The 144,179-nt window shown below is 46.6% G+C and overlaps 1 protein-coding gene across 1 annotated transcript; it reads right to left on the reverse strand.

The window, feature by feature from the left end:
• Positions 1–7,770: 7,770 nt before the first annotated feature.
• Positions 7,771–85,111, reverse strand: LOC147717763 (uncharacterized). The gene is made up of 4 exons (XM_086924553.1): positions 84,618–85,111; positions 21,192–21,554; positions 19,181–19,288; positions 7,771–8,468 (listed from the first exon to the last, which is right to left on the reverse strand). The coding sequence occupies exons 1-4, from the start codon at positions 84,673–84,675 to the stop codon at positions 8,425–8,427; spliced, it is 573 nt and encodes a 190-aa protein (XP_086780679.1). The 5' UTR covers positions 84,676–85,111; the 3' UTR covers positions 7,771–8,424.
• Between the last annotated feature and the right edge of the window lie 59,068 nt (positions 85,112–144,179).

The following is a 144,179-nucleotide window of genomic DNA, read 5'->3' on the forward strand; positions in this document are numbered from 1 at the left end:
TCTCTCCCATCGACTATTGAACCACACACCCTCTTTTCCACGTGACTTTTTGCCGAAAAGAAGAACAGCATTTAGGTGGAAATGGGGTTATGCCACGGAAATATAGGTGCCGAGCATAAGGCGCCACTAAAAGGATTGGTTAGGGAACAGGACTGTGGTCTAACAGCAGAGGACTGACCACACCCTGCAACGCGTAAGGATAGATCCGAGCTGGACCTATAGCTCCACCGCCGGTGCTCAACAGCACCAACAAAAGGACACGGACTAAAGCCTACCAGTGATGGCTCACTGCTAAAAAGACACTGTGACGAAGAGATCTTATTGGACTGAATTCCTCCCTCAACTACTTGGTCAAAATGTTCATTGGTCACATTTTTTAGAAAGTCAGAAGCATTTATGCTATGTAGTACGTTTGCAAATGCAATTTCCTATGTGCTGCAATTCTGCCAATCACATAAACTGTTCATGATTATATGCAATATATTAGTATTGACAAAGTGCTATTTCATCAACCACACATGTTTATATATACACCTATCAATTAGGAAATGAACTTTGTTATGTAAAAAGCGGCGACTGTGGAAATTCACGAAATTGATGTACATAAGCGGCGTTCATTTGTCTTTTCCCATTCCCCTCCCTGTGCGCACCATGAATGTCTTGAGACGTTGACCGCATCACACCGCCAGCAAAGGCCCATGCCCGCATGTACCTGACAGCCATTTTGAGCACCATGGCCTCTTTGCCCGCACATTGAAATCCCCGGCTTCCCTCCTGCGCGCATTTTGAACACCCCCCCCCCACTCTCAAATGACCCTCTTCCTCCGCGCACCCCGGCTGCCCCCCTCTCTCACATGCACAAGTCCGCATGACCCTGTCCTTGGGAGTCACGGCCGTGCCTGACCAACACCTCCTTTCCTTTCATGAATAACCCTTCTGTTGGTAAACCCACCCTCCGCAATTGACTGTCCACACAGGTCCGAGGCCATTGCCTAAGCCGGGAGATACTGTTTACTGCCCCTTATTGTATGGAGTCACTCCTCTTCAAAGGACCCACTATTGATCCTGGCCTCCCCACCCCCTGGGGTACGATCAGGCGCACACATCCAAAGAATCTGCGGAACACTCAGCTGCGTGATTGCCCCCTCCTCTTATCGGCAGGCTAAGGGCCTCTATTGTGGATGTATGTGGGGTGGGATTGACACGAAGATTATGGGGATGTCTTTCCCTTGTTTCACAATGTCGTTATTGTAATAAGGAATGTTTTGTAAAGTATAAAAGGCGATGTCTCAGAGAACTTGTTAGAGCACCTCCCGAAAGACACTGTGTTTCGTGTCCGAAATGACAGGCTCTCCTCATGAGAAATAAAACTCCGTTCTTGTGATTCCTGCTGCCAGCGCCCGTCTCTTTATTTGGTAACTAATCAGAATGGGAACTAAGAGGCGACTTGCGCCAGCAGCCCGGGCATCGATAGTAATATGGGCTCACTTTTTACAGGATGAGTGATGGAATATGTGATGGGTATATGCGTATGTTTGCTGGAATATGTGTTGATAGTAGATAGAGAATGAGATTAAATGTTGTTGAGTGAATGTAAGAACCTTGGGCTGTGTGGGACGGTGCAATTTTGATTTGTGAATATGGTTATTTATGTTATTTTTGATAAAGAATTGTTTATCTGTGATGAATTCAATAAATAAAACTTTTGTATTTTTCTATTATGCTGTTCTGTCAATTGTGTAGGCTGGCTATGCATTTTGGTGAACTCAAGTCTGCTATAGAATAATTTTGGACTCCATGTGAGCCATTGATATCAAGTAGAAGGGGCAGACTTACGTGAACTTGGTTGGTTCTGTTCTCCCCTGGTGGTCTGCCCTTGATCAATTTTCAGGGGGCCCCTTCATTCTATTACTCACTGCTCACCTGCCAACACCGGTGTTTAGTCAAGGAGGGCCCACCACGTGCCCGTGCAAGCCCGAGGCCCGCGACCCTGGCAGCCTGCTCAGACCATCACGGCCTCCGCGACACAGGCCCGGAGTACTCCTTTCTTGTTGACGCACTCCACCGGAATACACAGCGGACTAATAGGTCACACCTTTGGAACTGAGTCTTGATTACATTATGGCAGAGTACATTTTTTATGGCAGAGTTTATATCACTTTAATCCCTTCGATGTGGTGCCACCAAGTCTGTGTATAGCATTCCAACCTCACATGTTTGTGAGCCCACGCGGACTACTGCCCTCGGGCCACACTGTGCTCGAGTAGGTCACACATTTGGAACTGAGACTTGATTTAGCAATGGCAGAGTTCATATCATTGCACGCAAGGCGAGGTGTAAGAGGAAGACACGTGTCAGTCAGGAGGAAAAAAGGATCATCGTTGCGGAGGTGATCGAAAACTACCAACAACTGCCCTGGTGTCACTAACTCTGTGCATCGGGAGCCAACGACACGTGGCTGTGGCCCCTGCTGACCGCTGCCTCCGGCCTACACTGCGGTCGAGTAGGTCACACATTTGGGACTGCGTCTTGTTTTATCAATGGCAGAGTTCATATCATTGTACCAGCCTCATCGCAGACTGCATCCCCTCTCAGCCCTGGTGCCACTAAGTCTGTTTCCCAATATTCATGGGAACTCTCTGGTTGAACTTTGGTGGCGTCTGAGTCTATGGACTGGGGGTTGTCTTCATCCTCATGTTGCTGATACCGACTTGGTGGTAATAACGAGGCAGTAGCATTCCACTCCTCAATTTGCTGCTTTGGGATGGCTTCTGTCCTCTACATCATGCCCTGGAGGACACCTTCCACTGTCCCCCGCAACCCTACGCCACATTCTTTTTCGACATCAACAAGGACCCGCTCAGTCCGCGTGGCCCTACCTCAGTGCACCGCAAGTCACGTCCCATGGCTGTGTGCCTGTGCCGGCCGCAGTGCATCCTGGGCCACTAATTCTGTGCAGCTCAAGTCAAGGACCATGTCTGCTGAGATATTGGATGGCCTCTGAGACGATGGCCTTGGGTCATCAACTCCATGTGAATGTGGCCATGCGCGTTCCGCTGCCTCCAGCCTCAACTGCGGTCCACCAGGGCTCACACATCAAATCAAGTCCTGACCGACCCGGACGTCGCATCACCGCAGGAGGCACACGCCACCACCGCCAGGACCACCTGCAAACGCCAACTGCCAGAGTTGAAAGAGTCTTACTGCCATACTTTCAGAGTTGCTCACACCTCTCGTGGATGCCATCATCTGCCTGATACCCTGCTCAGCACTCCAGGTGCCACTAACTCAGCGCACCACAACTCATGGACCATTTCTGATTGAGTTGTGTGCTGTGGAGAGCTCACGCAGCAATGTCACCTCAGGCAGTGTGGGAGACCTGGGACAATGATGAGGAAGATGATGCAGGTGTGACACACCCTACTGCTGCAGCATCAGGAATATCCCAAAGGGACATTTTCTCCACATGAGCGCGCTCAGCTCTAGTGCCCCAACCTCAGTGCACTGCCACTCACGGACACTTCTGTTTGCTCATTGGGTGACGTCTGTACTTGCTCCGGCTACCACCATGATGCTCTGCGGCTGTCTCGGTAATGCTGGTGTTTTCTGTTTCCATTTTGATAGTGTTCACTGTTCAAGTTGTTGCCAGCACCAACCACTCCTTGCGGGCTGGCTTACACTCACCCCACACACATCCAGCACAGGTGTCACTGTACATGTGACCCTGTCAATAAAGGGGCTGGGCGCACGTGCACTTAGACAGTCCCACAAACTATCTGCATGTGTCCGTGTGGTCATAATGTATTCATGAGGGCCCCGGGCCCTACAACATTACATTGTGCTATGTACAGCAGACACAACCAGGTCCCCGCTGGCAGCGGGTAAGACCTTGGACATGTAGCTTTGTTGTCACCCACTTAATACGTAAGAGGAGTGGACTGGGCCGTCATACGGTGATCCAGCGTGGGTGTGTGAATGATAATTCTAGGGCTCTGGGCGTGGTTCATTACAGGAAATGTGCAAATGCATGAATCTCTGTCGCAACGTGGGTCTCCTTTGTGGGGTGTAGGTGGTCCCTAATGGCACTTAGACACCCACGTATGTGATCTAGTTCGGCTTCCATGAGCTCTGACCCTACCCACACCTGTTCGGTCACCTCCTTTAGAAATTCTGATACCTGGCATTGGAATGCGATGTGTGCCTCGGTGGAGTGTTGGGAGCCAGCGGTGGTGGCGGGTGCTTCCTGCTTTGTGGTCTGTGAAGGGGCTTGGGTCTCCTCTATGTAGCTTGGGTGCCCTGCTCCTGGGGGTGGGTTGCCTAAGATGTCCATGAGCTGTTGTAGGGCATCGGTGTTGAAGGTGTGGTGGTCCTCTCCAGCATCACTGATGAGTTGTCTGGTCTGCTCTGATGGAGGTATTGTTTGGCCCTCTGCAATGTGAAGGGGAGATGTATGTTGACATTGTGTTGACATGTATGTTGGTGCATTGTTCTTGTTTACAGGCAAACTGTATGACAATGTACATTGTGACTGTTTGGGAGGTGCTGAAAATTTGATCCAGGACAGTGGACATTTGGACTACATGACGGATGTGAGGTTGTACACTTACAGTTTCCTCCTATGTTAGATGTGATTGGCCTGTTTCTGCGCATGAGCGGACCCACTTGGGTCCTCTGTTCTGCAGTGGCGGTGTTGCAGTTTGTACCACATTGTCATGGGATGTGCAGTGATTGCTATGTGTGTGTGCTGCAGTGTGCCACGGGGATCAGGGACATGATCCTGGGTCATTGTGTGTGTGCAGTGTGCTATACATCGTTGTGCATGTGTGCCATTGTGACCATCTCCCTCCGTTCTCCCAGACCCTGGTCATTACTCAACCTGTTGATGTTGTGTCAGGTCCTATTGAGCTGTGTCCGTACTCCCAACTACTTGCACCGCCTCCACACGGATGCCTGCGTCCTCCATTTCCTATAGCTCTTCCTGTGGCGTAGGACTCCCACCTCTTTTAGCCGTTGCGGCCTTCCTGTTGGCTGCGGGTTTGTGCTTGGTTTGGCTTTTCACATCATGTCAGCGCCCCTTGGCCTCCTCCATTGACCTCCTCGACACTCCGACTGCATTCACTTTTGTCAAATTGGCGTTCAGTTGATGGTAGTGTTCTGTCACCTCTGTGTCAATGATCTGGTTTGCCTGCGGACTGCACCCCGTCTTCCTCTTCCTCTTCTCCTTGCCCTTCCCCGAGTTTCCTTGCTGGTGGTCTGTGGGGCTTGTGGGGTTCATGTTGGCCTCTGCACTCGGTCCGGGTGCATCCATGGTGCTATGCAGTTTGAATTGGTTTTGGGGTGTTCTTTTTGTTGCTTTTATAGTGCATTTTCCCGCATGACGCGTGGGAATTACAGGCCGGTCGTTGATTTTTGCTGCTTTATGTCACGCGATTGGCTACATTGCAACTCTTTTTACGTTCATATTTCGCATTTTTGCGGCATTGCGTTTTCTTTATCGCAGACATTTGGCGCGTCGTGAGCCTATCGCATGGTACCGCCGTGTTGTGAATACAACATTAACACAGCGTTATTTTCCCACTATAGACTGCGATGGGAAGAGTTTCATTCAGCTAATTTTGCGTTAATTATCACACGTTCTTGAGAATATCCCCCGTAGTGTGCTACTAGCGTAACGCAGCTGTACGAGATTGTTACGCATGTGGCGGAAGCAGTTTGTGAGGACAGCCTTCCAAGCTGGACATACAGACCAGCGCGAGGCATCACGGGGCTTCATTCTCGGTTACCGGAAGAGTTGATGGATTTGTTAATCTGTGGCAGCTAATTCCATAATTTTCCCATAAAACCTGCACTGAGAAGTAGGTTTTATGGGAAGGTGGGGTTACCAGCAGTGGGCCACTCTTGATGTAAATGGCCATACAGTCGCCCCAAAAGAAAACGCTACTAACTTACTTCCTCCTAAAATGCACTCCACACTGTTGGGCAGCAACAAAGTGACCTCTCACCGGTAGTAAAGAAACTTCACTCGGTAGCAGGAGCGTCACGAGAGACAGGTGGGTGGCAGCGGGGGCTCTGTGCCCCAAACCCCACGCATTATAAGTTCCCATTCACCTGTAACAATATGTTTTCAAATATCAAAACAGAAAGACTTTTCTGGTCCTCTTTGGGGAATCTAGCGTGGCAACACCATCAGCGGGCGCCACATGGGCGGAAAATCCGTTCCGCTCGCGGATTTTGCGGATTTTCGGGAAATCCGCAATCCGCGAGATTCGCGAATCTCCCGCAAAATCCGCAAATCCGCGAGCAGCGGATTTTGCTCACACTGCTCGCGTGAGTTCGCGCCCCGCGAATAAGTGCAAAATTGCAGAAATACGATCTTAGCAAAACTGAAAGTAACTACTTACCAGGTTCAAAAGTTCAGGCTCATCATTAGTAGCCATTTCCTGTAGTGCTTCCTGAGGGGCCCCTCCAGAGTTCAGTTGCCAGTTGAAACTATTATGTGACCCTGCTCTGAACCTCAGAATAGTTACACATATGCCACAAAGGTCCTGAATTACAGCTAAGGGAGACAAGCAGGAGCCAGGCTGGAAGTTAAAATCCATTAATCAGCCCCTAATTCATTATTGTCAGTTGGGGCAGGGCAGGTGTTGTAACTAATTTTGCAACAAGGAAAGCACTTAGCAAGTGCAAAAGATCACTAATCAGGGCGCACTAAGGAAGCAGGTGCCAGCTAAAAAAATATTCTGTGACACATTAATCAGCCCCAAATTAATTCAGGTCACTTGAGGCAGGGAAGGTGTGCTTTGCTTTGCCGAAAATAATGTACACTGGACAACCAGAGGGTGTGGTGATGAAACAGAGGGTGGCATGGGTGGGCCAGAGGGTGGCATGAGTAGTCAGAGAGTGGCAGTGGTGACAGAGAGTGGCAGTGATGAAGAAGAGTGTCCCAAACAGGCTGGACACGTAGAAACAACAAGTTCGCGAAACTTGCGACCCGACAGGTAAGTTCGCAATTTGCGAAAGTGTACAAAACCCTCGCGAACTGGCAGAAACACGGGCGAACACAAAAAAAAATCCGCAAATTCGCGGGAATTCGCAGATTTTGCGGATTGCGAATCCGCAAAATTCGCGAACGCGAGATCCGCAAAATTCGCTCATGCTTAGGCGCCATATAGCGTGTTCCCCCTCCCCCCATTGGGTGTCCTCTGAGGCGCTCCTCTGATCAGACGTCAAAGCGAGAAACGCAAAAGTTTCGGCCCTGGCCCCACAAAAGTGTCTGACACGCCTCTTGGCTACTCAGACAAGCCAGAACTGGTTATCTGGCTGACAGGGCCTTTCCTCTAGGCATCCCTCCCTGCCTAGGCTCATTGTATACCTTCTCTGGCCGTTAGCAGGCTCCATGGGCCAAGGACTCTCTCCTTTTACACACACCTGTCTTGATGACTGCTACTCTGGAGCTGCGATGGCCTTGTGGGGGGTCAGTCCCAGCCGGACAGCCTCAGCTTCAGGAAGCTGCTGAAAAAAAGTCACCTCTTCCAGCGGTGCCTGAACCGACTGTACCTCTAACACATCTGTTTCAACTTTTCCTTCTTTTTATAAGGCCTTCCTGCTACATTCTATGGTCTTAGAAATCTCGTCCTTCATTATATGTACCTTGTTACTTGTGATACAGTCTTAGACCAAGCATGTATATCTGCACTATGTAAAACATGAAATATTTATTCCACCATTTATATCAACATCACAAAAAAGGAAAAACACAAATAGTGCAACTTTTCAAATCTCACAACAGTTTTTTTCATTTTGATTCATAGTGAAAGTTTCACTCTAGCATAAGTTCACACGGAAGGTCTCCTCCCCCACGCCCCGTGACCAAAAAAGGTAAAAGCGAGAGATTACTGAGTTTCAGAAAGGCTGCTGTTTACTTTGAACTACTGTAAAGCCTGTTTTTTTATTTACTAAAGGAATTACACGTGCAATTATTTCAGATTACCACTTTCATTGGAACAAGCGTTTAAAAGTTGTAAAACATAAATAATCTATAACTAGACATGATAAAAAAAATGCAAACATGTTGCCAAGTTCCTCTCACTGATTGGTGAAGAAAATGAACCCATCGTCATGGGTCTGGAATCAATACCCATGCAGGCTTTAACAAGACGAGGCAAAGTTCTTCAAGGAGCCTTTAAAAACATGGCTGCTGACAGGAATAGTCCCTTGCTGGGGTCTTGCCATAGAGTAGCTGCCATAGATGTCAAGCCATCATTCTTTTTAATTCTGTTCTTGAACCCTAGAAAGCTCTTCGTCCTTTCCGCTTGGTGGCCAACATGTCCAGCCCATCTCCAGTTGTTACATTTTTTTTGATTCTTTGTCGCCAGGTTGGTGTTTGCCATCTGAGATTCTTCACAGATTAGTTCAGTTGTCTGGTCACTCGGTGACGTTGGCATAGTTTGATGATTCTTTCTTCATACCTGTAATTGAGGGACAAAAACACAGCTGTCTTACTTCTCTCTACACTCTCTCATGGAGCCTGGCACGGAATCTAAAGTGCATTGGACGCCCTATTAAAGAAAACATAGGTATTGGCGTGCAATGCCAGGTGTACACACAGCTATAAGAACCAATCCTCCAAACAGTGGTGCCCGATCCTATAGGTGTAGGAGATACAGGAAAGGACCGCAACCCAACCAGTAAGAGTTACACAGTGTGATGACAGCTGAACTTCTTTCACTCCATGTAACAGGAGCACTTCTTTCTGGCAGAGAATATACATAACTGCTGACCCTGACTACCTTCAACTAAACCCTCACCACACTTGCATTCTACACACAGGCAGACAAATTCTGCCTCCCCACTCACAAAGAACTCAGCCCAACAGTCAATATTAGACCACTTTGGCTCAACCACCCACATACTATCTACAGCAACACAACATGAGCCATACACTCCAATTTTTTACATTTTTCCATCTGCTATTTAGAAGCTTTGCCAAACCCTTAATCTGAAGTAGTTGCTGACGTGCACTCTGTAACCACAACTGTGACAGAAGTTTAATGCTCAGTAAATCCTCTGGTTCAGCCGACGTCTGCCTCCCATAATGCACTTCCCTTAGCACTTGCTGTTCCTCCACAAAATCTCTCAACTCCCTTGTGCTGGCTTTCTTATTGACATGTTTCCATTTGTCCCAAAAACACACCCATCATCGGCACAAAATATATGATAAATTCACATGGCAGTTAGCACATAATATTTTGTGTGGTCGTATAATTAAGTACAACTTTGCACTGTCTCTTAAGCCAAGATACCCCCACTTTCATTGTTTGCATAGACTCCATTAAAAAGTCATTAGTTCCTTCAACCTGAGGATTACACTGTCGATTGTATAATACATACTGCCAATTTGTGCTAAAACCATGTATTCGTCGAGAAAAATAATAGAATCTATTACAGGTTACAGTTTGCAAACAAAGACCTTTCCCGCTACTAACTTGTTTAAAATACTTATCATTCTTTTTGTGGTGGAAAGTTTGGAAACCACAAGAAATTGTATTTTCTTCCTTTGAGTACTAACAACTAATCCAGATAACTTTACATCTAACTCCTTCAGTTATACCACTAAACGTTTGGAGAAGCAGACCCTAGATTTTTGACATAGTGTTTCTGGTAGCAGTGTCAATATCATCAGTCTAATGCTTGTTACAAAAGATGTGTCTTCAATAAGTCTCAAAACAGAGGGTTGCATGAGAACATCCACCTCATGATCCATACTGAAATACTATTTTAGAGAGGATAACGTTCAAAACACTTTGCTTGGCACATAGAGGGTTTAACTTTAAAGGTATTTACTCTATGGTCTGACACAGGACGGCTCCTGAAAGTGCCCAAAATTAAAAAATCCAGGTGGGATGGAAGGTCTTTTTCGCATTAGTTCTTAAACTTTAGACTTCTCTACCCATAGAGTTAAAATGTCTAGACAAGCTTTGTATCAGAAAAATACTTAAGGCATGGCTCTTCCCCATTATTATACTCCCTGCAGTCATTCCCCCTTGGTGCTCTGCTAATTTCTCTCCAGCGCTGAGAAGCCTTAGGGTAGCCATGCGCTTTACAAATCTGCATAATAATAATAATAATAATAATAATAATAATAATAATAATAATAACAAGAACCTCGACTTTTTCTTAGTGCACCTACAATAATCAGCAGACTATACCTTCCAGCCATCAAGTCTGCCCTGTAAACATAATCATTAAAGGCAGAGTCATTTGTTCAACCTAGATCATAGTTTGTGAACCATTTCTCCATGGTCAGTGTTCAACACAGTTAAGGCCAGCTTTCAACAAACTTTGATCCCAACAGAAAAGTTTCAATCCTCTACGCCGCCCATATATCAGCTTTCATTCTGTGTTCAATGGCAAAACTTGTATGATTCCTGCTCTGGTGCATACCCTTTGGTTCTTTAATTTTTCCATCATCTTGTGAAACACAGCACCCAAGCACTGTTAACAGCTCTAACAGATTTCTTTCGTCAAAAGAGTATATATCTAGAAACAGGTGAGATGTTCCTTCATGCATTTCCATCCACTTGGACATGAGCCATTTTGGAGAACATGCATACTGCTCTGCTCTTCACTTAGAGGGTGATCGTGTGTACTGAGATTTAAGCAGTATTGTTATTTCGCCCTGGGGTCTCAGTGCTGACTCCTAACCTATGAAATACCCTTTCATTGTCTCTGTGCCTCACCTTTAACCATGTCCGCTTTTGTAAAGGTCTTTAAATCTGCCGGGTTGCTACCTTCGGCTTGAAGTATGCGCTCCTGTCTTATATTGCTTTATGTTATGTAACTTATTTTGTGCACACACTGCACATTGTCCTACATTGCCTACTAAGGCCTCCTTTATTTTTGGGCCTAAGAATACGTTATTTACAACTTTTTGAGCCTATTTCATTCCTGGATGTCCTGACCAAGGGGTTTCTTTGCATTGCTTCAACACTTCCTCTTGTAATCATTTTTGCTGGTAGAACTATTTTGTTTTCCGGAAATAAAACTTATTTTCTTTCTTTCTCTTAGTTGCATTTTCTTCAAGTCACTCTATTTCTTTTACAGTCTGCTTTATATGAAAGAGCAGTGTCTGAGCTAGAGAACCTTGCTAGGTGGACAAAATAGTTGGTGGTGAATTCCCAACAGGCTCTGCTTCCTCATGCTCCTGTCGTGCATGCAGGAGTGCTCCGGTCTTTATGGGGCAGATTGGCTCCATTGGAGTCGGAAATTGGGGAGCTGGATTGGAGATACAGGGAGACAGCAGAGCAGCTCTTATTGGGAAATATGCAACAGCACGGGCATACGTAGAAGGAGATATGCCCAGGATACCCCGTGGTAACAGAGCGCGCTACAAAAGTTTTAATAAACATAAACATAAACAAGGAGAACGTCCAGGAGCAACACTTGCAGCACTCCTACACCCTATGTGTGAGGATGACACAATTTTATCATTACGAGACGAACAGGGGCGCCCCTATATATGACTGACCAGATCTCAGAATGGCTTCGCTGGTACTATTCGGACCTATACCCGCCGAGACTCTCGCAGGATGACAGTGCCACAGCCGATTACCTTGCACACCTTGCCATGAAGTGACTTTTGGTAAAACAGAGGGAGCACCTTATGGCCCCATTGCAACCCACTGAGGAATAGTCCCTTGCTGGGGTCTAGCCATAGAGTATCTGCCATAGATGTCAAGTTGGCGGCCCTGAAGGACATACCTATCAGTAAAGCACCAGGCACTGACGGGGTAAGGCCTATCAAGATTTGCTCGTTGCACACCTGATAACTCTATATAAAGAGATGGCCGAGGAGGGCTGCATGCCTCTATTGTTGCACGAGGCACTGTTGGCCACCATACTGAAACCAGGCAAACTGGCCGATTGTTGCGTGTTCTATAGGCCGTTATTACTACTGAATATAGATATAAACATTTTTGCAAATATACTAGCCAACCTGCTGGCAACGTTGCTCCTGGGCGTAGTGGGCCCGGAACAAGCCGGGTTCATACTTGGTCGAACACTATCGTACAATCTTCAAATGCTTTTTGGTGCCATTACACACGTCCACCCAGATGTGCATGCAGTGATGATATTTTTGGAAGATGAGAAAACGTTTGATTCAGTAGAAGGGGGTTTTATGCTTGCGGTTTTGAGGCGCATGGGTGTTAGAGATGTATTTTTACACCTTGTCCGGGTACTTTATACACAGCAGATGGCGCGTTTTCGGGTTAATGGTAAAGTCACCGTTGCCATAGACATCACCAGGGGAACCAGGCAGGGATGTCCTCTGTTGCCATTGTTATATGCCCTGGTGGCGGAACCACTGGCCTGCACGCTCTGAGAATACTATGCTAACAGGGGGCTTTGAATTCCGTGCTATAACTTGATTATCTCTGCGTACGCGGGTGACACTCTTTTATATATGCGCAGCCCTGAGGGTAACTTATCGCCGAACCTCTGGGAGGTAGTGCTATTTGGGTGAACATTCAGGCCTGCACATTAATTGGAATAGGTCCCTAATATTCCCATTTACGGCTGCAATGGCACCGGTGCAACTAGAGTATCCGGTACAGTGGACTACGGACTTAGTTCATTATTTGGGAATACAGGTATCTCCCATTCGTGGGTGGTCATAATGGAATATTATTGCAGGGCAGTGCAGAAGCTCTAGGAGGTGGTAGAGCACTGGTCAAGGCCTCCCCTATCGTGCTGTGCATATATGGTCAGTACTGGGTGGCCGCATGATCCGGAAGACCTACAAACACCAGTGGATTAAGTGAGATGCTGCATCCCCTCTCTTCCTGCCCCGGTCGCTCTTTATGAAGCCTGTCCAGCAAGATAATGTGCTTGACCAGTTGAATGCAACGGTCCACTCTTGGCACCAGGCGGTGGCTCAACAGGCCGGATCCCTTCTATATTCGCCATGTGTTTAGGTAGAGTGGTGTATGTGGTTTCCAGTAGGACAGGAGCTGGGGAGTGGGGAGACGAGTGCACTACTGGGTGTGGATCTGAACACTGTGGAAGACTTTTTCCAGGATGGTGATATGCGTAGATGGGGACAGATTGGCGAGCAGAGCAATGAGCCTTCTGTCTTGGCTCAATTTCACTATTTCAGGGCTCACCATCCAAAGCGCGCCCTGCTTGGGGAGGACCTCAGCCTTCAGAACTGCCGGCATTAACATTTCTGATGCAAACTGCCAAACTGCAGCGACTTATAACAAAGCTTTATGCTTTCGTCAAAAAGGCGTGCAGGCCGGGTGGGTCACGAAAGGTAACATTAGAACCCGGCAAAGGGAACTAGGTATCACTCTCAGTGACAAGCAGTGGGCATATTGCTAGTCTTTTGCGAAATCAGTGAGATTTTAAATAGTCGACATCAGTTACCACATTTCAAATATCTCAATAAGGTGTATTATACTCCAGATCGTCTATTCAGATATGGATTGCGCAACAGCACTTGTACCCATTGTGGGGCAGAAGATGCAGAGTTGACCCATGTGACTTGGTTTTGCCCAGGTGTACAACAGTTCTGGCAGGTGGAGCTGGAGGAGATTACGGGTGAGCGTATGGAGGTGACCCCTTTGCTCGTGTTGTTGGTTTACGACAGAGATGATCATGTTCCGATGGCTAGTCAGCACCTAGTGGCCATTGGCATGTATCTTGCAAGGCGTAGAATAGCACAGAGATGGGCTCGAGGCCCACTCTCGACTCTGAAAGATCGCCATGTAGATATGGCATAATGTAAGTAAAACACAATCAGATATCTATCGCAATTTGTTACCGATTTGCAGCCGTCCAAAGGCTATCTGGGGGCCCTATCAGGCTTTCTTGGCCCGGGCTAGGGAAGAAGCAGGTCCCACAGTGAACAAACAAACTTGAGGTTGAATCCCTAGCAGCAGGGGAAACACTAAAAAAGCAGTCAAATCAACAATCAACGTGGCTGTATTAATCACCTTGCTGTTTAATAAAGGCGTTTTTGAATACTTGAAAACAGGGGACATCCTATGCTTCCAAGAAGTATGAGCTATTTCAACCACCTCCATTCTATGGTACCCTGCAATCCACACAGCAGCACAGAAGAAGAACTTGTTTGGGAGACCTACTAGAGGCCTTTCCATCTTTGTGAAGCTTGACCTGTGGCTAAATACAAAGGAATTAAAAAACCTGATGCATGAATAACAAGCCCTTGAACAGGAGGGGGCACCATAAAGGCCGTCACTTGCCATTACTGAGCAATAGACAGTGATGCCATCAGACCTCTGACAGCGCTGAGAGACTGCTAGACAGAAGACCTATGCAGACCCTTAGAGGACAAGGACTGGGAGAACATAATGGATAGGACGCTCAAGGTCTCAAGAAATGCCCGCTTTAGACTGATCAGTTTTTACATTCTACACCGGGCATACCTCACCCCAAATCGTATAAACCGTTACTTCCATTGGGAAGATGCGGACTGCCTGAGATGTGGAGAGGTGGGAGCGGACCTTCCACATATGTTATGGCTCTGCCAGTATCTGACTCCTTATTTGCAGGCAGTGACAAATAAAACAGATAGAGTTATCGACCGAGAGGTCACGTGCGCACCGGCACACTGTCTTCTCAACCTATTCCCCCACTCGGCTAAAACAAAGGTCCCCTACAAATTTCAGGACTTGGCTTTCATTCTAGCCAAGTGGGAAATTACTAGTCAATGGAAAGCACCAGAGGGGCCGACATAGCTAGGTGGAAACAGGAATTGGAGAAAAGGGTGGGCTTTGAGGGCAGGATCCTGCTTAGGAATGCACAAAAGGAACTAGGCAAAATGGAGAGGGTCAGGGCATGGGAGGCACTAGCAGAGACCATGAGACACGAGGACCAGGAGTCTGGAAGTACAACACCGGGGACACAACCCCAACAGGGAAGCCCAATACATTACGAGCCAGAAAGGGCCAGAGAGCAGGGACCACCAGTGGAAAAATTCTAAGATTAACCGGGGGAGACCAGAGGGGGTTCAAAGATGAAGACCACCAAAGGGAGAGAGGGATATCACCATAGTAACCAATAATGTATACATAGACTGACACACAGCGACCTGCAGTGGGGACACGGGGGGGGGGGGGTTGTGGGGTTTTTTTGTCGCAGGAACAGCTGCATGATATATAGTTAATGCATTAAACAAAATGAATAATGGTCGAAAGGCAACACAAAATATGTAGGTAACTGGACACATGTTATTAAGCAAATGGAAATAAAATCTGTTTACAAAATCACTGCCCTGAACACAGATACCTGGGTTCGGATTAAGATAAATCACATTCATGACACATCAGAAAATTTACACAAACAAAGGCCTGAAACAGGGATGTGTTATTGCCCCCATGCTGTTTAATCTGTGTACAGCAGATTTAGGCTCTAAACTGATGAAAGAAAATCTCTTTCCACCAAAGTTAGGGCCCATAAAAATACCCATTATACAGGACACGGATGACCTGGTGATACTGGATCACACAGACATAAGGAGAGAAAAGGGCATTCTACACATCTATAATACTACCAACTCTCTGGTCGCAAACGCCATTAAAAACAAGTTCTGATCTTTTGACAAAAGGTCACAAAACACCACTTATCGTGACACCTGGGCCACTTAATAATAGCCACGACTTGTAAATATAACTATCTTGGTGTTTGGCTGTCCTAAGCAAAGGCCTTTGAAGAAAAAGATGCAAAACCATTGTTTGCCCTAACCAAACTTCACCTCAACAGCCCTATAACTACATTAAACTTTAGCATAGAATGCTTCAGCAACCCAGCTGTCACACCGCAGCACATGAAGGGCACCCTAAAGAAACACTGTCCCCTGTACTTTGGAATCCACAGGACACCTAGTATCCTGCTGCCCTGTGTTGATTCCCCAAAGGCGAATCCTCTTAGGGCCCCTGTTCTTGCAGAAGTGGATAAGAGCGTGCACAGAAACCATGGTTTATGTTCCCTCGTCTAACGTCCCCAGGGAACTAGCAAGCATTGGCAAGTTATTTGCAACAGTCGGAAGGATACTGAGGGACCATAGCCCACGCGTGGGTCTACACCACCAGGTTGCAGCAACTACTAACTTGCATAAACTCAAACATACAGCCTGCAGACCTGAGGATCTTATTCTTGGCACATATTGGCACGTGCATGCATCGCATGTTGTGTTCTGCGTTAGTGGAGCACTCCTTGTCAAGCTCACACTGGACTGGTTCAACAGCCTCTAAATTGCTCCTTTTATAGGCTGGCCGTTCTTAACCGGCTCTTATGAGATGCATGCATTGGTCCGTCTTTAAGGCACTTTGAAATATATTTGCACTCACTACTTGCACACTGCACCCCGGGCCCGCACCATCCCATTTGTATGGCACTTTGCACTTGAAAGATGTCTGCATTGCTTGTTGCGTCCTGGGCCAGTAGACCCCTCCCTGCCAGGACTAGATTACAAAATTGTTTTTACTGTGTTCTGCGTTCAAATAGTTTTTTTTGATGAGTCACACGCATTGGTGCATTGCATGTTGTACTTTGAAACACTCTTGCACTTACTTTCTCTGTATGCTGCTCTTTTGTGTGTTATGCACAAGCTTTATGCCACCTAAGCCACATGACAAGAGACTATGTCTTTTGACTTCGATGCAAGTGCCCCCAAAGCAGCTGGTATTGAACATTGCACTCTCATTTGCTGACATAAAGCGTCCATCAAAGAGCAAACCATATTCCACGCCCTCCGTTCAATTTCTGGATCTCAAAGGATTTTAAAGGATGTATGGTCTGCCCCCTGGATTGTAAGGATTTGCGGTACAATAATAACAATCCACCTTTGTAAAGGGGGAACAATTACCGATTAGGGTCTCTGGGCCTTTGGGAATATTAAGCAAGCTCATGGTGCTGGGCTAATCTGCCACCGGCGCCGAGGATCGAACCGTGATCCCCAGATTCCGAGTCAGTCGCCCTGGCCACGGCGCCACACCTCTTCCCAGTCATATTAACTTGTGGATTTTGATGGACTTATTGTCTGCTCTTATGTCATATGATAGAGTTGTAAAGATTTTAATTAATCATACAATAAACATTCATATCCTTCATAGGGAAGAAGCAGCGACTGGTGAGGGGAAGCGTGGACCGGGCTGGGGCGGTACAGATCGGCAGAGGTGGTGTCTACCGACAGACTGGATCAGAGGAAATGTTGGTGGGTCTCCTCTCTAGGGGAGCTGCATTTACCCTGGAATTAGTGTAACCAGAACCATAAGACCTCCTTGGGATGCTCTGTATCCTGTCAACCTACTGGTAGCCCTGAATGCCTGATTTTTGCAACTCACTTTTTTGTACTTCACGACTCTGTTTGGTCTGTGGAATGCCAATTACACACCTGTCATTATTTTATGTATGGGTGTTTGAAATTCAAAATAAAGTACTAAAAGAAAAACACTGCTTAAGCACTAGAGGGATCTCAACTATTCACCAATCTGGGTGTTTTATTGAGCAGTTAATGTTTGGGTCTCACAATCTGTCACAAACCTGGCTGGATGAATGAGACTGTGGCTCTGATACTGAAGCGAACCCATCACTCTTGTATCTAAAGGGAAGCGGAAGTGAGAGATGGTGCAAATCTGCAATAGAAACTCTCCAGTTGGCCCCACCGCTAGCTTTTATGTTGGGGTTCATCCAGTGAACCCCTCCCTCAGGGCTCATGTTACTTACCCATCGGCTTCTCATAGTAAATAAGAACAACAAAACTCTAAAGACCATTTATCAATGCATTAGATCACATCTCACACTTCTGTGATGTTCCTGGGAAGGGGCAGATGCCAACCCCAGAGTCCAGCAACACTCCCCAAGCCGCACCAGCAGTGGTCACACATGCAGAACGCCAACAGGACCAGTAGTTAACATACAAAGCACAGTTCAGACAAGTAATGGGTACCAAGGTGGGAAAAAAGGAAAGGCCTGGGATAGAGGCAAGATAAGTACAACGAAAGTGCAACACAATGCCAAACAGTGAACGAGCCATCTGCAGCGGGAAACCTCACATGCGAATGAAGTTGCAAGGCAACTTCCACCTTCCTGACTCTACTTAAACTAACCCAGAAGGGCTGACCAAGCTGCTTCTGTGCTCCTATTGGTCCTCCACCAGTCTCTGACCTGGCTCCACTTCCTGTTCTGTCTCACAGCCCCCACTGGCCCAGTCTCTACCTTCACCATCCTTCTTTCAGTTCTGATTTTCTCTGTACCCTATTCTCCTGTTATTTCCCTCATATCGTGTCCTTCATTAAACAAGCTTTTGCCTCAAATTCTAGACACATACAGAGGCAGCAGATCAAGATCCAAAAAGTATATTCTTGGCAGGTAGTTTTTTTTCCAGGAGCACTACATACTGCTTTACCGAGCAGTATGCTGATGCTAAATCAAGGATAGAAAAAAACTCTGAACTTCTCTCATAAATACAGGAAAGGAAATCTTTCCACCCATGTTTTATGCTTCACACCCCGCAAATCCTTGCACAATCTCATATCTCCCAAATTTGTTATGGCAATGTTTGTTGAAGAAAGCCACAATGAAACTGTAACAGGCTATGCAATTTCCAGATCGCACAATTTCACTCATTTGTTTACCACCTTCTGCCTCACTATTAAGGGCACATTTCTCACATTGTCTTAATTGGCACAAACCCTGATTTATTGAAGAATCCCTTCAATTCTGAACACTTCTTTTAATACTTGCTGCATCCCACGGACTAGTACAAGTCGCATGGTCAGTCATTTCGGCCTGAGGGTTGTCATGTAAAGATGTGGTGAGCTTTAGATTCAATATGTGTCTGCTTAGTCAGACTGTACTAGATGAGTTGGATTGACCCTTTATGTCCTTTTCTGGTGAGAAATAGCTGTGGAATGGATCACTCTAAGACTGTTGTAATTTGCACGCTTGCAACTAGCAATCGTACAAGGCCCTTTCCAAGCATTCATCACTTGAGTGACTTCAGGCATTCGTACAAAGCGACTAGCACACTACTCTGTATAACAACTGCCCCACCACTCTACTTCATACTACAAATATCCAGAGAGTAAATATGTGGGTGCCTCACAAGGATTTAATGTTCAAATACTGGTTAAAGGGATGGGGAGGATGTACTCACCTTTTACAACACAAAAGCTAACAATCAAGATCAGCATAAGAACTTTGGCACCTAGGAGGGCCCCCAGCGACGCGTGAACTCCGTAGGATGTGCCTTCGATATCAGGACCTGCGTATACAAAGGACAGTGAGATCTGTCAGAAATGGTCAGTCTTCCACCAAATGCAGATCTATGGATCAAGGAGCTGCAGTAAGAAACGTAAACATGCCCTTTATCAACAATACTACAAATGCCTGCACTAGGGGCGCAGGACCTTTCTCTGGGTCACCTTCATATTCTCAAATCCACCCATGCCGGCAGCTCTCCTTCCTGAAGTTCCCTTTTCCAATCTACTGAGTGGGAGAGTCTGTTTGCTTCTCACCAGGCCTGGTGGGTTTGTCAATGGGACAGTAACAGCACCTCTCAGTTGGGCATATCTACTTCTAATAGCACAGCAATTGCATTTCCTAGCAGGGGGCTGCTTTACTGGAAACAAACAGTGATATCACTTCTATGCAGGGCCACTATCCTTTAAATGGAAAGGACTAGCGCCTTGAAGCAGGCCAACAATACTTTTAATGGACAGATACTGAAAGTTTAATGGGGAAGTTGCATCATTCTCAGGAGACCTGCTATCATTTAATGGGTATGCTGGATCACTTTCTAGCAGCCTGCTGGATTTATAATGGGGTAGTTACACCACTTCCCAGCATGTTTGCTGTAGATTTAAAACACCCCTCTCATTAGGTATGCTATACTTTACAAGGGACCCTTGCATAATTTTTTAGCAGACCTGCTGTATTTTTTATATGATGGCGCCAGAACTCCCCACGCATTCGTAGGTATACTAATCTTTTCATGGAACAGTTTAATCACTGCTTTGCAGCTTTCCATATTTATAAGGGGACAGCGGCGCCGCTTCCTAGCAGAACTACTCTACTTTTATGGAACAATCAACCCTCAGCAGGTCAGCTGTCCCTTCCATGGAATAGTACTGCCATTTCTCAGCAGGTTTATTATACCATTTTTGATAAGGATCAATATACTCCATGGATGTCTGTACCTTTGAGGGGAAAGCGAAGCTGATTAAGTGACTTTTTTACACTTGTGTGCACACAGAGTGTGGGGTTTGTGGTATAAAATTATCTCTAGCAACAGATCTATACTCAGGACGCACCTGCAGTAAATGTGGGAGGAGTTTTAGGAGTTCCTTAAGAATCTGGGAACTAGGTCAGCAAGCCACTTGGGTGGTAGAGGACTCGCCTCTGCCTGCCACGCAGTGACCCACCCACCCTACCCAGACATCCCCGCCTATTGATGGGGGTTTTTCATTGAAAGTTCTCCTGCTGACATACTGGAGCACTTTTCCTGAAATAGCTTATTGCTGGCCACCATACTATGTCATGCCAGCTTGCTGGAACATCCAACTTGCAAAGTCTGAGTTTGTTTCTGAAAAACAAAATGTCAGTCAGTTCCTGAAAAAACAAAACTCCAGTCACCCTGATGTGCTGGGAGTCTTCTCGTTGCAAGTTGGGATACTGCCTGGGACCACTGTGCCGGGCACGGTGTATCCAAGCAGCAAAAACAGCTTTTGCTGTCCCACGCTAAAAAAGCTGGCTCTTCTAGTGCTAAAAAGTCATTGCAAGGTGTTTCTGATGCCAAAGCCTCATGAGAATTGCCTTTCAGAAAGACAGTGGTTCCCCTTCTCCTTTTGAGGTTAGAGACCCAAGAGGATAGGGCATCTGACAACTTTTTAAATGCCCGGTTACTACCCACCTGTAAATGAGCATCTTAGGTTTTTGTAGGTAAGAAACCTCAGTGTATCAGAACCCTGCAGGTGATAGGTTCAAATCTCTGTGGTTTCAACTTATGCTTCTATCCTTTGGAGTTTAGCAAAATGTGTGCCATGGAGTTGGGCAATAACAACTCCTGTTAACCGCTTAAAGTGGCAATGGTGTGTGATATGTACACAGTCAATAATAAGATTGCCCTCCACACCATGATCAATAATAACATTGCATTTATCGCCCACCTGTGATGATGAGGGTAATATTCTGAACAAATGTGCTGTTCCCAACAACGTCTGATTCGAAGCAGATGTACCTCCCCGCGTCCCCCAGTCGCAGGGCCTGCACCTGCAGTGTGGCGTTGTCCAGCATCTCCACTCGGGTCTGCCTGGTGCCACTCGCTCGGTAGATCCGTCCACCGGCGAGCCAGGCTGCCAATGGGTGCATCTCTCCAGAAGGAGCCAGGAAGTGCCACTGAGTGGGAGGCCGGTCGTTGGCAGGAGACGCAATATTTGGAGAGTCAGATGATGGTTCTATCTGGGGTGGCTTCCACTTACAGGGGAGAAGAAGTGACTCTCCTAAGCTGGAGTACACAATCCTTTCAGGGTCTGAAATGCGGAAGGAAACAACAGTAGGTAAGTGACAAGTCTGTCAACATTTGTGAACATCTCAAAGACCACACTGACCTGCAGGGACATCAAACTCAAGCTGTGTGTTATCAGTGCCTCTTTGACTTGTTCCTACCTAGCAACAGGCCATGGATTAGGACAAATTCAGAGCTTAATTTGTAAAAGCATTTTAGGGATCTGCTAAATCCATTTGCTCGATCCTTCCTTATTTCTTGATTAGGGTGACCAGATTTTCAGAAGCAAAAACCGAGACAGGTCAGACATAAAAGTAGAACTAAAGCCTTTGGTGTTACTTTAATTTCTGGCCTTTCCCGTTGTTTTCGTAACCTTGCAAATGTGTCTGTGTACAGTGTGTATGTATATGTATGTATGTATGTGTATAAATATATATATATATATATTTATATATATTTATATATATACCTGTCATTTCGTCAATTACACAACAAAACAGAGCAGACTGCAATGCAGTTTATTTTTGCTTTATTCCTTGTCACACATGACACGTTTCGGTCTTCTCAGCGACCTTGATCGCATGCTTCTTTTCCGAACGTATCGAGGACTGACCTTTATTTTCTGGAGTCAAGCTAATATTGAAGAAAAACTCCTGACAACATTGTATAGATCGTTTTTCTGATACTTTGGACCACAATTAAATTAATTACATTATACACATTGATTCATGTCGAGAGGAAATTTCATCTCCCAAACAAAAACTTACTATAATTAACAAGTACAAGCATATTGCACAGACCTATTAAAAGTGCATAAAGTGCATTGAATTAAGCAAAAATCTTTACCCTAACCTCCTTATTTTTCACAGAGCAACCTTATAAAAAATGGCAGTACCATCATGATTATGGGCAAGTGCCCGTTGCATGCATTGGTTCAAATTCCTGGTAATCAATTTGCTTTCATTCCTTGTATATCTCAATTGCCATTAAGAAAATTCAACCTAATTAATCATATAAACTACATTACTTATCTGGCCAAGTGCCCCTTACTAAATGGGATTCATTTCCATCCAGTCCTTAGTTCACTTTCTGTTATACCATCTTTCAATGTTGTCACACAAAATGTATAGTTCGGCTTAGCAGGGATTTTGTTCATTATATATTAAGTACTCCTAAGTGCCACAGAGCAAACATTACAGTTCTCCACCTCCCCAATTTACAAACAAGAATGAAATTCCTCATTGTGATTCCAACCATTGGGTGCTTTACTATCTGGTGCCAGGATGCATCTGGTCTCTAGCTCCCGAAGTTTCCTAATGCGGTCACTACCTCTCCTGTCAGCTGGCACTGCATTTTGGGCTGGACTGTTCCCATGCGGCACAGGGTCAAGACTGATTTGCATATGGCCATGTCTTAACTGGGGTGGCTTGGTGAGCAAAATAACGATGGATTAAACCCAGATCTGTGACTGGGGGTGAATGTTTTGCTATTGTGCAGCATTCCGTTCATCATCTTGTGTGTTTTGCTGTTCACCCTATGTGGGAAGGGTATGCCCAGACGTGGGTCCCTTGCTCACTAAGCCACTGGAGTCAGGTTATCCTGGCTGAAGACGGCTGATAGCCAGAAACCGGTCATAGGATGCTTGATTCCGGTCCAGGAAAGACATGGCTTGGCAGTTCAGGCTGGACTGTTCCAATGAGGCACATGGTCAAGACTGATTTGCATATGGCCATGTCTGAACTGGGGTTGCTTGGTGAGCAAAATAACGATGGATTACACCCAGATCTGTGACTGGGGGTGAATGTTTTGCTATTGTGCAGCATTCCGTTCATCATCTTGTGTGTTTTGCTGTTCACCCTGGTTTCTGGCGGAGGAGGCTTCGTGCGGTGCGGATATACGGCCCAAATTGCGGTCTTTACGAGGGGACTGACTGTGGAGCAATTTCAACATATATAAAGGACTCCCCTCGTACATTGAAACTATGGTGTAAAACATGCCAGCTGACCGTCGAAGCCCTAAGCCTCCCCCTGACCACAACCTTCTGTGAATAAGCTGCGAATCTGTGCTCTTCACAAATATTTAACAAGTTTCTCAAACGTAAAAAAAGTTACTTACTGGCGGCATAGGACGTCCTGTCCCCTGATATGCACTGAAGACGTTTTTGGTGTTTCTATTGCTGTGTGATGCGACTGATCCCTTGGTATCTGCACAGTCATGATGAAAAAGGTCCTGATGAAGGCGGCTTAATGCTGCCGAAACGCGCGTAGACCTGCTGCGGGAGCCTTAAGTCACATCTTGGCCCATTTTTTAGCATTGTCATCTTGCTAAATATTAATTCAGTTCCTTTCACCATCCTAGTTTGTAGTTTGAGTGTGGTATGATTGTTAGCACGTGAGTGTGTTGAGAGATATGGGTGTTACCAAGGGGTATTACTAAATAATTCTGTATGTTGTATGTTTTATATTTTTTTGTTGCAGATATTTATGACTCAACTGTACCTGTCTTGAAATTTTTGATATGAATTGAAAAATGTTTGTCTTGTGATTTCTGATTGATAACAGATCTTATATGAACTAAAAGAGAAAAAGAGAAAAAATAAATTTGTATATGTTTTGAATAATTTCAGTATTTTATCTATCTTTTGTCACCTGGTTTGGATATTTATAAACATAATTGTGTAATTGAATTAGAAGGCCACTGCAGGAACGTCTTTACATTACAACATTCCGTCCATCATCTTGTGTGTTTTGCTGTTCACCCTATGTGGGAAGGGTATGCCCAGACATGGGTCCTTTGCTCACTAAGCCACTGGAGTCAAGCTAATACTTTGTGATAGACGCCGTGAGAACATCTAAAAAGGGTGGTGATTATGAGAAAAAACTAAGACAGTTGGAGTCATTATATATTGTCAGATTAAACAGTAAAATCCCGGGAGGTCTGAACATGGGGGAAGATTTAAGTAACTTTCTCTGAATATGCCAAGTATCATCTACGTTACAAATATGGGGTTTTTCAGTATTAACCAACAAAAGTTCTAGACATGAATAATCAGCAACTCCTCATATAGCATCAATAAAGAAAAGCTATTAACTCCTGAACCACTTTTGTCAAACTGTAAAGCAAATTAGGATGTGATTTAACATCCTAAGAATAAGGTTTTTAAACACAACAAACATTTTGTTAGAAAGATTTATTATTTTTTATGTTTCTTTTTATTCATCCCTTCACTACCCAATTTGCCCAAATGAAATCAATTATGGGCTCAGACTCACTTCCTCACTGTTTTTCAATTTTAATTTCATTTTCATTTTCATTTTTTCCGTCTCTACCAGTAGCAATGAACTGTGACTATTTCGAAAAATATGTACTATACAAAACAATTGAAAAATTCCATTGACACATGTAGCAGGCACAAAAGCATTTGTGCAAACACGAATTATACAGTTTATCCAATAGCGAGGATTTAGTGTGTTAAATTGTATGACTGACAAGATCTTTTAGATATGTGATATTTTTGTCCAACATTGTCATTTGCTATAATAAATCCTTTAGGGTTAAATATATGATGATTAGCTCTGTCAACATTGCGTATTTGCACAGGGAATACCTAGCGTATTTGCACAGCCAAATAGCTTATTTGCACAGAACGCATAATAATGCACGTTGTCACTTTATTGTTGATAAACAAAAATCTGCACGTTTTAATATGCACTTGCACATTAAATTGTTGACATTCATAAATAATGGATCACATGCATACTGTCTTTATAAAAAAGAAAAGAATATGCAATGTTTGGATAATGTTTTAAACGAATATTTGCACTTGGAAACAACCACATACATTAGTGATATGTTTTAATAATATCTTGACTAGGCAAATATGGCCACCATACACGATGTCATTTCAAGGCGTGTGTTGATGTAAGTCCTTTTACTGTGTCAATGAAGTGCATTTGAGCGCGCTTTTTCAAAACTGTATTGTGCTATTTAAGTGTAAGTTGGTCTAATTGCTGCTAACAGTGAGCAAGGGCGTTCACGCCCGAAACGCGTCTGTTTGACGTTCTTTTTTTTGCACCCTGCACTTTATGCTGGGAAAATCAAAAATAAGAACATCTGAAGACTGGCTTTGGACTATGGATTGGATGTCTGCGTACTGGGGAACGTGCATTGGATGCCCTGTTGCACGGTGAACCGGTTGGAGAAGTATAGATACAGGACATGGCCGGTTCCTGTTTGCGCAGACCCCTTTCCGTGTAAGTTGGCTGGCAGAAGAAACGGACCAACGAGGAAATGTTGTTTGGAACAAGCAAACCACGTCAGCCCCCTGTGTAAGAGGATTTACACAAAGCGAATTCTCGACGGCCAAGCGTGTTTCTGCGGAAGAGCCCGTTGGAGGACGGAGGAATCCAGCGAGGAACTCGGGATTGTCGGGACAAATCGGCGTGTAACCCCAAGCAGGTTGGAGAGGTGTCCGAGAAGCCAGCGGTAAGGAGAGGCATACGATATTGTGCCATTCCCTTGAACTATTCATAACAAGTGTGCATAACTAATTGGGGTCAAAGAGAGAATGTCAGAAGAGCGGGAACGGGAGGAGGCGTTCGACCAGCTGTTTTTATATTTGCCGAAAGTGAGACAAAGTGGGGATGCAAACAAAGATAAAAATACCGCAATTGATAAAGACAATGATGTCAAAAAACTGTTGAAAGAGTTGGAAAAGCATATGAGGAGCGAATTAACCAAGTGGTGGGAGATCCGTTCACTGGAAAAATATCATGAAGTAGGCAGGGTCCCACGAGGTTTAAGAATTATGTTAGTTCCTAGTTTCGAAAACCCGAACCCCATGCTTCTTAAAGATTGGGCTGAAAGCAATTTGGAAGCCTCTATGAGATTGCTATGCCTTTTGGTCAAATATGCAAAAATTGACCGTAACACGAATAAATGAGGAGCTTGCCAAAGAACAATTTGCAAAAGACAAAGCACTTATTGAACAAACACGCAAAGATATAAAAGACCGTCTAAGCAAACATGAGGGTACAATCAAAACTAGGAAAGTGTACAAATTTGCCCGTGACGAGCAGGACTATAAACTGGGGCAAATATACACGTTTGCACGAAAATATGATCATTTACGCAAACAACGGGCATCAGGAAACAACATGCCCAAACAAGTATCAGTACCACCACAAACTCAATCCACAGCAGTTGGATTAGGCGAATCTATCGTTGCAACATCCAATGAAAGTTTGGTCCCAAGCAGGGAAGACTCTGACGGTGGAGCCCAAAGTGCAGAGGAAGGGGATATGGGCCAACTAACTTTGAGAGAAGAACTAGAGTTTGTGAGGCTACAACGGAAAAGCACTCTACGCTCCAGAAACGTGCAAACAAGCAACGCAGGAATGCAAGGCGGAGGGAGCGTAGGAAGTGCGCCAAGAGGAAGAGGGCGGCAACAGAAGAAAAAGAATGGGGGAACAACAAACAATGAATGATAACACCATCATCAATCTTACAGATGTCGAACTCGACCAGGCGGAGAAACAACTTTTAACTTTGGGACTTTCCTCCTGCCCGGAAAGTAATTTCAACTATGGCAACACCAGAGTGGATGTGTTTAAATTCATCAGAAAATCAAATTGCGCAAATATTATGCGATCAAAGAAGGATCAGGAACAACAACAAAATCTACAACCATGGTCCCTGTCGCAAAAAGGAGTGGATTACAGGCGAAAGATATGCCTTTAATGAAAACCATGCACTCACTACGCAATGATGAGACACCTATCACTAGCACTCAGGTTGTTGCCAAAGATGAAGACATTGAAATAGGGCAAACTGTGGCCAGTTCTTTCAAATTACCATCAACTTTCATCCCCGTAATGCCCAAAGACTCCATTGACACATATGCGGAGTTACTAACTGAGGGCCTGAAAAAATTGAACACCCAAGTCAGAAAACAACAAGGCACAACCAACACCAATATGAGACCTTACAATGATCTGATGAGGAAATTGAAAACCAACCAGGCAGTAATTGTTAAGCAATCTGACAAGGGTGGTAACATCGTTCTTTGGGATAAAAGACAATATATGGAAGAGGCTCACAGACATTTAAATGATGCAGTTTGCTATGCCCAAATTGACTTCAAGACCGCCAAATCCATCCAACAGGCATATCAAAAAGAACTAAATGGGTGGAAGCGTGAAGGTCTCCTTTCTAGGGATGAGATGAAATTTCTCCACAAAGATCATCCAGTACTATCTAACATTTATTTCATCCCTAAAGTTCATAAGGGAGTCAATCCAGTTCCGGGCAGACAAATAGTCTCAGCCATCAACAGCCTATTTGAGAACACCTCTAAGTATATAGACCATTATTTGCAGGAATTCGTCACCGCTCTCCCTGCCTACATCAAGGACTCAACGGAATTTCTCAGAAACATCAACCACTGTGTTTGGTCAGCTGACTATCTATTAATGACTATGGACATTGCTAGTCTTTATACTAGTATTTCACATGCAGATGGCCTAAAAGCTATAAAGTTCTATTTGGACAAAAGACCTGTGGAACTGTATAAGCATAACTCCATGTTAACAACTATGGTGGAACGTTGTCTTAACAATAATGTTTTTCTTTTTGACAACAAGGTCTACAAACAGCTAAGGGTTGTGGCCATGGGGGCATGTTTCTCCCCCAGTTACGCGGGGCTCCATGTGGGCTGGTGGGAGGAACATGTCCTCAGGGTTGAACACTCGGAAGCCTGGAACAAGAACATTGTGAAATATATGAGGTATATACATGATATATTCATCATTTGGAGGGGCAGTATGGAGGATGCAAATCATTTTGTGGAGAAGATCAATGCAAACAACTCTAATCTAGTTTTTACTGCTGAAATCAGTAGGAATAAAATCAGTTTCGTAGATGTGTTGGTAGAAATAGTAAATGACACCCTCACTACAAGTCTTTACAGAGAGAGCACGGCAGGCAATACCATCTTGCATGCACAAAGTTTCCACCCGCAACACACCATTAAGGCAATCCCCTATGGGGAATTCCTTAGAATCCATAGAACTTGCAGCACGGTGGAACTTCGAGACCAACACCAAAATGAAGCTAAGAAACGGTTAGAGTGTAGGGGCTATAAAACTAGTGCGCTTGACAAAGCAAGGATTAAAGCCAACAGCATAGATCGGCACATTTTGTTAGAAGCCTCTACCCCAAATCCCCAGGCGACCGATCCAATGAAGACTAGCAATGATATCAGACTAATTACAGGGTATATTCGCCAAGCACGTCAGATCTCCAGCTTGGTAATAAAACAATGGCCTGTAATCTTAACTGATCCCGTATTGAAAGATATTTTGCCTGATAAACCCACAATAACATATAAAATGGCATTCAGCATGTGCAACAAACTGGTCTCTAGTTCCCCTGAAACACCAAGAAATGATGACTGGTTGTCACCCCGTAAAGGGTTCTTCCGGTGCATCTCTTGTTGCGCATGCCATTTTGGCATAAACACCAGATCATATCTGACCCCTTTTGACTCCAAACCCATCACCATTAAAGCCCACTATACCTGCAGAACAGAACTAGCGGTATATGTGTTAACATGTTCTTGCCCTTTGAGATACGTTGGGAGCACAAATTTACCAGTGTACCAACGTATTCTCCAACATCTTAGAGCGATAGTGAATTGTGACCAGAGCTACCCGGTAGCCCGGCTCTTTGACCAACATCACAATAGGAACTTATCACATCTAAAATACTTTGTGATAGATGCCGTGAGAACATCTAAAAAGGGTGGTGATTATGAGAAAAAACTAAGACAGTTGGAGTCATTATATATTGTCAGATTACACAGTAAAATCCCGGGAGGTCTGAACATGGGGGAAGATTTAAGTAACTTTCTCTGAATATGCCAAGTATCATCTACGTTACAAATATGGGGTTTTTCAGTATTAACCAACAAAAGTTCTAGACATGAATAATCAGCAACTCCTCATATAGCATCAATAAAGAAAAGCTATTAACTCCTGAACCACTTTTGTCAAACTGTAAAGCAAATTAGGATGTGATTTAACATCCTAAGAATAAGGTTTTTAAACACAACAAACATTTTGTTAGAAAGATTTATTATTTTTTATGTTTCTTTTTATTCATCCCTTCACTACCCAATTTGCCCAAATGAAATCAATTATGGGCTCAGACTCACTTCCTCACCGTTTTTCAATTTTAATTTCATTTTAATTTTTTCCGTCTCTACCAGTAGCAATGAACTGTGACTATTTCGAAAAATATGTACTATACAAAACAGTTGAAAAATTCCATTGACACATGTAGCAGGCACAAAAGCATTTGTGCAAACACGAATTATACCGTTTATCCAATAGCGAGGATTTAGTGCGTTAAATTGTATGACTGACAAGATCTTTTAGATATGTGATATTTTTGTCCAACATTGTCATTTGCTATAATAAATCCTTTAGGGTTAAATATATGATGATTAGCTCTGTCAACATTGCGTATTTGCACAGGGAATACCTAGCGTATTTGCACAGCCAAATAGCTTATTTGCACAGAACGCATAATAATGCACGTTGTCACTTTATTGTTGATAAACAAAAATCTGCACGTTTTAATATGAAGACTGGCTTTGGACTATTGATTGGATGTCTGCGTACTGGGGAACGTGCATTGGATGCTCTGTTGCACGGTGATATATACCTGTCATTTCGTCAATTACACAACAAAACGGAGCAGTCTGCAATGCAGTTTATTTTTGCTTTATTCCTTGTCACACATGACACGTTTCGGTCTTCTCAGCGACCTTGATTACATGCTTTTTTCCGAACGTATCAAGGACTGACCTTTATTTTCTGGAGTCAAGCTAATATTGAAGAAAAACTCCTGACAACTTTGTATAGATTGTTTTTCTGATACCTTGGACCACAATCAAATTAATTAAATTATACACATTGATTCATGTCGAGATGAAATTTCATCTCCCAAACAAAAACTTACTATAATTAACAAGTACAAGAATATTGCAAAGACACATTAAAAGTGCATGAAGTGCATTGAATTAAGCACAAATCTTTACCCTAACCTCCTTATTTTTCACAGAGCAACCTTATAAAAAATGGCAGTACCATCATGATTATGGGCAAGTGCCCGTTGCATGCATTGGTTCAAATTCCTGGTAATCAATTTGCTTTCATTCCTTGTATATCTCAATTGCCATTAAGAAAATTCAACCTAATTAATCATATAAACTACATTACTTATCTGGCCAAGTGCCCCTTACTAAATGGGATTCATTTCCATCCAGTCCTTAGTTCACTTTCTGTTATACCATCTTTCAATGTTGTCACACAAAATGTATAGTTCGGCTTAGCAGGGATTTTGTTCATTATATATTAAGTGCTCCTAAGTGCCACAGAGCAAACATTACAGTTCCCCACCTCCCCAATTTACAAACAAAAATGAAAGTCCTCATTGTGATTCCAACCATTGGGTGCTTTACTATCTGGTGCCAGGATGCATCTGGTCTCTAGCTCCCGAAGTTTTCAATGCGGTCACTACCTCTCCTGTCAGCTGGCACTGCATTTTGGGCTGGACTGTTCCCATGAGGCACAGGGTCAAGACTGATTTGCATATGGCCATGTCTTAACTGGGGTGGCTTGGTGAGCAAAATAACAATGGATTAAACCCAGATCTGTGACTGGGGGTGAATGTTTTGCTATTGTGCAGCATTCCGTTCATCATCTTGTGTGTTTTGCTGTTCACCCTATGTGGGAAGGGTATGCCCAGACGTGAGTCCCTTGCTCACTAAGCCACTGGAGTCAAGTTATCCTGGCTGAAGACGGCTGATAGCCAGAAACCGGTCCTAGGATGCTTGATTCCGGTCCAGGAAAGACATGGCTTGGCAGTTCAGGCTGGACTGTTCCCATGAGGCACAGGGTCAAGACTGATTTGCATATGGCCATGTCTGAACTGGGGTTGCTTGGTGAGCAAAATAACGATGGATTAAACCCAAATCTGTGACTGGGGGTGAATGTTTTGCCATTGTGCAACATTCCGTCCATCATCTTGTGTGTTTTGCTGTTCACCCTATGTGGTAAGGGTATGCCCAGACATGGGTCCTTTGCTCACTAAGCCACTGGAGTTAAGCTATCCTGGCTGAAGACGGCTGATAGCCAGAAACCGGTCCTAGGATGCTTGATTCCGGTCCAGGAAAGACATGGCTTGGCAGTTCGGGCTGGACTGTTCCCATGAGGCACAGGGTCAAGACTGATTTGCATATGTCCATGTCTGAACTGGGGTGGCTTGGTGAGCAAAATAACAATGGATTAAACCAAGATCTGTGACTGGGGGTGAATGTTTTTCCATTGTGAAACATTCCGTCCATCATCTTGTGTGTTTTGCTGTACTGCATCAATGACAAAATACCCAACATGTGTTGGGTCTTTTTGGTGCACCATCTCACAGTGTCTGGCTACTGGGTACGAATGATCACCATTAGTTATGGCTCTCATATGCTGTAGGATTCTTTTGTGGACTTGGAGCATAGTGCTGCCACATAATGTAGCCGGCAAGTGCATGTTAGCACATAGACTGCAAACTCAGTTTTGCAATTTTATGACTACATGGTCTTTGTTGTTCTTCCTCCAAATGGGGTAGAGAAAGTAGTGGTATCCTAACCTATGCTGCAAGCTCTGCAGCGGTTACACTTCTTAAGGTCCGGGGGTGGTTTCAACCAACTTTTTTCACGATAAGTTTCTAGGCTGGTTTTCACGATTGCATCCCTCAAAGATTGGGCTCTCTGATACGTTAAAGGAGGGCGTCTGGGATGGATCTTACCGCTAACAGGGTCAGCTTTAAGAACATGCCAATTTCTATTGCACAGATCCCTGAATTCTCTATGTTGGGTATTGTAGGTAGTTAGACCTCACCTGGGGTTTGCATACTTCCTCCCTTACTTCTCTCTTGGAAAATAGGATTGTTTCTCGTTTCTTTTTTGCTGGCAGCCCTACATGCCTTCTCTACTACTCTTCTACTGTAGCCCCTCTCTAGCAATCTCTGACTCATTTCTTTCTGGCATTTGTTTAATTCAGTTTTATGCTGCAATTTATGTTAGCTCGCAGCATTTCTCCATATGGTATACTGAGTTTAGTGAGGGTTGGGTGAAAACTAGTGGCATGCAACGTTGTATTGCCTGCCATATCCTTCCTGTGGAGTGTAGTCTCTAGTTTTCCCGCCTACACAAATACTTCAGTATCTAAGCATGTTATACTACTCTTGCTGATGGTATGAGTGATTCAGATTATTGTTATTCAAGAGATCAACAAATTGCTCTACATATTCTGTGGTCCCTCTCCAGATAACAAACAGATCTAGAGAAGTGTGACTCAGGGGTTAGAGGCGGCAGACCCGGAAGCTGAGATCGGTCCTGGACCAGGGTTCAATTCCCCGCCTCGGCGGGTCTTGGGCTCATAAATTCCACGGACTCGATAATTCTCGTTCCGGTGCCTACTCGACTCACGGGTTCACACTCTGCGACTCTGGGCAATAGCTTGCTTAATCTCCACTACGGCCCCTCGCGGCGGGATGCCTGGCTTTCACCTTGTGGATACCCTGCTGGGGTTATCTCATAGGGGAATACCAGGACGGGTTCCCAAGGCAAGCGCCTTGATGCCTTCGGGTGATACGTGCGCTATATAAATCGCAATACATTTACATTTACATTTACATCATCTATCAATCTTATCCACATGATTGTGTGTTCTGTTCCATACTTGTGCTTGTTCCCTGCGGAGCACCTGTTCCTCCCACCAGCCCACATGCAAGCATGAGTAACTGGGGGCGAAACAGGTGCCCATTGCAGTCCCCCACTGCTGCTGATGTAGCTCACCCCCAAATAGGAAGACATTATCCTCCAGGCATCTCTTTGCCATAGATATTAGCATTTGGGTATTTTTGAGCAAGCCTGCAGGTCTCTCCTGTAAAAAGTGTTGCATTGCTCTCAACCCACCAGTAAAGGCTATGCTGGTGTACAAAGATGTTATGTCAAGTGCTATTAATAAGTAATCATGTTCCTTTAGAGTGTCATAAATCATTTTGAGCAAGTCACCACTGTCCCTCACATAAGATTATAAATTTGATATGTGAGGTTTTAAGAAGGACTCAATATATTTGGACGCATTTTCCATCATGCTCCCAATAGCTGATATAATGGGGCGTCCATGGGGAGCACCTGGCATTTTTGTGTATCTTTGTAATTAAATAAAAGACCAGGGTTCTCAGTGTATCATTCTTGAGGTACGCAGTTCATCATCTGAGAGCAGACCGTCATTTCTCCACCTCTCTAAATCTTGCACAAATTCCGCATGAGCCTTCATCATTACTTCCTGCTTGCACCGCTTGTAACAATCCCTTTGTCCGAGTTGAGAGCCTGCTTCCTATAGGAACATGCTAACTGGCCAGAGAACAACGTTACCCCCTTTATCTGAGTTCCGTACTACCACTTGCTTGTTCTTTCTCAATTTCGACACCACATCAAATACTTCCACTCACTGGCCAGTTTCTTTGTTCCACTTTCATTTACCCCTCTATGGACCTTTTCAGGAATTCAAATATTCAATTTGTGGAATGTTTCAATATTATCTTTCACTGTAGGTGGAGTCGTCCTTGATCATGGCCTAAAGGGTGTAACTGCTGCTTCCCCAATATCAATGTTCACTTCCCTGATGACACCCTGAATTGTTAGTTCCGTATCTGGATCATCATTTTCCATTTCCAAGTATCTGAGAGACCTTAATATTGAGATATCCGCAATGGTTGTGCCTCCCATTGGTATCAGTGATTGGCTTTTCTCACGGGATGGTACCATAGAAGAGGAAGCGGACCCTGGTGACGAGGGGGTACCAACGGACTCGGAGGAGTCGGTGACCGACAGTGTCCACACGCCAGTGATCACTCCGAAATCGGTTGAGGACCTTCTAGATGGACAGGGTTGACGGGGTGAGATGCATCCGTTTGGGTGGGGGCCTGCAGCGGGGGCGGCGGGAGTGGGCGGTTGCTCATAATCCCCGGGGAAATGGGGACGGAGTGCCCTGCTAGTGCCTTGAGGGTATTCTCTTATTGTTTTGGGCTCACTTTAGTCTCGGTAGCCCGAGCATCGAGGGCCCATTGCCAACGCCCAGCCCGCACCTGGCCCTTAAGGCCTTCCTGCGGTGGCGACTGCAGGATTAGTCGGGGACAGAGGGTTTGCTGGGGGTATGGTTTGGATGGGAACTAGATGGTACTATTTGGGTCCTGTTCTGGGGAGGGTGGGCAAGGGTTTGGGTCGAACCGGGGTTGTTGTGTTTTGGTTGGGGAAAATGGCCGCCATCAGTGCTGGGTTGATTGTTGCCCTTTTTTTGTTGGGGCCCGGATGGAGAGACTTTGCACGAACAATATGGGACAATGGCTGATGTTGCTAATGTGAAATGTTGAGTTCCCATTGGATATCGCCGCCCGACCCTTAGGTTGTGGGCTAAATGGCTGTGTAATGGTTCATCCTGCTGGGGGACTGAGGGATGTAATCTACTAATTTTGATTGAATTTATAATGCTGGTTGCTTTGTAAAAATTTACTGATTCCTGCAATAAAAATATATTTAAAAAAAAAAATAAAAAAAAAAAATCAGTGATTGGCTTTGCTCAGTCCTGATTCTGGACGGTTTTTAAATAGCAGTGTGGATTTATAGGAGCTTAAGTTTCCTAATGTACTTGAAAGTGTCAATCCTAGCTTGTGGGTAAATAAATGTATTCCTAGGACAAAATGAGAGTCCAAGCATTAAAATTTCCTCCTCAGATGCTGTTAGGGTTAAGTCCAACAGGTTCATAATAGACTTCCCCCTACTCAATTCTTTATTCATTACTTTTGTTTCCATGTCTTCTTGGTATTTCTGTTTTGTTTTCCTATCTCTTTGCCGTTGCTTCCTCCTTCGGCACCTCCTCCAATTGGTTTCTGAGACTTTGGATTCCGTGGTCTGAGTGTGGCTTGACGGTTCAATCTTAAAAAATCCAGTTCATCAGACATGGTTATCTTCTTCCTTATCGCTGTAGTGTCACTCTGCCCCTGGCCTCTACTCAGATCTTCATTGCTTGTCTCCACCTCTGAGCTCAGTTCAGTTTCCGAAACCGTAACTGTAGTCTTCTTTCTCCCATTTATTCCCCCGCCCTGCTGTTGTCGCTGTTTCCTGAGGCGATCAAACATTCGGGCGAACGTGAAAATCTGGCCATTCTCATAAGCAACCCTATCTCTCAAGAACTTGTTTAGTTTCCTCTGTTTGATTAAATCTTCATGCTTTTTTAAACTTGTTTGCGTTTCAGTTTTAAAGACTCCCCAGGATATAGCGGCATGGATTAGCAAATTTAGCGTCACAAACATGGAAATTTAGCGGCACAAATATGAAAATTTAGCTGCATTTTTGCGGCACTTTATTATAATTATCCATTTTCGGCTTTAAAACAATGGAAACTGTTTGAGTATTCCACTTTGAAATAGGCCCTGCTGTGATGTCATTTCCTTTGATGTCCCTTCCACTACCCCTAGCATGTTAGTGAATTGACGCCCATGGTCTAGTTGGCCATGTTACCCTCTCACATTCCATGTCCAATGTGCCTGTATTTAAAATATATCTTGATGCGTTGAGACAACCCATACTTTCATATATTAAAGAAACTTCTGAATTAGAAAGGTTTATTCTGTCCTACACAGAGAGAAGGGTGGCTAAGCTTAGGGTCGCCTTACTGGATGTGGCCCAAATGAGGGCACTGAAATGACAGTAAAACCCTGTATCTTGTTTTTAATTACACAACAAACAGCCCCCTTTTGACTTGGGTTGGCGGATTTTCCATCCCCATGCTGGCAGACTTACTCCCTCTGACAAGGCAGCGGTTGAAAATTCACCTTATGAAGGATTAACCAGAAGGGCACAGGAGGGTTGTCCACCAAAGTTGCAACAGCTGCCATGGAAAGAAATACTTTGGTGGGTTTCGGCCTTAATATTTTATCACCAAGTGACTCCTCCCTTGGGGGGTGCAGATACTCTGTTGAGTAAGATCCAATGCTGAGGAGATTCTACCAGTAATATAGCATAAGTATTTGTAAAGTAAACGTTCACCCAAGGGCACCTTGACGCTGAATAACAGATGTTTGTTACTCAACTCCGTGGTTTAATTTTATTGACCTCAGAAAGATGAAAGGCTGAGTGGACCCACCAGGATTTGAACCATGGCCACTGGGAAGGTCACGCGAAGTGGAAATACAAGGTATGCACCACATATCAGCCTGGATTTGGCACAGATTTGGGGCGCCATGACTACCTTTCCATGAAGGCCCACCACTTACTCCCTGCTGTTCTTGCACAGACCTAACTCCACTGGCCCAATACTGGACCAGCCACAGGAGGCTGGTCAGGGGTTCTGCACCTACGTGGTTAGTGACAACTAGACATCAGTGGTCCCAAAGGCAGTGCGGGAGGTGTCTACACCGGCTTAGTGCCCCCTTGCGTACACTACACAGGGTAGTATCTTTGGTGAGCTATCCCTTGCCACCATCCTCATCAGGCTGTTAACCTGAAAGATGTGGCCTTCTAAGCATTTTTTATGCTGGCCAAAGTTTTTTAAAGGTGACTTTGGCTTTCTGTTGGAACAATAATGTACTCTTAAAAATAATACACAGCTGTGTACCCCATATGTTAATCCATTCTATCAAATATATCATTATTTGATTATGTTTAAGATCAGTGTAGTATCTTGGTATTCTCTATGCTATCCCTCTCTATCTCTATTGGAATGTTCATGTGATGCATCTATCAGAATGTTGGTGATCTGCCTGACAGATTACAGTTGGCTGGGCTGAGCACCATGTTGGATGCTCCTGGTGGGGTCTCTCTATACATCTTGGAATAAAGCATCACCAAATACTACATCACGTGTGGACTTCTCATCATTACATTCATGGCGACGATCTAAAGAAAGAACCTACTTGTGTCAAGCAAAGAAGTACTTTAAACTAGGAGATATTCAGAAAGAAAACTTCAAAAAATGAAAGGACCTCCTGCAACAAGAAAAGCTACCCCAACTGCCAGCATGACCCCACCAGTGACCTACAACCGGTCGCCCACAGCAGTCTGGCAGTCGTCCTGGGTAACAGTGAGTCTACAAATTTTATTTTGGAGCTGTGCCCTCACGCTGGGTAAGACTGTTTCTTCTGACTTTGGGACTCACCCTGTATCCTCACATGAGGGTAAACATTTTATTGGGCAACTTTGCATTTTGTCCTATTTACAAGGAGAGCCACTGTTCTATTTACAAGGAGAGTTTTCTGTATGCTGTTTTGGAGCTGTCCCCTTTAATGGGATAAATCAGAATCGTTTTTGCTCCTGGCTCATCCTGTGTTATGCCTTTACATGAGAGTAGGCATTGACTTTATTCATCTTACGCTGTTTAGGGAAGAATTGTGTCTCATCTACTATGGATTTACATCCTACAGTGTCTCTTTTGAAAATGGATTTATTTAAAGGTTTATTTTGCTAAGAAGAAACTATTCTCTGCAGAACTGGCCTCATGTTTTCAATGATGTTTTGACACTTTAACCGGCTTATCACCAATAATTTTGCCTTTATTCTGCGCATTTCACCGAAAATCGAGCCACTGCAGCCTTTGTCAATTTTTACCGGCTTATCACCATTGATTTTGCCTTTATTCTGCGAATTTAATCGAAAATCAAGCCACTGCGGCCTTTGTCGGTTTAACGATCTTTTACTGTTTAAATATTCAGCGCGTGTCACGCTCTCACCTGCTGCCTTCATGAGTGTTGATATGACGCCGCTGTGGAGCTTCTGTGACGCGACGCATGTGATGCCTGATCTCCCGATGTGAAGAAACGCTGTGAACCACCCTGCCTTGCGTCACTGTGCGTGCCGCTATGTTTACCTTGGAGCGCCCTTTACGTCCTTTGCTTCAACGTCGTTTGGTGTGTCTGATAGAGCTTATCTTCACTCGTGGAAAGTGGATCAGCCTGCTTATTTGGAATGTGTGTGTCCTGATGCTTCTTTCACGGTGGTACACACACCTGCATCTTGTTTTTCATTTGCAAAACATGTGTCACAATAGTTTGGCGTTGCAGCAGACAATAACAAAAGTGTAATCTTTCCCTCATTTAAAAACAGACCTCCGTCATGAAAATAAGGAACTGTGTTTTTTTTCTTCATGAAAACAACGGAGTTTTGCTAAGAGCTTTCTCGAGTTCTTTTGTGTCAATTTTTTAAATAAGGAAGGATATTCTTCTCGGTGGCATTGATCGAGCTCCGGCGTCTAGATTTAATTGGATGCCTTTATATGAACTATCTTGTAACCTGTTGTTTAATTGAATACGATTTACTCCTACTGCTGTTTATGTCACATATGTTTGGTATATTTTTATTTTTGGCAATTTCGTTTTTGCATTGGTTCATGTTTAATGCCACTTGGTTATGTATTGCACACAACACAACAGTGTTTTGTTTTTATTTTTTATTTGCAGTGGGTTTTAGTCCCATCTGCGATGGGTTTCTAGTCCCATTTGTTGCACTGGGTTTTAGTCCCATCTGCTCCTAGTCCTATTTCAACACAGTGGGTTTGAGTCCCACCTGTGTAGTTTAAATGGTTGTAATGGGTCCTAGTCCCAATTACTCACAGTGGGTTTTAGTCCCACATGTTTTTTTTTTAAATGTCTTTTGCCATGGGTTTCTAGTCCCATTTCTCTGCAGTGGGTTTTAGTCCCATTTGTGTTTCTTAAATGTTTGCATTGGGTTATAGTCCCACTTGCTTACAGTGGGTTTCAGTCCTACTAGTTTAATTTGTTATGGGTTCAAGTCCCATGTTATGGGTTTTAGTCCCATTTGCTTACTTTGCAATGTTTTTCAGGTGGGTTCATTTCCCATTTGCTTGCAGGGGGTTGTAGTCCCACTTGCGCTAGTTCTCTATATTTGTGATGGGTCACAGTCCCATTTGTTTGTAGTGGGTTTTAGTCCCATCTACTTAATGTTATATTTTTGCTATGGGGTTTATGTCCCATTTTGCTGTTGTGGGTCTTAGTCCCACCTGACACTACGTCAGTTGTCCACACGGACCTCGTCTATTTTTTTGTTTTGTGCCCTTTTGGGTGTGCGTTATTTTTGTCTCCTTCAGGGGAGTTTGGCTAGGGTTATAGTCCTATAGCACTATTTTGTTTTCATTCACTTTTAGGTTTTAAAATTTTACATCTACATATTTAGCTTATGTCTTCTACTTATGTGCTTCTTTTGCTTAATATGTTCAGATTTAAATTTCGTGCAGATTTGATGTATTTTTATTGCAACTTTTTGCACTGTTATCTCTTGCATTACGTTATTGTATTTTGCTTAGTGGTAATAGTGTTTTTATGAGGTTTTTCTTGTTCTTTTCTTTTGCCTTCCTTTATTTTCTTCCTTTTAGTTCTGTAAGAAGAGAGGATGGTTTATATGGTGTATGAAGGGTGGATGGTTTATACGTTTTTTCCACTCTTCTCTCTTGTTCTCTTTTTAAAGGTGTTTCCTCTTTATTGTTCTTCTTTTTCCACTTTTGCTCAATTTACTTGCTTTCATTTTCTCCTGTTCTCCGTTGCTGTTTTAAGCCTTTTGTTTTCTGTTTAAGGAGAGAGGATAATGTAGTATCTTGGTATTCTCTATACTATCCCTCTCTATCTCTATTGGAATGTTCATGTGATGCATCTATCAGAATGTTGGTGATCTGCCTGACGGATTACAGTTGGCTGGGCTGAGCATAATGTTGGATGCTCCTGGTGGGGTCTCTCTATACAACTTGGAATGAAGCATCACAAAATACTACTCAACGTGTGGACTTCTCATTATTACAATCAGTCCCATAGCTTGCTTTCTCATGGATGCCATTAAACTTACACATTCACAGTGCGACATGCGGGATGATGTAAAGAATATCCAGATCAGGGGCCTCCTGCTTGTAATGGTGTTAACTGAGGTGCTGTGTATACTTAACTTCTTTATGCAAACAAAAGTGTTGGTCTTGGTATTATCACATTTAGTTACCGGGCACCCAGAGCTCGCTGCCAGGCTCATGAGCATGATGGAGGAAAGATGTCATCCCTGCACAAATAGAAGGCAACATTTATCAGAGGATAATGTGCAGGAAAAATCTGGTACATGCGAAGTTCAATGTCACATCACTAACCCATAATAGGTGGTATTTATCACATCCGGTTAATATCTCGCCCAGGAGTAACCTTAATTACCGGGTGCAGTAAATTCTTCAGTATTCCCTGCCCACTTCATATTCAGGGTCCAGAAAGAAAGCATTACTTCTAAAAGTAATTTAATATGATGCCCAAACAGTTGTGGATTTTACAAGTATTCCTTTAAATTATTGAAACTTTTACCTTGGGTTGCTATCACTGTTTAGAATCACCCCTTCCAACCTTCAGCAAGTATACTTTTTCACATGAATGTTCTTTAAAAATTGGCTGCTGGGAATCCACTGATGTGTACAGATTCACACTGACCCTTATGTAAATAGCCTACACTATCCTACAAGATGAAGAAACAGCAGGGGATTGCCACATGAGTCACGTCGCCAAAATCCCAGAGTGTGTACAGCATGGCAGAGTTCCTCATCACTGGAGGCCATGAGACCTGATTAGTTGTAAAATGCACTCTACTACGATGCATTACAAATGCAGGTACAGGAAGATATATCTGATCTCTCTTGTCACCACACACAATGTCATGCAATCACATTACATTGAACACCCTCTGCATCATCTGGAAGGTAACTCAAAGATCCCCCAAAATACCTCAAAGATTTAGTTACTCAGCCCAAGTCTGGATGAAAGCTACACTCTAACAAAGAAGCTAAGCTTTTCATCCCCAAATGGAGGAGGTAAATACTTGTACGGAAAAGAAACTTGCAACGGAATGTACTGAACTATGGAACTGTCTCTCACATGAAAAAAACGACCCATCTCTGTGGACTTCCAAAGCCAACTTGAAAAAGCTTCAGATGACCCGACTATCTCTTGCCTGCTTAATGACCTCCTGATCTGCATGTATTGTCCCCTGTTGCAATTCTGTTCTCTCCTCACATGGCATTCCCTCCTCCCTCCCCTTCTCCTTTCCCCAAACATCACTCCCCACCTCCTTCCTTTTCGCGGGCACTTATGTAAAAATTGCAGCATTTTTACAAAAGTGCCGATTTAGCAGCCACTTTTGTAGAAATCGCTGCATTTTTACAAAAGTGCCAATTTCGCGGCAAACCGCAATATACTGGAGGGTCTGTTTAAACTTCGTAATTGCCTCTTTCTCTGTTCTAGTGTTAAGGTCAAGCTCCAACATTTCTATTTCCTGTAAGATTTTGGACCCGTCTTTGTCGGCATATTTGACTAGAATCCAGACCAGTCTTGCCGATACTTCCAAGTTACTTGTAGCCCACTCCTCATCATTTCAGGGTCTGGGTTCTCAAAACCTGGTGTTTTGAGGATTCTCACACCTCGTGGGATCCTGCCCACATCCAGGTATTTTGATAAAGATTTAACTTCCCACCACTTCGTTATCTCTTTTCGGTTAAATTTTTCCAATGTTCTCAAGACTCGTTGTAAATCCGTATGTTGGGATGAACTCCCATTACTTTGTGCTTCTTTCCTTTCTCCCTGCAGGCTTTCGCTGCGGAACATAGGTTCAGCCTCCACTTCCCTCTCACACACTGTAGTGACTGACATCTCTGTTAAGATGTTTAAGGCCATCGTATCTGTAATGCTTACGACTATCATCTTCTTCCGCCCCCACACCTGTACTGTCCTGCTCACCTGGGGTCTTCACAACTTGCCAGTCAACCCTCCAGTCGACCCTATGCCGGGCCGATACTCCAATACTCCTGTCCTGGGTTTCCAGTATGGGGGGCCTGCGGCTGCTTTCACTTCGCTCCACCCTCACCTGCCCCATAGTCACACAGCCTGTCTGATTCAGCTGAAGCTGCTGGTCTGATCGTGGGTGGTCCGCTCGTGGGTGCAGCCTCCCTGCCAATATCTCTGTAATTTCGTCAATTACACAACAAAACGGAGCAGACTCCAATGCGGTATATATATATCTCACTGGCGGTCGCCAGTAGGTAGTTATAGTTAGGACTATTTTTCCATAGGAAAAGCGTTTTTTAACTAACTTGCCTATATCTTTGGCACTGGTTGACAAATCTTCACAAAATTTTCCACAAAAAAGTGCTTCGGTAATTCTTGATGTATATGAAATTATTTGGGTCGATCTGTCAAGCAGCAGCTGAGGAAAAAGGAGGGGTAAAAAAAAGTGTATTTCCCATGTTAATCCCCGTAGAGATTTTAGTCCTGACTACAGCCTGAACCGTTGGACGAAATTACACTAAATTTGGCAGGAAGGTAGCTCCTTTTTCTTATATGGTGTAAATCTGTTGAATAGTTTTTGCGAATTGAAAAAAAAAACAAATAAGGATATATAAGCACGCAGATTCTCTCAGGATCCGACAGTCACTGTCTTGAAATGTGATTGAGTGCCAGCACTTCAGCCAGGAAGTATATTGGCAGCCATATTGGGAGTCAGCTTCAGCCAAATCCCACGAAAAGTAAAGAGAAGGGGGAGGGGTAGTAATACCCTGACCCAGAGGCCTCTTGGGGCAAAAGCATTTTTATTTTTAGCGCGAGTTGCACTGGATCCGCAGCACCTGCCAAAATTTAAGGAAAAAGTTGTGCTTCTCTACAATGCAGTCCCCGGGTGGACATGGGGCATGTGGGATTCATAAAATGAGAAGGCACATGGGGCCCACCTCCTGAGGCTTTTCAACCCAGGAGGATCACCACCTTCCCCGGGGCTTTTTAAATATAATAAAGGGAGACCACGCGGACGCCCTTCCATGTCTCCCATTGAGCCCAGGGGACCACCACATCCCCAGGGCTTTGTTTCAATTTGAGGGCAGGCGGTATGGACCACCCACCTGGGGCGGATTCAAACCCCGGGGACCACCACCTCCCGGGGCTTTGTTTTCAATTCCGAGGGCAGGCGATATGGACCCCCACCTAGGGTGGGTTCAAGCCCCGGGGACCACCACCTCCTTGTGGCTAATTTAACAAGCATTGGAAATGCAATAGGTCTTGCATTAGAAAAGTTGGAGATATTGGTCTTGTAAATGACAAATATTTTATTTATTTGTTGGTTTTTAAAATAGCTAAATTGATAGCTTTGTCATTTACAATGCCAATAGTTATAACTATCGCAAATGTGACACCTATATTACATTAGGAATGCAACATGTTTTGTATTTACGTGACTTCGATGGCAGCTCTGGTCGTTAGGCCACATCTCTAGAGAGCAGGAGAGGAGAGAAGCACAGCAATTCAATAGGTCTCGCATTAGGAAAGTTTGAGCTATTGGTATTGTAAAGGACACATTTTTTATTTATGTGCTTGTTTTGAAAATAGCGAAATTAATAGCTTTGTTATTTACAATGCCAATAGTTTTATTTTTCGCAAATGTGACACCTATTGTAACACAATATGTGTTGTAGCACTGAGTGGTGTGAGGGTGAGGGGTGTGAGGGTGAGGGGGTGTGAGGGTGAGGGTGAGTGGGTGTGTGAGTGTGTGAGGGTGAGGGTGAGTGAGGGGGTGTGAGGGTGAGGGTGTGTGAGGGTGAGTATGTGAGGCTGAGTGAGGGTGAGAGGGTGAGTGAGGGTGTGTGAGGATGAGGGGGTGAGGAGGAGTGAGGGTGTGAGGGTGAGGGGGTGTGAGGGTGGGTGAGGGTGGGTGAGGGTGTGAGGGTGGGTGAGGGTGAGGGTTTGTGAGGGTGAGAGAATGTGAGGGTGTGTGATGGTGAGGAAGTGTGAGTGTGAGGGTGACTGAGGGTGTGTGAGGGTGAGGGGTGAGGGTAAGGATGTGTGAGGGTGAGTGGGTGTGTGAGGGGGTGTGAAGGTGTGTGAGGGTGGGTGAGGGTGAGTGAGGGGGTGTGAGGGTGAGTGAGGGGTGTGAGGGTGAGGGGGTGAGGGTGGTGAGGGTGAGAGGGTGTGAGGGTGAGGGTGTGAGGGTGACAGGGTGTGTCAGGGTGAGGGGGTGAGGGTAAGGGTGTGTGAGGGTGAGGGGGGTGAGGGTGAGAGGGTGTGAGGGTGAGTGAGGGTGAGAGGCTTGTGAGGGGGGTTGAGGGTGTGAGGGTGAGTGAGGGTGTGGGTGAGTGAGTGAGTGAGTGGGTGAGGGGGTGAAATGGCCTTGGTACTGTGTGAAGCAACATCTAGGTCCCTTTGGCTGTATGCCTGTATGAAAAAAAATAACACCTCAAATGGCTGGGCTCCGCGGTTGCAATTGACTGTGCTTACGACACAATTCAACAAGCACTGGCAAAGGCAGAAGCTAAACAGCTGAGAGATGGGCCACATCCTGCACAACAGAAAGAAAACAAACAGAAACAAGTTGGGCGGCACAACAGGGGCTGAAAAAAGGGGAGGCGGAATCCACTGACTTCTTCTTTATATCCTGACACTGTGGTGCTGATATGATTACCTCATTTTATGTTCCTCATTTCGATGCCTGTAATGACAGTGAACCCTTATATTTGTACTGCACTTACATGTTAAAATGAGAAAGTAAAAAAAAATTACTCCTCGTAATAATAAAAACACAATGCATCGTAGCCCGCAACTCTGCGTAGTAACACGTGAATACCGAGATTCTGGTAAGAATGTTATATAATAAATAATACAAAAAAACATCTAAAGATTCAAACAGCATAATGCAACAGAAATAGATCTGTGCGGCTAGCTTGGGGTACTAAAATAGTACATACAAGTCTTCCGAACTGCTTTGTTTACATTAGAATTCGAATGAAATGATACACCTGCTGCTGTGTTAACATGTTCATCACTGCAGAAAACTCAATTAACACGACTACGGGTCAATTAATTAGCAAACGTTTCAGATGTCGACACATTCTTAAATACAGACTACCGTGCACGGGTGTGTGAGGGCCCGTGCAGCATTACCATAGCGAGTGATCGCTGACAAATGAGCCGCTCGCGCTTACACATCAAGAACACCCACTGCCTGCAACGCTTGGGCAGGCAGGAAACATTCCTCAGATGAGCAGCAACCAATGGCAGCACCAGCTTGGAAGGTCGGGCCAAGGCATGCTGCACACTCGCGGCGGTATGTAGGGCGACGCTTTTAACTGATATCGAAAGTTCACATCAAGAACACCCACTGCCTGCAACGCTTGGGCAGGCAGGAAAAATTCCTCAGATGAGCGGCGACCAATGGCAGCACCAGCTTGGAAGGTCGGGCCAAGGCATGCTGCACACTCACGGCGGTATGTAGGGCGACGCTTTTAACCGGTATCGAAAGTTAAAAACGAAGTGAAGCAGCAACCAGGAAATTATAAAAACAAAACACATTCTACAGTTTTGAAAAACACGCCACAAGCGCCACTTCCACAAAATATGCCACCCAAAAACAAGTTTTGTCTGCAAGTTTTTGGATTAAACTTGTCTAAATCCAAGTTTTATAGACACGCACGGCAGGCATTATTAACAGATTGAGATCTACATAATATCATCCTGATGCAGGGTTGTAGAGTATTTACACATTGGACCAAGTCACTAGATTTGAAATTACTTAATACATTTGTATCCAGAGCAAGAGCAAGTGTAAGATTCAAACAACATTTAATACAACAAGATGGAGGGCATTGCTGTGGGGAGGGGGGATGAGAAATGCGACACGGCCGCAGCAGAGGGCGGAGCGGGGAGAGCGGCGATGAGGGAGAGACACGGCTTGGCTTCAAGTTTATTTTATTATGATAAGGAACTCTTTATGAGGTCCACATAAAAGCAAAATATACATACAAAACAAGAAGCACATAATTAATTAACAACAATGAAGGACAACATCTTAGTACAGGTCCAAAAAACATTTAAAAAAATTGTACAGTTTAAAACAAAACATTTCATTAGGTGGGTTAATCATGGCCGCCTTAAATGAAGAAGCAGATAAAATGCTGAGTTGTAGGCAAATTGGTCTTAACCATCTACGCCTGCAAGACATCAGGGCAGGACAAACAAAAATAACATGATCTAAGTCCTGGTCGTACAATTGACAAAGATCACAAAGTGCCGAATGGCCATACCAACTGGCATAGAGAACTTTCAACGGAAGCAGATTTTGTCTTAATAAGTACACTAGGCGTCTGACGCCATGAGAGATGTTCCAGTACATATAAGGTTGGGCTTTCCGCAAAATACAAGACTCAATGACAGGAATACAACCTTTTTTCGACAGACGGGAATCTCTATCCTGACTAAATCCCAGTTCCCATGTGGCAGACTTCAGGATGGTTTTTAATTGATATGAGGATAAAGAAAATAAAATCTCTTCATCCAATTTCAATTGTGCCACGGCAAATCTGAAATTTTTTACAATCAGGGAGAAGTCATTAAAGGATCCTAATAATTCCTTTTTTATAAGATCTCTTAAGGTGTTGGACTCACTTTTAGATAAACATACTACCCAACGTATAATACTGGCCAAACCTTGAACCCAGCTACTGCGTATACCAAGTTCCTGCAAGTTTTTGGATTAAACTTGTCTAAATCCAAGTTTTATAGACACGCACGACAGGCATTATTAACAGATTGAGATCTACATAATATCATCCTGATGCAGGGTTGTAGAGTATTTACACATTGGACCAAGTCACTAGATTTGAAATTACTTAATACATTTGTATCCAGAGCAAGAGCAAGTGTAAGATTCAAACAACATTTAATACAACAAGATGGAGGGCATTGCTGTGGGGAGGGGGGATGAGAAATGCGACACGGCCGCAGCAGAGGGCGGAGCGGGGAGAGCAGCGATGAGGGAGAGACACGGCTTGGCGGCCGTGAATAGTGTGAAGCAGCAGGGGCCTTTGAAGTGAAGCTAAGCTTCACTTCAAAGGTGTGGGAGGAGTGCGGCTGAGGAAGAGTGCACGCTGGGGGAAGCTTGTGGGGCGGAGTGGGAAGAGCTGCTGGGGAACAGATGGCTGGCGATTTGATGCTGTGCACGCGCATTTTAGGTCAATGGTTTGCGCATTGACCTAAAAGCGCACGGGCACAGCATCAAATCGCCAGTTTAGTTAAACCTCTGTTTAAGCCCCTATAGTCTCGCTCCGCTCAATGCGCAAGCGCATTGAGAGGCGAGACCTAAAAACAATGGGGTAATGTAATGTAATGTAATGTAATGTAATGTAATGTGTCTTGTGGCTGGGTTACCCCCTCCCTGGGCTCGGGGGAACACCACCTCAGAGATGTCATCAGTGATGTAAATTGAGATGTCATCAGTGATGTCACTGACCATGTCATGAGTGATGTAATATGTCTTTGAAGTGGATGACAGGCGTACAGGCTGTACGGCATACGAGTTGAAGGGGGGAAGCCACAGGTCTGACAGGTGGGGGGGAGTGGGGAGTATATAACCTTAGCTTTTTCAGCTGTGACATGATCTACACCGCAAGCTCTCCAACTGATAACTGAAATCAATTCTGACTTTAGAGGCGCCTTTTGACATGAGAGCACAGTTTCAATTCAGCTTTGTAAAATCACTTAACCTTTGTCCCAAAAAACCGGGACATGTATTGAAAATAAAGAAAAGCGTTGGGACACTCGGACAGTCCTCTGAAAACCAGGACTGTCCGGGGAAATCCTGCACATCCATTCACCCTAGTCTTGATCCCAGAGTTAGTTCATTGAGCATGTGGACCATCACAGATCTTGGCCAAATCAAGGAGTTCAAGGAAAGTGCAAACCCGCTGTCAGTGTCATAAGCAACCAACACAATATGACATTTGTATTTTAACAGACTCTGTGGAGCACCCATAGTGCTTTGTGGTTGCTACAGAGCTCTGAGGCAGAGGGTGGAGGAATTGTGGTATTTCATGAAGAAAAGTCACTGAACTTGTTAATCTTCTTATCACGCCCAACTCACTCCCAGAGGAGCAGCTCCGCACTGGACACAGCCGTTTGGCTTGAATGATCACCGGAGCATTAGGGAGGGACATCAAAGGGCCATGTTTTTAATAGCTTTTTCAATTTAGCATGATCCTCACATAATCGAAAAGACACAGCAAGTTTATTCCAAAGATATGGTGCCAGATAAGCAAATGATCTACCGCCAAATCTGACCATGCGGATGGGAGGTATTATTAGAAGATCATAAGGCCTGGGAGGGCCGAAACAGCCAAAGCTTAGAATGCAGATAAGTGGGCAAGGCTTTAATTAAGGCTTTCTGTTCCAAGCAATCTATCTTAAAGAATATATTTTTTTTATGGGCAACTGCAGATGGGGGGCACGAAGGTACGGCGAGGCAAATTGCAAACTAACTGGGCGGCAGTATTCTGTACCACTTGGAGTTTTGATACCAAGGTGTTATTAGCAGCTCCAAGAAGTGCATTACCATAGACCAAGCGACTGATGATGAGCTTGGACTAGCGACTTTCTAAACCTAGATGGAAGCCATGGAAAAATCCTCCTTAAAAGCTGCATAGTTATGTTATGTTATGTTAAACAATTTATATAGCACTCCAGCTACTCCAGCATAGTGGCATAGCAGATGCTGCAGGTAGAATACACCTGGTCTTTCATTGATAAAGACTGATCAATTTTGACCCCTAGATTTTTTAGTACCTGCTTGGGGCGGGGGCAGGGCCAAGCTCAGATGGCCACCAATCAGCTGTCCAGATTTCCTGGGCTTTGCCAAAAAGTAGAATCTCTGTTTTTTTCTCTGTTCATCTGGAGACAATTATAATAATAATATAATAATCCACATTTGTAAAGCGCAAACAATCACCCGTAAGGGTCTCCAGGATCTGGGGGCCGTCGGGAAGATTAAGCAAGCTATTGCCCAGAGTCACATGGTGCTGGGATAATCTGCAGCCGGCGCCGGGGATCGAACCGTGATCCCCAGATTCCAGCATCAGTCGCCCTGGTCGCGGCACCACACTTCTCCCAATTATTGGTCATATGTGTTGCAATATCATGCATACAGTGGAAAAACTGCAACAGAACTTTTTGGGAATTGGGCCCAAAGGAGATAAGGATCTCCACCCATATCATCCACGTAGGATACGATCTCAAATCCTTACGTTCTCACTATCTGTGCTAAGGTGCCATATAAATGTTAAATAGCGTTGAGCTCAAGCGGGAACCCTGTGGAACTCCTCTGCTGATTTTTAAGGTTTTGGACCTAAAGGAGTCAAGACAGAGGTTTTGGGTTTGATTGTGTTTGAAATCCTTGAGCCGGAGCAAGACATTACCACATATGCTAGCCTCATACAGCCTGCGAACAAGAATGGAATGAGAGACCATATCAAACGCTGCAGACAGGTCCAGAAGGACCTGCATAATCGTGGGCCAGCATCAAGGGAAAGCCTAATGTTATCAGCAACGGCCACCAAGGCTGTCTCTGTACTATGAGATGCTCTGAAACCTGACTGTGAGATTTTTTGTTCTTCCAGAAAATACGACAAGAGGGAGTTGACATATCTTCTAACATTTTGGCCAGTGATGGTGGTAAGGAAATCGGGTGGTAGTTAGAACAGTTTGGTTAGCTGAAGGTTTCTTCAGAATGGGCCTCACTTGTGCAAATATCCAGCATGCTGAAAGCTTGGCTGTTGTTAAAGAGAGATTGAGAAGCTCCCATATGGCTGGGGCACTCACCAGGCTCAAACAAGTTGTTATTCTAGGGGGACATGGATCAAGGGAGGATCCCGATTTGACCTTTGACACAGTCCTTTGTACCTGCTCCCAGGAACATAGGTCAAATTTGCTCAGTGAATTGGTGACATTAGAGGGGGCTTGTTTAATATCACATGCTTTCATATAACCTTCTGGGCTGTTGGGAAGTTCTTATAAATGAGGTTGATTTTATCCTCAAAGAATTCTGCCTATGAGTGATATCATTTTTGAGAAGCCAAGATAGACTGGGTGCAAGCACAGGGTTTTAAGAAGCTATTTAGAGTTTTATATAGTTCTTTAGTTGAACTGCTCCCGTCATCAATAGTAGCCAAGAGGGAGTCCCCTGAAGTCCCCTGGGGTAGATCAGAAGTTACTGTCCAGGGGTTCTTGAAGTCCACAGGCGAGTGTGACAGGATGCTCTTCTGAATTTCACATGGTAATTTCCGTGGTGTCGCAAAAAGGGCGTAGTGAAAAGGGTTGCAACGCTCTCTTGTCACAGCGCTGCAACACTTTTCATGACAGAGGCCCGGGAAGGCCCCCTATCTTATTGATGGTGTGCATTCCTTCACTGTAGTTCTATCGCAGGGCGGCGCAGCAACATTGCTTGCAGCGCTGTCCAGCACCAAAACCTGCTGAAATGAGGCCCCCGTTGTTATCTCAATTTTTAAGACCAGCTATTTTCTGGTCTTAAAAGACTGCATCTAGCGGCAGTTAGAGGCATTTTTGGGTCCTCCTACCTTCAGGGATTCCCTTGTACATATCGCAAAGTGGGGTTAGCAGCCTCCCTTGCATGTCATTATCGTTAACAGAAGTGACAATCTTTTCTATGGACCTTTTCGCCAGCAAACTGCCACTAACAGAGGTTAACTTAGCGACAGCTTGTACATGTGGCAAAAGAAATATCACCGCAAAACCGTCGGAAAAGTGCAGGGATTAACTCCTTGTACATATGCCCCTTAGTTTTAAGGTTTTTAACAAATCCCAAGTGTTCATGGACTATTTTTTGAGGCTACAGAATCAACACACCCAAAACTCCCAAATGCTTTCCATAGTCCTTAGCTTAGTTGCCGAGACTGCGGAGTATACAAGGGGAGCAAAAACAGTCTTGTGATCAAGGCCACAGGCTCGACATTCAAAATGCCGTCCATAATGTCATTCAAGGCAGTGCCAGCCCCATTCCTCGCCATCTGGGAGGCCGCTGAAGCTGGCCGGTCCACCTCTCCATTCCAGCCTTTCACCTTCCTTCTCTCCACCATAAGGTTCCCAGAAATGACTGAGCAAGCTGGCCATATGACACAATACACTTACGACATCCACCATTTTGCAGTCAGAATCCTATGGCGTCCACAACAGGGTGTCCCAGAAAAAGGCCCAAGGATGATTTTCTGCGGCAACTCCAATCGAGATTAGAGCATCTCCCTGCGGTGACTCCCCACTTTCTCCACGTTCACACCTGCAGGGGCCGAGTGTCGGAACCCATTAACCAGCATGCCCTCATCGCTGACCACTAGGCACCTGCACCCTGCAATGCATGTCACGAGCTGTCTCCCACCTGCTCACAATCAGTTCTACTAGGGCTTTCCCCAGGAATCTCTTTTGCTGAGTGAACTCTGATGGTGCTGTGGTTCCCGAACAAGCTCCACAGCAGAGTGAACTGTCCAGGTATATGTGCTTCCTGTCTTGGTCATCAGTTTCGTGAACAGTAAATGTGTTCCTTACTTTATTTGCTCCTCAACAGCATCTGCATGTGAGTGAACTATGTAAGTATATATGTTCCCTAACAAACACTGCAGATCATGAACTAGGACAGCACTCCTGCCCTCTCATGAAGTCTGACATCCTATGCATTTGTGTGATTCGTGCCAGCATATCAGATCCCTGAGCAAACTCTCGCGTTTATTCATCGCGGTAATATCCACCTCAACTGACCACAATACACCAAAGAAGACCTAACTCATGGTTTGATCCTTCAAAGTAAAATAGCATGGCAAAGACATCCTTCCTCACCCACCATCAATTCTCTTCTTCAGAAGCGACTTCCCCTACACTGTGCCACCACCTCTTCATGGGAACATTCAGCACAGCCATCCAACCTGGGCAGTCACGGTTACCTACTAAAATAGCTCACATCTGACCCTGAAGACCATACAATCATTTGATTCCTCATTCACTGGGCACAATTCTTGAAAACAACAGTAGCCCGTTTACTCCAACATTACATTGGCCAGTCCCAAATAGTGCGAGCCTGTCCATCTGGCTTCCATCCTCAGCACAGCACCTAGGATGCAACCCTACAGGTTTTCGATGGCACCCTACAAATTACAGGCAAGTGGGATGCTGTCTTTTTGCCCTTTTTGATGGCCTTCAACACTGTCAATCACCACCCCCTACTAGGCGCTCATCATTTCCGCCCCAACAACAGTAATGCTTCTGGCCAATAAAGATATCGCTCTTCACTAACAAGATAACATGCAGCGCTGTCTTAAAGTGTCCTCTGCAAATGACCATCTAAAACGTTACATTTACTTTAGTCTTGAAGGTCCATCATCTTGGCTAAAATCAAATCCCACAAAAATTAAATCTATACACATCAGCGGTGGTGAACCTAAGCTGCAGATTATGAGTTGAAAGATGGGTTCGTCTCTGAAAATTCTAAAGCCCTTGGCTCCTCTACTGACCTTAGCCTTTCTTTCAATGATTGCTTGGTCCAAGGTCAGCCTTCTGCGCAAGATAAAATGTTTCTCCCTCCTCCAACCATAGATGCCCTTGTCCTGTCCCACATTACTGAAGGCACTGACCAGCACAATGGCCGCCCTGACTTCATGATCCTCCCTCTCAGAGCCACCTTTTATTTACCCAGCCTTACCTTTCTTTGAGCTAGGCTTCCCTGCAGCTGTTGGACACCTTGGGAATGGCTAATGGTCCCCATAGACCGTGTCCCATTCACGTCTTGCGGTGGAGCCCAGCCCAAGAAAATGGTTATGGTAAGTTTTAACTAGGCTAGTGCTGTGTGCATATGACTCCAATCCCCGAAGCCGGCTGGCAGGGAAGGTGTCTTCCAATGGAAAGTGGCTGCCTAGAAGGAAACACCCCACAGACTGCAGCCCATCTCGTGTTGAGGTCCAGGGACATCTGGGCTTGGGACATCTTTGGTGCAAGGATGTCAGATGCATAAGGAAAATCATATCTCCCTAAGCAGCTGCCATTTCAAACCCATTGGGTTAATCTGACATCTAATTGTGGCCTGTTTTGGTAGCGCTGTGAAGCAGTTATCTGCAGTGGTCTGCGTTTAGCACTCGCCCCATCTCCTGAAATCCAATTCCACATGGAACTTGGACTAACCATGATAGAACAGGCATGAACTGTGCTGGGAGGATGGCAGACATGGCCTGTGCTGACTGGTTTGCAGGGATGGCCTGTTATTATTATTATTATTATTATTATAAGTCTTGTAGAGCGCGTAGTCACCCAGTGGGTATCCCAGCGCTAGAACCTTTTTATTTACTCACAAAGGGGTGTAGTCGGGAGAAGTGACAGTTAAGGGAAGAGTAGAGTTTTGAGGGCTTTTCTGAACCGGAGGAGGTTGGGTTCTGTTCTGAGGCTCAGAGGGAGAGCATTCCACTTGTTTCCAGTGTTTACCGAGAAGCGGCGGCCACCTATGCGGGCCTTTTTCACCTTGGGGATCGTAATGAGGTTTCCGTGCTCCGAGCGGAGCGCTCTCGTGGGTCTATAAGGGGTGATCCAGTTGTTAAGTATGGGGGGGCCGGTGTTATGAAGAACCTTGTGGGCAAGACAGAGGGCCTTGAAAGTGACCCTTTCTCTGATCGGGAGCCAGTGCAGCTTCCTCAGAGCGGGCTTGGCAGATGATCTGGCCGGGGTGTTTGTTAGGAGTCGAGCTGCGGCGTTTTGAGCTTTTTGCAGAGTTTGAAGAGTGGATTCTGGGGCGCCCAGGTAGATGGCATTGCTGTAGTCCAGCCTTGATAGAATTAGGCCCTGGATCAGCATGAGGCGCGACTGGAAAGGTAGAAGTGGGATTACCTTCCTGCAAGATTTAAGTAGACCGTAGCAAGTGCCGGCCGTCTTTCTTGCTTGGGTCCTGAAGGTAAGGTCGGTCTCCAGCCACACTCCGAGACTCTTGACCTCCTTCTTGGGAGTGGGGGGTTTACCCATGCAGGCGGGCCAGATGTTAGAGGGGAGGTTCGTAGTTTTTTGCCCTAAGAGCAGGATCTCTGTTTTGGAGCCATTTAGCTTCAAAGCAGAGTCACTCATCCACTGATATACGCTAGAAAGGCAGTCGTGGAGGTTGGAGGGCGCAAGCTTGGGGTGGGAGAGTGTCACCACCAGTTGTGTATCGTCAGCGTAGCTGACGATAGTGACTCCAAAGGGTGAGACGAGTTCCTCCAGTGGGGCCATGTAAACGTTAAACAACGTGGGGCTCAGGGAGGAGCCCTGAGGTACGCCGCACTGGAGGGGGATGGAAGGGGAGCGGCATTCGCCTTCCCATACTTGGTAGGAGCGTCGGGAGAGAAAGGACGATAGCCACTTCAGAGCTCTGCCTTTTACCCCAACAGTCCCGAGACGGTGTGTCAGGACCTGGTGACTGACCGTGTCAAAGGCCGCACTCAGGTCTAGGAGGACCACTGCCACTGATCCTCCTGTGTCGATGATTTCCCTTGTTCGTTCTACTGCCACGAGGAGAGCAGTGTCCGTGCCCTGACCTGGTCTAAAGCCTGTCTGTGAGTCGTTGAGGAGATGGTTTGACTCAAGGAAGGATGACAGCTTTTTATTTGCTAGTTTTTCGGCGACTTTACCTATCCAAGGTAGAAGTGAGATAGGTCTGTAGTTGGAGAGGTCTGTGGGGTCGAGCGACGGTTTCTTGAGAAGCGCTTTGACAACAGCTTCCTTCCAATTGGAAGGGACCTCTCCCTGTTCCAGTGAGATATTAATCAGGGCTGTCAGTTGGGGAACTATAGTCTGCGTGATGTTTTTAGCGAAACGTACGGGAACTGGGTCGCTGGGGGCTCCGCTCTTGGTTGAGGTGAGTATGCCTCTTACTTCTTCTTCTGTAACTGGGCCAAGTGATTCCAAGAAGGGTTTGTCGGCGTGGAGTGTCTGCTCCTTGGCTCTCTCTAAGGTGTCAGAGTTGGCGGGTGGAAGGGAGGTGAGAATTTTTTTAATTTTTTCGTCAAAGAAGGTGGCCAACTTGACGCATTTTTCCTCCGCTTCTTTGGGGTCCATAGGTTTCTGTGGGGGGTCCGGGACATGGAGGAGTTCTTTGAGAATGGAGAAGGTCTCCTTGGATGAGCAGGAGGAGTTTTTAATTTTTTCCTCATAGTAAGTTCTTTTGGCGTCTTGTAAGGCTAGTTTGTAAGCTTTCATGGAGTGGTGGTAGACGCTTTTCTCTTCTGCTGACTTGTGTTTTCTCCACATACGTTCTGTCTTTTTGCATTGTTTTTTAAGGGCGGTGAGGGCGGGTGTGTACCAGGGGGAGGGGCTGATTCTTTTCGCGTGTTTTAGCGTGCTAGTCAGTGGAATGGAGCTGTCTAAGGGTCGGACTAGCCAATCCAAGAATTCTCTGTCCGCGGTGTTTGGGTCCGTGGACAAGGGGGCGATGGTGTCGCGTAATTTGGCCTCCCATTCCTCTGGTACTAACTTGTGCCATCGTCTGGCTTGTACCCTTGTTTTTTGTTTGGGCGCTGGTGTAGTTTCGAGTGACCAGTGCATAGGAATTAGCATATGGTCTGTCCAAGGCAGGGGAGTGGGGTCCTGGGCATACAGGTTCCCAATGTTGGAGAAGATAGGGTCCAGGAGTTGACCTTTCTCATGGGTGGCTTTGGGGTTTTGGAGAAGGAGTTCAGCTGAAGTGAGATCCGAGAGCAAGTTTGCTGCGGCATTGTCCGTGTGGTTCAGAAAGTGCATATTAAAATCCCCTAAGAGGAGAAAGTTAGAGACCGAGATAGTCTTGAGTTAGATGTGGTCCATCAACGTGCTGGTGAATTCGCCTAGGGAGCCTGGGGGTCGGTACACAAGCAGTCCCGAAAGGGAGGTAGATGGTGAGATCTGGATTGTGAAGTGACAGTTCTCGCAGTCTTTGACAGTTCCGGTCTCGATTCTACATTTGAGGTGATCCTTGTAGAGTATAGCTAAACCGCCACCTCTACCGATTGATTTATTCAGGCAACATATTTGGTAACCAGGGGGGGTTGCATTGGCCACATCGAAGTCGCTGTGCGGTGTCAGCCATGTTTCCGTCAGAAACAATAGATCTAGCAGCGAGTCCTGGACGAGGATGTTGATTTCGTGGGCATGCTTTACTAAGGATCTGCAATTAAGAAGGCCAAGCCGGAGTCCTTGGTGGCGTTCGTTTTCTCAAGTTTATTGCAGAGGGTGCATCCTACATAGGGGGTGTCCTCCTTGAGGATGTATTTGCACTGGGGGTGTTTTTCCGGGTTCCAGGCAAGCAGTGAGCCTCTGGAGTATGAGATGCGGTTTTGCAGATTGGGCATAGTGGCTGGGCCTGAGGCCGTCTGGGCCCGGACGGGCCCAGACGGGCTTGCCTTTGGCGCGCCTTCGGCGCGCTGACGGCGCGCCCGCTGCGCCCGTCCGCTGCGCCCGTCCGCTGCGCGTGCGGTAATTGCACATTTTTATATGGGTGGAAGAGGGGCGGATGGGCGTGGCCTGTGTAAGGCGTGGCCTCGGTTCCTTGCCTTCAATGGCGTCAGATAGTTTGTTTTCCTCGAGTTGGTTGCAGCGAAGAAGTCGCTGTTCAGGCGCTTTACTAGTCCGTTCTGGTTGTGCCAGGGGGTGAGTACAATTTTAAAAACAAGATAATTGTGGGGAAGGTGTTACACGAAATACAATTTTAAAATAAGTGAACTCCCGGCTTCCGCCTCAGGAGTATAGCAAGTTCTGGGGTAGTATCGCTGTCAGCGGCGTTTTATACTTTGTTGGGCGGGTGGGCGTGGCCTGTGTAAGGCGTGGCCTCGGTTCCTCGCCTTCAATGGCGTCAGATAGTTTGTTTTCCTCGAGTTGGTTGCAGCGAAGAAGTCGCTGTTCAGGCGCTTTACTAGTCCGTTCTGGTTGTGCCAGGGGGTGAGTACAATTTTAAAAACAAGATAATTGTGGGGAAGGTGTTACACGAAATACAATTTTAAAATAAGTGAACTCCCGGCTTCCGCCTCAGGAGTATAGCAAGTTCTGGGGTAGTATCGCTGTCAGCGGCGTTTTATACTTTGTTGGGCGGATGGGCGTGGCCTGTGTAAGGCGTGGCCTCGGTTCCTCGCCTTCAATGGCGTCAGATAGTTTGTTTTCCTCGAGTTGGTTGCAGCGAAGAAGTCGCTGTTCAGGCGCTTTACTAGTCCGTTCTGGTTGTGCCAGGGGGTGAGTACAATTTTAAAAACAAGATAATTGTGGGGAAGGTGTTACACGAAATACAATTTTAAAATAAGTGAACTCCCGGCTTCCGCCTCAGGAGTATAGCAAGTTCTGCCTGTGCTGGCAGGCATGTTCTGTGGAGGCAGGGTGGCAGGCATGGCCTGTGCAGGCAGGGTAGCAGGCTTGATTGAAAGGCATTGCCTGTGCTGGGAGGGTGGCAGGCATGTCCTGTGCTGTCTAGATGGCGGGCATGGCTGACAGGCATGGCCTCTGCAGGCAGTTTAGCAGGCATGATTGACAGTCATGGCCTGCGCTGGCAGGGTGGCAGGCATGGCCTATGCTGGCTGGATGGCAGGCATGGTTGACAAGCGTGGCTTGTGCCGGCAGAAATGTACATCTCCTAAGGATTCCTTCTTCCTATCTCCTTTATGGTAAGGGTTCGACTAATCTGGTGAAAACCCCTGTGCACCCATCCCACCCAGTGGACTGGCCCAGTCTCCACGCTTCCTTCTCCACACTCTTTTAAGGTTGCTGCTAAATCTGTGTGAATACCACTGATGGAGTGGTTGCAAGTCCCAGGTGAGATGTGCAATTTTATGGTGTGTTTAGGATTTTCTGCACATAGGTAGGAGATAAATCCAAGTTCAACTTTATTAACGTTTAGGCACTTGACTTCAAACCAAACATTGAAAAACAGAATAAAATTGCAATTTAAATGACCCCACCTCTCCCCACCCAGCTTGTAAACCAGGCTAGTACCCAAGTTCACCGCCATTTAACACATAAGATCTCCACTCCCCTAACACCTCAGCACTAAGATAGCTAACTTAACCTCTTGCATAACTAATCCAAGCATATTTTTAAATATGTTGCCAGGTTGCATGCACAATCTAAACATTCCATGTTCAAAAAAAGTGCAAGTGCTCATTACGATGATTTATATCATATCTTATAAAAAGCAGTATTAAAATCAATTGGCGAAACCTATTAATATGACGACAGTCAATTAACAGATGAACATTAACATTTTGGAAATGCGAACCACATGTGCAATTATTCTCTGCATCTAATTAATCTTCACATTTTTGATCCGTTATATATCGAACATTTAAGGCTACACGAAATTTAGGTCGGAGATCATTCGTGGATGGGGCCCTGTAGAAGCTCCTGCAAGGAAGTCCCTCCTAAGCTTCAGAGAACAGTTTCAACTGGTCTAGTTTGCTAGTTAGGAAGGGCCGATGAAACTGGGAGAACATGGGGCCAGGCTGAGTGCTGCTGTGTAAAGGAAAGCTTAGGTTTTACTGTCTGTCTGCCATCTTTACTATGGACAATGCTTGGAGAAGCGTGGCTCAGTGGTTAGAGGCGGCAGACCCGGAAGCTGAGATCGACCGTGGACCAGGGTTCGATTCCCCGCCTCGGCGGGTCTCGGGCTCAAAATTCCACGGACTCGACAATTCTCGCTCTGGTGCCTACTCAACTCACGGGGTCACACTCTGCGACTCTGGGCAATAGCTTGCTTAATCTCCACTACGGCCCCTCGCGGCGGGATGCCTGGCTTTCACCTTGTGGACACCCTGCCGGGGTTTCTCACAGGGGAATACCAGGACGGGTTCCCTAAGCAAGTGCCGGGACGCTTACAGGCAGCTGTGCGCTTTACAAGTCCAGCACATTTACATTACAAGTCCAGCACATTTCTTCCTGCATCTGTAGGCTCAGAAACAGCTGCACCTAAGAAGGCTGGCAAGGACAGAAGCCAGTTTGTGTTGATTGGCCAGAAGGTCAGTCCAAGGGTATCTTCTGCATGGATGCATCAAACCGAGGAGCTCCTGCTAGTCCGGCCGGTCACTGAGGGCAAGAGAACGCGAGACTCAATGCAATCCGCATCTAGAGCATTAGCCACAAGTTTGTCCTCCTCGGGGTTTGGAAGGTCCAGCCTCCTGTTCTTCTACCCATCTTTTGGAGGACCAGCTAACATTCCCTCTCTACAGGAGGCCACAAAGAAGACAGGGAGCTTCCATAGGCCCAGTGTCCTTCCTTGGAACCACAAGCAGTACAGCGGGGAGGCAGAGGAAACAAGTGTGAGGTTGAGACTGCGCCTGAGGAAGTGACCAGTGATTTCTCTGCTCATTTATGAGTCCTACCGCCAAGCCATGAGTTCTCACCACTATAACTTCTAGAACTAGTTGTACGTAAACGCCAGCATCACTCGAGTCCTTCTCAGCTCGGAGGCAAGTACTAGTACAAAGTAAGGTTAGTCCTTGAAAGCAATCGTTGGGAGTAGACGGCCAGCCTTTTCAAACCCAACCCAGCAAAGTCTGAGGCCCTGCCCATAAATCTCAACCCCCTTCTTTGGTGTCTGAGAACATGAGCTCCTGGTATGGGCTCTCTCTTCCGCCATCCCAGGAGGGTAACCTCTCAGGCTTTGATGGAATGTTGCCTTACCCTGGATGCCCACAACAGAGCTGGGCCCCAAAGCAGCTCAACCCAACTCCAGCAGCTGGGGACACTGCACACAAGTATTCACACCTTCATCGGGCCGAGTGGCCATTCTTCTGACCCGACCAAAAAAGCGATTGGGTGTATTGGGCAGTTTTATGGCTGGCTTGCAGTGAGTGCACAAGCTGCTACTCAGCTGCTTTACATTTTTGCATCGCAGGTAGCTTCACACCTTACCTCGAAGATTTTTTTCCTTTTTTTACCCGTAGCTCTATATAGTGCGAACTTCACCTGACGGTATCGGGTATCAGAGCGCTTTACATAAGCACCAGTTGGTTACACAAGGGCGCATTCGTTTTTTTTGTAGGCAAAGGGACATTAAGTGATTTGCTCAGATTCACAGGACGTTTAGCCATTGCCGAGAGACGAAACCGGTTCCCCAAATTAGAGATCCATCGCCCTATCCGTTAGGCTACACCGTCTCCCCTTTTCTGTTTTATTAGGATCACATAAGTAATGAGGCCAGGGTAGAGTTATCTCTTTTGAGCCATGTAGACAAAGTGGGAGGGCAATACTTGTGTCTAGACAGCCAAGATCCTGAACTCTCTCACCTGCTTTGTCCAGAAGGAAAACAGCCATCTAATAATATGGAACTGAAGGGTCTGTCTTCCCTGTCTATCTTCTACTCTTGCCCTTTGTAGAGCATTTAACTCTTTCTGCATTAATGCTGTTTCTCTACAGAGCCACAAAAGCCCCTTGGGCAGCAGGCTGCGGTACAAATTCTTAAAACACAGCGCACAACGGAAGAAACCTAAAGAGGTGTAGGTTTAAAACTGTATCAACAAATAGCACCAGACAGAGTGGGAACCCGAAATGACTTCTTTAAACATTAATCGATGACAAACAGATCCAGAAATTGGGAGTTCCCTTCAAGAAGCCGGTGCGTCTGTGATGCTAATGTCTGTAGCACAGTCACATGTCTGGGAGGACGAACAACACAAAAGATAGGCATCTCGCGTGCAGAGACAGAGTAGAGGTCTCGCCCTTCTACGGGCAGCGAGAAGGAAGTGACGTAATTCTACGAGCATCGATGAGGAAGCGACCTTAGGAGCCCTTGTCCTGGGTGATGGGGAAGTCAGTGCTTTGTAAACAGTATCCGTCATATCTCAGGGTCTTGGGGAAGTCTGTGGTTTCCTGCGCAGTGTCTGTCTGTCCTGTCCCAGAACATTAGGTACTATTACACACCAAGTCAATAACCAAACTATTCCAGTTGAATACTTACTTGTCTCTCAGAGTAACTAGATGGGGCAGTCCCTCTTACTGCAGGACGTGGTAGCAGGCTTAGTGCTAAGACTTTGACACACTTATGTTCATTTAATTTTAGAGGATGTTGTGTCACCGCATAAGCTGCCGACCTCGGACCCGTGGGAACTAGGTTCAAGTCTCTGCGTCATCAACATCCTATGATTCTGGGCAAATCACTCGGGCCTTATTTATGAGGCCGTGCGACAGTTTTGCGCTTCCGTTGCATCACTTTTTGTGATGCATCGGCGGCATAAAACAGGCCTCCTGTTGCGCCCCATTTACAAAGTGAAGCATCTAAGCAGATGCGTCACTTTGTAAACCCCTGCGCTACATTATACCTGCGTCAGGTATAATGTATGCAGGGCCTCATTTATGAGAAGTGACGCATCGCTGCATGAAAGCAGCAATGCGTCACTTCTCAGTGCGCACCCCTTGCGACATGATTGATGCGTCATATTTACTGTATGACGCATCATGTCGCAAGGAGTTACAGATACATCAGTATTTCTGACCTATCTGTTTGGCGCAAAAGTGACGCATTGCTGGAGTGTGTCACAAAAGTGACGCAATTCCAGCAATGTGTCCTTTTACATGGGGCAAGCCCCATGTGAAAGGGTCTGCGTCAGTCTTATGCCTGCTGTGAGGCAGGCGTAAGATATTGATGCATTTGCACCCTTGAAGTGACGCAGTGAAATCTGGTAGATTTCACTGCGTCTAGGGGGGCGCTAGAGGGCGCACTGCGGGATGGCTGGCTGAAAAGGCAGTGCCGACGGACGGACTGGAAATCACGAGTTTTATACCGTTTCTAACACTTGAAATCGGTATTGCCATACAAGATCCACGAGCGGAATATGCAGGGCGATTAATGAGAGCTATTTGAGGCCACATCTGCTGATATGGGCGGAGCAACTCGACCCGGACCTGCTGGCCAGGAACTTCCATCGACCGGGTAAGATGGCGTCCACAACCAACTCAGCTCGCAAGGGTTAACTGCCGCCTGTCCGAGACCCACCGGAGAAACACCTAAGGCGTAGCCGCTTATTTTACGGAGATGTTGTGAAGTACATGCCTGCGAAATTGAGACATTTCCGTAGTGGTGGGCAATGCTTGTCTACACGAAGAACGGCAAAATGGCGACTCCCAGCGCTAATAACGGCCCATAATTCTGCACTCCTGAGGTGGATGCATGCCCTCATATCTGCGCACTGTTTACTCCACAGTGGATGGTGGGTAGAACGGTCCCCCGGAGCATTCTGCTGCCCGAATGCTAATAATAGCCTCTGTACGGGCTGAATCAAACGGAGACGCGGCTATGGCACGCTAATAAGATGTAAAATGGCGGCACCCATAACGTACAGTGCGATATATGTGACATGCAACATGATGACCTACTCTGCTGTGTATACCGCCTCATAACACCATGCTAATGTGGAACATGCAGATACTGAACAACAGTGTTAGTGGCTGCATCGCTACCTAAGAATGCCTATTAACGACACTCTGCACATTTTCCTGTCGACTCTCTCCGACTGGTTGGAGAGCGAGCCGGGGATGATTAAACATATCAGAATCCACGCACGAAGTCACTACAGAGCACACGTCGAATTGCTTTATGCCACCCCTGCTGTGACACTGTGACACACCTGATTCTTGGAGCAACGGCGGAGCGTTGCACAAACGAGCTACACCACCTCCGTTATAAGGCTGTTAGATTCACGAAACATCTCATGGTGGCGTAATTTGTGGTAAGCACGGTATCTCTTGCCTGCCAAGTCTGATAAAACTGCCTATGTGACATCTAGCCAAACCGCCACTGTGACGTGGTCATTGGATGGTGCAAAACGCATGACACAGGCCCCAACAGCTTCCTTACTGAGGCATCTCTTCGGGCAACAAGTGTACGCATTTCATCCTGTGCACGCGTTCTGGAAGCACAGTCCTATCACAGCGGGGTGGACCCGGTTACACCGGTGGCGTTGTAATTGAGAGCTGTGGTGCACGTGCTCACATAGCTGCAGCTTCACCGCGGGGGAGATGTCCAGTTCGCATTACCACTGTTGAGCACATAGCAGGGATAACGTCCTGCCATCATTCAAGTGCTGTGTCATACTGCGCCGGATTGCGGACCATAGCGACGGTTGCCGTTCCAAGATGGGGAAGCCGGACAAGCAACAACCTAAGCTCAACTTCGAGCAAAGCAGGACGACACGGACACCTGCGTCACATTCGGACACAGAGACAGACGCGGGGGAGAGCGTGACGCAGGGGATGAAGTCCATTCTGAAAGCCATCCAGTCCACCCTCCAGGACATGAACGGTAAGCTGGACCACCTCACCTGCCGCGTGGATAATATGGCGGCGAAGATGGACAAGCATGGCAAAAGGCTAGATGAGGCTGAAACAAGAATATCGACGGTGGAGGATGAAGCACGCACAAGCACATCTAAATGCATTGGTTTTGAAAAAATACTGGAAGTAATAAGGTGCAAGTCGGAGGATTTGGAGGCCAGGTCACGTCGCAACAATGTACGCATCGCAGGTGTGCCAGAATCCACAAACACGGGCCGAATGGAGATGTATGTGGAGGAACTCTGTCTGACACTTTTTGGCAACGACACACTATCACCGGTATTCATCGTGGAGAGAGCTCACCGTACCCTGGCAACGCGTCCCCCGCCAGGCACACCACCCAGGCCAATAGTTGCACGCATATTAAATTATCGCGACAGGGATGCTATATTGTGGAAGGCTCGCGAGCATAAAGACCTCACCTTCCAAAACAACCGACTGTAATCCTATCCTGATTACACGATGGCGGTGCAGCAGGCCCGCAAAGAATTTAACAGCAAAAACCAAACTACGTGATTTGAAAATAGAATATGCTATGTTGTACCTGGTGCGTCTGAAGGTAACCTGGAATGGCAAATCAACGATGCTCACCACACCAAGGGCAGCGAACAAATTCATCAAAACCATTGTGACCGCCCGGAAGAACAGAGGAGAGCAAGATCAGGAACATGACGAGGAGTGAAGCTCTGCTGGAAACAGACACTGTCGGTATCACTGATAATCACGGCTGTTCCAGGCGGTCTGGTAGGAACTGCCCTGACTGTTATACCTGCTGAACTGAGTCGCGCTGGGCACCCTGCCAGTGGTAAGTTCACTTTCTGAAACGTTACCAGGCAATAGTACACATGTCTTTATAAGCATATATGAAGTTAAACTATCTCGATATGCAGTTGGTACTATATGGCCTGAAGTGTGCAGGACCTTAGCACATAATTTTATTATACTAGGTGGGTGTGTATCCCCTACCTCACAGAGATGACTGGGGATCGGACCTGGGTGAAGAACGGTCATTACATGGACTAGGAAGGTATAGATGTAACTACGGATGTAGCGCTGGTTGACCTAGGAACCATGCCTCAGAGACATTGCGTTGTGACTGCCTTCATGTATATCTCCGTTTGCTCCACACACTAGTTTCATTACGCTACGGGTACAGGGTGTATCTGCTTCAGCATGTTTATGCTGTGTTCTCTCTGTGCAAATTCTGGGAAATTGACAGACCTGTGCCTCATTTCCTTGTAATTATAATATGTTGGGGGAAACTGTTTTGGTACGGTGCTGCCACTTAGATAAGAGGCGACTACGGCTGCCATTCATGTGAATGTGGTTTGCAAAATTGGTCCTCTTTATACATGTGATCGGATGTTTGCGCCTTTGGATGTGCCGTGGCGTGTCTGCTCTACCACCATTGTATCTGGTACAGCATTTGCTCCACCTCAGGTTACATCGCTTGCACACTGTCTTACGTGTAATGCCATGAGCGCTAGTGTAAGTTGCACGCCTTGCAGGATGCTGTGATATGTATGGGCTCTTCAAAATGCACTGTTAATTGCTGCCATGGTATAGTTTGGTATATTACTTAGGACGCTATTTGATAGCGTAGTCCATCCACATCCGTTAGTTCGGATGGAGACATGTAGTCCAGGCGGACCCCCCAATGGGTGATCCCCGCGAAAGTTCCATGCAATTGGGATGTTTTACTGGGGTGTGGCATCAGCAGGATTGGGCTGCTGTTGTGGGAGGGGGGTGGGACAGGAGGGTCACTGTTTTAGTTCATGGATCAGACTACTTAAGATGCGCTGCCTACATCCAATCGAAAAATGTCTGTTGTTATCAATATGGTGCCTATGTGCAATATGTGTTGACTATCATGAGGAGATTTTGTCAAGATGAGACAAAGAACATTCACGGATCACACTATTGGGCCCCATGACTGAGCCTACGTTAGCTACACAAACGTTAAATTTGCTCACTTGAAATGTAAGAGGGTATCCCAATCCCAAAAAGATACGTCAGATATTTGAATGCCTGGACAGGTGGCACATTGACATTGTTATGTTCCAGGAAACACACGATGCTCCGCACTCACATGCACAGGTGGGAAGGAGATGGGCAGAAACTATTCACTGCTCAAAATATTAATCGTACTCTAGAGGGGTCCCCATTCTGGTTAGGAAAGGTACGAACTTCAGAATTGACACAACGACACTGGACACGAATAGTTGCTACATTATACTCAGGGGCAGGATATGGGGTCGGCGACTGACACTAGTTAACACATAAGGCCCAAACACTGATGAACCTGACTTTTATCACAAGGTATGGCAACAGCTACACACTGAGGATGTGCAGACTTTGCTTTGGGGTGGTGACCTAAATATCGCTCTTGATGATAGTCTGGACAGATCAGACTAAATGACGGAGCACCATACACGGGCCCGTGCCAAACTACACGACATACTTTTAGATTTAAATATCAAAGATATCTGGAGGGCACGTAACCCAGGAGTCAGAGAGGCGACGCATGCGTCGGCGGCACATGGCAGCTGGTCACGTATAGACTACTGGCTGGGGTCTGATGACCTACTGTTGTGTACCAGGACGATTACACACAAGCCCAAGACGCTTTCAGACCACAACCCTATCAAGTTGTCCCTACAAATTCCTGACTACACACCACCACCATACAGCCGGAGGTTCAATGCTGCGCGCTTACTGACTCAGTTTATGCAGACACAATAGAGAAGGCAATCAGGGAATACTTTCAACTAAATGAAACATCCACCGACGATGCTGGCCTCTTATGGGAGGCGTTTAAAGCCACAATACGTGGTGTCTGCATCTGGACATCGGCAGGGATATTGCGTGATATCAGAACACAGCTGTCTTGTTGCGAATCCAAACTCAGTAGGTTAGAACATCAGTATGAAATAACGCCACAGCCCTCTATCCTTAGTGAAATTAGAGACACACTAGCTGAACATCAAGCATTTGCAGTTGATGAAATTAAATATTTGAGTAAAAAACACATAGCCAGAGCGTACGGAGAGGGTGGGCATCCCGGGAGGATACTGGCGGCTAAAACCTGTGCCGGCTGTAAAACCCACACTATAACGCAGATTAAAGGGGAAGATGGGAGGATACACACGGATCAACAGGGTATACTGCAGTGCTTTGTCCAAAAATACAGTGACTTTTATAAATCACGGCCGGTGGCCACGCAGCAAGAAACGCTCCATTATCTGGAGGACATCGCCATTGCATGGCTCTCCGACGCACAAAGGCAATATTTATCTCTGCCTGTCACTGTGGAGGAAGTGACAGAGGTGATACAATCATTGCCGAATGGCAAGGCCCCGGGTACTAAGGATTCACCTGTGAATTCTACAAAACGTACAAAGATATCCTAGCGCCTCGGCTTGTTGCTATGTTCGGGGCCGCGCATGACGCCCAGATACTACCGTCTACGCTGCGTGAGGCCCTACTCATAGCGCTTCTTAAACCAGGCAAAGATCCTGAAGAATGTAACTCATATCGTCCACTGTCTTTGCGAAAATTCTCTAAAAACTTCTCGCTACATGATTACAACCGCTCATGCCGAACTTGGTACTCCCGGACCAGTCGGGTTTCATACCCTCCAGAACCACCGCACACAACACTAGAACACTCTTTGCAGTCTCACATTACATGTCACCGACCATGAAAGCTGTAGCGGTTACGCTGGATGCCGCAAAGGCATTTGATTCCATTGAATGGTCCTATCTAATTACAATACTCCACAGGATGGGCTTCCCTATAATATTTATTCAATGGATCCAGTTATTGTACACGCAACCTACGGCCAGAGTTAAAATCAATGGTTATGTCTCGGATGCCTTTAATATAGAACGAGGGACCAGACAGGGCTTCCCGCTATCCTCTCTCCTATTTGCCATCGCCCTGGAATCACTGGCCTGTACAGTTCGGCAGAAGAACCATCACCTAGCACTCCAGTTCCCAAGCAGACCCTTGCATATTTCCCTTCAAGCAGACGACATGCTCCTATATGTTTGTGTCTCCGTGAAAAATCTGGACCCCCTTCTTGCGTACATATATTAAATTTGGGGGACTCTCTGGACTACAGATAAATTGGGACAAATCCTTGATATTCCCACTAATGAACACTACACTGCCGCATGCGATAGAATACCCATTGGAGTGGCAGACAGATCCCGTACGCTACCTGGGGATTTGGTTCCATAGGGACCCAGAAATAGTAATTAGGACGAATTATGGAAAAGTAATAGACATCCTAGAGGACAAAGTTAAGCGGTGCATACAGCTCCCGCTATCGCTGGCTGACCACATAGCGATTGTTAAGATGGCAGTGCTTCCTAAACTCCTCTACCTCTTCAATAATATCCCCATTCAGCCACCAAGGGAAGTATTCAAGCGTATAACTACACTGGTGTTGAATCTGATTTGGGCAGGTAAGCAAGCACATATCACACTAGCTGTATTAACGTTACCATACTCCAAAGGGGCGTGGGGGGTACCAGACTTCTTATTATACTACCTATGCGCCCAGGCACACTATGCCAACTTTTGGTACCATCCAACTCCATATTTGACCCACGTAGCTATTGAGGAGGGCAACGCTAGGCCTGTCCCACTGGATGCCATCATCACACATGATAGACCTCCTCTCCACAACAAGGACATTAATTCAATTGATACCACGAATGCAGCATTGAGACGATAAGGTAAACTGGCACACAAACTGCCACTCTACGCTCCTGCTTTACCGCTCCACCACCATCCCAATTTGTCGGTTACGGCTGAAACCGTGGGTATGGATCTACTAAATCGAGTGGGGATAGTCTGAATGGTTGACCTACATAAAGATGGAGTATTCCTCACGGTACAGGACTTGGACTATATACAGAACCCGACGTTATTATTTCAATTCACATTTCACAGGCTGAAAGGTGCGATTAGACAACATTACCCTACCTTTCCTGATGAACCACCTACTCTAGATACACTACAACTCGTCCTGACAGCCCCGAACACCAAACACTTAGTATCTCGACTTTACTCAATGGCACAGACGGAAATAGGCCATAGGGCTACCAGAGCTCAGGAACGATGGAACCTAGTTCTGGATGTAGGAGAGTATGGTCTGCAATCCTATGATCACCCAGATTTTTTGCTTTTGTTTCACTGGTTTACGACTTTCTCTGGCTGTGGGCCTGCTAATCAGACCCACAGCCTGGCTGTTCTCTTTCTAAATTACGATATGTACCCTAGGTGCATTTACCAATTGGTACTGGGCCACCTTATCAGACCCCGTAACGCAGGGCATAGGTGTACCCAGGGCCGCCAGGGGCTGCAGCATGTATTATGCCACCCCTGGCTGGCCTCTTAAATTTGACACAACTGGCTGCACGACAGCTGGGGCGAAGACGTGTAACCACCCTTCGCTTTAGGTATAGTAGCCCTATATCTAACCATACAATGGACACCCGAGTCCCTATCAGTCACTCCTATGGCAGGCCTTATCAATCCTGAAGGCAGAGTGCGTGGGCTCGTGTGAGCTAGGTTCAGGCCCGAGCCGAGCCCGGCTGCAGCTTGCGGAATCAAGACCCAATAGCTGTTCCATGATAACGCGTACCACATCGGTAACTCCGGTATCGCGTTATCAAAGCATGTCGAGTAAGGTGTCATACGAATCGGGGTGCTGCCCTCTCACCAATTCTGGCGATGAGGTTAGTATCCCACCCTTCTAGAGGGACACGACATGTACGTAACTGTGAACCCCGGTTAAAGTTAACTGAAGCCTCAGCTCCACAAAATGGATGCTGCCACCACAGACACGAGTCTGACCTCCTGCTGCTGGGAGTCCTTCCAGCGAGGAGCACTTGGACAAAGGGTTTCCTGTCGAGGGCGCTGTTCGCACCGTCCCAGACAGGGTTTGTGTATTCTGGGTAGGTAGGGCTTTGGCGAGAAGGTGACTGCGGAGTGGCACCCCGGTGCTCACTACGCATCTGCCGGTTAGAACCAGTTCCAGGGGCGACAGCCCTGGCCTGGGGAAAGCCCGGCAGGGGAGAGGGGCGTAACTACCCCCCTTCCTGGTCCCACCCTTAGGGCAGGACCTAGTCATGTACCCACCCCTTTCTTTAGGATAAAGACCGGAGCGGGGACCCTTCCAAATTAGATCATCTTTGAATCAAGAACTACTTTCTACGAAAGGACACTCAAGACTCTTCTCAAGATTTCTCCCTTGTGGCTAAGGAGTAGTCACCCTGCATCAGCGGGCACCAACTAAGAACTCTGCGGTTTGCTGCAAGTCCCTCCTCAAGGATCCGACGGCCCAGCTCGACGAGAACCGGCTTCCCTGGCACCTCTGACCTCTACCCACGTCATCAGCTCAGCTGTGATCTGTGGGTGCGACGAGACCTCGAGGGACCGGCCATCATCAGAACCTGCACGCTCTTAAAAACCAGCACAACCATCGAGGTAACTCTCTGGTGAGTGCTCTGGGGTCCGAGAAGCCCCGACCCTGAGCCGCTCTAGCACCGAAGTGCAGTCTCCCAGCATCTCCACGATCTGCGTGGGGCCCTTCTGCTCGCTGCTCAGCACGTTGTCTGGTCACTCGCCGCTGGCTTGTGCCCTTCTGTGACGACATCCGAGAATCATCACTGCTGGTCTGGTTGCTCCAGACTGGCCCTTGCTTCCATCTTTGCGAGAAGCACCCCGGACCCTCCTGGTCCACTCAAGACGCCATCTTAGGCCCACCCCGTGGCCCTGAGATCTGCCAAGGCTTGTTGCCCCATCCTGGGCCCAGCGACGCCGACAGCATCATCCTTCGTGGGACAGCTCGCACCTCCACCGTGGTCGCCGACAACGCCTCCTGGTCCGTGAGACTGCAGAGCCTAGCGTCGCCCACTCACCTAGTGGAGGTGACGGCCAACCGGTGCCTTCCTGGTACCCTCTAACTACTGGCTAGTAGTACGAACTTGGTCCCCTCTGCTTTCAGGTTTCATCAATCTCCGATCCAGGCTTGGATCTCTACGAACTATTCAGCACTGGTCGCCGGCCAGCAACTCCTTCCTTCCGGCTCCTGGCTCGTCAGCGAAGACCCCGACGCCTGTAAGACTTGTGCAGCCGCAGCCCTCGTGGCTAGGTAACTCGGCATTTCGGTGCCTGCATAGCCTCCTTACTCTAGGGTCCCGAGTCCCTCGCTTCCGACTTGCCTTATCGGGTCCGCCCGAGACCTTAACCTTTCCGTGTCCTCGGACACTTGTTTTAAACTGTGCACTTGAAGTATTTGCTAAAGAGATTTGGTTTGTGCTTAGTACCCTGTCCTCATAAAGAGTACAGGGCTGTTGTGATTCTTAATAAATATCCTGTTTATTTTCATAACACTTGTGTGGTGTCCTTTCACGGGGTGTTCAAGGGGTACATGTGTGGTAAACAGCTGGCTTAACACGCCCTCTCGAGTCTTTAGCCTTAGACTGCTCGTATCCACGCTACTAGGATAGCTGGTCTATAGGTTGACTTACAACCAAACACCATAAGGGTCGTTGGAACGATACATAGCGGTCGCTAGAATAGCGAACGTTGCATATCGGGCCAACTTCTCACATTGGTGGCAGCGGTTGGGATTTGAGCTTGCTGTTGTTTTACCACACGTATCCTAAGAATATCTTGTTGAAAGATCGCACAAGTACTGTTAGTACATATAACTAAAAGCTTAGAATACTCTGAGTTCTACTGAACCAGCTGTTGTAGCTCCTCAAGGCTTAGCACACCTTGGCTACAACTCTTAGCAAGGGAACAGTAGGTAAACACATAGTGTAGGTAGGTGCATCACTTACACCACACTAGAAACAGTATGTCGGACAAAGGAGGAAACTCTGGGTCTCCCCTTGTGTCAGTTGACCCTCCACAGGTCATCCCTTCAGGATATACTGTGCTGAGCTTCAAGGAGTTGAGACAGTTGTGTCACTCCAGGAAGATTCAGCAGGGGTCTAACCCCACAACATCCTTTCTGATTGGTCTCTTGGAGACGTATGATGCCAGAAGAGCTGAGAAACTTCGTAGCGCTTCTAATCCAGAAGGAGACATGCCTCCCCTCGAGGGAACCCGAGACGATCCTGACCTCATTCACCTCGCAACCGAGAACGAGGATGTGGAGGAGGATGAGGATGAGGATCTCTCTGGGGATGAGGCAGATAAGGGACAGGTAGAAGTCGTCAGACTAAGCAGGTCCAACTTAAGCAAACATGATAGCGGTACTGGGGGACCCCTGGGGCCACTATCAGGTCAGCTTAACATTGGGAATGGACGAGCCAGATCTCTGTCAAGAGGCTCTGGCAGATCCCTTCAAACCAATGGCTCTCACAACTCGTCTCAGAGAGGGATGACGTCCCCCCAGAGGAGAGTGTACGAAGCTAAGGAAAGGGCAGCTAATCTAAGGATCGAAAGGGAAGAACTTGCCCTGGCCAAAGAAAGGCTTGCCTTTGCAAGAGAGCAACAGTTAAGTGGGGTAGTCCCCACTGGTGGCAGCAATGTACCTAGTAATAGGGAAAAGAGTTTCGATACGAAACACCTTGGTAAGATAGTGCCCCCCTTTAAACAAGGGGACGACATCCACAAATGGATTACTGCTTTGGAGAGGGCCTGCACTGTGCAGGGCGTTCCCCAGAGTCAGTGGGCAGCTATCTTGTGGCTCTCCTTTGAAGGAAAAGGAAGAGACAAGCTCCTCACCACAAGGGTAGAGGATGCTAACAATTACCAAATCTTGAAAAATACACTCGTTGAAGGGTTCGGCCTAACCACTGAGCAGTACAGGGTGCTGTTCAGGGATACCCAGAAAACGCAGTCTCAAGATTGGTCTGATTTTGTCGATTGTGCCACTAAGGCTTTTGAGGGCTGGTTGCTGGGCAGTAAGGTTACTGATTATGAAGGATTGTATAATTTGATGATGAGAGAGCAAATTTTAAACAATTGTCAGAACCAGTTGTTGCATCAGCATCTTGTCGACTCGGATCTGACCTCTCCCCAAGAATTGGGAAAGAAGGCAGACAGATGGGTTCGAACAAGAGTTAAACAGAACCAGGGCCAGAATCAAGGTGGTCAGAAGAAAGCAGACCAGAAGGGTAAAGATTTGAAAGGGGAACAAAGTGACCAGAAGTCTTCGACAGGTCCCCAACAACCCAAAGAGGGTGGGGGTCAGGCTCCCCAAAAGAAGAAAGAAGGCCAATCCAAAAGATGGTGCCAGTACTGTAAAAGTAAATCTCACTGGTTTAGTGAGTGCACCAAGAAAGGAGGAGGGCAGACTCCTGCCACTGCAGCCCCTAAGGCACCTGTGCCCCCTAGTACAGTCAGCAGTGGTAGTGCGCCTCCCAAGGGTTTAGTAGGGTTAACCCTGGGTTCTGAGGGGCGTGACAACTTAGTTGGCACACTCACTCAGGCTGTCCTTGTCAGTACAGGGGACGTGGACGTGTCCCCTGACGTAAGCCCCAATTCCTTGGGCAAATACCGACAGACGCCTTTCATAAATGGAAAGATGGCTCAGGCCTATAGGGACACTTGTGCCAGCGTCACCATGGTGACGCCTAACTTTGTGGACCCTGGACAGATCATGCCAGGTACAGAGTTCCTGGTGACCAATGCAAGCAATGTCACTACCAATCACAGTATGGCAATTGTAGCTTTCTCCTGGGGAGGGGTAACTGGCCAAAAGAAGGTTGTAGTTAGTCCAGACCTCCCAGTGGATTGTTTGTTGGGCAATGATTTGGAGTCGTCACAATGGTCAGAAGTGGAGCACCGGACTCACATGGAAATGTTAGGTTTGCCAGCACATGTGTTCGCCGTGACTAGGTCACAGGTCATGAAATGCCCCACTGAACAGGTGCTGGATCCTGGAACAACGGACCAGACACCTCCCAAGAAAAGGAGCAGTAGGGTTAAGGCTGCGCCTTCCCCCTTGCCCCAGGTCGAGGATCAAGTCTCAGAGGAGGCTGACCTACAGGAATTGCGGGAAACTGAGCCTAGGGAATTCGAACTTGATCAAGTTGAATTCTTGGGTTCAGGGGGACCCTCAAGGGAAGACCTGGGGAAGGACCAGTTAGGCTGCCCTTCTCTTGAACCCCTCAGACAGCAGGCTGCTGCTGAGGCTGCTGGGAACGCCACAGGTACCCACAAGGTATACTGGGAAGATGGACTCCTGTACACTGAGTCAAGAGACCCCAAGCCTGGCATGACCAGGAGGCTGGTTGTACCCTTGTCTCAGCGTGGTTTCCTACTTACCTTGGCCCACGAGATTCCCTTAGCAGGTCACTTGGGCCAGACGAAAACGTGGGACAGGCTTGTCTCACACTTTCACTGGCCACACATGAACGAAGATACCAAGGAGTTTTGCCGCTCCTGTGTCACTTGCCAAGCCAGTGGTAAGTCAGGTGGCACGACAAAGGCCCCCCTTATACCATTGCCTGTGGTGGGGGTACCCTTTGAACGGGTGGGGATCGACATCGTCGGTCCCATGGAACCACCTACAGCATCAGGGCACAAGTTTATACTGGTGGTAGTGGATCATGCCACCAGGTATCCTGAAGCTATTCCCCTTAGGACCACTACAGCACCTGTTGTGGCAAGAGCCCTAGTTGGAGTGTTCTCCAGAGTGGGCTTCCCTAAGGAGGTCGTCTCCGACAGAGGTGCAAACTTTATGTCGAGCTACTTAACTGCTATGTGGAAGGAATGTGGTGTTAACTACAAGTTCACTACACCCTATCACCCACAATGCAATGGGCTTGTTGAGAGATTCAACAGGACCCTAAAAGGGATGATTCATGGACTACCGGAAAAGCTTCGGCGTAGATGGGACGTCCTGATCCCCTGCCTCTTGTTCGCCTACAGAGAAGTCCCACAGAAGGGGGTTGGCTACAGCCCTTTTGAACTTTTGTACGGGCATCCTGTAAGGGGACCACTGTGTTTGGTGAAGGAAGGATGGGAGAGACCTCTCAAAAAGCCTGCAACCAACATAGTGGACTATGTGTTCGGCCTCCGCTCGCGGATGGCGGAATACATGGAAAAGGCATCTGAAAACCTTAAGGCCAGCCAAGAACTCCAAAAAGCTTGGCATGACCAAAACGCTGTCTTGACTGTTTACCAGCCCGGACAGAAGGTGTGGGTGTTGGAGCCAGTGGCCCCAGCAGCACTCAAGGACAAGTGGTCCGGGCCCTACACCATCCTGGAGAAAAAGGGAGAGGTCACCTACCTGGTCGACCTGGGAACTCCCCGGAGCCCCCACAGGGTGTTCCATGTCAACAGGCTAAAAGCATATGTCGACAGGAAGGACATGAGTTTGCTCATGGCCCTAGATGAGGGACAGGAGGAGGAGAGTGACCCTCTCCCCGACCTGCTCACTCAGAATCCTGACGATGGATCGGTAGATGGTGTTGACTTTTGTGGCAGCCTCTCCGAACATCAACAGAGCGACTGTAAACAGGTTCTTCAGTCGTTCAGACATATGTTTTCTCTAACACCCAGCCAGACCGATTGGTGTACCCATGAGGTTGACACTGGTGACAGCTTGCCCGTGAAGAGTAAAATCTACCGGCAGCCTGATCACGTTAGAGACTGCATCAAGAGTGAAGTGCAGAAAATGTTGGAGCTGGGAGTCATTGAACCCTCGGATAGCCCTTGGGCTAGTCCCGTAGTTCTAGTGCCGAAACCTCACACCCAGGGTGGTAAGAGAGAGATGAGGTTTTGCGTAGACTACAGGGGTCTCAATGCAGTCACTAAGACTGACGCCCACCCAATACCAAGGGCAGACGAGCTTATCGATAGATTGGCTTCGGCCAACTACCTAAGTACGTTTGACCTGACAGCTGGGTATTGGCAAATCAGGTTAGCTGAGGACGCCAAACCTAAAACCGCATTTTCAACCCCTGGTGGGCATTATCAGTTCGTGGTGATGCCCTTCGGTCTGAAAAATGCACCTGCCACCTTCCAACGGTTGGTGAATCAAGTCCTTACTGGGCTGGATGACTTCTGTGCGGCGTATCTTGACAATATCGCTGTCTTTAGCTCCACCTGGGAGGATCACCTGGTCCACCTGCGGAAGACGTTAGAGGCACTGCAAGCAGCAGGTCTCACTATCAAGGCCACCAAGTGCCAGATAGGGCAGACACAGGTTGTATACCTGGGCCACCTTGTAGGTGGAGGCCAGGTTCAGCCACTGGAGAGCAAGATACAGTCAATCAGGGACTGGGCTCCTCCAACCACCCAGACTCAGGTTCGAGCTTTCTTGGGCCTGGCTGGATACTACCGGAAGTTTGTCAGGAACTATGGTTCCATCGTGACACCATTAAACGAACTGACAAGCAAGAAAATGCCAAAAAAGGTTCAGTGGACAGCGAGCTGTCAAAAAGCATTCGATGACCTAAAGCAGGCCATGTGCACGGCGCCTATCCTCAAGAGTCCGGACTACTCCAAACCATTCATTGTCCAAACAGATGCTTCTGAGTTGGGTGTGGGAGCTGTTCTTTCTCAACTGAATTTTGATGGTCAAGACCAGCCCATTGCTTTTATAAGTAGAAGGCTGACCCCTAGAGAGAAGAATTGGTCAGCTATTGAGAGGGAGGCCTTTGCTGTGGTTTGGGCCCTGAAGAAGCTGAGGCCATACTTGTTTGGCACTCACTTCAAGATTCAGACCGACCATAAGCCCCTCTTGTGGCTAAATCAGATGAAGGGTGAAAACCCCAAACTGCTTAGGTGGTCCATTTCCCTACAGGGGATGGACTTTACAGTGGAACACAGACCTGGTACTGATCATGGCAATGCCGATGGGCTCTCCAGATATTTCCACTTAGAACAAGAAGACTCACCTGGTCAAGGTTAGCTTAGTGTTCCGACGTTTGGGGGGGGGTCATGTAGGAGAGTAGGGTCTGCAATCCTATGATCACCCAGATTTTTTGCTTTTGTTTCACTGGTTTACGACTTTCTCTGGCTGTGGGCCTGCTAATCAGACCCACAGCCTGGCTGTTCTCTTTCTAAATTACGATATGTACCCTAGGTGCATTTACCAATTGGTACTGGGCCACCTTATCAGACCCCGTAACGCAGGGCATAGGTGTACCCAGGGCCGCCAGGGGCTGCAGCATGTATTATGCCACCCCTGGCTGGCCTCTTAAATTTGACACAACTGGCTGCACGACAGCTGGGGCGAAGACGTGTAACCACCCTTCGCTTTAGGTATAGTAGCCCTATATCTAACCATACAATGGACACCCGAGTCCCTATCAGTCACTCCTATGGCAGGCCTTATCAATCCTGAAGGCAGAGTGCGTGGGCTCGTGTGAGCTAGGTTCAGGCCCGAGCCGAGCCCGGCTGCAGCTTGCGGAATCAAGACCCAATAGCTGTTCCATGATAACGCGTACCACATCGGTAACTCCGGTATCGCGTTATCAAAGCATGTCGAGTAAGGTGTCATACGAATCGGGGTGCTGCCCTCTCACCAATTCTGGCGATGAGGTTAGTATCCCACCCTTCTAGAGGGACACGACATGTACGTAACTGTGAACCCCGGTTAAAGTTAACTGAAGCCTCAGCTCCACAAAATGGATGCTGCCACCACAGACACGAGTCTGACCTCCTGCTGCTGGGAGTCCTTCCAGTGAGGAGCACTTGGACAAAGGGTTTCCTGTCGAGGGCGCTGTTCGCACCGTCCCAGACAGGGTTTGTGTATTCTGGGTAGGTAGGGCTTTGGCGAGAAGGTGACTGCGGAGTGGCACCCCGGTGCTCACTACGCATCTGCCGGTTAGAACCAGTTCCAGGGGCGACAGCCCTGGCCTGGGGAAAGCCCGGCAGGGGAGAGGGGCGTAACTACCCCCCTTCCTGGTCCCACCCTTAGGGCAGGACCTAGTCATGTACCCACCCCTTTCTTTAGGATAAAGACCGGAGCGGGGACCCTTCCAAATTAGATCATCTTTGAATCAAGAACTACTTTCTACGAAAGGACACTCAAGACTCTTCTCAAGATTTCTCCCTTATGGCTAAGGAGTAGTCACCCTGCATCAGCGGGCACCAACTAAGAACTCTGCGGTTTGCTGCAAGTCCCTCCTCAAGGATCCGACGGCCCAGCTCGACGAGAACCGGCTTCCCTGGCACCTCTGACCTCTACCCACGTCATCAGCTCAGCTGTGATCTGTGGGTGCGACGAGACCTCGAGGGACCGGCCATCATCAGAACCTGCACGCTCTTAAAAACCAGCACGACCATCGAGGTAAATCTCTGGTGAGTGCTCTGGGGTCCGAGAAGCCCCGACCCTGAGCCGCTCTAGCACCGAAGTGCAGTCTCCCAGCATCTCCACGATCTGCGTGGGGCCCTTCTGCTCGCTGCTCAGCACGTTGTCTGGTCACTCGCCGCTGGCTTGTGCCCTTCTGTGACGACATCCGAGAATCATCACTGCTGGTCTGGTTGCTCCAGACTGGCCCTTGCTTCCATCTTTGCGAGAAGCACCCCGGACCCTCCTGGTCCACTCAAGACGCCATCTTAGGCCCACCCCGTGGCCCTGAGATCTGCCAAGGCTTGTTGCCCCATCCTGGGCCCAGCGACGCCGACAGCATCATCCTTCGTGGGACAGCTCGCACCTCCACCGTGGTCGCCGACAACGCCTCCTGGTCCGTGAGACTGCAGAGCCTAGCGTCGCCCACTCACCTAGTGGAGGTGACGGCCAACCGGTGCCTTCCTGGTACTCTCTAACTACTGGCTAGTAGTACGAACTTGGTCCCCTCTGCTTTCAGGTTTCATCAATCTCCGATCCAGGCTTGGATCTCTACGAACTATTCAGCACTGGTCGCCGGCCAGCAACTCCTTCCTTCCGGCTCCTGGCTCGTCAGCGAAGACCCCGACGCCTGTAAGACTTGTGCAGCCGCAGCCCTCGTGGCTAGGTAACTCGGCATTTCGGTGCCTGCATAGCCTCCTTACTCTAGGGTCCCGAGTCCCTCGCTTCCGACTTGCCTTATCGGGTCCGCCCGAGACCTTAACCTTTCCGTGTCCTCGGACACTTGTTTTAAACTGTGCACTTGAAGTATTTGCTAAAGAGATTTGGTTTGTGCTTAGTACCCTGTCCTCATAAAGAGTACAGGGCTGTTGTGATTCTTAATAAATATCCTGTTTATTTTCATAACACTTGTGTGGTGTCCTTTCACGGGGTGTTCAAGGGGTACATGTGTGGTAAACAGCTGGCTTAACACGCCCTCTCGAGTCTTTAGCCTTAGACTGCTCGTATCCACGCTACTAGGATAGCTGGTCTATAGGTTGACTTACAACCAAACACCATAAGGGTCGTTGGAACGATACATAGCGGTCGCTAGAATAGCGAACGTTGCATATCGGGCCAACTTCTCACACTGGAGGCCCCCCTCACAGGCAAAGACTGGGAGACTGCTTGCACGCTGACTAAACTGCTCACACGTAATGGTAATTTGCGGATTATACATTTTAAGTACCTACACCAGGCATATTATACCTTGGTTCAATTACATAGATATGGTTTGCGGGATGAAGCACGATGCAAACGGTGTGGCTCCGACCAAGCTGACTTTGTCGATTTAGCATGGCATTGTGCGAGGGTTCAACACTATTGGGCAGAAGTAGTAACTGTATTGTCTGAAATGGTGGGGGTTGCCATTGAATGCACTGTTCGCTGCTGTCTCCTGGGTCTACTGAGAAAAGTGAAGGCTACAAAGCGTAAGTTCTGTGCGGTGGCCTTGATGTTGGCTAAACGCAGAATCTCAATGTGCTGGGAGAGTACCAATGCACCATCGGTCAAACAGTGGCTGAGGGATATGTCTTACTGCCAGGACACGCTATGTACTTATGAAAAAATGCTGCCACCCAGGGCCCGGCCTAAAAACTATTGGGTGTACCTGACGACCTACCTGAATGCAATACAGGAACCCTATGTGAAGGGTCCAGAGACCTGGTAGGTATTGTATGGTTACTGCTTACTAAGTCAGTGTGTACCAAAATTATGTAAGAAAGAAAAATTTCTTTCTAGAGTCCCCTCACTCACCGGGGTTGCCCCACGGTGACATGCTTCATCATTGGGGCCATCACAGTTCTCTACGAAAAGGGGCGTGCTGCGACAAGGCGACTACGCTGGAGCACTGGTTTTGTGAGATGACTATGTGTGGTGCAAGTGTGGTGATGGTGGAGTGGGTGTGGAATTAAAAATACCGTGCTAGTGGGCCTCAACAATTTATTTTGCTCCTAGTGTGGTATAAAAATTAAAAAGGGGTAACACTGTGTTCTAACTTTTACTGAGCTAGATCAGTGTTATGGTCAACATGTTTCAAGCTCCCCCAAGCTTTTCTTCAGGACCATACAGGGTCCAGCCCTGTATTGCCACTCCTGTTTTCAAATGAAAAAAAGTGTTGCTAAAAAAACTACTTATTTATATTAAACGCTGTTGTTAATAAAACATGCGTGTTGTTGTACATACGTTTTGTATTCTACTTGGAATTATAAAAGAGTGTTTGATCACACCCCATGGTCTTAGGCAAGGGCAGGAACGCCTCGTGGAAACATTGTTCCCATCGGCAAACCCGCTCGGTACTACCTGATGCTTCCTCGCCCGACTGCATACCGGTATACTGGTATGCGGTCGGGCGAGGAAGCATCAGGTAGTACCGAGCGGGTTTGCCGATAGGAACAATGTTTCCACGAGGCGTTCCTGCCCTTGCCTAAGACCATGGGGTGTGATCAAACACTCTTTTATAATTCCAAGTAGAATACAAAACGTATGTACAACACGCATGTTTTATTAACAACAGCGTTTAATATAAATAAGTAGTTTTTTAGCAACACTTTTTTTCATTTGAAAACAGGAGTGGCAATACAGGGCTGGACCCTGTATGGTCCTGAAGAAAAGCTTGGGGGAGCTTGAAACATGTTGACCATAACACTGATCTAGCTCAGTAAAAGTTAGAACACAGTGTTACCCCTTTTTAATTTTTATACCACACTAGGAGCAAAATAAATTGTTGAGGCCCACTAGCACGGTATTTTTAATTCCACACCCACTCCACCATCACCACACTTGCACCACACATAGTCATCTCACAAAACCAGTGCTCCAGCGTAGTCGCCTTGTCGCAGCACGCCCCTTTTCGTAGAGAACTGGGATGGCCCCAATGATGAAGCATGTCACCGTGGGGCAACCCCGGTGAGTGAGGGGACTCTAGAAAGAAATTTTTCTTTCTTACATAATTTTGGTACACACTGACTTAGTAAGCAGTAACCATACAATACCTACCAGGTCTCTGGACCCTTCACATAGGGTTCCTGTATTGCATATACTGACTGGAGGCCGACCTGGTCTGGTTTAACCTCCTTCTCCCTCCTTTTTTTGTTTATGACCTACCTGAATGCACACGCTGCTGATTGAATGTCTTTGCTGAGAGTTACGTTAAAAGCCTATTATCATTACTATTGTCTCAATGGCACAACGGCGCCGCAGTTCACTTCACGCAGTACTGTCGACTGGGTGGGGAGCGCGGTAGTGGAATGATCCAGTTTGGTTGGTGTTTGTTCCGTATTGGAAAAAGTAAAACACCAAGACCATATATTATTGTTGACGCGGCCGGCCCGTAGTGGTTGTAGGCGACTTGCTGTGTATTTATGTGCTGCCTATGAAAATTATTTACATGCCACATGCTTTATGGATTAAGACGCTGCCGGCCTGATCAAGGTTGTAGGCACCAAGCTGTGTTTCTTTAAGATACACTTTCAATAAAGGTCTTGGAACAATTTAAAAAAAAAAAAAGATTTCACTGCGTCACTTCTACAAGGCTTATTTACCTGGGAATGCCCACCCTGCATACATTATACCTGACGCAGGTATAATGTGGCGCAGGGGTTTACAAAGTGATCCATTTGCTTAGATGCGTCACTTTGTAAATAGGGCGCAACAGGAGGCATGTTTTACGCCGCCGATGCGTCACAAAAAGTGATGCAACGGAAGAGCAAAACTGTCACGAGGCCTCATGAATAAGGCCCGCAGGGTGGGCATTCACAGATAAGTAAGCCTCGTAGAAGTGACGCAGGGAAATCTACCAGATTTCACTGCACCACTTCTAGGGTGCAAATGCGTCAATATCTTACGCCTGCCTCATAGCGGGCGTAAGACTGACGCAGGCCCTTTCACATGGGGCTTGCTCCATGTGAAAGGACACATTGCTGGAATTGCGTCACTTTTGTGACACACTCCAGGAATGCGTCACTTTTGCGCCATACAGATAGGTCAGAAATACTGACGTATCTGTAACTCATTGCGACATGATGTGTCATACAGTAAATATGACGCGTCAATCATGTCGCAAGTAGGGCGCACTGAGAAGTGACGCATCCCTGCTTTCACGCAGCGTTGCGTCACTTCTCATAAATGAGGCCCCGAATCTCTCCATGCCTACAAATCAGCTTTACACATCCTTGGCACTTGATATAGCGCCCCCTTAAGGGTATCTCGGCACTGAAGATAACAACAGGCAGGTCAAACATTCACAACAAGTAATCACAATCAATAAACGTAATTGAGATTATACAAAAAAATAATAGGTCTTTATTTACAGGTAGATAAAGTAGGGCAGGTGGCATTAAGTATAATACAGGCATAATATATAATATATGTGGTCCTGAGGCCCCCTTAAAGCCCTGTGGTCCAGGAACTTCGTTTGCAGACATGACCCCATATAGTTCTGACTGCACCAATGCGCTAAGGAGCTATAATCAACGTAAATACAGCGTGCTAGCAATGTTATCCTACAGGGCATAGATCTATAGATCTGTGGCACACAACCTAAGTAAGCATGAAAGCAAAACCCTGGTTACAGGGTCAAAGGTTCAAGGAGCAGTGGAGACCGTGCTTAATTTGAGCCAGTGCTTTCTGGTGCTAAGCACCAGTACCTACTTCTCAACACAGCATTTATTACAGCCCATGGCATGGCGGTGCTGTTTCTCTCATTTTGGGATGAACCCAACACTGAGTTTAATTATTCAATATACATTAAAAATGACTAGTACCCGCCACCCACCCATTCGTATAGCTTTGGATGGCCTGTAAGAGTTTGCACTGTCACACTTGTAGGAGTGCGATGGTTAGTAGACGTGTTGGTACCGCCATTGGCAGCGCTGGCAGGGGCAACGGGTGGTGCACGCTGCAGTGGCCCCCTGTGAAGGCCTCTGGCACTTACTATGGTTTACAAATTAAGCACTAAGTGCAGGGTCGCCAGCAAGTGCAGTGCATTGCCTGAAGCTTGTGGGAAAGAGCAGCAAGTGTGTGGGAGGGGCGTGCCCTGGTGCTGGCCCTCTGTGCCTCCAGGTGGCTCATGCAGAGTCCAAACTCAAGCTCGATACAAGGGACAAGATGTGGAGAGCTGGTGGGAAGTCAGGGCCAATAAAAGTGCGAGAGAGTTTCAAATACATAATTAGCAAATCAGGGCAGAGGTTCCCTTCCTAGGGCTTTTTCACTTTTCATTATAGGTCTCAGGCACCAGACTGTCAGGATTCTCCAGAGCGACTAACCCAGTTTGAGGGCACAGACGAGAGATGAGGCGCACCTTGAGACACAAAGTAAAAGTGAGGCTCTCCTTGGGCCACGGAGGAGGAGTGAAGCTGCCTTTGGGACACGGAAGAGAAGTGCAGGCTGCAATGGAGAACAGGAGAGAAGTAAGGCCTAGCCTACCTTGAGTCTGAAGGAGAGGCGAAGCCCCTTAAACCACAGAGGAGAGGTGAAGCCTACCTTGAATTCCGGGGGAGATGTGAAGCCTTCCCTGAGCCACCGAGGAGAGGTGAAACCTACCTTGAGTCTGAAGGAGAGGCGAAGCCCCTTAAACCACAGAGGAGAGGTGAAGCCTACCTTGAGTCTGAAGGAGAGGTGAAGCCCCTTAAACCACAGAGGAGAGGTGAAGCCTACCTTGAATTCCGGGGGAGATGTGAAGCCTTCCCTGAGCCACCGAGGAGAGGTGAAACCAACCTTGAGCCACCTAAGAGAGGTGAAGCCTACCTTGAACCACAGAAGAGATGTGGAGCCTACCCTGAGCCACCGAGGAGAGGTGAAAGTGAAACCTACCTTGAGTCTGAAGGAGAGGCGAAGCCCCTTAAACCACAGAGGAGAGGTGAAGCCCACCTTGAGTCTGAAGGAGAGGCGAAGCCCCTTAAACCACAGAGGAGAGGTGACGCCTACCTTGAGTCTGAAGGAGAGGCGAAGCCCCTTAAACCACAGAGGAGAGGTGAAGCCTACCTTGAGTCTGAAGGAGAGGTGAAGCCCCTTAAACCACAGAGGAGAGGTGAAGCCTACCTTGAATTCCGGGGGAGATGTGAAGCCTTCCCTGAGCCACCGAGGAGAGGTGAAACCAACCTTGAGCCACCTAAGAGAGGTGAAGCCTACCTTGAACCACGGAAGAGATGTGGAGCCTACCCTGAGCCACCGAGGAGAGGTGAAACCAACCTTGAGCCACAGAGGAGAGGTGAAGCCTACCTTGAGCCACCTCCGAGAGGTGAAACCTACCATGAGCCACAGAGGAGAGGTGGAGCCTACCTTGAGCCACCTCCGAGAGGTGAAACCTACCATGAGCCACCTCCGAGAGGTGAAGCCTACCTTGAGCTGCAGAGGAGAGGTGAAGCCTACCTTGAGCCACCTCCGAGAGGTGAAACCTACCATGAGCCACAGAGGAGAGGTGAAACCTACCTTGAGCTGCAGAGGAGAGGTGAAACCTACCTTGAGCCACCGAGGAGAGGTGAAGCCTACCTTGAGCTGCAGAGGAGAGGTGAAACCTACCTTGAGCCACCGAGGTGGCAAGTCCATAGGAGAGGAGCATCAGGACAGCCGACAGCATGCTGGCAGCGTGATAAACTGAATATCTTTATTCTCTCTCTCCTCCAATGCATCTCTTGCCTCTATTGCAAATAAACAGGAAGTGGTGACGGACGACTCGTACAGGGTGACAAAATCCCCCAAGACGGTTTCTGTCCATTGTGCAATGCAGCCACATCGAAAGGATGTGTCACAACTGGGTGGGACTGGCCTTGGCGGAGAGTGAGGGAGCTTTCTCCGGAAGGTCTGTTGGGGAGGTCTGTAGGCTCTGCACTGAATGTGCCTGGTCCTGCCCCAGCCCAGCTGGCCTTTCAGAGGCCTCCTGTTGGTGGATTTCTTCCGATCCATTTCCAGATTATTTTGACAATAAAATCGCAGAGGGCCTCAGACCAGACCCCAGGGCTGCCCTGCTCGCGGGACCTGACACTTCTCTTGTTTCTCCATGGCCTGTTTCCATGGCTACCCCTCGCTCTCACGGCCTTTAACTAGAGAGACGCATGATGCTGTGTAAGTTAACCCTTACGTTACACCTCAGGGAGGCTGGTTTCTGGGGCCCAGAGACAGACGGGAGCCTCCGCTAGGCCATCCTCCCAGGGAGAGCCCCGTCAGGCGCTGGGCACGGGTGTTCCTGGCGGAAGAAGCGGAAAAAATAGTGCTTTTGACGGAGTCTGTGCGCGCCTTGACGGCTGGTCAGTGCGTGCCTCACGAACACACACTGTTCATGCATGGAGAAAGCCTGTTGGTGCGTAGACAGGCACATGCCAGGGGGCAACATCTTGCGAGATATATACCTGTGGAATAAGCGCACAGAGCAAGGCGTGTTGACATGAAGGCATGTAGAACAAACTGAATGGAAAAACACGTGTGGAACAGATAGACATGAAGTTAAAGTCCGGGGACCTCATTTATGAGGCCTTGCGTCAGTTTTGACCTGCTGATGCGTCACTTTTTGTGACGCATCGGCGGCGTAAAACATGCGCCTTGTTGCGCCATATTTAAAAAGTGACGCATCTAGGTAGATGCGTCACTTTTTAAACCCCTGCGCCACATTATACCTGCGTCAGGTATAATGTATGCAGAGGGGGCGTTCCCCCGCAAAAAGCTTCGTAATAGTGACGCAGTGAAATCTATGAGATTTCACTGCGTCACTTTTAGGACGCTGTTGCGTCAAAATCTTGCGCCTGCCTCACAGCAGGCGTAAGACTGACGCAAGTCCTTTCACATGGGGCTTTCCCCATGTGAAAGGACGCATTGCTGGAGTTGCGTCACTTTTGTGACACACTCCAGCAATGCGTCACTTTTGCGCTTACAGATACGTCAGAAATACTGACGTATCTGTAACTCCTTGCGACATGATGCGTCATACATTAAATATGACGCATCATGGGTGTCCCAAGGAGTGCGCAGTGAAAAGTGACGCATCGCTGTTTTCACGCAGCGATGCGTCACTTTTCATAAATGAGGCCCCTGGAAACCATACACACGTCCACCACAGGGCCACTAGAACACGGGCCCGCCTCCGGAGCGCGACTCCTTGACCCACTCCGGAGATTTGCATAGTGCCCACACCGCCATATGCTCCCGCCCGCTTGCATTGTACAACACATAATTACAATTCCCACCCAAAGTAAACTCAGGAGACATATTTGTGGGAAAGAACTGCTGCAGGTTTATTTCATACAACACAGGTATGACGTTATGGTGGGTCATCTTACGGGCGATCCAACGCAGGCAGCCCCTCGCTGTCCCGCATGCCTAAGGAGCCATCTTGCACGGCGAGTCGATGCTCTGACGGTGCAGCACATTAGCATGTTCGTTATACTCCCGCCCCCCCTGTCGGGGCGGAGCGGTGTGGCACACCCCCAATCAGTTCAGGCCCCCCGACCGCCCGAAGGACTAACGGGGCGCCGTCGCGGTTTTCCGGAACCTCCTTCGGCTCCTGGTCCTTGGCTCAGGCACCCTTACTGTGCCAGGCAGAGGTACCCTTACTGTACCCTTCTGCCGCAGAGGTACCCTTACTGTCCCCGTCTACTTCCAGATCGCCCTATAACTCCGCCTGCAACACAAAACCAGACCATTACATGGTTTAAAACTTCGCCTCACCGCTCAAGCTGCTGGGTCAGGGTTCAGGGTGGGAACAGAGCAGCGCCGCGGGAGAATCAGGAAGGAGAGAGGCCGAGCTGTGGCTGGTGCAGGCTAAATAGCGAGGCGCCCCTCTCCCCCTTGGTGAGTCCTCCCCTTTGGCCAATGAGAGGTGGACCCGGGGAGGGGCATCTGATAGGTAGGCTTGCGCTAGCCGGGTGGGACTAAAGCGCTGCCCCGCCCATGCTCCCCTGCGGGTCACGCGGTCAGCGGCATAGTGCCCACACCGCCATACGCTCCCGCCCGCTTGCATTGTACAACACATAATTACAATTTCCACCCTAAGTAAACTCAGGAGACATATTTGTGGGAAAGAACTGCTGCAGGTTTATTTCATACAACACAGGTATGACGTTATGGTGGGTCATCTTACGGGCGATCCAACGCAGCTGTCCCGCATGCCTAAGGAGCCATCTTGCACGGCGAGTCGATGCTCTGACGGTGCAGCACATTAGCATGTGCGTTATACTCCCGCCCCCCCCTGTCGGGGCAGAGCGGTGTGGCACACCCCCGATCTGTTCTGGCCCCCCGACCGCCCGAAGGACTAACGGGGCGCCGTCGCGGTTTTCTGGAACCTCCTTTGGCTCCTGGTCCTTGGCTCAGGCACCCTTACTGTGCCAGGCAGAGGTACCCTTACCGTACCCTTCTGCCGCAGAGGTACCCTTACTGTCCCCGTCTGCTTCCAGATCGCCCTGTACTCTGCCACAGCTCTGTAGGAGGCCCCCGTCGATGACAGAGCCTCCCCACCCATCATGCTACTTACAACCTGCCGCTGTCAGAGCCTCTTGTATGTCTAGGAGGAAAACATCCATACCCAACCCAGACAGGTGCACCCCATCTTGCTCGTAATACCCTTCGGTTCTGTCCTGGATGAGTGCATGCCTAATGAACCCCGCCCCTCTCCCCCTTGGTGAGCCCTCCCCTTTGGCCAATGAGAGGTGGGCGCGGGGAGGGGCATCTGATAGGTAGGCTCGCGCTAGCCGGGTGGGACTAAAGTGCTGCCCCGCCCATGCTCCCCTGAGGGTCACACGGTCAGCGGCAGAGACTGTGCCTCCCCCAGGCCCGGTTCTAGCAGGGCCTGACCCACCAAAACATGGCCTATGGCCCTCCCGGTCACGGCAGAAGAGGCCATGAGGAACGCACCTGTTCAGGTGCTTCCTGCATCTCAATGTCGGAACGATTTTTCCACTGCTTTAAAACTGAAATTGGGTGGTGTGTTTTGGGGTTAGAGGTGGGCGATCAAACAAATGAACAGAGAGAGCCGAGGCAAGGCTCTGGCTTGGCTCTTAGAGCCACGGGCAGGTCCTCCACTAAAGCATTGGAGAGGCGTCCCTCTGCTCGCAGACCAGATTCTTTTTTTTTTAAATAACAAAACCTCGTTATTATCGTTTCATTTTCCTTTACTATGGGGCTGGTGTGGGGCGGGGCAGGGCTGGGGTCACTGGGGAAGTGGGTGTTTGAACACTCCAAGTATGCATGACTGTTTGGACCGTCCAAACAATCATGCGCACTTCGCATGTTCCCCACCGGGCTGCATTACACAGCCTGGTGGGGAACATGCACAGACTCCCTGTCCCCATCTGAGCCCCGAACTACGGCACTCAGACCAATCACAACACTTCATTGCAACGGCTATGGAAATCCTGGATGCTTCCTGGTGAAGACAGAAGAGTGACAACACGACGGAGAGACGTCGGCAGTTTTAAAGGTAAGTGCGGTTTATTTTTTTTTCAACCCCCTCCTCCGCCCGCCACCCCTGTTCCCTGCCAGATGCTGCTACTTAGAGCCAAGCACAAGCTGAGCCCTGAACATGTTTGCTAAGTAAAACATACAACAAAGATCACATGAAATATGACAAAGTCTCATTATAGCGCAGAACTTAAGAAATACTTATTAAAAGTGATAGTTTTTAAACATGAACTTAGAACCATTCCTGCCCTTGACTTCACACTGGTGAGAGTGCCACTAGTGCACCAACATGCAAGACACGTGTCTTGTGGACCCTATGGACTGGCCATACTGCATTTCTTCTGGTGATCTGGCACGGTGGAGGCCGGTTTTACTGCTGGTGGGGGGCGCTTTTGAACCTTTGTGCCAGCCGGACGCATTTCTTACCTGCAGCTGCAGCGCTGCAACGCTTTCAGCCCTGTCAACTTTCCCAGATTCATTCATGATGCCCTATTGTGATCCGTTCCTGTGTTTTTTCCTTTGAATTATAGGACTTGTAAACTTGTTTATTCCACCAGAAATCTGGATTACAAACTCCAGAATGTGAAGAAAAAACCCTGGAGTGGACCAGCACATCACACATGAACCTGGGAAACTCGACAGCTGTGCGCTTTACAAACAATACATAACAAGTGATTTAAAGGTGCCGGTCAGACCAGACACTCTTCAAAACTATGGACCTCATTACGATGGCAGGCGGATCTCCCCCGCCAGGCCGACGGTAGCCACCGCCAGCCTGGCAGGGGCGATCCGCCCGCCATCCACGCAGGAATGACCCCCCGCCATGTTATAATGGCTGGGGGGTCCACAGCGGATGGAAAGACCGTCCATCGCTTTTCCGCCGAGTCGACATGCAGGGGCGTAGCTAGAGCTTGTGGTGCCCGGGGCTATCCCTCAAATTGCCACCCCCGGGGTGGGTGGGTGCTGGTGAAAAAGGACGGCAAGCACTTGAAACAGGTCAGAGAGACACGTAGTATCGCTGCTGGTAGTTACCTCGATCATGCAAGTTACATGCACATACATGACACGGTCCAAGGCTACACAGTTGAATACACTATATGAGGGCTACAGTATGATTTAGCTTCCAGTGTAGTAGTGTGATGTTTAAAATAAATGTCCTCTACCCAATTTGTTTGACAGGAGGGTTACATTAATATAGAGCGGCACAATTGGCCAGGCATTATCTTTGTCACTGCTTGGACCATTTTGTTTCCCAATCTTGCATAAAAATCAAGGACTGCTTATGAGGACCTTAAGAGCAGATTTGATTTTTATATTAAAAGCGGAGACCATGAACCACACTAGTCACCTAATACATAGCGGAGATCTCCGTATATATTAATCAACTTAGAAACATAGACAGAGCACAACACAAAATTAAGTAAACAGCTTATTGATCCCAACCAGCGAAATTATTTTAATACAAAATTCATGGAGTAAATTCAGTTCAGCAAACAATCATCATGATAGTTGTTCTGTGGTTACAACATTAATTCTGCTACAGCCGACACATGTTTCGTCGCCATTCGCGACTTTTTCAAGGCTGTTAACAAGATCAAATAGAATATTAATTTGCTGTAATTTATCAGGTTAAATGGAGAGAATGCTGAATTTGTATTGCACAATTCAATTATAAAATTTAAAATTTTGAGTACCCCTAATGTGCTTAATCAAAAAGTTCTTCTCCCTCGTGTTAGAGTGTTCATGCAAAAGAAGTAATCAAGACGAGAAATCTTTTTACAAATAAGTATGTGACTCCACTCAGTCCAAGAAGTGAAATAATCAAGGACAGTGTGTCAAATAAAAAATTGGTAAAAAAGGAAAGTGAAAAAAACGATAAAGAAAAAAGAGTGGAGAGAGAAAGAATACGGTGAGAGTGCCCAGAAGAACACCCAAGTCAATGAATCCAGTGAGCAATATTAGAAACAAAAATATGTAAATACCTTCTAGAAAAAGCAAAGAAGGATCAAATATTGCATCCAAAATAGATTAATCAAAGCACAAAAGAGTCTGAATAGGATAGTCCAGAACCAAGAATATGGGCTTGTAATGTAAATCACGTCCACACGTCGGTATCCTTTGCAGATATGAAAAACATTAAATCAAAAAATAAGAACCAGAAACTAATGTTGGCCAGAGTATTACAAAATAATTCCTTTTCTGAAACAGTCATAGTGGGCTCTGCTAAATGGTAAAAAGGAAATAGCTTCCATTACATATACAGGTTTTAGCCAATTCAAATGTAAGACCTATTCAAAAACCAGTCTCCAAACACCTGAGAATTTACCTGGTCATAAACGTCAACTGCCCCAACTCATGTATTCTATGAGATCACAATATCATTAATTGACAATCATCAGCAATAAGTATTAAAATCACCATCGATAATCTTTGTTTTACTTACTTCGTTTTTTGTTTTATTCAATAATCAGAGGTTCGCATCACTGCTGGTAGACGTCCCCGCACCCATCATGCCAGTCATGCTACAGTACATGCAGCCGCCTCGCCCGTCGCAATCAACCTTGCAGAAGTTAATTCTGCGTGCGACGGGCCTATTCTAGGTGGTAGCGTGGCGTGCGTGCGTTCGTGTGCTGCACGCACGCGGCAGGAGGCAGTTTGCACTTTAAACGGCCCGCGCGCGCAACACTGGCGGCCCGTTGCGGTGGCCTATATCATTTATTTGGGGACACTACTGTAAAGTGGTAGTGTCCCCAAATAAATTATAAAGGCCACCGCAATGGGCCACCAGTGCCTCGCTGCCACCGCCGCCGCCCCCAAAATGGTGGACCGCCCCCCTCGCCACCCCTAGCTACGCGGCTGTCGACATGTCAACTGGGATGAAAAGGGTTCTATATGGTGGCGGTGTCTTTCAGACACTGCCAGCCATATTAGAATGTGCTATCGTGAATGCCTTTCCCTGGCAGCATTACCGCCACGGAAAGGCATGCAGAGTCTGCTTTGGGGGCCCCCTGCGGGGGGGGGAGGTGGAGGGTGCACATGCGGGGTACCTATGGTACCTCCCTGCCTTTCAAAGAACAACGTGGCAGGCACCGTGCGGTGCCTGTCAGGTTGTGCTTTATTTTTTATTTTATTTTTTTTATTTTTTTTTAAAGTTTTATATAGTGCGGACAAGATCTTTGCAGATATCAGAGCGCTTTACACAGAAGGGGTAAATGAGGGAGCATAGTCAAACAGGTAGTTCAGAAGAGTAAACAGTACCGTCATGTACATCCATAATACAATTAATACAGATAAGCAACGGGGTCAAATCAAAGATATATATATAACTATATAGAAATATGAGGTGGTAATCGGTGCGATACACAAATAGAAGCACACAGTAAGTTACATGGAGGTGACACTAGTGAGCGGTCAACATCATCAAAATATAGGAGGTAGCAAATGGTGCATTCCAGGGATAAAAGTGAAATGGGTGCAGCTTACAAAAAAGAAAAAACGGTATATATATAAATATAAAGGATAAAATATGAGGTAGCAATCGGTGCAATACAACAATAGAAAGTGAAATGCAAAGGAAAAGATAATATGTAATTATATAAAACATGAGGTAGTGATCGGTGCAATACAGCAATAGAAGGTGAAATGGGTGCAACTTATAACAATTGTACAGTATACAAGTAGAGGTATAATGCTAATGATAAGCTGGAAGCAGGTACAGGTGCAAACAAAGAGCTAAATGAGTCAAAAATGTGACTAAAGAGCAGCCAGAAATAGATGAGCTAATGATCGGTGCATTAATATCAAGTAGAGGTATAAACTGCAATACAAGGCAGACATTCGCTAGTTGAAAATAGTCTAAAGAGGTCAGTTCTTAGAGTGTGGTCAAATCGTGAAAAAGACTAGTTCATGATGGCCGACAAAGAGAGAGAGAGAGACCAGTCTAAAATGGCAGCCAAATTGTAGTGATTGTTGAGTTTAGTTTCCCTTTCTACTCTGGGTAGGCCGAGTTAGTCCATCTTCCGTGTTGCTTAAAGGGGAGGATAGAGTTCCGCTTCTATGCTGCTAGATGGCGAGGAGAGAGAGAGGCTTATCTCTGTCTTGCTGATCCCTGCCCTCGTTGGTATGTAGCCTCATGGTCATCTTGTGGGCAGGGAGGTGATTTATGGGTGCAGTTTATGGCCCCAGCCATATTAGCCAATGGAGAGTGTAACCATCGCAAAGCCCGCGAAAAATACAAAGCACACAGATATCAGCTTGAAATTCCAGGCATAGGATAGAAAACCAGCAAGTTTGTTTAAAGTAGCATTTTTTTCCCGTGCATAATTCCGGGCAGCAAGAGAGAAACCGACATGAGTAATTAAGGTGAAAGATTTGCGTGCAGTTACATTCCGAGTCGTCCCTGCCGCTGCTCAAGTAGTTTTGCGTGCAGTATGCAGAGTGAAAAATCAGCATGATTATTTAGAGTGGTAGCTATACGTGCAGTTACCTTCCAGGTCTTCACTGACGCTGCTGCCCAGATCAGGCACCTCCAGAGTTGCGTAATGGTTGCCCAACACGCACAAACAGACAGGGTACACCGGAGCCTCTCCCAATGCCGGTTGCTCCGTTCTCGCCGATCCACTGGGAGGGGGGAGAGGGGGGCCTCTGCCCAAAACACACAACATGTGTGTTGAAATGCACAACATGTATTTTTAGCATTGCGGCGTTGAAAATACGGGATGTGCCCGCCACTGTGGCGGGCGCATCCTTATTGCCCCCACGGGACGCCCGCCCTTATGGCGGGCGGTCCCTTTCACCGTGAGGATGTCCGCCCGCCATCCTAATGGGGCCCTATGTGTTTTTGCATTTGGTTGGTTGCTGTCTTCTAGAGGGTCCCCAGGAGCAGCGCTGTCCTTCAGAGATTCAGGGAGAAGGCGGATGAGGGGTCCACTGTCATTTGTCTCAGTTATATATATAGACTCTTAAAGATTCAAAACAATGTACTGCTCTAAAATGTGACAGTTGTGGCATATTTCAGTTCAGTATATTAAATGATACCAGTCCTTTGAGTGACAATTGTTAGAAGTGATTCTAATCATGAACTTAGAAACATTCATGCTCTCGCTGCCCTGAGTACGATGCTGTCAGTTGTAAAGTCTGTTGTCTTGTGCCCTCCATATGTACTATAGTGTTACTATAGACTGAGTAACATTATAGTCTTTTGTTTTTGTGCAGCGCACACTCTGCACCGACATATTTAAAAGTGCTGAAATGCAACAATGAAGGAAAAGGAGGTATTATTAAAAAAAAAAAGAAATTGTCTATGTCCACACAATGTGGTCAAGTGGTAGCCGGGACTGATGCAAGGTTTCCTTGTTTCACATTCAGCACTAGCATGGTTATTTCCTTCTCTTTTTCTATCAAAGATTAATGCTTTGTGTTTATTTCTTTGAGGCGCTAAATCAAAGCACTGGTAAAATACATCAGGGCTATGCATGTTGGTGGAGGCAGTGTATGCAGAGCAAGATGTTTTAATGCAGAAGCTAAAGTGGAAACCGGAAACCCACACTTGGTCAGTGAATTGAGACCATCTTCTTATTGTAGCTAAAAGTTCTTATTCCTTGTCATACATTCTTGAATTAATTCATCCATCCACACCTCAACTATCCAACTATTCAATCACACATTGAGCCTTGCAGCCATGTCTATAACTCCATCCATTCAGTCAATCACTGGACAAGGTTCTATAATGAAAAATGTGTTATAAAAAGCACCAGATTTGTAATTTTATTTTAAAAAACTTCGCCTCACCCCCACACCAGCGACCCTGAGGCTTGCTCGGTAGGTTCGTGTACTATGAGGACCGGTCTGACAAAATTTGAGAGGATGCTTATGGTTTCAAGTCCGGTGCTAGGTCCCAAGAGACAGGGCTTTAAGTGGGAAGAAAAAACTAGGGGGTGGAGGGGTCTCTCAAAGGGGCGTGGCCGATGTAATTAAGGATGTGGCTTAAAAACATCAAGCGAAAAATCTGCGATTAGCATAGTGTGCTGCCCAACTGTTATTGTACTGCTTCTGTCATTGCATGACATCCAACTATAAAATACAAGTAACATTACACCTACAACAAGCCAGGACTATTGGCTTTGTCAAATGGTTGCTGGTAGCATAAAATAAATAAGCAACAACTATGGATGCGTTGTATAGAAAATTGAAAAAGTTTCATTTATAAATTATGAGACTGTGAAAGAACTATAACAAGTCTCTTTGGCATTAAATCAAAAGCAGGGAAGTGTGGCGCTGCTGCAGAGTTCAGCTTCTTTTCACCCTGGGGGTGAGGGCAAAAATGTAGAGCCCGACAGGGACACATCTCAGCACCATCTTTTTAGGAACTGCTGGTGCTGAGCACCGGCAGGACGCGGCCCAATTAAAGCCCTGCCAGGAGGTGTAGAGGTAGAAGGCAGCAACCTGAACAGGGGAGTAATGTCTGACTCCTGATGTCCCGCTGGAGTATTCATTATAGATAGAGAGAGAGGACTGCAATATTACTGGTGATAATACAGGCTTTCGTGGCGGCCATGCCAGTACAGTGAACTTCACATGTTGCCCAGTGATGGCACCCACATTGCAATGATGGTAAGTTTATGTAATCTCAAACAACAAATGGTTGATCATCTAATACATGTTTTTAAATAATGTTCATTATCAACCAACCAATGGCATTGCTAATCCCCGCAGCTCTCTCTTGCCCAAATACTTTTTTGCATTGTGTTAATGCATCAATGATTTTTTAAACAGGTAGTGCTTTTTGGGACTCGCTGAACCCAAGTCCCAGGATGGCTACCAACACTTTCTGTTTGAAGTATTAGCAGCCAAACAGATCTCAGCATGAGATCGGGAGGGTTTGGGAAGCCTTCGCGTTATGATTTATAAACATTTGGATTTTCATCAATATCTCAAAAATTACTAAAAACATTTAGACCAATTCACAAAAGGTCTCTTTCTGGTCCAAAAGCTACCGTACAACCAAATTTGGTGTAATTCCATCCAATGGTTTGGGCTATGGTCGTTTTTAAAATCTCTATGGAAAAATGAATGGGAAAACATGTTTTTGGCCCCCCCTTTTCTTGGCCCCCACTTGACGAATCACTTCGAAACTTTCAAATATAAGCTGAACGACTGTTATACTCGTTTTTAAGATTTTGTAAAGATTTGTCAAACAACGCCAAAGTTATCGGCAAAACAAAAAACGCTTTTCCTTTGGACACACACACACACACACATACACATACATATATATATATACATACATACATACATTCATATATATATATATATATATATATATATATATATATATATATATGTGTGTGTGTATATATATATATCTATATATATAAATATATATATATATACATACATACAGATATATACAGACGTATGGCAGTTGCCTCAATAGTTTGTTTCTTCTGTGAAACTATGCCAGAATAAATGCACTATTGTAATCCAATAGCGTGGAGTGGTCCGTACCTGTTTGGCAGCAGTATCAGCTGTGGTGTGCCAGGATATGTATAACTATATATATATATATATATATATATATATATATATATATATATATATATATATATATATATATATATATATATATATATATATATATATATATATATATATATATATATATATATGTATATATGTATATATACATATATATATATATATATATATACACACATATATTACCTACTGGCGTTCGCCAGTAGGTAGTTATAGTTAGGATCTATTCTATTGGGAATAACTTTGGCGTCAGTGGACGAATCTTCGCAAATTTCTCCAGGAAAATGGCCCGCTCCGCTCCGTCCTTGAAAGTTTGGGGGGATTCGTCAAGCGGGGGCCGAGATAAAAGGGGGGTCCCAAAACGTGTTTTCCCCATGTTAATTTCCATAGGGCGGTCGAACTCACTTTTAGCCCGAACGGCTGAATGGATTTCCACCAAACTTGGCAAAATTGTAGGGACTGGTAGCCCGATGTGCCTTTGCTATGTCTCAAGATATGTGCTCCAGTGGTTTTTGAGTAATTTAGGTTAAAAAAAATATATATACCTATGGCAGCGCCCCGGTACGCGCACCGGGGAGCGCTCCGGGCGCGCCACGCGACTTGCGCACAGAAAGCTGATTGGCTCTCGGGTGTCTGTAAACATTCGAAACAGTCCGGAGCGACCGCCATCTTGTGTCTCGGTAAAATCGAGACATAAGACGTGGAAAAATCAAAGGGGGAAATGACCATAAGGAGGCAGGGATAGACCCCCCCTGAACCCCTAGGTTTGATGTGGGGGCCACAAAAGGGCCCAGTGGGGCAAAAATAACATTAATTTTTTTTGATTTGCCCGGGGGGAGCGCCCGGTACGCGCACCGGGGAGCGTACCATGGGGAAAAAAGAATGACAGACTTTTCCAAAAATTAAGCCTTTTTTTATAAATTGGAGGTAGTTCTAAAAAGAACTGTTTTTTTCTTCTTTTTGTTGTTTTATATTTTTTAAATGTTTTTTTGAACATTTTAAACTTTTTTTGGGTTTTCTGAACAGTTTTATATTTTTTTTGTATTTTTCATGGGGAGAAACGAAAAAACAGGGTATTGAAAATGGCTCAACTGGAGCAACAAAAAAAAGAAAAGAAATAATTTGGGTTTATTGGGGCATTTGTGGTTGTCCCCAGCAAGGACGATGAGCTTTACGCTCTGTTCTCCGTAGGAGATGGTCTTCCCATAATTTTTACAGATAATTCGGAAATCTGCAAATCGTGACGAATGCAAGGCATCGTCTCACTTGCCTCTGGTCCAGACGGAGTGAGTTGCTTTCTTTTTGAGGTGGTGCTTGTGGATTGGAGAGAGTTACTGGCCAGTTCCCTCATCTCTGCAGCAGAATAGTTTATTGGATGCTTGCGCTGCATGTGGCGAATCATCGTGTTGTTTCCAAATGAATATTTTTTATTAGGGTTCCCCCTAGAAAGTTCCATGCCACAGATTAGGCAAGTCACCTTGGCTGCATTTAGTTTTTTCTTCCATCTTCTCCTCCCCTCTTCCTCCTCCTCCTCCTCCTCCTCCTCCTCCTCTTGTTGACCACCAATGAAATATTGTGGTGGTCCTCTTGGTGGTGGTGCAGATGCACCAGCTGCTTCTGCTACTGAAGCCATTATAAAGATCAAAAAGGTACATAGAGGTACAAACAGGTCTTCCTAAGTCAAAGGACAAAGTCAGAATAAGGAAAAAAGGTGGGGTCATTCATCCTTTTGAAAAAAAAAATGTATTGAACCAATGAAAAGTGTTATTTTCAGGTCACAAGACCAGGGGCTTCATCATTATGAAACCAAAACTGTTAAGAACGCGATACGTCACGATCATGTTTTCGTTCACGATATTGGCGCGAATGGGACGCTCCCCGGTACGCGCCTCGGGGCGCTTCATAATACTACGTTTCCGAGGCGCTCACAGGGGCGCGCACCGGGAGAGCTCCAAGGCAAAAAAAAAAAAAAACAATATACAAAAAAAACAAATTGGCAAAATTGTAGGGACTGGTAGCCCAATGTGCCTTTGCTATGTCTCAAGATATATGCTCAAGTTGTTTTTACGAAAATTTACTTTGAAAAAATATATATTGGGCTACATTGGGCTATATATATATGTTAGAGCCCAAATGTAGCCCAATGTAGCCCAATGTAGCCCAAAGATGGCCACCAGAGACAAAAAAAAACAAATGTAGCCCAAATATCAGCCAGATGTAGCCCAAATATAGCCCAATGACAGAATGTCCCAGAGTGTTCTAAAGATCAACTAGAGCGCTAACAGTCTTACTTATACACTGAGACTTATAGTTAAGAATTAGCATTTAAAAAACCTTTTAAATTCACTGAAAAAACCATAGGTTTCACACCAGTTATAGTTAGGAATTAGCATTTAAAAATGTATTAAATTCACTGAAAAAACCATAGGTTTCACACCAGTTATAGTTAGCTGGAAATTTTACTGACATAAAACCATTGAAATTCCCACGTTATAGTTAGTTGGACTCACTATAACTTGTGCGTATATTACATCACTCATGACATGGTCAGTGACATCACTCATGACATCACTGATGACACCATCCAGTGCATGTGTGTCTTTTTGAAAAATAAATATTAGTGAGTAATGTTAAAATTTTTAAATATATGTATTAGTGTTTCACTTTGTGTATAAGTGGCTGCATGGGTTGGTGAGTAGCTACATGTGTATGTACATGGGTTATTAGATGTTTTTCTTAGTATCAGTATGAGGGTCTCGCAGGCGATTTGGGGCTTGCACACTTGCCTGTTCACTGGGGGAGACGTTGGGCTGGTTCCTGGGCTGCACGCCCGCCGCTCGACCACCACGCGGCAGGGAACTACAGGCCCCAGCATCCTCGGCGGTGACACGCCCAACACAACGCACGGAGGCGCATAAAGACCGGAGGTCCCTGCAGGAGAGCGGGGGTCTCGCAGGCGATTTGGGGCTTGCACACTTGCCTGTTTACTGGGGGAGATGCTGGGCTGGTTCCTGGGCTGCACGCCCGCCGCTCGACCACCACGCGGCAGGGAACTACAGCCCCCAGCATCCTCGGCGGTGACACGCCCAACACAACGCACGGAGGCGCATAAAGACCGGAGGTCCCTGCAGGAGAGCGGGGGTCTCGCAGGCGATTTGGGGCTTGCACACTTGCCTGTTCACTGGGGGAGACGCTGGGCTGGTTCCTGGGCTGCACGCCCGCCGCTCGACCACCATGCGGCAGGGAACTACAGCCCCCAGCATCCTCGGCGGTGACACGCCCAACACAACGCACGGAGGCGCATAAAGACCGGAGGTCCCTGCAGGAGAGCGGGGGTCTCGCAGGCGATTTGGGGCTTGCACACTTGCCTGTTCACTGGGGGAGACGCTGGGCTGGTTCCTGGGCTGCACGCCCGCCGCTCGACCACCACGCGGCAGGGAACTACAGCCCCCAGCATCCTCGGCGGTGACACGCCCAACACAACGCACGGAGGCGCATAAAGACCGGAGGTCCCTGCAGGAGAGCGGGGGTCTCGCAGGCGATTTGGGGCTTGCACACTTGCCTGTTCACTGGGGGAGACGCTGGGCTGGTTCCTGGGCTGCACGCCCGCCGCTCGACCACCGCGCGGCAGGGAACTACAGCCCCCAGCATCCTCGGCGGTGACACGCCCAACACAACGCACGGAGGCGCATAAAGACCGGAGGTCCCTGCAGGAGAGCGGGGGTCTCGCAGGCGATTTGGGGCTTGCACACTTGCCTGTTCACTGGGGGAGACGCTGGGCTGGTTCCTGGGCTGCACGCCCGCCGCTCGACCACCACGCGGCAGGGAACTACAGCCCCCAGCATCCTCGGCGGTGACACGCCCAACACAACGCACGGAGGTGCATAAAGACCAGAAGTCCCTCCCGCCTCGGGCAGAGGGCGGGCCGTCTGTGGCCGTCTAGGGACGAAGAGGGACGGGACGGTTACCCCCCTAAAGCCTTTAACTCCAACATGGGTAAGCGCAAACTCCAAACATCAATTACCGGTGGTGCAGGTAAATCTAAGGTTCCACGGAATGCTCCAACTTCAGCTAGCATTATGTCCTATCTAACCTCTGCTGTGGGGAAACTGAACCAGGAGATTGCAGCAACTGAACGTGAACTGGGGCTAGACGCACCTCTATTGGATAACATGGTGCCCCCTCTGACTGGGAGACAAGCTATACCTTTAGAGCCCTCTGTTAAGATCATTACTGCTAAAGAACTGACATCACAACCCCTATGTACTGCAATAATCCCTGATGAACCTAATTTGTTGGGCACAGATGATTACCAAAGTCGCGCACAAGATCCTGTAACCCCAGTCATTAAGCGTACCAAAAAGGCGTCTAAAGAGATCAAAAAGGAACTCCACGCAGCATGTTGCCACATCTCGTTATGTGTCTAGGAGATTTGAAAAAGGCATAAGGGATATGGTGGAAAAAATGTTTACAGATAAAATTGAAAGTACCCTTGTTCAGATTGCTAATGATATTGTGGAGACTTTAAAAGATTGTGTCTCGGAAATAGTGGGGAAATGTGATAGGTTAAATATGTTGTTATGCCCTAAAGTACTTGCATGTCCAACCTTGACTTCTACGGCTATACCTGCACCCATTGTCCAACATGAAACACCAATGGAGGGGATAGGGAGTGTTACTCCACTTGTTCCAACTGTCCCAATTCTCCCCCCATTTCCCCCTGTGCCAGCATGTTCAAAACCCACCATCAATCTGGCTGGGCCCACCGATCCCTTGGTGTTGACCCAAGTTGGGGATAAGGGCAACAATGTAGCTGGGAACACCATCGTACATAAAAGTGAACAGCTACAGGTGGAAAGAAGGCCGCGGGGGAAGCCCTGTACTAATTTACCACCTGAGGCAACCCCCTTTGTCGCTGTCTTAGTAAATATTCCACACTTGAATCCAGGGGAGGTGGAGTCCCAGTGTTCCCTATTAGCAAATATAAAAGCGTGGTGTGATGAAAATTGCTCAGGGCCAAGGGATATATCCACCCATATTACTATGGGGAGACGAGTTGACTGGTTGGGGTATACGGCAAAAAACCTTCCCGGTGATTGCATCATTGTTAATTTTAACAGTCCCCATGAGGCTGCCCGTCTATTTTGGGATGCGACGGATGTGAAGGTTGGAAGGATCCGAGCTGTACCACTTAGTTATTTTTACCCACCGCCACCTATTCCCAAATTACCCCTAGGCAAGGAAAAGCAGCAAGGTGCCAGTAGAGGGGGTACTGGGCCGTCATCTTGGGCATTGCAAACACCTAACTTTACCCCTAGTCACATTGACCCTATTAGACCTACAAACCGGGCTACCTTAGCACTAACAAACAGATTTACTGCCTTGTCTCATTTAGACGAAAATGACTGACTGTCTGGTAATGTTGCTGTCACAGACCAAACTCAATCTATTACCATCATTGATAGGGAAGGTGGGGAGACTGTTAAAATCGCGAGCTGGAATATTGCAGGTCTCCGCTCCAAGAGAGATGACGTTATATGGTTGGAACAATTAAGGGGCTATGAGGTGGTGGCGCTCCAGGAGACTTGGGATAGAGAATGTAACTTCTGGCTGGATGGGTATTCTTCTTATTTTAAAGCTGCCCAAGGTTCCAGTTCAGGGAGAGATCGAGGTGGGCTCATGTTTCTAATCTCTGTCAAACACAGGGGTGTCGTGCAAATCATAAGCACCACATCTCATAACCTTTTAGCCTGTGAAATAACTTTACCTAATAATGTCAAAATCCTTTATGTTACCTTTTATAATGCCCCACATGGTACGCACTGTAATGAAAATATTAACGCATTAGCGAAATTTTTAACTACCTATAAGGAGAGTCAAACCACTTTTGTTCATTTAATTTTGCTTGGGGATTTTAATATACATTTGTGCCAGCTAAATTGTCAATACAGGGGGTACTCAGATATGGATTGTCTTCCCCACTCTCATTTTGAACACTCTATAAAGGGAGCTGCCCTAGAAGAATTACTGTCAGATGTCGATTTATCTGAGCCAGAGTTTATCGACCCTAATGAACGGGTAGCCACATACAGTGCAAGGGATTCAAATTCTATTATAGACTTCATATTTGTGTCACCAGGCTTGCTACAAAATGTAATTTTTTATAACGCTGTACAAACTACTTTTAGTGACCATAACCTAGTAGTTATGGAATTAAGTAATAAAAACCTAGCAATACTTGCTGCAAATACAAAGACTGCCCCCCATATGGACTTAGTTGTGCAAGACCAGGGGAGGCGGGTCAAGTGGAGTAAAATTATCCCAGAGGATTTTTTCTTTGAACTTACTGAGAAGGTGGGAGATGAAATTAACACCTGTTTGGACCCTCTTAGGTTTGGAGGTGACATTATTACTTCCTTCGAAATTATTTGTAAACAAGTAAATTCGAATTTAACATCTAAGACGAAACACAAGGAGCAAAAACTGCATGGGTGGTTTGATGCAAAATGCTCAAAGGCCCATAGAGACTTATTGGCAGCATTAAAAAAGTCACCCCGGGACACACAAGTAGTGGCCAGATTAAGGAAAAATTATAAATCTATTGTAAAGACACGTAAGAAAGAGATTAAGGAAAATGCCTGGGACTCACTTTATGATAGGGCCACTCTGAGGGATAGTTCCAAATTTTGGGAGATTGAAAATACACCTTTGTTCAGTGATAAAGAAAATTCCCCGCTGGAATTGAACATACCTGAAAAAGAATGGCTGAACCACTTTGAAAAGATATATGGGAGCAACCTCCCGATAGATCCATTTGTACCAATAGTAAGTGAACAATTGGGGCCTCCTTTGAGATTCACTAAGTCCAAAAGGCTATCGAGGACACAACTGCTCATAAGGCCCCGGGCCCAGATGGGGTCCCTGCAGACATGTATAAATCCAACCCTTCCATATGGTCAATTGTCCTCACAAATATCTTCAATATAGCCAGCATTGATAAAAGCAGATTGCCTACAACCTGGTCACGGTCTATTATATTCCCAATTTTTAAGAAGGGCCAGAGGGGGGACGCAAGATGTCATAGGCCGATATCATTGTTGGATTCGTCCTTTAAAATACTAGGGAAGGTTATCTTAGCTAAAATCTCAACATGGGCAACCAACAATGACATCTTGTGTGACGCACAGTATGGTTTTAGATCTGGCAGAGGCACTGAGGATCAGTGCCTCAACTTACATCTAATAGTCAGTAAATACACTGTGGCCTCAGGGGGGGTCAATCTATTTGGCGTTTATGGACTTGTCCACAGCTTTTGACCTAGTTAATAGGTCAAAGCTGTGGACCATGCTTTTTGATATGGGTTTAGACCAGGCATTGGTGCACTTCCTGGCTGAATTGCATTGGAACCTGACAGCGGCCATACGCATGTCACAAGAAGGGAAGTGTACGGCTGATTTTAAGTCTGGGAGGGGAGTACGCCAGGGCTGTATTTTGGCCCCAATGTTATTTTCTTTATATATTAATTCACTGAGTACAAATCTGACGGCAGCGTCTGTAGATGTCCCGTGCATGGGGGGTACTAAATTGCCAGTATTATTATATGCTGACGATACAGTGCTGCTGTCGAGGACTCCCATATGGTTACAACGTCTCTTAAACTCCTTTGGGAATTTCATGCGAAATCTGGACCTTGTAATAAATGTAGAGAAATCGCATGTGATGTTTGTTGGGAAAGGCAGGAATAACACCAAGACCCTCTCGTGTAATGGCTCAGTAATATCAAAAGTAAAAATCTTCACATACCTTGGTGTAGTGTTTGATGATCTGGGCAGCTGGGCCCCCCAAGTTGCCAATAAAAGAGTGGCAGTGAAAAGGTCATCGGCTGCAATACTTGGCTTTGCGAAAAGATTGTGTGGGAAACCTCCTGAGGCAATTTTGGCGATTTATAGAGCCAAAACTATGGCCATAGCCAGGTATGGGGCAGCAATTTGGGCTATAAAGATCTATCTTTGATACAGAGAGAGGAAAATACATTTTTGCGATCCCTCTTGGGTCTCCCCCAATCCACCTCATCTTTTGTGGTCCACGCAGAGTTGGGTATGGGTTATATTGCGGACATGTTAAACATGGCACCGCTTTTACTATGGATTAGAACTTGGCTTAACCCCAAACTTACATTGAATCATAAAATTATTAATGACTGTTTGGGGCGGGACAGAGTGGCTGATATTAAATGGTTGGCATATATTAAAACAACCGCAGCACTCCTGGGCCGACCAGAACTATATTTAAATCCAGAAAATTTGAATAAAGATGATATCAACTGGGTAAAACTTAATTTTATTAGGACCCGAGAAATGGAAAGAGAGTCGATTGAAATCTCTAAACCTACAGTAAGGTCACATTTTATGCTGATTAATTCAATGTCAATGCAACCGTACCTGACTATTGTTACACGTCCATATCATCGCTGGTTGCTAACCAAATTTAGATTTAATCAGGCACACTTTCTGTTGGGTACTTATGAGAAATGGTGTACCCCAATGGAAAATGTACCATGTGAATGTGATAATTTCTCTGATCAGGATCTGATACATTTTATTTTTTTCTGTCCCTTCTTTTTGGAAGGCAGGGTAAAATATATTAAGCCTCTCCTGAGGGAAATGGGGTTCTTACAGTTGAAACCTGCACTGTTGTTTCTTCAATTAATGGAAAATCATCGGGTGATGTTCTGTGTAGCCAATTTTTTGATTGCATCAATCCGTGCTAGACGGAAGAGACTCCAGACGAGTTTAGTTGGGGTCAATGTAAATGTATGCCCTATACCTGATAGTACGAACTAATTTCCAGGCTCTGGTTCATTTTATATATATTTTTATAATGAAATATGAATCTTTATTGATAACTGTGTAATTCCTGTGTGCTAGGTCAATCCATATGTATTTGCTAATGAATTTTAAATGTACAGTAATTAACAGCTCTGTATGATGTTTTTATGTATTTGTATAGTATACTTTTATGATTTTTATTTAATCGAATAAAGTGCTTTTGACTTGACTTGAGTGTCTATATGGTTTGGTGGGGGTATTACTTAGCACATAGATGCATGATTGACTGACTCTCTGTTTGTATGTGTCATGAGTGATGTAATATGTGACGTCATCAGCAGTGCATTGCACGCGCAAGTTATAGTGAGTCCAACTAACTATAACGTGGGAATTTCAATGGTTTTATGTCAGTAAAATTTCCAGCTAACTATTACTGGTGTGAAACCTATGGTTTTTTCAGTTAATATATATATATATATACATAGATAGATAGATAGATAGATAGATAGATAGATAGATAGATAGATAGATAGATAGATATAGATATAGATATATAGTCTGACCACCAGACAGTTTCCTGGAACAGGTTTATTTGTTCCTTTCACCAAGTGCAGCACCTGCGTGAAGTGGCCTACACGTTTCAGTCAACAGGGTCATTGAGATGTGTGTGTGTGTGTGTGTGTGTATATATAGATAGATAGATAGATAGATTGATAGATAGATAGATAGATAGATAGATAGATAGATAGATAGATAGATAGATAGATAGATAGATAGATAGATAGATAGATAGATAGATAGATAGATAGATAGATAGATAGATAGATAGATAGATAGATAGATAGATAGATAGATGGTACTTTACCATTATTTCTTTGCCTTTCCTTTAATACATTCTGCTTCCAATAGGAGACATGAAATATGGATAACTTGGTGCATTTGAATGTGTGGCTTGGCACTTGACATACCCCTGGGCATACAAAAAATGGGTCTTGTCTCTTTTTGTAAATAAAGTTTGATGATGTGTAGTTTGGAGTACTTGCTCATTTAAATGGGCACTCTGCACACACATCTCAATGACCCTGTTGAAGGCTGTGACTGAAACGCATAGGCCACTTCACGCTGCTGCTGCACCCGGTGAAATGAACAAATAAACCTGTTCCAGGAAACTATCTGGAGGTGCCATCTTATTTAAAAAAAAAAATTATTCATTTTCCAAAGTCAGAAAACACAACCTGTGGTAAATAAATTTTTTACACTGCCGGAATTTCTATAGATATCAAAGAAGGGTAATACATAAAATGAGGAGCAGAATCTGTGGTCTTCGAGTAAAAGGGCTTTATTCCAGAACTCGAGTTAAGGGAGAGCTCCTTCACCAAGCGGGTTCAGGAGTAGTCTGCTTTACTTGAAACATGACAGCACTTATATACATTACTTGCACAATAAAAAGAAAGAGTTCCCTGGGCATGATTCAATTATCCGTGATACAATCATACAGAAGACATGGCAGGCTTGTTTTCGTTCAAAGAATAACTTGAATCACATTTGTTAGACATAAACAAACATCAGGGTGATTGTGGTGACAAGTTACAGAGTTACTAGTGACTGGGGACAGAGAATTGTGGCATTGTTACAGGGTCATTTCTGTCGGAAGGGTAAAGAGAACGAGGCATTGTGTGCTCCTTACTTCCACACAAGGGCGGTGATGTTTCACAATGGTATGTGTGTGCAGCTGGGAAGAAGGAGAATGGGCCGTGGCTAACTATTCTCTTCGTGTCTGTCACGTGTACTTGATCAGTTTACTCTTGATTGTTGACCCAACCAGTGGATGCCCCCGCAAGCCGAGAGATCATTGATGAGCGAGAGCTGCTCATTCTTTGATAGAGTTAGGGAGGGGGAGAATTTGGCGAGGCAACCAACTAACTGACTCCGTTCTGTTTTAAGGAAAAATATCGAACAGGACGGAAACCCGTAAGATACATGATGGCTGGCCACCATTCTTTGCATGTGCCAGTACAACGAAAAGAAGACAGGCAAGCAAGGGGGTATAACAGGATTCATGCTTAAAGTAGGAAAACCGGCTTGCCTGGTCGGTGTTAGGGTGGATAGGGTCCATGATGGAACACCAGGAAGAAAAGAGAGTTTTTAGTCAACTTTCCACATTCCCTCCTTGTCCCATAGAAACCCTATTGCAGAAATTCTTAGTCAATTTCTATGTTCATTAAGTCGTACACTTGTTCTTGCAACATGATCATTTCATTTTTCTTTCCTCTGTTTCGTGGACGAGGAGTACAGGTAGTGGCACACAGCCCACAAAGGGCGGGGCCACACTGGACACAGAGGCAACAGGTGAAAATAGTGGCCAAAACGAGGCCCAGGACTGTTAGTGCCTTCCACCCCCAGGTGGACAGGAGGCCCCAAAACCAGCCGGTCAGGGACCATGTGCCAGTGTCCATATCCAATTTATCGGATAGTACATGGAGGCGGGATATAGCAGAGTAAACTGATGGGGCGTTGTCTGGAATAAATACACAGCAACTGGACCCTATTACCTTACACACACCACCACGGTCGGCTAACAGGACATCTAAAACTATACGGTGCTGCAGGGTCATGAGTCTGTCTGCAGCTACTTCAGCTGTAATATTATTTATGGCGCCAGTTGTTTCGTCTATGGCGGCCTGAACTACACAAGTTAATTGCCGGATGTGACGGCTGTTGGCCATGGGTCCCCAGAAAGGAAGGAAACCTTTGAAGAAATCTCCAGCTTCTTGTCCTACACCCCCCTTCGTTGTCTTCTAACTTGGGTCAGAGGGTCAATCAGGTGGTAATCGGCAGGGGCTGTGTAAGTTGGTGGTAAAAGGAATGCGAAGTAGCACTTTCCAGACCAGCCTTGAGGCAACCAAGTGTGCGCATGAGGTCCACAGATGAAATAGGTGTTTGAGGCAGTTACTATGGTCGGAAAATCGGGAGCGGGTAGTGTATATGTCCTATTACACTCGCTGTTTCCCATTACTTCCCCCTTTCCTTTTCCTCTTATACAAAACAGGCCGTTTTGCGGTACTACCCAACCTCCTTGATCTGTCTGTCTTTGATTGACGGAAAACATTTCCCTGAAGGAAGCGATGTCATGGAACTGAGAGTAACTGATATTTTCGTGATCTTCGGCCCTCCCCCAGGTCACAGTAAGATCCACCATTTTAGAAACAGCCTTTACTATTTTAGTCTTTACTTCGTTCCAATTACTTTCATTTTTCAATTTTGTCGGGGGAATGTTTCTGACTGAGGCAGAAAATATCATAGCTAATGCATAGGCGGACCCTGAATAACAAACGGGAGGGAGAAAAAGGGCATTCCCTTATGTACGGAATGTGGCATCAAGCCACAAACCCAACAGTTCGTCTTGTTGACAATTAGTTGGTGTTTATGGAGAGTGGAAATGAATGTATTATTTATAAATTCCTTTCTTCTGTCCTCGAGGTGTGGGGGAAGATCAACATGGGAATGCATAGTTGTATTCTTTACGAAAGTGGAAGAGTGCGGAGGGAAAACTGTATATAAGATCCAACCCAGACAGGCCGCTAAACAGCAAATAAGTAACATTATTAATAAAAAAATCGAGAACCTGCTATGCAGTAATTTCACATAATTAGTCTTTTTCAATTTGAGCATCATGTCATTACTCCTCATATTGTCTATTAATTAATATCCAAATGTATCTGTACGTGAGATCAAACGCTTCCCAGTAGCCGCTTCACCAAGAGCTTGTTCCTGGACTTAGTTAGCCACCGGTTCGTTATGATCAGGTGTAATGTCTTTAGTCTATTTTTGGTGAGATCGCAGCCGCAATCTGTATTCCTGCTGAGGAGTGAGTTCTGGAAGTGGTGAAATATTATTTATTTTCGGGGCATTTGTAGCCGCAGGACAGGGCACATTGTCCGTTAGTATAGGTCGAAAAAACTTTTTGCAGTGGCTGGCGTGGAGCCATCCTTTTCGTCCTTCCACTTTGACTGCCGTCCTCGTCGTCAGAAGAACCAGTTTAGGGGACGTCCACCTTTTCTCCAAGGGGCTGGTACGATCGAAGTTCCGTACGAGTATCCAATCACCAGGTCTGATGGTATGTTCCTCAGGTGTGGTGTGATCTGGAAAAGCTGCTGCAACCTGTGAATGACAAGAGTGGCGTGCAGACATCAAAGAAGCCAAGTAATCTGTCAACATGTTAGAGTCAATATCAGTTAGTTTCCTAGGAGAAGGGACACCCCAAATGTTGGGAGGCCTACCGAATGTTACTTCGAAAGGGGACAGTCCCGTCCGGGAATGTGCCACCATCCGCATGTAAAAGAGAGCGACCGGAAGGGCAGTGACCCAGTCTATCCCTTTTCTGCACATATTTTGGCTAGTTTTGTTTTCAAGGTTTGGTTGTGTCTCTCTACTAGGCCAACTGCTTGAGGGTGTCGGACACAATGAAATCTCCAGGAATATCCCAGTAGAAGAGAAACAGCCTCCATTAGTTTGAAAGAGAAAGGCTGTCCATTGTCTGAATAGATGACCCTTGGTAACCCATACCTGGGGAAAAATTCTCTCACTAATTGTTTAGCTGTTGTCTGGGCACCATAGTCCGGGACGGGTTATGCTTCAGTCCATCGTGTCAGTGTACACACTACCACCAGTACATACATGTATCCTCTACATCTGTCCATTTGGATGTAATCCATTTAGAGGACTTCGAAAGGATGATCAGGAGGCTGGAACCCACCCTGTTTTACTGGTACTCCTTTACCAGGATTGAATTGGCAACATATCATGCAAGTTTTTACTTTTTGTCTGGCTGCAGCTCTTAGGTGTTTGTTAAACCAGATGTTCCGTACACTGTCTAGCATACCTTTTTCGCCTAGGTGGGCGGGGCTATGGACCGTGTCTATTATGACTTGTACCATTGAGTCAGGGAGAAACCATACTGTTTGGTCTTTGGTCATCCAACCCTGATCAGTCTGGACCCCTCCTTGTTCAGTCCATTTCTTTATCTCATCTGCGGTGGCATGTGTCTGTGTGTTTCGTACATCTTTCATGGGGTCCCTTATTACCATAGTGACAGTCTGTGTTGGTACCTGAGAATCTGTTGTGATCACTGGACTCTGGGCTGTCTGTTTAGCAGTCCGGTCCGCTAAGTCATTTCCTTTGGATATGGTGTCTGTAGCTTTGGTATGTGCTTTACACTTCAGAATAGCTATGGCTGTAGGTAGGTGTATGGCATCTAGTAGGGATTGAATCAAGGGGCCATGTTGGTATCTTGGCCTCATGTGAGGTAAGGAAACCTCTTTCTCGCCATAACACTCCAAAATTGTGAACTACACCAAAAGCGTATTGGGAATCAGTGTAGATGTTAACCTTCAACTGTTTTGCCCATATGCAGGCCTGTGTCAGAGAGCGATGAGCTCTGCTGCTTGGGCTGACAGGGTGTCTATTCTTTGTGTCTCTATAATCTTACAGTCCGTTGTTACTGCATAGGCTGCCACTAACTCTCCAGCGTTTGTTCTCATGCATGATCCATCCACATAAAGTGTTACATCAGGATCTGGGAGTGCAACATCTGTTAGGTCTTGTCTTGGTTTTGTTACTACATCGATCATCTCCACACAGTCATGTTGTATCGTGTCATCTGAGCTTGAGGGCAAAAGGGTAGCGGGATTCAATATGTTGCATCGCTTTATCTCTATGTGAGGCTAAAATAGCATTAGTTCGTCTCCTGTCAGTCTTGCTATAGTCAGGTGTTGTGTTTGTGTTCTGTTTAGAAGGACTTCCACGGCATGTGGCACTTGTACTATCAGGGGATGTCCTAGCACTATTGAATCACTTTGTCTTATGGCCAGGGCTGTAGCCGCAACGGATTTCAGGCATGCAGGCAAAGCTTGTGCTACGGGGTCCAATGTGCTAGAAAAATAAGCACAGGGCCTGTTTCTTCCTGCTTGGTCTTGTGTGAGGACGGATAGTGCTGTTCCGTCACGTTCTGTCACGAACAGGGTAAAATGCTTGCTGTAATTTGGGGTGGCTAAAACTGGTGCTTGACACAGAGCTAGTTTTAGAGCTTCAAATGCTTGGGAGTGTTCTGATGTCCAAGGGAGAGTTGTAGGGGTGGCTGCCTCCACTGTAGTTAACTGTATGAGTGGCTTGACTATGTGGGCATACTGAGGGATCCATTTTCTGCAATATGAGGTGAGACCAATGAATGCACGCACTTCTTTTTGTGTCTTTGGCTGTGAAACTGTTGAAATCAATTGGATTCGTTCTTGTGTCAGTTGCCTACCTTCCTTGGACAACAAATGCCCTAAGTAAGCTACTTGCTGTGCACAGAACTGCAATTTTGAGGGAGATACCTTGTGACATTTGTCTGTCAGAAAATGTAGAACTGTGAGGGTTGCCTTCTCACAATCTTGTTCTGTCCTTGCTGTGATGAGAATGTCATCTACATACTGTATCAATGCTGTGTTGGTAGGCATACTGATACTGTCAAGTTGTCTTTTTAGTGCTTGGCTGTAAATGCTTGGACTTTCCGTATAGCCTTGGGGAGCTCTTGTGAACCTAAGACTCCGTCCTTTTAAACTGAAACCGAAAAGATATTGGCTGTCGGGATGTACAGGAATGCTGAAGAACACATTCTTCAAGTCGATGACTGTGAAAAATGCAGCTTCGGGGTCTATGGCAGTCAATAGTGAGGAATTATCTGGGACCACTGGATATTGTGGGATCACACATTTGTTCAGTTCTCGAAGGTCAACCACCAGTCGGTAAACTGGGGGTGCCTGAGGGTCAGTCCTTTTCAGGACTGGAAGAACTGGAGAATTGCAAACATTCGAATCCGTCTCCACCACCACCCCATGTTCTATGAGTTCTTGAATTATTTTTAGTAAGGCTTGTTCAGCCTTGGGTGGAATCTTATACTGTCGTATACGGGGTAGGACTACTCCCTCCTTGAGTGTGACCTGGTGTGGGGTAATGTCCATGTATTACAACAACAACAAAAACTTGAAGGTCTACAAAGTTGATAAAAAGAAGTGGCTACAAGGAAATGTCACACACCACTATCACGACTAACGGTGAAGGACCATCAGTTGTAAAGAAGTCCTATCAGCCCACCCATATGGCGGAACATCATCATCTAGGACCTTATCAGCAGGTTCTTATATGGCCAAGCCCATAGGTTATTGCTTGGTACCAGTAGATCCTGATCTGAAAGAAGATGTGTCCTCACTGAGAGTGGTACTGATAGGGTGCAGTGCTCAATCAGATAAGTGAGTGATTAAAATGACGGTCAGGGTAGAAAAATATGTATATTAGTATCTCCCTGGACGTCAGGTAAAAGAAGTGTGATGACAGTGTAAAAATATCACTGTACAGTGAGCATATACAATCTAGGCCAACATGTTTCTGCCGTTATGGCATTAGTTTACCGGCATTCTTCAGGGCCAGGCTGGAATAACAGCTACTGCAACATCCACTATTATAAGTGTGAAATCATAATCAAAAGAAAAGAAATTATATAACATGGTTGAAGTAAGTAGAATTGTGTGGCTAAATGAACCACCCTACCGTATCCTCGTTAATAACCATGTAAAGAGCAATCCTTTCCTGCGAACATCAAGAAAAAGGAACAATTTTGTGACAACCAAAAAGCTCTTTTTAAACAGATGTGTGAACAAAAATTGTGGCATTCAATTACTCAGTGGGCCAGTTAATTATACAACGGCCAAGTGGAAACCTGTGCATAGTATAAAGTCACATCCAGATAATCTGTGTACAAAGAAGTAATAAATCTAACATACACTTACCCAGCTTTGTGTGGGAAGTAAGCCTCACCTCACCCGGAAACGGTATAATACCATAACGGCAGAAACATGTTGGCCTAGATTGTATATGCTCACTGTACAGTGATATTTTTATACTGTCATCACACTTCTTTTACCTGACGTCCAGGGAGATACTAATAAACATATTTTTCTACCCTGACCATCATTTTAATCACTCACTTATCTGATTGAGCAATGCACCCTATCAGTACCACTCTCAGTGAGGACACATCTTCTTTCAGATCAGGATCTACTGGTACCAAGCATGACCTATGGGCTTGGCCATATAAGAACCTGCTGATAAGGTCCTAGATGACGATGTTCCACCATATGGGTGGGCTGATAGGACTTCTTTACAACTGATGGTCATTCACTGTTAGTCGTGATAGTGGTGTGTGACATTTCCTTGTGGCCACTTCTTTTTCTCAACTTTGTAGACCTTCAAGTTTTTTTGTTGTTGTAATGTAGTTCATTAGGGGTATGAACTTGACAGGTCGGTAGATATCGTCCCCCAGACCCTCCTTTAACAGTTGCATTCCCAGTAATGTCCATGTATCCTACATCAGTCGAGCTTTTTGCCCACAGATGTTGTGGGATGTCATTTAGTCTGGGGTCGAATTCTTTGACTGTGAAATGTCCTTTGAAATCTCGTAGAAACAATTTTATTCCATCCGGTGAGCAGCATATTACTGCTCCTAGTTCTTTAAGTGTCTTAATTCCCAGTATATTCTCTGGGCACATTTCTGTAAGGACTAGGTCAGTAGTACGTGTCAGAGGACCCACTCCTAAAGAGACTTGTTCAGATACTTTGTTTATGATTGGTTTTCCTGAAAAGCCCAGAGATATATTATGTGAGCCAGAGAGAGGAACCTCTGGGACTTCCTTATGACTTATGGTAGTCCTACTTGCCCCTGTGTCTATGAGGAATTTTCTGCCTTTTCCCAGTAAGTGGGCTTGTACATATGGACCCTTTTGATCCACTGGAACTGGGATAAGGGGCAAGTCACTTTCTCTCTCAAGGCTGTCTCATGAATATGGTTCAAACTCGGGGTAATCTGACTGTGCGTACTGGTACATCTGTGTGGCAGCGGCAGCAGGCGTCTGAACCTGCGGAGGCGTAATAGTCTGAGGCTGCTGAGTGTTACCTGGTCTGGGAGTGTGAGGGCGTTCTTTCGTCTTTCCTGTCGCTATGTTGTGTTTCAGGACTGGACATTCCCTCACAAAATGGCCCTGCTGCTTGCAGTAGTTGCAAGTACCTTTATTGGCCCCCACATTACCTTTGGGGCCCGTGTTTACTGGTGCCGTCTGTGCAACCAATACCTTCATTTTTGTGTCTTTTACTCTTTTCTTTTCTTGTTCCTGTTCTTCCCTTATTCTGTTGTGGTGGTACTGTAACATTTGTAACATTTGTGAAGGACTATTTGCTTGCCAGGTACTCTCAATTTTTAACACCCTATTTCTGATGGGTGGTAAGGCGTTGTCCACCAATTTAGATACAAAAAGGTGGGGATATGCCTCGCTACTATGTGCGAGTCCACTGTTTATAGAGAAACATTTCTCCAACCTGGTGTAATAATCACCCGTATCTTCGTCTGGCTTTTGTTTACAGGCAGAAATGGCATCCCAATCTTCCTTTTTTGTTGTTAATAATAGAGGCAAGACCTGTATGAGAAGACTGGGCAACTCTTTTACGCATTCACCCAGGCCTTCACCTGGTTTTCTGTCTGTCTCTTCTTTTTCTAGGGCAGTCTACGTAATCTTACCACCCACCTCCCAGTCCTTTTCCTTTAGTTTGTCGAATATACCTGTAGGTAGAATTACTTTAAGTAGTATTATTATATCTGGATATGTGAAACTACCCATTTGGAGGATATCCTTCAACTCTCTATGAAATCCTCTAGGATCTTTTTCGTGAGAGGGCACCATTTTTTTCATTTCCAATATTTCTAACTTGGTGAGGGGATTATACACATGTATTCGTTGCAATGTGCCATCTGGCTGTGGTATGGGGTGGACTTCTTGTAAGGGGTATTGGCCTATACTGTAAGGTTCATGATCTGATGTAGCTAAAGTAAGTTGCAGGTAACGGAGGCGCAGGTCCAGAATGGTATTGATCAATTCCGGTCCCTGAGACATCCATCTATCTGTCACTACTTCTTGTAACAATTTGTATAGCTTATCTGGTCGGTGGAAGTTATTCTCGTAAAAGGTAGCCAGGTGTTGGACCATATAAATACCTGCTAGCCGTTGTTCTGTTCGGGGAAGAGCCAGAAACATTTGTGCTACTATATCTGGGCCATATACCCGGTACTGTGATATCCAATGGGTGGCAGACCGGGCCAATTCTTTTTCGTGTTGGGTAAGGGGAGGCTCATTGTCAATCCATTCATCCAGGGCTCTTTCTGTGGACTGAAAAAGGTCCTCCGAAGAAGGATCTAGTCTTTTAACTTTCTGTGACACTCGCGGGGGTCGCCACTTGGAGCCATGACAATGCCGCGCTACACCCAGGAAATTCATCCTACCTAGTGTCGGACCCTCATCTTCCTCTGAGTTGTCTTCCTGTGTAATTTTCTCAGAGCGAATAGTGACAATTTTCTTAACCAGTCTTTTAGTTATTTTGTCGATCTGATGTCCCAGATCATGTGCCCCCCTGTGTATCTGATCACTAAGGTCTATTAACTCAGAGTCTACGTTACCATTACCCGGGTCTATTTCCCGGATCAAACAATTTATGATGAACCGCAGGAGAAATCCCCTGATAGGAACTTTTCTGTTCTTCATGACCTGGGCCAGAGTATCCGGACCTTCCCCTGTTCGTATAAATTCATAAACTCTATCCAAATGTTTCGTTATATCAGGGACCTTTTGGAGTTGACCCAGGGCTTGTCTTAATCTCTCTGATATCGTGGCCATTGGGCCGTTACCGGGTTCGGGGTCAGAAGGACACTCAAGAGGCGGGACATCATCTTTATCCTCAGTCCCGTTCCCGGATACTCCTAAATCAGAGGTGGAACCACCGGCTACTAGTTCAGGTGCACGTGTAGACGGGCGTGTTCTAGGCGTGTTAACATAAGCGGGGGCGGTTCTGACAGATAGGCGGGGAGAAAATTGTCGGGGACAGTGGGAGTTATTTTCACTGGTGATTCGGGATGTTCTTCTATAACTTCTTCTGACAAAACAGGATAAATGCCAGTAACAAGGGCGCTTCTCTCTCTGTCTGCCTGTTCAGCTAGGACCTTCTCGCCTTCTTCCTGTAATTGCTTTTCTTTAGCCTGCTCCGACATTCTCTTACTTTTCTCAACTTTCCCAAGTTCCTTCTGGGCCCTCCTATGTGCCTCCTTCCGCCATAACTCAATGGCTTCTGTCTGTGAGGGCCTCGCCTTTCTTTTCCATAACTCTTCTTCCACTCTCATAATGCATTCCATGTCCCATGTACCTGTGGCAGGCCACCTATACATCATTTCTAAATTCTCGGTATAGTCTACCCAGAGGTCTAAGAACAATATGGCACCCAGTCCATGTTTGTTATACATGAAATGTCCAGGCGTGTCTCTAGGCGGGACTTTAACCGGTTTCTCTAATATATTCTTTTTGGTGCTTATCGTATGTAATTTGGAAAACAGAGGCATTTTTTAACTCGACCAATATTGTAAAAAACTTGAAATATACAAAAATACTTTATACACTAAAGCATAGTGCAACCATACCGGTCCCACGAATGAGACTCGTCTTTACCGTGTTCCCAAATGGAACCCGTCTTTATACATTCCCAGTTGTACTCACCGAGAAGCAAAACTTGAAGACCTGGTCATCGGACTCTTGACGCTTGCGAAGGAATATCAGGGCTCAAAAGACCTCGGACTCGGCGCTCTCACTGGTCGGGCTCTGGGTTGGGACGCTCCGCTATCTTCTTCACCGCCTCGTGTGGATGATCAGTCGCAGTCCGTCTCCTCCTCGTCTCGAGGGAGTTAGCGGGAACACCCCGCTGTTTTGCACGTGAAGTCTGTCGAAAGTATGGAAGGGACAAGGACCCGACTTACATCGCCGGCGCGTAGGGAAGAGGGAGAGTCCATGTTCAGGCACCAATTAATGTGGTAAATAAATTATTTACACTGCCGGAATTTCTATAGATATCAAAGAAAGGTAATACATAAAATGAGGCGCAGAATCCGTGGTCTTCGAGTAAAAGGGCTTTATTCCAGAACTCGAGTTAAGGGAGAGCTCCTTCACCAACGGGTTCAGGAGTAGTCTGCTTTACTTGAAACATGACAGCACTTATATACATTACTTGCACAATAAAAAGAAAGAGTTCCCTGGGCATGATTCAATTATCCGTGATACAATCATACAGAAGACATGGCAGGCTTGTTTTCGTTCAAAGAATAACTTGAATCACATTTGTTAGACATAGACAAACACATGGCATCAGGGTGATTGTGGTGACAAGTTACAGAGTTACTAGTGTCTGGGGACAGAGAATTGTGGCATTGTTACAGGGTCTTTTCTGTCGGAAGGGTAAAGAGAACGAGGCATTGTGTGCTCCTTACTTCCACACAAGGGCGGTGATGTTTCACAATGGTATGTGTGTGCAGCTGGGAAGAAGGAGAATGGGCCGTGGTTAAGTATTCTCTTCGTGTCTGTCTCGTGTACTTGATCAGTTTACTCTTGATTGTTGACCCAACCTATGGCTGCCCCCGCAAGCCGAGAGATCATTGATGAGCGAGAGCTGCTCGTTCTTTGATAGAGTTAGGGAGGGGGAGAATTTGGCGAGGCAACCAACTAACTGACTCCGTTCTGTTTTAAGGAAAAATATCGAACAGGACAGAAACCCGTAAGATACATGATGGCTGGCCATCATTCTTTGCATGTGCCAGTACAACGAAAAGAAGACAGGCAAGAGAGGGGGTATAACAGGATTCATGCTTAAAGTAGGAAAACCGGCTTGCCTGGTCGGTGTTAGGGTGGATAGGGTGCATGATGGGACACCAGGAAGAAAAGAGAGTTTTTAGTCAACTTTCCACAAACCTCACACAGCCTCCAGCCCCCTCCCCCCTCCCCATTTCAGACAGGCATTAATTACAATTTACATACCACTATCACATAAAAAAACTAATTGCTCATATTCACATAATTCCTACAGAAAATATCATAGATTTATATATCACCATTAAATAAAGTACTCATGCAGAATCATGATAAACTTTTAAGCTATCTGTCTTAGAGACTCACAATCTATCGATGAGTACCCAATTCCTTTTACATTTCCCCTTTTTGAATTTGAGTCCAACTTATTAGGGGGAACCAGATGTTCTGCCCTCTTCTCCGCATATTTCTTCCTCTTCATTTATAAATATCTCCAGCTTACATATTGCTAATAACCTGGCTAGCCATTGGTGAAATGTTGGCGCGTTTGGGTCCAGCCAAGCGGAGGCAATACAGATTCTCAAAACAGCCATAGCAATAAATATTAATTCATGTCCTATTCTATCAAGATTAGTTTCGAACACTCCTAGCACCATTACCTCGTCCATCAGAATTATTTCAGTTTCAAGCACTTCTGTTAAGAATTTTTCAATATCTATTTTCTCAAACTTAACCCGACCACCTCCTTGCCGTAGCAAAGAATCTCTAATCTGGATAAACTTGAAGAAGTCCCGCCAGTCTAGAGAAAATTTGTTTTTCATTTTTCCGAACGAACGAAACCCCGTGGGGGAAAAGAAGCACCCAACCTGATTTACACTCAATTCTTCCAACTTCATCATACATCATTCGGTAAAAATCTCTGGGAGATTATGATTGTTGGCTAATGGTTCATAAAAAGATATTATGCCGATACCAAGCACTTTCCTAATGGCCCTACATGCTTTAAACACACAATACAATGTTTTGAACCAGATTTTCTTATAGTAGCTATCATGCAGTTGACGCCAAAGACAGCCCCTGGTATCCATTTCCAATATAAGTTCAAAAACCGATGGCGTAGTATCTGACTGAATAACATTACACTTTATCTGCAATAACTCTCGACTATATGTTAAGATGGATGCCCAATAATATAATTTCATATTTGGGAGTGCCAAACCTCCCCTATCCCTCGGTAAAGTAAGAAATATATTGGCACATCGAGGTTGCGAGTAAGCCCAAATGAATCTACAGAATATCTGCTCTATCGTCTTAAAGCATTATGATGTAAATTCAAGGCAAATTGCTCTAAAGAGATATAAAGTCTTTAGGGAAAAAAAGCATTTTAATAACACTACACCTCCCAATGATAGATAAGTGTAATTTATTGATGCGTTGAAGATCTTTTTGAATATTAACCAACAGGGGTTCCACATTAGCTTTGACCACGGTGTCTAGCCGGGACGATATATAGATGCCCAAATATGTGGCCTTTTCTACAACCCGAGTATCGATCATTTTAGCATTATCATTCAGGACAATCTGGGTTTTATCCAGATTGAGTGCATAGCCTGATGCTAATCCAAAATGTCTAGCCCCTCTTCAATAGCTATTATGGCTATGTTTGGGTCAGTTGTCACCAGGGCAATATCATCTGCATAGGCCAAGGTCTTAGTAGCCCAATTCTGAGACAATATAGGTGGAATTTAGACGTTGTCTTCTACTCTACGAATAAATGGATCAATATAGATCGCAGATAAGAGCAGGGAACAGGGGCAGCCCTGTTGCGTGCCTCTGGAGATTGGAAATTCCCTCAATAATATGCCATTGACCATTACGGCCGCTGTTGGGGCAACATATAATCTCTTGACTACCTGAAGGAAGGGATCCCTTATTCCAATCCTAGACATGATAGCCCACAAATATTACCAGGAGACCCTATCAAATGCTTTTTCTGTATCCAATAAAACCAAGGCCATAGGGTCTCCTGCAATATTAGTGATTTCAAACAGCTTGATCACCCACTGAATATGATCTATCATGGATCTCCCGGGTATAAATCCATGCTGTAGTAACGAGATGACTTTGTGTATGATAGGTGCAAGCCTGTTGGCAAACAGTTTCAAGTAAATTTTTGCGTCACCATTAATTAATGTAATAGGGCGATATGACCCCAGTTGTGTAGATGTTTTCTCAAAAAGATCACAATTTTTGCACGCGACCATGAAACCGGGGGTCGTCCACCTCGAAATTACCAACAACCGAGTTCAGACCAGACTCTTTAGAAAGGCCACTGTGGGCAATAGTTTACTCCATGCATTAAGCAGTCACACTAAAAACCTCAAATGGAGCATCCCCTAAGGGGAGCTCCTTAGGGAAAAACGCAACTGCAGCACGGAGGAGGCCTTTGCGCAAGGACAAGATATCATGTTGAGCAGATTTGTTGAAAGAGGATACCCCAACCGGGTCCTCCGCAGAGCTGTTGAGAAAGTCCATTCGGTATCCAGAGCTTCCACCCTGGCAGAAAAAGCCAAGGTTACTCCCTCACAAGATGACAATGACATCACCAGGGTCATCCTCATGTACAACAGCAATGCAAACGATGTCCAGAAAATACTGCCCAAAAATTGGTAAATCCTTACAAAGGACCCCATCATTGGAAATTCTATCACGGAAAGACCATGCATCACTTACCGGAAGGGATGCAACCTAAGAGATACCCTTGTACACAGTGACATTACCACCACTGGCACGACCAACAAGTTTGCCTTGCAGGGATTTTTTCCCTGGAGTCACTGTTAGGCATGCCGCAACAGTGTGATGACTAAAGAATACCCCTATAAAACAAGAGGTACCAGTACTAAGATGAATCAATTTCACACATGCTGTTCCACCTATGTGGTATACGTTTTAGAATGTCTGTGCAACATGGCCAAAAAACATGTTTTGGAACATATGCAGGTCATAGGCAATAAAGGCCAACATTACCCTATTGCCCAAAACTGAGTCACAAGAAATGTGTTCATAAAAGGATAACAAACAAGAAAAAGGGGCAGGGTAGAATCACCCTGACCCCCTAGGCCTGCTCAGGAGGTCCCAGAAGAATCCCCAGGCCCCAAAAAAGCATTAAAAAAAAATGTTGGCCGAATTTGTGCAAGGTGCGTAAATCTGTCAGAATTTTTGTTTTTTTTAATTAAGCGCAGGCTCCTGCGCTTCATTTAATTAAGCCCACGGGTGGGCCGGATCCCAGAGGCAATGTTTTATTGTGGTGCAGGGGCCCGCGAGTGCCCCTGCAGCCCAGGGACTCCTAACTCCCTCTGGGGCATTTCTGATAATGCCCGCCGGCAGGTACGCACCCCCCCCAAGCTCCAGGGTCCGCCACCTCCGCGGGGCTTGAAATTAAATAAGGTGGGGGCCTCACGGGGCACCCAAGCCCCGTGGACCCCCACCTGCCCGGGGTTACTTTCGAAAACTGCCCCTCACAATGCCCGGGCATTCAGTAAATTAAGTATGGGTCTGTGTTGCGGGCCCTGGGGACCACCACTTCCCTGTGGCTTCACAACAGTTGGGAGGGGGGCCGCGCGAATGCCTCCTGGAGCCTTCTATGGCCCTGGGGACCGTCACCCCCCAGGGCCGGCCCCTGCAATTTCCCGGGGGTGGGCACCCCGGGATATTGCCATTTGCTTCAGCAGTGCGGTAGCATGGCTCCCGCCCTGTCATAGCAAACACTGCTTTGCTTCTTGGAAGAGAGAGCAGGAAACCTGCTCTTGCTTCCAAGAAGCAAAGCAGAATTGCTTTGGACAAGGGGAGCTGCATGTTAGTAGCTCCCCTTGCCCAAAAGCAATGCTGGCTCCCGCAGGAGGCGGGGAGCGTCTGGGACCGCAAGGCATTGGGGCTCGCCCCGTGGTTTGCAACCAGAGGGGTGTGGAGTCCCCGGGGCCAGAAGTGGCCCGGGATGGGGTCACTTCACCCCCTCCCCTTTAATTTAATTTTGTTTTTAAATAGAACGCTGCCCCTGGAGGGTGGGGTCCCCGCTGCCATAATTGGCCTAAGGAGGGGGCCACGCGGCCCCCTCTAATTTTTTTTTTTTAAGTAAAGGCTGGCCAGGCCATGGGGGATGGGGTCCCTGGACCAGAAGTGACCCAGGAAATGGGGGGCCACGAAGCCCCAATCCAGAATATTTAATTATTTTAAATTTTTTTTAAAAGGAGGCAATGCCCTTTGGGATGGGGTCCCCGGGCCGATACAGGTCTCAGGAGTGGAGCCGTGCGGCCCCCCTTCAAAAGAAAAAAGAAAAAAGAAAAGGCTGGCCAAAAATATTATGCGAAGGGGGCCACACAGCCACCCTTCTAAAAATACAACAAAAAAAAAAGAAAATCCAGCATCTCGCTGGAGGACCCACACCCTCCATGCACCACTCAGTAAACACACCTCCTGGCGCGTTCTGGGTTGGGGGATTGAGTCCCCTTCAATGTTAAGGGTCCTTAGGGGCCAACTAGCTCACCAGGTACCTCCAGTAAGCCCCACGCAATGGGATTGCTGAGAGGTTGTCTGAGGCCACACCCCTTTTTACACCTCTCTTACTCACCTCTTGGCGTATTGCTGGTGGGGCTATGAGGTCCTCTTGTATCCTGAGGACCTCAGTACTAAAGTCGACTTCATCCCCCAAGCAGCAGTGCGCCAGGAGGTGCGTTTGCAGAGTGGTGTGAAAAGGGGCATGGCCTCGAACTACTCTCAACAATCCATCTATGTGGGGCTTACTGGATGGACCTGGTGGGCTAGTTGGCCTGAGGGACCCTCAGGAGTCAAGGCGACGTACTCCCCCAACCCAAAACGGGCCAGGAGGTGTGTTTGCAGAGTGGTGGAGAAAGTGGGTGTGGCCTGTGTCCACCTGTCAGCTATCTCTCTATCTGGGGCATAGTGGAGGTATCAGGTAGGCTATTTGGCCTCTAAGGACCCCAAGCAGCGAAGGGAAGTTTAATCCCCACCCAAGAGCGCGCCAGGAAGTGCGTTTGCAGAGTGGTGGGGAAAGGGGGTGTGGCGTGCTATGAGAACTTAGCAATCCTGCTGTGTGGGACTTACTGGAAGTATTAGGAGGGGTAGTTGGCCCCCAAGGTTGACCTTAGGGGCTAACTACCTGTCCTGTTACCTCCAGTAAATCCCACACTGTGGGATTGCTAAGAGGTCTTAGGAGGTCACGCTCACCTTTCTCCACCACTCTGCAAATGCGCCTCCTAGCACAGTACTTGTTGGTGGATGAAGTCCACTTTACTCCTGAGGGACTTTAGCGGCCAAATAGCCCTCCTGGTACCTCCTGTAAGTCCTACACAGCGGAATTCCTGAGCACTGGTTGGAGGCCCAGCCCCCTTTCTCCACCACTCTGCGAATGCGACTACCAGTTAAAGAAGCATTTGCAATGTAATAGGTCTTGCATTTGCAAGGGTTAGAGCTATTGGCGTTGTAAATCTAAAAGTGTTTTATTTATGTTTCTTGGAGTGGAGTGGATGTAGGTTGTGTGTAGTGGAATTATGTGGTATGCTGTGCAGTAAAATTATGTGGATAGAAAGTATGTGGTATTTAGTGTATAGGAATTATGGAGAGTGGGATTATGTGTTATGGAGAGTAAATATGTGGTATGACAGTCTGTGTTGTGTAGTGGTAACCTTAGGTTTGGTCTTTCTCGTTTCCATAGAAGCTAAACTATAAACAAAATGAGACAAAAAAAGAAGGAACCACTGAGGAGCACTTCGGCACCTAGTCAAAGGTATGAGCAGGGCCACTGTAATTATGCGACTGTTTGGCTGCACTGACTTTTGCACAATTATATATTTTCCTCATTTGCATACATAATCCATCATCTGCTGCATGAGCTGGAGATTTAAACAAAAAAAAACCTTGTTTCTAACTCCAAAGGCTCAAACGTTACCAAAACTGCGAGGACAAGGAAGGCCTTTTGCAAACCTGAAATGGTCACCTGTTACTTATTGCTAAATTTGGGTGTTAAATTGGTACTAATGGTACACTAACCACTCTTGCTTTTTTATGTTTCTCTCTAGCCTCTTTCTGCATTTCTGTTGCTTCTTTCTGCACCTTTCTTTCTTTTTCTGCACTTCATTTGACTCGTTCTACTCACTTCTTCCACTTTCTGCACCTCTCTTGCCTCTTTCTGCACCTATGTTGCCTTTTCCTGTACCTCACTTCCTTCTTTGTGTACCCCTCTTGCCTCTTCTGCACTCTTCTTCCCTCTTTCATCACCTCTTTTCTCTTTATGTACCCCATTCCCTCCTTCTACACCTCTCCTGCCCGTTTCTGCACTTCTCTTGCCTCTTTTTGGACTTCTCTTGCCTCTTTCTGCACCTCTGTTGCTTCTTTCTGCACTTCTGGTGCCTCTTTTTGCACCCTTCTTCCCTCTTTGTGCAACTCTCTTGCCTCTTTCTACACCTCTCTTCCCTCTTTCTGTACTCCTCTTGCCTTTTTGTGGACCTCTGTTCCTTCTTTTTGCACTTTCCTTGCCTCTTTCTGAACTTCTGTTGGCTCTTTTGCACTGCTCTTGCTTCTTTCTGCACCTCTCTTGTAAATGTCTGCATCCCTCTTGCCTCTTTTGGTACCCTTGACCCTGTCACCAGGTAGGTCGCCCCCCTAGCCACCGCGTGGTCCTCCTTGTGCCGTGTGCTGCACCCATACCGCTGTTGCTTCGTATCGTTTTCCCGCTTTCCTGGTAACTTGTGCCTGTGACTTCTCGTTCCCCTCGTTCCCCTTTTGCCTTCTGTATTTTGTTGATTATTGTCTTGCCTTCTGTATTCTGGTGATTATTGTTTTGCCTTCTGTATTTTGTAGATTTGTTTTGCCCCCGTTCCCCCTTTGCCTTCTGTGCCCTCCCGCCTCCCGTCTCAACCTCTGCTTTGCTCCCTGCGGCTCCGCCCCCCCACCGATCCCTTCACCACCCCGCTCCCAGCTGCTCCTCCCTCAGCCCCTCATATGGAGGCCGCACAGTGGTAAAGGGAGCGACCCTTGACCCTGTCACCAGGTAGGTCGCCCCCCTTGCCACCGCGTGGTCCTCCTTGTGACGTGTGCTGCGCCCAGACCGCTGTTGCTTCGTATCGTTTTCCCGCTTTCCTGGTAACTTGTGCCTGTGACTTCTTCGTTCCCCTCGTTCCCCTTATGCCTTCTGTATTTTGTTGATTATTGTCTTGCTTTCTGTATTCTGTTGATTATTGTTTTGCCTTCTGTATTTTGTAGATTTGTTTTGCCCCCGTTCCCCCTTTGCCTTCTGTGCCCTCCCGCCTCCCGCCTCCCGCCTTGCCCTCTGCTTCTCGCCGCTGCTCCCTGCTGCCCCGCACCCCACCAATCCCATTCGCCACCCAGCTCCCGCCTCCCAGCTGCTCCTCCCTCCCTCAGCCCCTCATATGGAGGCCGCACAGTGGTAAAGGGAGCAACCCTTGACCCTGTCACCAGGTAGGTTGCCCCCCTAGCCACCGCGTGGTCCTCCCTGTGCCGTGTGCTGCGCCCAGACCGATGTTGCTTCGTATCGTTTTCCCGCTTTCCTGGTAACTTGTGCCTGTGACTTCTTCATTCCCCTCGTTCCCCATTTGCCTTCTGTATTTTGTTCATTATTGTCTTGCCTTCTGTATTCTGTTGATTATTGTTTTGCCTTCTGTATTTTGTAGATTTGTTTTGCCCCCGTTCCCCCTTTGCCTTCTGTGCCCTCCAGCCTCCCGCCTCGCCCTCTGCTTCCCGCTGCTGCTACCTGCGGCCCCACCCCCCGCCGATCCCATTCGCCACCCCGCTCCCGCCTCCCAGCTGCTCCTCCCTCCCTCAGCCCCTCATATGGAGGCCGCACGTTGAACGCGCAGCGGGCGCGCCGATTGTGCGCCAAAGGCGTGCCAAAGGCAAGCCAGTCTACGGCTGTTCGTGCCTGGACCGCGCCCAGGCCCGTACCTCTGGTCCCCGACGATGCCAGCGCACCCGAAGAACTTACGACGCCGCCACCCTCCACGCACTCAATGCCGGCCGGAACCGAGCCACCCCGAAACGCACCCACGGACCCTTCATCTGCCATGCCTGCCAATTCACCTGCCTCCGCACCTGCACCGCACCCACCAAGCCGAGCACCAGCAACAACAACCTCAAGTGCATCCTGCTCAACACCCGCTCCATCCACAGACACGCTGTTGAACTCTGGAACCTCCTCGACACAACATCACCAGACGTTGCCTTCCTCACAGAAACATGGATGAACGCCTCCTCAGCCCCCGACATCGCCATAGCCATCCCGGAAAGCTACAAGATCACCCGGAGGGACCGGGTCAACCAAAGCGGAGGAGGCATCGCCATCGTCCACAGAAACACCATCCGCATCACGACCAACTCCAACGACATCCTCACCGCCGCCGAGCACCTTCACTTCCAGATCCACACCACCCCCAAGACCACCCTCAGAGGCACCCTCATCTACAGACCCCCGGGACCACACGCACAATTCAGCGAAGCCATCGCAGACTTCGTCAGCCCGCAAGCCCTCACCTCCACAGACTGCATCCTCCTAGGGGACCTCAACTTCCACCTGGAGAACAACAAGGACTGCAGCACCGCCGCCCTGCTGGACAACCTCGCCAACCACGGTCTCAAGCACCTAGTGAACACCCCCAACCACTACGCCGGCCACACGCTTGACCCCATCTTCTCCTCCAGCAAGCACATCTCCTTCAGCCACTCAACCGGACTACACTGGACAGACCACAGCTGCGTCCACTTCGGCTTCAGGAGAACCACAAACCACCACCACCCGCAACAGGTTCCCAGCAGAAACTGGAGCAAGATCACCACCGACCAGCTCACCACCACCCTCAGCCAGAACCCGCCAACCAACACGACGGACCCCAACGAAGCAGCTCGCAACCTCACACAGTGGCTCATCAACTGCGCCGGCGAACTCGCACCACTGAAGAACCCTCCCAGCAGACCCAGCAGCAGGAATGCCCCGTGGTTTACCAACGAACCCAAAAACTCCAAGAAAACCTGACGCACCCTCGAGAAAGCCTGGCGCCACGACCAGACAGCTGAACACATGACCGCCCTCAAGAACGCCACCCGCAAACACCACCAGCTGATCCGCACCACCAAGAAGACAACATTCATAGAACGACTGGACAACAACTTCCACAACAGCAAGTAACTCTTTAGCATTGTTAAAGAGCTCTCCAACCCCAGCGCCTGCAACAACGACATCACACCCTCGCAAGACCTCTGCGACTCACTCGCCTCGTTCTTCCACCGCAAGATCGCCGACATACACAACAGCTTCAGCGCACTGACCGCGCACCCAACCACCGAACCAACGCCCCCCACCACCACCCTCTACACCTGGACCCCGGTCAGCACTGAAGACACCATCCGCCTGATGAACACCATCCACTCTGGCTCCCCTACCGACCCTTGCCCACACCACATCTTCAACAAAGCCGACTCCATCATTGCACCCCAACTTCGGGACATCTTCAACAGCTCCTTTGCATCCGCCACCTTCCCGGAGAGTTGGAAACATGCCGAGCTGAGCGCCCTCCTGAAGAAACCCACTGCGGACCCCACAGACCTCAAGAACTTCTGCCCCATCTCGCTCCTCCCCTTTCCAGCCAAAGTCATCGAGAAGACCGTCAACAGACAACTCTCCCCCTTCCTCGAGACCAACGGATCCCTTGACCCGTCACAGTCCGGGTTCCGAGCTAACCACAGCACCGAGACCGCCCTCATCGCAGCCACCGACGACATCAGGTCCCTGCTCGACAACGGAGAAACTGCTGCCCTCATCCTCCTGGACCTCTCAGCAGCCTTCGTGTCAGGGCTCAAGCAATTACCTGATATATTGTATTCTGGACTCTCACTTGCGCAGGAGCAGAGATGGTTCTGTCACGGGAACTAGATGCTAATACCCAAATCCCAAGAGACGATGCCGGCAGGTCTTAATAGAACCTTCCTACATCATCCTCCGGGAAGGGGGTGTGGATAAAATAATAAACAGAGAAGAGACCGGTCCGGAAAGTTTCTTCAGACTACTTCCTTCAGGGTGTCTGCGAGTTAGAAACCTGAAATAGGAGCACACCATTAGTTCCCTACTCTCTTTATCCTGACTATGGAATTCTAGGATTAATATTAGTAACTCACTTTACTATTTCAGGACCTTGCTTCTCTTCTTAAGGCTTATTAGTTATTTTCTCGTCTAATCAGTTGTCACTGCATAGGGAGACAAGGACGAATGGATTATTAACTTCCTCGTGCTACTCTATTTATTGCTCTTACTATTATATTTATCTAGAACATACTTACTTCACTGACTAGTCGATGGCACTGTAAATTGGGGTTCTGTTGAATTGTGATAATTTGGATTGCACTCAGCCAAGTCAAATCTTTTTCTTATTGATAGATTTTCAACTGTCTTGACCAAGATCTACAGGGTGAATATTGCGGTCTTTTTCCTTCTTGTGACCATCTTCTAGATTGTGCAAGTTCATGTAAAAAGTTCTTTCTTTTTCAACTCAAAAATACTTAGGCAATAGTCTTTCTCTCATTGACATACAATGTTCGTTACTGTTGATATCTTCAGTTTGGCCAAACACTGGTAATTGTTACTTAGCTTTCTATTGATGACGGTCTCCCACGCTGGATCTTACTCTCCTCAGGAAACTACGACGGTCGACTTCTTCTCTCAAACGATACTTCAGGATTTTCCTCACGACTTGGATTTCAACTCGGAATGGGGAAAAATGTTGCTACGCGCTTGAATTAATGCGCCGTAACAATATTTCCTCGACACTTGCGCTAAACGCAAATGGAGTACTACAACAAGAATTTAAGAACTATGGACTCAAGGAATTCACCAGAGCTACGCACACAGGTTCTTCTTCGCTGACGGTTCAGGTGAAGTGCGTAGTTTCCAGCGCTCGCGCTTCGTTCGTACTCTCCGCATCAGAACGAGGTTAAACGACTAGAGCGTCAACCTCACAGCAACACGGCACTGTGGCGGCCATTTTGTCTCTCCAGACTCGGACCCTATCAGACCATGAAGCATATGCAGGGGTCCTAACATCATCTTGGGCTGTTATTGAACCACATATTTGCGAGTCCAAATGTTGGGTTCTGACAGTACCCCCCAACAAGGTAGACTCCTTCCGTCTGGGTTTGGAAGGGTAACGTTGATGAAAGGAATGGATTAACCTAGGAGCGTGCACATCCTCCTCCAACTCCCACGATCGCTCCTCCGGTCCATAACCTTTCCAATCGATGAGGTAGTACAGTTTCCCTCTGGAGACCTTTGAATCCAGGATTTCTTTCACTTCAAACTCCGTTCCTGTCTCAAGTTGGATTGGCTTAGGAGGTGATTGAATCCTCAGTCCTGCAGAAGCTCTTTTGAGTAAGGAGACGTGAAAGACGGGGTGAATTTTCATCTTAAGAGACAGTGTCAATTGATAGGTGACTGGATTAATTTGTTTCTCCACTGGGTAAGGGCCTATGAAACGAGGTTGAAACTTCCGATTTCCTTTCAGTCTCAGATGTTTAGTGTTCAACCATACCTTATCTCCAACGGACAATGGAGGACTTGCGCGTCTTTTCCTATCCGCATAGGTCTTATATTTCTCCTTGGCTTTTCGCAGATTGTCTGCAGCTTCCTGCTGAATTTGATTAAATTGGGAAACTAAGTCTTTGACAGCTGGGACTGCTACTTCCATTTGTCGAATTGATGCATTTGGATGCCGCCCATAATTCAAGAAGAAGGGAGAGAAACCGGTTGAACCATTTTTGGCATTGTTATGGGCAAATTCTGCCGACCACAAGTAGTCTGCCCACTGGATTTCCTCTTTCAGGAGGAATAATCGAAGGTATTGTTCCAGTTCTTGGTTCACCCTTTCTGTCTGTCCATCAGTTTCTGGATGATAGCTCGTAGAGAACCTGACTTCAGTACCTAAACCTTTCATGAAGGCTCTCCAAAAATGGGATATGAACTGGGAACCCCTATCCGAAATGACCACCTTGGGTATACCATGGATCCTGACAATTTGAGAACTAAAATGGTCTGCTAACTGCTTGGCTGATGGGGTACCTTTTAAAGCTATGAAGTGGGCCATTTTAGAGAAGGCATCTACTACCACTAGAATGGTGTCAAAACCCTTGCTCAAAGGTAAATCAGTAATGAGGTCTAGTGTAACCGTGTGCCAAGGATAAGGAGGGGTGGGTAGAGGTTGTAGAAATCCCTTTGGAGCTTGTCGCTCAGATTTTCCCTGCACGCAGATCTCACAGGCCTTAACATAGCTCTCAATATCAGTTGACATTCCAGGCCACCAGTAGTGTCTCTTAATCAATTCTTCTGTCTTGTTTTCCCCCTTGTGTCCAGCTAACTTATCATCGTGACATTCACGCATCACTTGTTCTTGCAGTTCCGTTGTTGGCACATACAAGGCCTCCCCATGATATGGCAACTGATGAATGATTGTCCTTTTTGGATCTTCTTTAGCCCAATTCTGCATAGCCTCTGAACTCATGTTCTCTGCGATGGCCTTTTGGATGTTGATTGAGACTGTGGCTCCAATAAATCGGTTTTCAGGGATGATCGGTTGAATGTCTATAGCTGTTCTTTGAGACTCGGTGCCCAATCGGGAAAGAGCATCTGCCTTCCCATTCTGTGCTCCTGGGCGAAACGTAATTACAAAGTCGTAATCCGCAAAATACAAGGACCATCGAAGTTGTCTTGGCGTGAGCCTTCTGTCGGACTTCAAGAATTTCAGGTTACGATGATCCGTAAATACTGTAACTTGATGCTGCGTTCCCATCAAATAATGCCGCCATTCCTTGAAGGCGTCCTTGATAGCCAATAGTTCTTTTTCTGTAATGGTATAATTGATTTCTGCTGGGGTCAGTTTTCTTGATCTGTAGGCTACTGGATGTAGTTGGCCCGTGGTCTTGTGACGCTGAGACAAAACCCCCCCCCAAGGCCTGATCCGACGCATCTGTCTCTACATAAAACGGCTCCGATGGGTCGGCATGAAGTAGTACCGGTGCTGTGGTAAAGGCTTCTTTCAAGGCTTGGAAGGCCTCCTCTGAATCTTTCGACCACTCAAATTTTGTTCCTTTTCTTAACAATCTGGTGAGAGGTAAAAAAAATTCGGAGAACTCGCTGATGAATCGCCTGTAAAAGTTGGCAAACCCAATGAAGCTTTGGACCTCTTTCACACTCGTCAGGGATTTCCAGGTTGTCACCGCCTCTACTTTTTTAGGATCCATCAGAATGCCGGACGGTGAAAGGACAAATCCTAAGAACTCAACCTGAGAGACATCAAATGCACATTTCTCCAGTTTCACGAACAACTTGTTCTCTTGCAACCTTCTCAAGACTCCTTTCACCTGTTCATGGTGTCTTGTTACATCGGAGGAGTAAATCAAGATATCGTCGATGTATACAATGGCGCACTGATCGATGAACTCCTTCAAGATATCATTGATAAAATGCTGAAAGGCAGCTGGAGCATTACACAGCCCATAAGGCATTACTTGGTATTCAAATAGCCCGAATCTAGTCCGAAAGGCCGTCTTCCACTCATCTCCTTCACGCATTCGGACTAGATGGTAGGCTCCTCGCAGATCTAATTTTGTATAGATTTGGGCTCCTTTGACTTGATCCAGTAAGACCGATATCAAGGGTAGAGGGTATCTGTTCTTTTTCGTTATTCTATTAATTGCTCTGTAATCGATGCATGTTCTCAAATCCCCTTCCTTTTTGGGCACAAAAAAGAAGGGCGATGAGACAGGTGACTGTGATGGTCGGATGAAGCCATTCGCTAAATATTTATCCAGGTATTCCTTTAGATGTTGGTGTTCTTTTTCTGTTAGTGCGTACACACGACTGCATGGCAAGTTTGCTCCAGGTTCTAAATCTATCTTACAGTCATAGACTCTATGTGGGGGTAAGAGTTCCGCTTCCACTTCATTGAACACATTCTCGAACTCCTTATACTCTTCTGGAACCTGGTGTGTATCAATGGCACACATAGAATGCTCCACAAGACTCAAGGCATGGGCTGGGTTTATCTCCTCTCCGGTAGTTCTTGAAACAAAACAATTCTCACAACAGTAGTTTGAATCCATCATAACCGTTCTGGAGTTCCAGTTAATCGTAGGATTATGCTCTGTGAGCCATGGCAGTCCAAGAATTAATTGAAGCTGTGGAGCGTCTATTAAATTAAACTGAATCTGTTCTTGATGCCCATCAGTGGTAATCAGTTGCATCAGCTCTGTATGGCTCACAATAGGCCCCGATGATAGATTAGTTCCATCTACTGCTCGGACAGGTTCACTCCTCTCTTTCTTTATTGCTTGGATTCCCACCTTGTCGGCAAAACGCAAGTCACAGAAATTCCCTGTCGCTCCTGAGTCTATCATAACTGAGACTTCGGTTAGAACCGTTGATCGGAATATCACCTTCATAGACAGAATCAAATGTGGAGCAGCCGCTTGCAAGGTATTCGCCACATGGTGTTCTTTTGGAGTCTCTTCTGTAATTGCACCCACCCGTTCAACTCCGGCTACAGGTGGTGCTGCTAGTTTTCCTTCGGCTTAAAGGTTCCCTTTGGCTTCTTCGGACAATTTCGGACAAAATGCCCACTCGAACCGCAATACATGCACAGGTTATTTGTCCTTCTCTTATCCTTTTCTTCTTTCGTTAGTGGTCCTCTGATGGTTCCAATTTGCATTGGTTCTACACCCGATGTCGTCTCGGAGGTTCTTGTTCCTTCAGACCGTGCTCTGTCAAACCTAGGAACGATTGCCCGAAAATCCTTCTTCTTTTCTCCTCTTCGCTCCCCCTGACGAAAATCTATTTCAAGAACTAAATCGATGAGAGCCGATATCTCAGTTGGTCGATTCGGAATTTGAGCTAATGTGTCTTTCGATTCGTCTCTCAATCCACGGTAGAAAACTGCTGCTCGCTTGCTTTCTGGCCAATCCGTCTCCACCACCAACTTGTTAAACTGCACCAGATATGCTATTAGGTCTCGATTACCTTGTCGCAAATCAAGTAACTCATTGTCCACAACCTGTGAGATTCTCCTTCGGTCAAATATTCGAAGAAATTCTTGTTTGAAATTTTCAAAGTTCCTTAGCAGAGGGTCTTCTCTCGTGACCAGAGGCATGGACCAGGCAGCCGCATCCCCGCTTAGATATGAGAGAATGAAGGCCACTTTAGACTGCGCGTCAGGGAAAATGGATGGACGACAAAGGAAATATAAAGAACATTGTGACAGGAATATCTGTGCCTTCTGTGGATCCCCATTAAACCTTTCAGGAGCGGCCAAAGGTATAACCGGAGACAGGGAGTGAATGACTTGTGTAGTTGACCTATTTGTAGCTTCTAACACTGGGTTCATGGCCTCTCTCTCTAAACTACTGGTCCGGTGTAATCTCTGGGCTAACTCAGCTGTCTCTTTTCTGGCACTAACTAACTCCTGTTTTAAATTTTGATTCTCCTCTCTTACTGCTCCCAGTTCCTTATGGATTGCTTCTAAGATAGTTCCTAAGGATTGGATATCAATTCCTTCTGCCATCTCTGCTCGGGTGCAAAATGAAGCTTGGGCACTTCACTCTGTCAGGGCTCAAGCAATTACCTGATATATTGTATTCTGGACTCTCACTTGCGCAGGAGCAGAGATGGTTCCGTCACGGGAACTAGATGCTAATACCCAAATCCCAAGAGACGATGCCGGCAGGTCTTAATAGAACCCCTCCGGGAAGGGGGTGTGGATAAAATAATAAACAGAGAAGAGACCGGTCCGGAAAGTTTCTTCAGACTACTTCCTTCAGGGTGTCTGCAAGTTAGAAACCTGAAATAGGAGCACACCATTAGTTCCCTACTCTCTTTATCCTGACTCTGGAATTCTAGGATTAATATTAGTAACTCACTTTACTATTTCAGGACCTTGCTTCTCTTCTTAAGGCTTATTAGTTATTTTCTCGTCTAATCAGTTGTCACTGCATAGGAAGACAAGGACGAATGGATTATTAACTTCCTCGTGCTACTCTATTTATTGCTCTTACTATTATATTTATCTAGAACATACTTACTTCACTGACTAGTCGATGGCACTGTAAATTGGGGTTCTGTTGAATTGTGATAATTTGGATTGCACTCAGCCAAGTCAAATCTTTTTCTTATTGATAGATTTTCAACTGTCTTGACCAAGGTCTACAGGGTGAATATTGCGGTCTTTTTCCTTCTTGTGACCATCTTCTAGATTGTGCATGTTCATGTAAAAAGTTCGTTCTTTTTCAACTCAAAAATAGTCTTTCTCTCATTGACATACAATGTTCGTTACTGTTGATATCTTCAGTTTGGCCAAACACTGGTAATTGTTAATTATCTTTCTATTGATGACGGTCTCCCACGCTGGATCTTACTCTCCTCAGGAAACTACGACGGTCGACTTCTTCTCTCAAACGATACTTCAGGATTTTCCTCACGACTTGGATTTCAACTCGGAATGGGAAAAATTGTTGCTACGCGCTTGAATTAATGCGCCGTAACAATATTTCCTCGACACTTGCGCTAAACGCAAATGGAGTACTACAACAAGAATTTAAGAACTATGGACTCAAGGAATTCACCAGAGCTACGCACACAGGTTCTTCTTCGCTGACGGTTCAGGTGAAGTGCGTAGTTTCCAGCGCTCTAGCTTCGTTCGTACTCTCCGCATCAGAACGAGGTTAAACGACTAGAGCGTCAACCTCACAGCAACACGGCACTGTGGCGGCCATTTTGTCTCTCCAGACTCGGACCCTATCAGACCATGAAGCATATGCAGGGGTCCTAACATCATCTTGGGCTGTTATTGAACCACATATTTGCGAGTCCAAATGTTGGGTTCTGACACTTCGACACTGTATGCCACTGCACCCTGACACAACGCCTCAGCAACACCGGAATGCAAGGAGCGGCCCTGGAGTGGATCATCTCGTTCCTCGACGGAAGAACCCAGAGAGTCTGCCCCCCCCGTTCCGCTCCTCGGCCACCGAAGTCATCTGCAGCGTTCCGCAAGGATCCTCACTCAGCCCCACCCTCTTCAATATCTACATGAGCCCTCTTGCAGCCATTGCACGCCAACACAAGCTCAACATCATCTACGCCGACGACACCCAGCTGATCCTCTCCCTCACCAACGACCCCGCCTCCGCCAAAGCCAACCTCCAGGACGGAATGAAAGACGTTGCGGAATGGATGAAGATCAACCGCCTGAAACTGAACTCAGACAAGACGGAAGTTCTCATCCTCGGACGCTGTCCCTCCACCTGGGACGACTCCTGGTGGCCCCCTGCCCTGGGCACCGCACCGAAGCCAACGGACCACGCACACAACCTGGGCTTCATCCTGGACTCCCCCCTCACGATGGCCAAGCAAGTCAACGCCGTCTCATCATCCTGCTTTAACACCCTGCGCATGCTCCGAAAGATCTTCCGTTGGATCCCCACCGAGACCAGAAAGACGGTCACCCAGGCCCTCGTCACCAGCCGTCTGGACTACGGAAAAACCCTCTATGCTGGAACCACAGCCAAACTCCAGAAAAGACTCCAGCACATCCAGAACGCCTCAGCACGACTCATCCTGGACATCCATCGCCACAGCCACATCTCTGCTCACCTGAAAGACCTGCACTGGCTCCCCGTCAACAAGAGGATCACGTTCAGACTCCTCACCCACGCACACAAGGCTCTCCACAACACGGGCCCGAAGTTCCAACAGCCGACTCACATTCTACACACCCACCCGCCAGCTCCGTTCCTCCAGCCTCACCCTCGCCTCCGTCCCACGAATCTGCAAATCCACCGTCGGAGGAAGATCCTTCTCCTACATGGCAGCCAAGACATTGAACTCCCTCCCCACCCACCTACGGCTGACCCTGGACCATCTCTCCTTCAGGAAACAACTCAAGACCTGGCTGTTCGAGCAGTAGTGACCCCCCCCCCCTCAGCGCCTTGAGACCCTAACGGGTGAGTAGTGCGCTATACAAATTCTGTTGATTGATTGATTAACCCCTCTTCCCTCTTTATGCACTTCTCTTGCCTCTGTCTGCACACATTTTCCCTCTTTCAGCACCCTTTTGCATGTATCTGCAAATCTCTTGCCTATTTCTGCTGTTCTCTTACCTCCTTCTGCACCTTACTTGCCTTTTTGAGCACCTCTCTTGCGTCTTTCTTTTTCTGAACTCGTCTTCCCTCTTACTATACCTCTCTTGCTTCTTTCTGTTCTTCTCTTGCTTCTTTCTAAACCTCTCTAGCTTTTTTTGCGCTCTTCTTCCACTTGCTACTTTTTGCACCTCAGTTGGGTCTTACTGCACTGCTCTTGCTTCTTTCTGCACCGCTTTTTGCAAATGTATGCACCCCACCTCCCTATTTCTCACCCTCTCATGCTTCTTTCTGCACTTCTCTTGCTTCTTTCTGCACTGCTCTTACTTCTTTCTGCACCTCTCTTGCACATTTCTATATCGCTCTTACCTCTTTCTGCACCTTTATTACCTGTTTCTGTACCTCTCTTGCCTCTTGTGGCTCCTTTATTGCTTCTTTCTGCACTTCTTTTGCCTCTTTCTGCATCCTTATTGCCTCTTTCTGCACCTCTGTTGTTTCTTTGTGTTCCTCTGTTGCTTTTTCTGCATCGCTCTTGCTTTTTTCTTCATACCTCTTGCCTCTTTCTACACATCTCTTGCTTCTTTTTGCACATCTCTTGCCTCTTACTGAAGCCTTCTTCCCTCTTTCTGCACTTCGCCTGCCTCTTTCTGCACCTTTCTTGCCTCTTTCTGCACACGCAGGGCTACTTTTAAACTGAACTCAGGCTCAGCAGTGCACACATGCAAGTGCAGAATGGGGTTGCTGCCTTCTAACCTGCCATAACTTATTATAAGCCAGGGACTTAGAGGTAGTTGTAATCTCCCTGCCATATTATATACTAGGGTCTTACAGGGGAGGTCATGCCAATCACAGGGGTACCCTAACCCATAGTGTACCCTAGGGTTTGTAGGTGTTTTCATTGTATTCTAAGTGTCTTTCAGCATAGCACTGGCTCCGGGCCTGGTTAGGCAGAGCCAAGGGTCCGTCAGATTCAATTACCACCAGAACCAGTCGGCAAAACGTTGGGGGGTGCCCAGGGCACAGGATGACTTTGCAACAAGGCCTCTTTCTGCACCTCTTTTGGTTCTTTCTGAATATCTCTTGCTTCTTTCTGCACATTTCTTCCTCTTTCAGGACTTCTGTTGCCTGTTTATGCATATCTCTTGCTTCTTTCTGCGCCATTCTTCCTATTTCTGCACACGTCCTACCTCTGTAGGCATAGTTAGAAATTTGCATTAAAAAAACCTTAGAAATTCACTGAAAAAAACATAGGTTTCAGTAACGTTATAGTTAGAAATTTTAATTTAAAAAAAAACTTTCGAAATTCACAAAAAAAACATAGGTTTCAGGGATGTTATAGTTAGAAATTAACATTTAAAAAACCTTTGAAATTCACTGAAAACCCACAGGTTTCAGGGACGTTATAGTTAGTTGGACATTTTACTTGTACAAAACCAGAGAAATTAGCCTGTTATAGTTAGTTGACCTAACTATAACTCGCGCCCCCGCAATGCACTGCTGATGATGTCACATATTACATCATTCATGACATGGTCAGTGACATCACTGATGACATCTCAAATGACACATAATCTTTTATTTTCTTCGCCTTTTTAAAGGAATGCATCGGTGGGTCTGGTACCTCTAGATTGTCTGAGATCAGTTTCCAGTGTCCATTTATGATCCTTTTGATCTCATTACTTACAGTGCAATACTTAGTCACACATATCATCCTGTTCAGGGTATCCGTCGGTCGTTGTTTGGGTGTTAGCAGAGAGTCCCTATAGTTGAACCATACCTTGAACAGGATGATATAAAAGATTATGTGGTACAAACTCTTCTTGAAACATCTCCCCAACCCACCATTCAGACATTGTGGAAAATACCGGAGATTGTGGGCCACTTTAACCCCTTCGCTGCTCATGACGAGCTCAGCTCATCATGAGGCACAGTTGAGCTGTGCTTATGACGAGCTGAGCTCGTCATGAACAATGGGGAAACTCAAAGCTCAGCATAGGAGGGGAAAACTCAAAGCAGCCAAGGTGTTAATGTGGCCAATGTAAAGCATGCAAACTAACAATAGAAACCAAATAGCTTTGTTAAAAACACCACACAATAGACCTCCAGGTACACTCTAATTGCCACATAAAAAGACGTGATCTACGCAATTCTTTGTCCCTGCAATGAGACGTATGTAGGACAAACCAGACAAAAAGTTAAGACCATGATCCTGCAACATTGCAGCAGTATACATAGTGGTATGATGGGAGCACCCTTGGTGGATCACTTTCAAATACGGGGACACCAACCAGACTCCATCAGGTGGGTGGTCCTGGAAAAAGTATCCCTGGGAGTCAGGGGTGGTGATATTAATTCAATCCTGAACATACGTGAATGTAAATGGATGTACACCATGGATACGGTCAACAATGGTTTAAATGAATTTGATGCTACCAATGCCCAACTTTCCTTTCTGAATATTGAATAGTGTCTTGTTAGTGGCTCTTGTAGTGGCCATGATATAATGTGAGATTTGGCATGTTTGGGTCACTGTCTGATTTTTACTGATGTACCTATTTAATCTTTTATCATGCCTCAGGAGACCAAGATCTTTCCAAAAGAGTATTAATTTAATGTCTATATGCTCATTCTTGGTCTTCAACAGTTTACATTGTTATTAAAGTTATTTTTATGTATGTGGGGTTCCTGACTTAACATGTTTAATTATGTAACATTCCGTTACCATCAGATGGGAGACTTGCTCTGTGGCTTGTAAAAACCGCTGACACATTATGACCACCGTGCTCGGGTGACTATGGATATATTCAGTTACTTCTTAAGTATGTGGTGTTCATGTTCTTTTTTCAGAACTCTATCATTAACAGTTGTGTGCTCATAGGCCTCTGTCGATATGTTCCCTTTTTCAAGTTGCTTTCCTTTTTCTAACTATGTATCTCAGCAAATCCATGGCCCTATTTTCCATATAAATGTTGAATACTCCGTATTTGATTACACAAAGGGGCTCTCCCTTGTTTCTATGCACGTTCCATTCAGCATTTAGAAAAAAGACTCTGATCGGTTGAACCGGAGCCTTGTGACAACGTTAGGCGTTCTGGTATCGAGCGGCTGCACACAGCGTGCACGCAGCCGCTCACGTCTTTATCTAGGTCACGCACCAGGCCCCGCCGTGCAAGTGTTTCCCGACCCAGACGGCATACGGAGATATCTCTGGGAATCACGCTTGATAATAACCTAGACATGAAAGTACACATCAAATTAATGACAAAAAATGCCTGGTTTCCCCTGAACTATATTGGAAAAATGAAACCATTCATCACTACAGCAGACCTCAAACTAGCAGCCCAGTCCTTAGTTATTTCAAGGATTGAATATGGATGTACAACTCTAGCATGTCATACAAAAATGCCCACAGCTCCACTAAAAGCATGTCTAAATGCGGCAGAAAGACTCATTACTGGATCCAGAAAATATGACCATATCTCCCCTCACCTGAAAGCATAAAACTGGTTACCTTATGAAGCCAGAATTCAATTCAAACTGGCATGTACTACTCACAAAGCGCTCAACTTCAAAAACTCCAAGGTACCTAGCTCAGAAAATAGAGCTTTCAGGGGGAAGTAGCAGACCAGCTAGGAGTGCCAGAGAACTGCTGCTCAATCAATCAATCAATCATAAAATTTGTTTAGCGCGCTACTCACCCGTAGGGTCTCAAGGCGCTGAGGGGGGGGGGGGTCGCTACTGCTCGAACAGCCAGGTCTTGAGTTGTTTCCTGAAGGAGAGATGGTCCAGGGTCAGCCGTAGGTGAGTGGGGAGGGAGTTCCATGTCTTGGCTGCCAGGTAGGAGAAGGATCTACCTCCGACGGTGGATTTCCAAAAGCGTGGGACGGAGGCGAGGGCGAGGTTGGCGGATCGGAGCTGGCGGGTGGGTGTGTAGAAAGTGAGGCGGCTGTTGAGGTACTTCGGGCCCGTGTCGTGGAGAGACTTGTGTGCGTGGGTGAGGAGTCTGAACGTGATCCTTTTGTTGACGGGGAGCCAGTGCAGGTTCCTCAGGTGGGCAGAGATGTGGCTGCAGTGAGGGATGTCCAGGATGAGACGTGCTGAGGTGTTTTGAATGCGCTGGAGCCTTTTCTGGAGTTTGGCTGTGGTTCCAGCGTAGAGGGTGTTCCCGTAGTCCAGACGGCTGGTGACGAGGGCCTGTGTTACCATTCTCCTGGTTTCGGTGGGGATCCACCGGAAGATCTTTCGGAGCATGCGCAGGGTGTTGAAGCAGGATAACGAGACGGCATTCACTTGCTTGGTCATCGTGAGGGAGGAGTCCAGGATGAAGCCCAGGTTACGTGCGTGGTCCGTTGGTTTGGGTGCGATATCCAGAGCAAGGGGCCACCTGGAGTTGTCCCGGGCAGAGGGAGATGTCTTAGGATGAGGACTTCCGTTTTGGCTGAGTTCAGTTTCAGGCGGCTGATCTTCATCCATTCTCCGACGTCTTTCATTCCTTCCTGGAGGTTGGCTTTTGCGGTGGTGGGGTCGTTGGTGAGGGAGAGTATCAGCTGGGTGTCGTCCGCATAGGAGATGATGTTGAGGTTGTGTTGGTGAGCGATGGCTGCAAGAGGGCTTATGTAGACTTTGAAGAGGGTGGGGCTGAGTGAGGATCCTTGCGGAACGCCGCAGATGACTTCGGTGGCCGCAGAACGGTACGGGGGAGGCAAACTCTCCGGGTTCTTCCTGTGAGGAACGAGATGATCCAATCCAGTGCCGCTCCTTGAATTCCGGTGTTGCTGAGGCGCTGTATCAGGGTCCGGTGACATACGGTGTCGAAGGCTGCTGAGAGGTCCAGGAGGATGAGGGCTGCAGTTTCCCCGTTGATCGAGCAGGGACCTGATGTCGTCGGTGGCTGCAATGAGGGCTGTCTCAGTGCTGTGGTTTGCTCGAAATCTGGACTGCGAGGGGTCGAGGGATCCGTTGGTCTCGAGGAAGGCAGAGAGTTGTCTGTTGACGGTCTTCTCGATGACTTTGGCTGGAAAGGGGAGGAGCTAGATGGGGCGGAAGTTCTTGAAGTCCGTGGGGTCCGCGGTGGGTTTCTTCAGGAGGGCGCTCAGTTCGGCGTGTTTCCAGCTCTCCGGGAAGGTGGCGGAGGCGAAGGAGCTGTTGATGATGGTTCGGAGATGGGGTGCGATGATGGAGTCGGCTTTGTTGAAGATGTGGTGTGGGCATGGGTCGGTAGGGGAGCCGGAGTGAATGGTGTTCATCAGGCGGGTGGTGTCTTCGGTGCTGACCGGGGTCCAGGTGCAGAGGGTGGTGGTAGGGGTGCTGGCTCGGTGGTTGGGTGCGTGGTCAGTGCGCCGAAGCTGTTGTGTATGTCGGCGATCTTGCGGTGGAAGAACGAGGCAAGAGAGTCGCAGAGGTCTTGAGAGGGTGTGATGTCGTTGTTGCAGGCACTGGGGTTGGAGAGCTCTTTAACGATGCTGAAGAGTTCCTTGCTGTTGTGGGTGTTGTTGTCCAGTCATTCTTTGAATGCTGTCTTCTTGGTGGTGCGGATCAGCTGGTGGTGTTTGTGGCTGGCGTTCTTGAGGGCTGTCATGTGTTCTGCTGTTTGGTCGTGGCGCCAGGCTTTCTCAAGGGTGCGGCAGGTTTTCTTGGAGTTTTTGAGGTCGTTGGTAAACCACGAGGCTTTCCTGCTGCCGGGTCTGCTGGGAGGCTTCTTCAGTGGTGCGAGTTCGTCGGCGCAGTCCGTGAGCCACTGTGTGAGGTTGCGGGCTGCTTCATCGGGGTCCGTCGTGTTGGTGGGCGGGTTCTGGCTGAGAATGGTGGCGAGCTGGTCGGCGGTGATCTTGCTCCAGCTTCTGCGGGGAACCTGTTGCGGGTGGTGGTGGGTCGTGGTTCTCTTGAAGTTGAAGTGGACGCAGCTGTGGTCTGTCCAGTGTAGTCCGGTGGAGTGGCTGAAGGAGATGTGCTTGCTGGTGGAGAAGACGGGGTAAAGTGTGTGGCCAGTGTAGTGGGTGGGGGTGTTCACCAGTTGCTGGAGTCCGAGGTTGGCTAGGTTGTCCAGCAGGGCGGCGGTGTTGCAGTCCTTGTTGTTCTCCAGGTGGAAGTTGAGGTCCCCTAACAGGATGTAGACTGTGGAGGTGAGGGCGTGCGGACTGACGAAGTCTGTGATGGCTTCGCTGAATTGTGTGCGTGGTCTCGGGGGGCTATAGATGAGGGTGCCTCTGACGGTGGTCTTGGGGTCGGTGTGTATCTGGAAGTGAAGGTGTTCGGCGGCGGTGAGGGTGTCGTCGGAGTTGGTCGTGATGCGGATGGTATTTCTGTGGACGATGGCGATGCCTCCTCCGGTTTGGTTGACGCGGTCCCTTCGGGTGATCTTGTAGCCCTCCGGGATGGCTATGGCGATGTCTGGGGCTGAGGAGGCGTTCATCCAGTTTTCTGTGAGGAAGGCAACGTCTGGTGATGTTGTGTCGAGGAGGTTCCAGAGTTCGATGGCGTGCATGTGGATGGAGTGGGCGTTGAGCAGGATGCACTTGAGGTGGTTGTTGCTAGTGCTTGAGGTGGTTGTTGCTGCTGAAACCACCCATCTTTCAGGAGACGAAAACCTATGACAGAGCTTTCTCCGGAGCAGCCCCTAGAATCTGGAATTCACTCCCTCCAAACATTAGAAACATTCCAAACATAGCAGCATTCAAGAAGGAAGCGAAGAGCTTCCTAATGAGCAAGTTCCTTCCATAAGACTAGACTGCTCTTTGGCATTTTAATACCAAACATCGGTCATGAATCGGTCCTGTGGTAGAACTCACAGAAAGCACTTCAAAACCTTGTATACAAAATACTGTTACTTTGCTGAAACAGATAAGAATGTCTTGTACAGGAATATTTTATATAGTAATGCTGCTTTTTTTCTGAAATTGATAAGAAAATATTCTACAGGAATTTTTATATGGCCAATCGCACTGTATCACAAATGTTCTATATGTAACTGTGATGCACTCTGATACCTAATGGTCAAGTCTGCGCTATATAAAACTCTATAAATAATGTTGCTTTCTTGATGAGTAAACTTGGCCATTATTACTAGAGGCTATTATGATTTTGAGGCCCTACTAAGTCCGATAATGTTTTTTTGTTTTTTTAGATTATCCCAGTGAAGTAAAGGATTTATTCCAGGAAGGTAAGCGCCAACTGTGGTTGGAGCTTGGCTGTAAAGTACTTTCTTTTCACTAGGGAATAATGGCCCTCCTGGTTTGTTATTTATGACACCTAACGCTGTGGCAATCTGCGTAGGAATATTTAACCAGTTGCAGGTACTTGTTGGGTGCCGCCAAACTTTGCAGCTTGAGTACTTTTACTGGGAAAATAGTCACATGCTTCCTCTTATGGTCGAATTAGGCATGCTTTTTACCTTTTCCTAGTGCATTGATTGGATATTGATGCCAGTAATACCATAGCCATATCCTCACTTGAGGTCAATATGCACACTCTGGATTCCCTCATTCGTTTTAACCAAGCAGATCACCTTCAACCATTACAGATATGACACGCTTGCTTCTTGTCCAGCTCTCAACATAATCCCTCTGTAACTTTTACTGTTTCAGTATACCACTTAAGATTGGCCTGCGTAACTGTGGGATCCTTGGACCCACCGCTGTCTGTGAACAGGACGGTTGTGTTAAGGTGACTGACTGCGCCTCTATTCTCTTTTTCAGTAAGTTTTATCTAATATATTTAGGTTTTTATTCTATTAAAATTATTTATACCGCGCACTATCACCATCGGTTTCTTGGCGCTCCTTGACAAAGATAGCAGTGATCCAGGAAGGGGATTAGTCATATGCCGCTTGAAAAAGCAGAGTTTTTAGGCGAGTACGAAAGCTATCGTACTTTGAACAAAGACGGAGAGAGAGGGGTAGGGAGTTCCAGGTGGCGGGAGCCAGGGCAGAGAAAGTCAGGCCACCGTGCCTTTTTCTTTTAAATCTGGGGACCTCAAGGAGATTCAAAGATGCTGAGCGAAGAGCTCTGGGAGGAATATGACGGGACAAGGCCGATGAGATGAACCTAGGAGCTGCGTCCTCGAGGGCCTTAAAGGTGGTACATGCCAGTTTGAAGATGCAGCGTTTGGAAACAGGGAGCCAATGCAGACTACGGAGGAGGGGGGTGACGTGCTGGTGTTTGGGCTGGCAGAAAATCAGGCGGGCAGCTTGATTCTGCACCAAATGAAGTCGGTGAAGGTGACATGCAGGGATTCCTGCGTACAAAATGTTGGCGTAGTCAAGCCTGGAGGTGATGAGCGCAATGACGACCTGGGTCAGGGCTTCTTTGTTAAGAAACCTGCTGATCTTGCGAATTCGCCTGAGGTGGAAGAAACAGGCAGAAGTTACCGCGTTGATGTGAGGTCTCATTGATAAATCTTGGGAGATGATCACCCCCAGGCTTTTGACT

This window comes from Lissotriton vulgaris, chromosome 5 (assembly GCF_964263255.1).
Source record: "Lissotriton vulgaris chromosome 5, aLisVul1.2, whole genome shotgun sequence".
NCBI classification, from domain to species: domain Eukaryota; kingdom Metazoa; phylum Chordata; class Amphibia; order Caudata; family Salamandridae; genus Lissotriton; species Lissotriton vulgaris.

What these genes read in the sequence shown, in the direction of transcription:
- LOC147717763 (XM_086924553.1), bottom strand. Translation starts at nt 84,675, where the DNA reads ATGCTGTCGGCTGTCCTGATGCTCCTCTCCTATGGACTTGCCACCTCG. An exon ending in TGCCACCTCGGTGGCTCAAG is followed by an intron (nt 21,555 to 84,617) that starts GTAGGTTTCACC and finishes TCCGCATTTCAG; the next exon opens with ACCCTGAAAGGATTGTGTAC. An exon ending in TATTACCCTCATCATCACAG is followed by an intron (nt 19,289 to 21,191) that starts GTGGGCGATAAA and finishes TTGTATACGCAG; the next exon opens with GTCCTGATATCGAAGGCACA.